Source organism: Puma concolor, chromosome F2, assembly GCF_028749965.1.
Source record: "Puma concolor isolate L17-30 chromosome F2, mPumCon1.1.hap2, whole genome shotgun sequence".
Taxonomy (NCBI): Eukaryota; Metazoa; Chordata; class Mammalia; order Carnivora; family Felidae; genus Puma; species Puma concolor.
This window is the reverse complement of record NC_141684.1, coordinates 24,647,177-24,791,355: the sequence shown is the minus strand read 5'-3', so window position 1 is coordinate 24,791,355 and position 144,179 is coordinate 24,647,177.

Below are 144,179 nucleotides of genomic sequence, written 5' to 3'. Positions count from 1 at the left end.
GTTCTTTTTTTTTTTAAATTTTTTTTCAACGTTTTTATTTATTTTTGGGACAGAGAGAGACAGAGCATGAACGGGGGAGGGGCAGAGAGACAGGGAGACACAGAATCAGAAACAGGCTCCAGGCTCCGAGCCATCAGCCCAGAGCCTGACGCGGGGCTCGAACTCACGGACCGCGAGATCGTGACCTGGCTGAAGTCGGACGCTTAACCGACTGCGCCACCCAGGCGCCCCAGCAGGGTGTTCTTTAACCTCCATGCTTTTGGAGGTTTTCCGGACTTTTTCCTATGGTTGATTTCAAGTTTCATAGCATTGTGCTCTGAAAGTATGCATGGTATGATCTCAATTCTTTTATACTTATGAAGGGCTGTTTTGTGACCCAGTATGTGATCTATCTTGGAGAATGTTCATGGGCACTTGAGAAAAAAGTATATTCTGTTGCTTTGGGATGCAGAGTTCTAAATATATCTGTCAAGTCCATCTGGTCCAATGTATCATTGAGGGCCCTTGTTTCTTTGCTGATCCTGAAACTACATGATCTATCCATTGTTGTAAGTGGGGTATTAAAGTCCCCTGCAATTACCACATTCTTATCAATAAGGTTGCTTATGTTTATGATTAATTGTTTTATATATTTGGGGGCTCCTGTCTTCAGTGCATAGACATTTATAATTGTTAGCTCTTCCTGATGGATAGACCCTGTAATTACTATATAATGCCCCTCCCACCCCAGTGCACCTTGAGGATCCACCCTAGCTAATATGCCCTTGGCCAGAGCCCATCAAAGCAGAACCACAAGCCTGGCAGTATGCAAGTAGCCCAGACAGGGGCATCACCACTCCACAGTGAGTCCTGCCCCTGGGAGAGGGGAAGATAAGGTACACACCAGTCTGACTGTGGCCCCAGCGGTGGGCTGTGGGCAGACATCAGGTCTACTGTGGCCCCACCAACAACACAAGTTACTCCGGACAGCACAGTGGAAGTGCCCTGCAGTTTGGAGCCACCGCAGGGACTACCCAAAGTGACAAAATGGAAGACTTATCCTGAAAGGAAACTCCAAGAGGTAGTGACAGCTAACAAATTGATCAAAAATGATTTAAGCAATATAACAGAACAAGAATTTAGAATAATAGTCATAAAATTAATTGCTGGGCTTGAAAAAAGCATAAAGGACAGCAGAGAATCTATTGCTACAGAGACCAAGAGACCAAGAAATAGTCATGAGGAGCTAAAAAATGGTATAAATAAGGTGCAAAATAAAATGAAGGCGACCACAGCTTGGATTGAAGAGGCAGAGGAGATAATAGGTGAATTAGAAGACAAAATTATGGAAAAAGAGGAAGCTGAGAAAAAGAGAGATAAAAAAATCTAGGAGTATGAGGCGAGAATTAGAGAACTAAGTGATGCAATCAAATTCAACAATATCTGTATCATAGGAATTCCAGAAGAAGAAGAGAGAGCGAGAAGGGGGCTGAAGGTGTACTTGAACAAATCATAGCTGAGAACTTCCCTGATCTGGGGAGGGATAAAAGCATTAAAATCCAAGAGGCACAGAGAACTCCCTTTGGACGTAACTTGAATCAATCTTCTGCATGACATATCATAGTGAAACTGGCAAAATACAAGGACAAAGATAAAATTCTGAAAGTTGCTAGAGATAAACAGGCTATAACTTACAAAGGTAGACACATAAGAATAGTAATATACCTATCTACTGAAACTTGGCAGGCCAGAAACGAATGGCAGGAAATCTTCAATGTGTTGAACAGAAAAAAAATATGCAGCTGAGAACCCTTTATCCAGCAAGTCTGTCATTCAGAATAGAAGAATAGATAAAGGTCTTCCCAAACAAATGATAACTGAAGGAATTCATCACCACTAAACCAGCCCTACATGAAATCCTAAGGGGGATTCTTTGAGTGAAATGTTGCAAGGACCACAAAGTACCAGAGACATTACTACAAGCATGAAACCTACAGACATCACAATGACTCTAAACCCATATCATTCCATAATAACACTGAATGTAAATGGACTAAATGCTCCAACCAAAAGACATAGGGTATCAGAATGGATTAAAAAAAACAAGACCTATCTATTTGCTGTCTACAAGAGACTTATTTTAGACCTAAGGACACCTTCAGATTCAAAGCGAGAGGATGGAGAAGTGTATATCATGCTACTGGAAGTCAAAAGAAAGCTGGAGTAGCCATACTTATATCAGACAAACTAGACTTTAAATTAAAGGCTGTGACATGAGACTTTCCTTATTAATAAAGATTTAAACAGTTATATAATCCCAAGGATATAAACTGTACCAGCAACTCCTATAAGTTATGGGTGTTCCTGTTCTATTTATATGAACACAAATAGAAATCAAAAGGTATTACCAATAGTGACCAAAAATCTGTATTGTCCTGGGTGGGAGTGGGAGTGTGGAGTGAGGGGGGTGGTTGCTTTCTCTAGTTACTGAGAAGTTCAGCTAGCTTGGTCAAATTATTGCTCAAATGATTGGGAAAGTAACTTTAAAGTGAGAAAGTACTTCCTAACCCTAATAATATTCAGACTTAAATAGAGGTGATGAACTATTTCAAAACAAAATGTTAAGAAATAACCTATGAATATTTGTTATTTTATGTGCATTCCTAATTTTCAAGAGAACTTATCTACTAGATAACATAGTATGCTTATGATTCCAATGAAAATTTTCATTAAATAAATGTAAAAGAGCTGTTAACATAAGTTTAAATTTCACAAACATATAGATATAATTTCAATAGTTAAGAATATCAAAGACATGTATTTATGAATCTAACATTCAAGTAGTTGGGAAGATCTTAGAGTCAAACAAGTGAAACATGTGAAAATACAAATGTACTCATAAAGTAAATTTAAATTGAATAATAAAAAATAATTGGGTTGTAAGGTTTTCTTAAAAGCTTTGAAAAATTTGTTAGAATCATAAATTAATATGATTTATAGTTTCACTCATACTAAAACTTAGAGAACTCACTTTCTTAATTTGTAATTAAAAAATCAAACACCAATAATTTAAAATAAATTTCTAGGGGCGCCTGGGTGGCGCAGTCGGTTAAGCGTCCGACTTCAGCCAGGTCACGATCTCGCGGTGCAGGAGTTTGAGCCCCGCGTCAGGCTCTGGGCTGATGGCTCAGAGCCTGGAGTCTGTTTCTGATTCTGTGTCTCCCTCTCTCTCTGCCCTTCCCCCGTTCATGCTCTGTCTCTCTCTGTCCCAAAAATAAATAAACGTTGGAAAAACAAAATTTTTTTAAATAAATTTCTAATTAATTTACACCATGCAAAAAAAAATGTCACTCTTAAAAACACCTCTAATTGCTCATTGTGAAAGACATTCACTTGACCTCCCTCTCCACTTATGCTTATTCTGTTCCCCTTGCCAAGAATTCTTGGATCAATACCTATTTCTATTTCTACCTATTGAAATATTAACCAAAATTCAAGAACAAAGATTAATCCCATCATCTCCATAAATATTTTCCAGATTCCTCTTTAAGAACAAGTATCCTTTTTTTTTCCTTTTTCAAGTTAGTATTTGAATTCGGTAATTAACAGTGTAATATTAGTTTCATGTGTAGAAATTAGAAAAAAAATAAATATCCTTTTTCTCTGTTTTCTTTTGTTTTTACCCAATGATACTACTTACTTCATTACATTTGAAATGCTTGCACATGTCAACCTTCCTCTATGATGCCAGCTCTTTATATTATAGAAACTGTTACAAATTTGCTTTAGGTAGACAACTACTGGATTCTGATATCAAGAGCAACATAATCCTGCCCACGTAGCCAATTGACCTTTAGCTTTGGTCATAATATAAAGAATGTATGAAATTTTAGATGCATAAGTAGAAAGTCATCAGTACTAGATAAACCAAATTTGAAGTACATATTTGCTTATGTCATAGTTAAAATTTCTGCCACTCCCAGATTATAATAAAAAATTCTTCAGTACTCATGAAGTTTTCTTACTAAATGAACTGCTGAATATCTCTACCAAGAGCTAATAATTGTGGCAGCAAAAGGCATACAATTTTGTTACTGATATTAACAATAATTCTTTGATGTCGTCCCATTAAGAAGTTTGGGGGGCGCCTGAGTGGCTCAGACAGTTAAGCATCCAACTTCAGCTCAGGTCATGATCTCATGGTTTGTGGGTTCAAGCCCTGTGTCCGGCTCACATCCCGGAGCCTGCTTCAGGTTCTGTGTCTCCCTCTCTCTCTGCCCCTCCCCTGCTTGCCCTCTGTCTCTCTCTCAAAAATAAACAAACATTTAAAAATTTTTTTACGAAGAAAGATTCTGGTTTGGGCGCTTTATGATATGTATCATACACATATACACGTTCAAATGCATGTGTGTAGTATGTGTATATGTGTGTTGAGACCACCCACAGACTAGATGAACTCCACCCAAACTGTGCTTCAGATGCCCATACTTAGGACACCACACGTGCACCGAAATGGTATAAAAAGGCTTTTTACTGGTTCCTTATTAACCTAGTGAGGGTTCTGAGGGCTTCCGGGGAGAAAAGGATGACCTGGAGACACATCTAAAAAAGAATTGAGAGAGAGACAGGGCAGAGGAAGGAAACTGGCTTGGCAGGGTTTTTAGGATTTGGGGCATGGGTCCTGATAAGAGTTCCCTTGCCTACAGAGAAGGACTTTGTGGTTTGAACAACCTGCCATGTCAGAGGTAGCAGCCACACTTTCTAATCAGCATATCTAGATGTGGGACAGAAGGAGAAACCAGAGTGCTTACAAAGGGCTATGAGACTTAAAAGCTATCAGCAGTCAAACATTAAAAAAAAAAATGGAATAAGACACATTATTATAATGTAAATGTGTTGTTTTAGCTTGTTTCTGCTAAAAAATTATATTTTCTGAGAAAATCATTTTATCTGATTTTCATATTTACTTGCTATAGATTATTTCATATTACTAATACATTTATTTGCAGTCATTGGTGACCTTTACACTTTCTTTGTTCTATAAACATTTTGAATTTGGAATCCTCTATTTTGTGCACATGCAAGTTTGCCTTCCTGATGTATTGAGGTTTTGTCTCGTTATTTTTTACAGAACTTACTTTTTATTTCTTATACTATTCTTTTGTTGTATGTTTTTTTTCTACTTCTATCATTTATTCTGTTTTATATGTAAGCATATTGAATTGTCTACTAAATTATTTTCTAATTCTTTTTAGTATTTTTAAATCTATGGGTTTTCCTCTACACAGAGCTAAATAAAATTAAGTGATTTATTTTACAAATCCATTACCAGTATGATTTTTAGCATATTAATGATATTCTCTTCTGTTACTGATTCCAAAATAATATGGCTGGCTTAGGAGAAGCACTTTTATTATTTAAAATATCACTAAATTAAGCAATAAAACTTCAAGATATAGAAGTTACAGAGTATCATAAAGTACTTATCAATTTTATTTTAAATTTTGGAACAGAATTGATAACAAAATTTGAAGTAATATGTAAAAACCTAATGACTAAGTGAATACTACAATATCAAAACACATACACACATGTAAACCTTTCATGTATATGGAAGAAATAAGTCTAATCTGAATTTCTGGCAAAACCAAACAACAGGATGTTAATTTCTATATAAATAATCTACTTCCAATACTTTTCTGTGGCTAAAATTAGTACAAGTTCTTTTGGGCTTAATTCTCAGTAAGAGGTATTATTTTAACAGTTTCTTTATTAAAACATAAGAATATATACATATACAAGATTATGTAAAATTGATTTGCATTTATGACAAACCACTTCAAGCAATATGGTAGAACTTTATTAAAATCAATAACTTTTTTATTTATCTAAATTCATTTAAAATTTTTACTTCTTTTTCTCTTATGTTCATACAACTGTATTACTGATAAAGCATTGGTAGGGTTTCATACCATTGTTTGTTTGTTTTTTGTTTTTCGGGTTTTTTTTTTTACTTAAGATGTGTTGTTACTTAAGTATTTTGAAATAAGAAGTGTTGTATGATGACTGGAGAATTGGTCATGTGTCTTAGAAACAGGCCCATTTGCCTATTTGTCTGATAGAGATCATGTGAATGCTATACTCATGTGATCAGGCATGATACTTTCTCATCTTCAAATGAGTAGAAGAATAACTTAAATTAAATATTATTTCATTTAAATCATATTTTTAACTTTTATTAAATGACTTTTAATTTTTACTGTTTAATATCTTTTTTTTTTTTTGCCATCCTCACCCCATTTCTTTTCCTTTTTTTTTTTTTTTTAATTTTTTTTTTTTCAACGTTTATTTATTTTTGGGACAGAGAGAGACAGAGCATGAACGGGGGAGGGGCAGAGAGAGGGGGAGACACAGAATCGGAAACAGGCTCCAGGCTCTGAGCCATCAGCCCAGAGCCCGACGCGGGGCTCGAACTCACGGACCGCGAGATCGTGACCTGGCTGAAGTCGGACGTTTAACCGACTGCGCCACCCAGGCGCCCCCCATTTCTTTTCCTTATACTCAAGTTTACTTCATTCACTAATCTTACCTGGTGTAACTGACAAATAATTTCTTTCTGAGTTCAGCCTTTCTTTCACCTTTGTCCCTTTGTCTCCTCATACAGGCTGTGCATTTTTTGGTCACCTCCCTTGTTATCCATAAGATTTATAATTTTCGCTGCTTGTCTATTTTTCATTGCAGTGCTTGATAATTTATTTTCCTTCAGACTCCTAATGTTTCTCAGATGCATACTCATGCATTTGCATTCTAATTACAATCATGTATTGATGTATTCTTGGATTCACTGGGTAGTACATTACTAAAGAGGAGAGTAATTTGGATAGTAAATGTTCCCAAAATATTGTATAAAATGTGTTTCTCCTTGGAATCTCTTCATTCACAGTGATGTTTGTTTGTATTCTATATTATAAACTGTAAAATGACTAGGTGTATGAAACAGAAATAATTTTAACAGACAAATGAATATAAATAAACCCCAGTAATATTTTACTATCCTCAAACATGTATTGTTTTTTCATAATATGTATTATTTTCAAAATTTGCCCTGGAACAAAACTCTTCTTAAATCAGCTCACTCTCTCTCTCTGTCTCCCTCTCTCTCTCTCCTTTGTCTCTTTTTCCCTTATTATTGGTTAGTCTATGCATTGATGAAAACCAGGGATGGAAATTTGCATGGGTTTAGTAAGTCTTGAACAATTTCCTATCATTTTTGCTTTATAACAGTTATATTTGTTTCCAAATTAAAGATATTGAAGGTCACCATTAAATTAAACAAAATGTATTTAGAATGGCTTAGCTTTTCCTTGAAAGGTGTAAGCAATTCGAGGCACAGGGCTCTATGTTGTGTGTGTGTGTGTGTGTGTGTGTGTGTGTGTGTGGTAAGGAAAGGCTGAGTGTAGTGGTGTGGCTCAGGAATAAGATTGTAAGCCTTTCCTTTTACAGTTACAAACACATTTTGGCTGGATTGTACACTGAAACCCTAATATTTGCTCAATTATTGTGAAATCAACATTTGGTTATTGCCTTTATATTAATTCAAATTTCACTATGAATGCATAAGACATAACAGAACTATATACTGGAAACCAAATACCAGAAATGAAATAGGTCAAATATATATTAATCAAATAAACAAAAAATTTCAGTAACCACTAAAAAGACATTATGTATATAAATGTGTGTGTGAATGAGATGAACTATATATTTGTGCTTCTAAATTATCTGAAAATTAAGACAACTAAATTATGAAGAAAGAGTGACTTCTACAGAATAAATGAAAAATAATTTGATAATTTCGAGTTGGAAGAGAGTCCAATTTTGAGGGTTTGGAAGAAAAAGTGTAATATTGGATGATGAACCCAACATCAGAGCACCTAAATATATAAAGCAGAAACAGAATTAAAAAGAGAAATAAATGGGAATGCAATAATAGTTGGGGACTTTAGTACCCTTTTTCAACAATGGATAGATTATTCAGACAGAGAATCAATAAGGAAACAGCAGATTTGAACAACAGTATAGAGCAAATTAACCTAACACACATGTACAGAACATTCTATCCAACAACAGCAGAATATATATTACTTTCAAGCAAACATGAAACATTTCCTAGTACAGACACTGTTAGGCCACAAAACAATTCTTAGCAAATTCAAGTAGACTGAAATCCTACCAAATATATTCTCTGACCACATAGCATTAAACTAGAAATCAATAACAAGACAAAAACTGGAAAAGTTACAAATACATGGAAATTAAGCAACACTATCCTGAAAAATCAATGGATCAAAGACAAAACTAAAGGGACAAAAAAAAAAGTTTCTTGAGACAAATGAAACAGAACATATCAGAATTTATGGGATGTAGAAAAATCAGTTCTAAGAGAGAAGTATATAGCAATAAATGTCTACATTAAGAAGCAAGAAAGATCCCAATAAACAATCTAGGGGCACCTGGGTGGCTTAGTCAGTTGAGTGTCTGATTTCAGCTCAGGTCATGATCTTATGGTTCATGGGTTTGAGTCCCACATCAGGCCCTGTGCTGACAGCTCAGAGTCTGGAGTCTGCTTCAGATTCTGTGTACCTCCCTCTCTCTGCACCTCCCCTGCTTGTGCTCTCTCTCTCTCTGTCTCTCTCAAAAATAAACATTAAAAAAACTAAAAAAAAAAACACACAAAAAAAACCACAATCTAACACTATGCCCTAATGAACTAGAAAACAAAGAAAACTGAGCCTACAATTAGCAGAAAAAAGGAAATAATAAATATTAGAGCAGAAATAGGAAATGGGGAACAGAAAAACAATAGAAAAAATTAACCAAACTAAGAGTTTGTTCGCTGAAAAGGTAAACAAGATTGACAAAACTTTAGCTAGACTAACCAAGAAAAAAGAGAAAAGATCCAAATAATAATAATAATGATAATAATAAAATACAAATAAAAAGGAGAAATTACAACTGATAACACAAATTTAAAGGATTGTAAGAGACTACTATAAACAATCATATGCCAATAAACTGGAAAACCTATAAGAAATGGAAAATTTTTTCTTTTTAAATTTTTTAAAAGTGTATTTGTTTTTTGGGGGGGAGGGGGAAGGACAGAGAGAGGGAGAGAGAGAATCTCAAGCAGGCTCTGCTCTGTTAGCACAGAGCCTGGTAAGGAGCTCAATCTCATGAACTGTGAAATCATAACCTGAACCAAAACCAAGAGTCAGACACTTAACCAACTGAGCCACCCAGGCACCCTAGAAATGGAAAATTGAAAACATTTTAGAAACATACAACTTTACCAAGACTGAATCAGGAAGAAATAGAAAATATAAATGAACCAATTTCTGTAAGGAAATTGAATTAGTAACCAAAAATCTACCAATGAAGACCAGATTGTTTCACTCATGAATTTTACCAAACATCTAAGGAAGTATTAACACCAGTCTTTCTCAAATTCTCCCCGAATACCAAAGATGAAGGAAACACTCCCAAACTCATCTTATAAGACCAGCATTATCCCATTACCAAAACCAGAAAAGGACACTACTAGGAAAAAATAAACTCTAGGGCAATATACCTAATGAATATGGGTGCAAATATTCTCTATGAAATGCTAGCAAACAGAAGTTAGCAGAATATTAATAGGCTCATTCACCATGATCAACTGTAATTTATCCCTGGGATGCAATCATAGTTCAATATACACAAATTAATCAATGTGATATATCCCATTAGCAGAATAAAAGAAAAGAATCATATGATCGTCTCAACAGGCACAGAAAAAGCATGGACAAAATTCAACATCCTTCATGACAAACACTCTTAACAAACTCAGCATATAAAGAACATATCTGAACATAGTAAAGGTCATATATAACAAGCCCATGGCTAACATCACAGTCACAGTGAAAGGTTGAAAACTTGCCCTCTGAGATTAGGAACAAGACAAGGCTGCCCACTCTCATCATTTATATCCAACATAGTAATAAAAGTCTTAGCTAGAGCTATCAGGCCAAAAAAAGAAAAAAAATATCAGAATTGGAAAGGAAGAAGTAGAATTGTCAATATTTGCAGATGACAGTATTATATAGAGAGAAAGTTCTAAAGCCTCACCAAAAAAACTATTAGATCTAATCAGTGAATTCATTAAAATTATGGATAAAAAAACTCAACATGCAAAAAATCAGTAGCATTTCTATGCACTAACAAAAAACTTCTGAAAAAGAAATAAAAAAGTCAACCCCATTTATAATAGCATTGAAAACAACAAAATACTTAGAAATAAATTTAACTAACAAGGTGAAAGATCCATACACTGAAAATTATGAGACATGAAAAAAATTGAAGAAGACATACATAAATGGAAATGTATTTCATGTTCAGGAATTGGGAGAATTAATAGTATTAATGTCAATACTACCAAAAGCCATCTTTAGATTCACTACAATCCCTAACAAGATTCCAATGTCATTTTCCCAAAATTGAAAAAATAATTTTAAAATTTACACAGAACCACAAATGACCACAAATAGCTAAAGAAATTCTGAAAAAGAATAAAAAGCAGGAGGCATCACACCTCTTCATTTCAAGCTATACTATGAAGGTTATAGTAATCAAAACAGTATGGTGCTGCCATAAACGAAGACAAAGAGACCAATGGATAAGAATCAAGGGCCCAGAAATAAATGGAATATATATGGTCGATAACATTTGATAAGGGAGCAAGAAAACTCAATGGAGATAAGACAGTATCTTCAATAAATGGTGCTGGCATAATTGACTATTCACATGTAAAAGAATGAAACTGGACCCATATCTATACCATGCAAAAACATTAACTCAAAATGGATTAAAGACTTAAATGTAAGATCTGAAACTCTTAATCTCCTAGGAGAAAACATAGGAACAAAGCTCCTGGGCATGTGTCTTGGTCATAAGTTTTTGGATATGAAAGCTGAAGACCGGCCACAAAATAAAAAATAAACAAGTGGGACTGTATCAAATCTGAAAGTTTTGGCACAAGAAAAGAAACCATCAACAGAGTGAAACGGCAACCTATGGAGTGGGAAAAAAATATTTGGCAGCTGTGGAGTGGAAAATAGTATGGAGGATCCTTCAAAAATAAAAATAGATCTACCATATGATGCAATAATTGCACTTTTGGGAATATACCCAATGGTAATGAAAACACTAAATTGAAAATATATCTGCATCCTCATGTTCATAGCAGCATTATTTACAATAACCAAGACATGAAAACATCCTACCTCTCCATCGATGGATGGATAAAGTTGTGGTGTATATATGAAATGGGATATTATCCAGCCATAAGAAAACAAAAAACAAAAAACAAGAAAACCCTACCAGTTGTGACAACATGAATGGACCTTGAAGGTGTTGTGCTAAATGAAGTAAGTCAGAGACAAGTACTATAAGATGATACTTATATGTGGAATCTAAAACAAACTAAAACTAAAAACAAATGCTTAGAAAAAGAGATCAGAATTGTGGTTATCAGAGACAGGGAGTGGTTGGAGGGGCAGTTGCAGGAAGATGGTCAAAAGGTACAAATTTTCAGTTATAGGATAAAGAAGTACTATGGATGTAACATATAACAACATAGGTTTTTGGAAGTCAGAGATAATACAGTTCCTTTTAAAGAAGCATTCAGTGAAGATTGATTGGTTTATTATAACATAACTCTAATAGTTAAGCTTTTCTTGTTGAAAAGAAGCTTCATGAAGAAGGAAGTTTTAAATCTATTTTGTTTACTGCAATATTTTCACTAGTAAGAAGACAAGTTCTCCCCAAATGTACATTATATGAATGAGTGATGATGATGATGATGATGATGGTATTTTTACTAATACTCAACTGGTGGCTCAAATATTATAGTTTTATTTTGTATCTTGCATTGTGGTTAATAAAGCCTCCCTTTTTCTTTTTTTTAATATTGACATTTCTTACTGTTAAAAGTTACAAGTAGAATCATTCTTTTTTTATTATCATTATTTTGTAATCTGCAAATAACCTCTTTTATGTTAAAGAAAAACTTCAGAGTTTTGTTTTGCCTTGTTATGTATCCAGTTTTGTTGCCTGTTTTCATTCACAAATTATGATATTTGTTATCAGAAAAGGTATAAAGAGGCATGGATTGGAATACTATTATTTCTATACTGGTGGGATCTCAGATTTTATTTGGCCTATTTAATGCACAGTTGTTGAGGCTTCTTTTCTCTGGGTATGACTTTGAAAATGATATTGTTGTGAACAGAATGTAATAATTACTTAGCATTTACTAACCAATCTAATGCTAATTTGGTATACATAGAGGAAGCAAAAATGTTTTGGTGTACATTTCAGAAAACTAAGTCTTTTATTAAACTAAGTCACATGATTACACTAAGAGGAAAATTAACTACTGTGTAGCTGTTGATATAATTTTTATAGTTTACTAATATTGTTTTGATGATAGAAGTGGAATAATAATCCACAGCCTTTATAAAAAGAAGGCAGATGATACAATGAAAAGGAATAACCTCTAATGGAAATATTTAGGAGAATTTCACTTACATGTAATTTTTTTTTTTATCAGCACAAGTCTCTTCTCCATGCCAACCTAGAGCAAGACAATTGCCTTTTCAAAATATCTAACCTTCAGATATTTGCATTTAATTGGTTTTCTCCCAGCGGCTCCTCCTTTTTAATCAACACTTCCTCATTGCCTTTAACTATTCCTCTATGGCATCCTTAATTTTTAATTTACACTGATGCATATGTATGTGTATAAATTAAAATGTGCCCATCCTTATGTATTCATGTGCAATCTAGAAAATAGGAAAATTTGGGGGGAAAGATATTTTTTTTTTTTAATTTTTTTTTTCAACGTTTATTTATTTTTTGGGACAGAGAGAGACAGAGCATGAACGGGGGAGGGGCAGAGAGAGAGGGAGACACAGAATCGGAAACAGGCTCCAGGCTCTGAGCCATCGGCCCAGAGCCTGACGCGGGGCTCGAACTCACGGACCGCGAGATCGTGACCTGGCTGAAGTCGGATGCTTAACCGACTGCGCCACCCAGGCGCCCCAAGGGAAAGATATTTTTTAGGAAGGGAAAGAAATGTCATTTGCAGCATCTTTAAACCATGGGATTTTGCTTCTTTAATTTTTTTTTTTTTTACATTTATTTATTTTTGAGAAACAGAGTGAGACAAAGTGTGAGTGGGGGAGGGGCAGAGAGACAAGGAGATACAGAATCTGAAGCAGGTTCCAGGCTCTGAGCAAGCGGTCAGCACAGGGCCTAATGTGGGGCTCGAACCCACAAACTGTGAGGTCATGACCTGAGCCAAAGTCGGATGCTCAACCTACTGAGCCACCCAGGTGCCCCAGCTTCTTCTTTTTTTTTTTATTTTAAGTTTATTTATTTTTGGGACAGAGAGAGACAGAGCATGAACAGGGGAGGGGCAGAGAGAGAGGGAGACACAGAATCTGAAACAGGCTCCAGGCTCTGAGCTGTCAGCCCAGAGCCCGACGCGTGGCTCGAACTCACGGACCGCGAGATCGTGACCTGGCTGAAGTCGGACGCTTAACCGACTGCGCCACCCAGGCGCCCCGCCCAGCTTCTTTTTAATAATGAACACCAATGAAAACTGAATTTGATGACTTTTGCAATTTTCTGAGGGAATGAAATGAATTATATGAATTGTTGGCTAGTTTCCAATATGTATTATTTCTAGTTTCTGTGGTATGTTTTGTAAAGGCACAACAATTTCCGATGATCATTCACCCACACTTTCTACTAGTGCATCACTGTTACCATTATATTTTAGTATTTTATCTTTGTTCTAGCTTAAAATCAATATTGTGGATTGGGGATCCAGTTTTGCTTTGTTCCATATGGCTATTCGTTGTTTCCAACTACATTTATTAAAGAAAACCTTTCCTTTCCATGAATCATCTTTACCCCGAATAGAATTGCCATACATAACAGGACCATGTTTATCAGTATTCTGTTTCATTTTGAAGCCATCTATATCGGTTCCTCACTATGGGTTTTTGATAGGCATTTAACTGAATTTGACAATTTAGTTAAGAATAACTGACTCTTTAAGTCATTTTAATCTTCTCTTCAAAAGCCCTATTCTAGCAGGTACTGTAGTGGCTCCACCCACATATTCTCACATCTTTTTGCCAAGGGCATTCTTTCACTTTTTTGAGTTTATCCCTGTTTCTTTGGCTGAAGAGCATTCCTTAGTTTGCCAGTATCTTTTGTGTTTGTATGTTTTGTGCAAGTGACCAGGAACTTATGTCACAGGTGGCGGGTTATAACTAAAGCCTGAGAGGTAGAGGGAGTATTGAGACTCCAGCTCCCTGACTGCTGATTAGGGTCGTTTTAAGGTATGGCCTGCACTGTTTCCAGATTCGTCCACAGCCAAATCATGGGTACCCTCTCAGGACTTTAGCTGGTATTATTTCCTCTTTTGGCTCTTTCCCATTCTAGTCCTTTCTCCACACTCCTCCCCCCCCCCATACTAAGTTTTCCTGGAAACTAATACATTGCTTCTGCACAAATCACCCTTCCACTGTTAGCTTCCAGGTGGCTCAACTCAATACATAATTATTAAGGAATTCAGTTGTGGTGATACTGATATCAGACAAAATGTCAAGGTAAGTAAGAGTCTTGTACTAACATAAGTTATTATCACCATTATGTCACTTGATATCAAGCACACTTATTGTCAGACTTCTAGGGTCCTGGTCATATTCTTTGAAATGGGAAATAATAGTAAAGACAATAGATGGAGATTTCACTGTTACAGATTTTCCATTACAATCGGGAAAAACATAAAAATAAATAAATATATACATACATACATACATACTTCAAAAATGCATAAATTAATAAGACAGAAAAATACCCTAGTGAGAAGAAAATCAAAGTAGAATGTCATAGAAAGGAGATGGAAAGATGCTTCTAATTTAGTAGTCAGAAAGGACCTTACTCTGTTAGGTAAGGGGCACCTGGGTGGCTTAGTCAGTTAAGCATCCAACTCTTGATTTCAGCTCAGATCATGATCTCATCATTCGAGAGATCAAGTCCCATGTCTGGCTCTGTGCTGACAGTGGGGAGCCTACTTGGGATTCTCTCTATCTGCATCTCCCCTGCTTGTGTGCTCATGCTCTCTCTCTCTCTCTCTCTCTCTCTCTCTCTCTCTCTCTCAAAAATATATGAATACACTTAAAAAAAAAGAATGGAGTTGGAAGACTGGTGGTAATCTAGGTAGCACGTGATGGTTAACTGGCTAGGGGCAGTGTAAAGGTTAGTGGGAGACAACTGCTAGATTTTATATATATTTTGAACTAAATTCTAATTTGCTAATAGATTTTGGAGAGTAGTATGGAAAAGGAAAGAGATAAGAGTGACTCCTAGTTTTTTCTCTCTTATTTCTGAACGATTGAGTAAATGGTGATAGGATGTGATAGGATCGGAAGAAGAAAACAAGAGTAAATCAAAAGTTTGCTGTTGGATATGAAGTTGTTGTGGTTGTGATGCCCATTATAAATCTGGTGTCAATTGTGCAGTGCATTATGCAAATCTAGAACTAGGGAACTAGGGTAGTTAGAGATATATATGTGCAAGTCACCGTGTACAAATGGTATTTAAAATCATGGGACTGGATACAATGACCTAAGGCAATGCCTCTGAAGCTTTTCTTAATCCACAGCGAAAAGCATTTGACTTCTTAACCCCTGTTCACGGATACATACTGAAATAAAATTTTCACAGAATTGCTAGCATTGATTACACAGCATTGAATATTTGAAAGAACTCACAAGACTTCACAGGCTGAATACTTATTAAAGCTTTAATACAGCTTAAAAATGCAGTACAACAGGAGAAAGGATGTACAGGCAATTATTGGTGGCCTGACAGATTTCTAGGCACAGCTTCCCAGAGTCCTTTTGAAGCTGCACAAGATGTACTTCCTCTTTAGTTTATGAACCACCAAACCACACACACGGTATCTTGTTTTAGGGGAGCCCAGGAAATAGTTTCCATTCCTAAGCATCTCTTATACCTCACTGATCACATTCCCAACACAGATTAGATAAGCAGTTAAGCCAAATGTAATCAATGTATATATTGGTAAATAATGTAAATCAGCTTGTATGGGGTGCTTTCAGGGAATTTGTTACCGTAAATAACACAGTATATATTATTACTTAATACAGCTCATCCTGATCTTGACCATGAGTCAATGCAAGATTCCAGGCATACCCAGAGATAAGCATGGAGCTGTCCCAGTCTAGCTGTAAAACAACTTTTTCTCATGCTCTTACTATGTGTGATACTCACTGACATTTTCAATGCAATTCTTATTTTATTCCATTACAAGCAAAATCTGGTCATGATTCATTAAATTTATTTCATGACTGTTTTTAGACCTCCATTTAAAAACAAAAAGCAAAACACAAAAAAGCACTAACCTAGGGAGACTGTAAAGGGAGAAAGGAAAAGGGCTTACGGACAGGAACCTTGGAAATACCAACATATTAAGGTTGGAAAGAGGAAGAGGAAAAAGGGACAACTGTTGAGAGAAAACTAAGATAGGAAGAAATACAAGAAGACTGTGGTATCCTGGAAACTAGGAGAAGAAAAAAAAATAAACTCTACAAGGAAAAATGATCAACTGAGTTGAATGTTACTGAGAGACATAAGAATTTGTAAATTAAAAAATAAGCATTAACATAGGTGAGAAAGATGACATTGATGATCTGAACAATAACTGTGGGAATGGATGCCTGTTTGGAATGGATTGAAGTGAGAAATCAAAGACTGGGCCAGAGGGCAGCATCTTTAAAAGTGATTTGCCCCTGAGAGGAGCAAGGAACAAGGCAGTAATTGGATTAGGTCATGAGGATCAGAGCGTGTTTTTAATAGACTAAATAACAGCATGCTCATATGACAAGTGTTAACGATCCAGTAGGGAGGAAAAATGTGATGATTTAAGAGATAGAGGAGTCTTACAGAAAGAACTAGAGAAAGCAAGAGGGGATGTTGCCCAGAGAACATGGGGGCTTCTAACCCATGTGGAGCAAAGATAGTTTATGCATTTCTTTTTTTTTTTTTTAACGTTTATTTATTTATTATGTGAGAAAGAGAACACAAGCTGGACAGGAACAGAAAGAGAGGGAGAGAGAGAGAATCCCAAGTAGCCACACTGTCAGCACAGAATCCGATGCAGGTGTCAAACTCACAAAAGGTGAGATCATGACCTGAGCCCAAATCAAGAGTAGGATGCTTAACCGACTGAGCCACCCAGACTCTCTAAGATAGTTTGTGCATTTCAAAGGGAAGCAGGCAGACTATATGGCAGCAGAGGTAAAACAGTAAAATGTGTGGTGTGAAAGTGAGAGCTTCTCTGGTTACTGTTAATTTCACGGGTGGATTCTTTCTATGAGATATGTAGAGTCAAGAGCATTAGATCTGAAGAAAGAATTAAGATGCAAAATATTTATCTGAGAGAGTGGAATAACAAATTAATAGGGAAATGTAATAGGTTTTCTGAGTATTGCTGAGGGTTCACTTCAGATTTCTCAAAGTTGAACCAGATGGTTGTATGTTTTCCATAATATCTTCAACTGTTTGGCCATAGGCAGAGAGTTAGTCAAGGGCTGGTTGTAACTTGGGTTGAAAATCTTCTGGTTAAGCGTAGTGGGAGGAGAGAAAAGTAAGTTGAGGATGTAGATATAAAAACAAATAGAAATCCCCAATCTAAACTGAGTTAATTAGGCAAAAGAGGATGTGAGTGCAGTGTGGAAATCGAAAAAAATGATGATGTACAAATGTGATTACATAATACACAAGCTCATTTTTTTAGAACAAGTGAACTTTGAAAATAAGAGTAAGCAGAGACTAGAACTCTCAAAATAGAGATCTGGGGACATGGTACAGCTATTGATGACAAGAGCAACAATATTATTACTATGGGTGTCATTGGGTGAGACAGGTGAAGAAAGAGATATTTGGAATTGAGGAAATTAGACATGAGAGCTCAGAGTGCTAGAAAGATTATCTACATGGGTTTTGACAATTCCGTGAATGAAGACTGAGATTAGAAGGTGGAAAAGAGGGGCGCCTGGGTGGCGCAGTCGGTTAAGCGGCCAACTTCACCCAGGTCACGATCTTGTGGTCCGTGAGTTCGAGCCCGGCGTCGGGCTCTGGGCTGATGGCTCAGAGCCTGGAGCCTGTTTCCGATTCTGTGTCTCCCCCTCTCTCTGCCCCTCGCCCGTTCATGCTCTGTCTCTCTCTGTCCCAAAAATAAATAAACGTTGAAAAAAAAAATTAAAAAAAAAATAAAAAGAAAAAGAAGGTGGAAAAGAATGAGAAATGACTTTTGCTCTTATAGCAGTGGTGAGCCCTGACTTTTATGGATCAGGTGTGAGATTTCACCAGTCTCCGTATATGGAATCCTGCTGACTACAACTTGAAATTAAAATTCTGTGAATGGACACACAAGTTACATGATTATCAATGTCCATCCTACTTTTCCACCTATATCTCTTCTATCCCTTCCACTCCATTCTTCTGATTCCCAGTGTGAGACTCTTTCTACATTGACCTAATTCACCAGCCTAACTTATGTCTCCTTTCTTTCAGACATATTTTTCATCCTAAAATATTACTTCACTTTGTTACCTGACCAGTTTCTACCATTTTGTAAGATCCAGTTCAAATACCATCTCATCAATTATATTTACCCAAATTTCTCTAATTTCTTTGTATGTACCTAAAAATGTATTAATATTCTAACTTTTGAAATGACTGACTTTCAACATGACATATTTGTATGTACATATTTGTATTTTTGTCTAGCTTGCAATTTTATCAATGAGAAACTTTTTTTTTGTTTTTTTGATCATTTTTATATCACATAATATAGTTCCTAAAATATAGGAAATGCTTAGTAAAGTGATCGCTGAGTATGTGAGTGAGTTTAAATGGTCATTTAGCTTTATGGCAAATGTCATATGGCCAGAATAACATTATGGTATATATAAACCTGAAAGACTTAACTAACATGTGTAAATTTGAGGTCTTTTAAGAACATATGTTTTGCTTTTATTTTTCAACAGGTGGTATCAAATTCAATAAACAAATATATCAGCTCTCAAATACAGTATTTATAGAGACATTGGCAATTAGGCAGCCATTCTTTTTATAAGATGGAATCATTGAAATTGCCCTTTTCGTGTTGCAAATGGTTGAATACCAGCACTTTTATAGATTTCAAACTAAATATCTTTTAGTACAGAAAAAAATCTGCAAGTGCAATAAATCTTTAACATGCTTAGGAAACTATTCACAATTTTTAGCAAACTTTAAGTGTGCACATCTGATTTATGTCAAATAGCCTTTTGATGGGGGTGATATAAATATCATATTGCCTTTTTTTTTTTTTATCAAATTTTGCATTGTAAGGATCTCACATTTGAACAGTGCTGAAACAGCATAATATCAGTGTAATTGCATTGACATCATAACAGTTCCTTGGCAGCAATTGTGCTCTCAATAATGCAAATATAGTGCATAATTAAAGTAGAGGATACCACCATGATCAGCAGAACGCCTACTCTGGAGCCTATACAATGTCCCTGTATTATTGCTACGAGAGCAATGATTGCATCCTGCGCCTTCTGAGGACCGCATATAATGGGCAATATGTGAGTATCATAAATGATGGAAACTGACATTTGCAGCAGCTGTGTATCTTGGTTTCTTCAGATGTTTATTCATAAAATACATATTGCTCTTGTCAGTCTGCCCAGATACTATGAATACACAGCACAGAAGAATAGATTAGGTGGAAAAAAAAAATCAGTTAAACAATTTGCTGTGTTTGAAACTGTTTTAAAGTATAAGCTATTCTCAGTCTTATGAACTATTTATCAATTTATAGTGCATAAAATGGTAAAATATTTTATTAATGTTCTAAATGCCTTCTTTAATACTTTAATCCCACAAAACAAACCCACCTCATATTCATTTACTAACAACCTCCTTTTTGAGAGACATAATCTAAGTTAGTTAATTTTTTATGTTTCTGTTTTGTCCTCTATAAACTGAGGGAGATGTGCTATGTAATTAATATGTTTGTTTGTTTGTTTGTTTGTTTTATTTAAGTAAGATAATGAAGTCAGTGTTGGTTTATCTCAGTGCCTATTATGGTGCAGATAATCAGTTTTAGTTTTTATTATTGTCGCTATAATTTTTTGCCAATTCTGACCTCCTGTCTTATAAAAATATTTACAATTAAATGATACCAGTTAATTTTTTAAATGCTTATTTATTTTTGAGAGAGAGAGAGCACAAGGGGAAGAGGAGCAGAGAGAGAAGGGGACAGAGGATCCAAAGCAGACTCTGTGCTGATAGCAGAGAGCCCAATGTGGGGCTTGAACTCACAAACTGAAATCATGACCTGAGCCAAAGTTGGACATTTAAATGACTGAACCACCTAGGCGCCTCTTGATATCAGTCAATTTGACATGCATATCAGTATTTTAAAATGTAATGTTGATAACCGGCAGGAACTTTGTCTGCATTGTTCATCACTGAATCTCCAGATCTCCTTAATCATATTTTAAAAATAAGAGAATAAGAAGAAAACCTCAAAGACTTTATGTATAATACTGCATAATAGATTATAAATAATTCAGCTATGTTCCCAGGTACAAGATTTCTTATAGATACTTTTTTTTACAATTTTTATTATTATTATTCTTTTGTGTAATTTCTTTAAACAGTGTAATCGGTGGCAAATTAGATTGGTTAGAGCATGTATTTGAATTGTGATTGGCCTGAGTGACATTTTCCAAGCTTGAAATTCTAAGTTGTTTCCTGTTCTGATATTTTAATGGTTCTTTGAGATATTAATTATAATAAGGTTTTTTTAATGTTTTTATTTATTTTTGGGAGAGAGGGAGAGACAGGGCACGAGCAGGGGAGGGGCAGAGAGAGAGGGAGACACAATCTGAAGCAGGCTCCAGGCTCTGAGCTGTCAGCACAGAGCCCGACACGGGTCTTGAACTCACAACCCCCTGAGATCATGACCTGAGCTGAAGTCAGACTTTCAACCAACTGAGCCACCCAGGCGCCCCTAATTACAATAAGTTTTATTTGCCTTCTATCTAAATCTTAGTCATTTGTTTTTCATTTGATATTAATGTAGCATAATATCTTGATGATGTTTTTATTTGTTTCTAAAATTGCTTGTCCATGAGCAAGCAATTATTTCTGCATTGCAGAAGATAGTTGACAGCATCAGATGAATTAAAGCCTAAAATCGTTTTTAGGTGTTTTTTTAAATTTCTTTTTTAGAGAGAGAGAGAGAGAGCATGAGTGGGGGAGTTGGCAGAGGGAGAAAGAGTGAATCTTAAGAACGCTGCAAGCTCCACATGGAGGCTGATCCAGGGCTGGATCCCATAACTGTGGGATCATGACCTGAGCTGAAATTATGAGTCAGATACTCAAGTGCACCTCGATATTTTAGAGTCTAGCAAATTTAATGTGTTCCTATTATAGTTAAATTCTCTATATAATATTCCTTATTAATCTTGACAATTCTCAAAAGATAAATTGTAGTATTGTAGTTTGTGTCATATAAAATTGTCCATCTTTGATTTTTAATATACATATATAAATGATAATTTAATAAGATGAAATTATTCTTATATTAACATGGAAAGTGAGAATTCAGATGCAAAGGGATTAAGAACTTTCTGTTATCACTTATTTTTGTGGTGGACTAGTTATTTAAAGCCAGTTCTTACTGGCTCAATATTCCTTACATTATTCATAGTGTATCACACTTACCATATTTTATCCCATGTATTTTTTCTTTACCATCAAAGATTCATTTCTTTGAATTAAGGATTTTCTTTTTCATCAGGATATTTTTCTCTTAAAGCAACTTTTACAGAAAATGGTTATGTAGGAACCCAGTATCAATAGTTACATAATATCTTTGTTCATCACAATCATTTTCCAGAAGTGTCTAAATAAATAATTCAAAGAAAAGAATAATAGATTTAAGAAGGTACATGGAAAGTAGATTATTTTAAAATATGTTTAAAGCACGGAAAAATTGCTTATGACTAATATCATCCACGGCCTTTAAGGGGAAATCTTCAGGAAGGAGAGCATTACTATATATCCTATAGTCTTCCCTGTGGCTTTTACCTTACTATTTACAATATCTCTGCTGATTGTTCCATATCCCACTGAAAATCATTGTGTTAAAAATGAATTTTTCTTCACTTCTAGCTCTCCAAAAGTAATAATAATAATACATTTATAATCACAATCATTGAAGTAAATAATTATAAAGTATGATAATTATGAAATAGATAATGGTTTAACCATTTACTCTGGCTTGAAGGGGAAAAACAATCACATTTTACAGTGAACAAATCAATGATAGCAGATATTCACCCAGCCATCTTCTTTCTTCCCCTTATTGGGAATTCTGAAAGTTGTACACCCACAACTATGGAACTAACTACTCTCCTTTTAGCTTTTATATTACAAGATTCCTAAAATTCAAGTATCAGAACATATCATGCTCAAAAGACATCTTGATGCTCCCTAAAAGGTTGACCATCATAGAAATCTTTAAAAGTATTACAGAAGCATAGGGGGCATTTTTCAGTTTGATTTTGATTTTCTCTCATGGAAAATAGTTACTGGTTTGTTCAGTATCAGAAAGTAAGAAATTTGAAACACTACTACCTTTAAAAAAGATTCATTCCTTATATTAACCCATCTGATCTATATTTCTATGGAAATGGCCAGAATGTCAGGCAACAACTGAGTAAGGAAATTTTCAGATGCTGATTGCCTATGGAAAAATCCAAGTTTTAATGTACAGGAAAATATGAAATGTTCATAGACTTTTCCCAAAAGTCAGAGATCTTTTAACGATATTCAGTTTATAGAGAACATGAAAGACTGAGAAGTAAAGATATATTTGAATACATTGTATGTGTATTTTTAATTTTAAGTGGCTGTCTTTAATAAAATATTTTGTAAGTGTGATTTTAATGTATAATTGAATTCAAAATAGCTGTATATTATATATTTTGCAGATATGTAAATATATATATATATATATAATTGTAGGTATATATAGATATACCTAAATATACCTAAAATAATTTGATCTTATTTTATTTTTCCCTTATACCGTGTAATAATCAAATCTTTCTTCATGCTATATGTGTTGCATATCCATTAGGTAAAGGACATTGGTAATTTTTAAATTTCCACTTTTGTTCTCACATGGCATAATCTTACATCGACATGATATATGACAAATACACAGTCCCTGACCATAGTCACCTAAGCTGTCCTGGCTTGAACAGCTAAGTGATAGTACATTCCTATTGACAATAAACAATTTTACAGAATACCAAAAGCAACAAGGTCATTCTGTGACCCTGATCGAGTGAGACAAAAACAAGATCACTCCATAACAATGAGCTCAAACAGAAACTGAAACACTGTCCAAACTGCAGAAATTATCTAGGATCCACCCCTCCCTATTCCTGCAAATATAACTGCTGCTCCTTTGGCACATAACGTTCCATTCCTTCTGCCTTTTAGGAAAAAAATTGGTAAGATACTCAATCAAAGGATTACCGTATTGCATATCCTATGCATAGCAACACTGTACTTCCTTGAAGCCTCTCCAAAATCATATAACACAACTCAAAATATTCTAGCAAGTTCCTTACTCCCTTTTACTGAGACACCTCATAGACCCATATTGTTGGCTGTCTCCTTTGTTGCAATAAACAAACAGACTTGGTTTTATTCTACTATAGGTGTGTTCCAGGGGGTTATTGACTGAAATTAATTGACAAAGAAAACCCTCTATAGATATATGCAATTGTTATATACCATTAAGTATCTAGTAGTACTGTGCATTTTTCTTAGAAAAATAATATAAAGTCAAGAAATACATTGAACATCTATTTTCTGTCACATGTCTTCTTTGGCAATTTACATATTGAATCTTCTCAAGCATCCTGTGAAATTTTGCAATTTAAGAAACCAAGTCTGGGGGCGCCTGGGTGGCTCAGTCGGTTAAGCGGCTGACTTTGGCTCAGGTCATGATCTCGCGGTCCGTGAGTTCGAGCCCCATGTTGGGCTCTGTGCTGACAGCTCAGAGCCTGGAGCCTGTTTCGGATTCTGTGTCTCCCCCTCTCTCTGACCCTCCCCCGTTCATGCTCTGTCTCTCTCTGTCTCCAAAATAAATAAACGTTAAAAAAAAAGAAACCAGGTCTATGTTAAACATAGAATCAGTATGTGAATTAGTGTCTTTATGGTAAAGAGTTTAATACAATGCAACACAGATGTATATTTCCTATTTTTATGTTCCTTGCATTTAATGGATACTTCAGAAAAGATATAACACAGAGAGAAACCTTTTCTATCTAACAGCATCTTTTTGGAATTTCTGTCCTACCCTACCTCTTTTCTTTTTAGATCACCTCACCTAATCCAGTTCTCAGCTTTTATTTCAGAGCATTATTGTCCCAAAGTGAAGTCTCTGCATTTTGGAAGACCTTTGACAGATTTTGTTGTGGTTAATGATTGTTTACATTTCCTTTCTTTTATATGATCTAAAACACTTTACAAAACATGGCAGTATATCTTTTAAAATTTGAAATACCCGTTAACGAATAAATAAGTGTATTTCTTTATTATCTTCTTTTTCATCCAAGCAATGTCAATTTAATTATTTAATTTGCCTATCATTTCCCAGCTGAACTTATGTTTGAAATCTATATGTATCAAATGCCAATATAGACTAGGATGCTCTCTGTTTTCTGTGAGCTTCCATTGATTACCATTCTATTCTTTGCCAATTATATTTATTTCTTTATATTTCTAAAAATTTTAAATTTCAATTTTGATGCAATGATATGCACATTTATACATTTATTTTATTAATTTGTATTATTGATTAATTCAAAGTGATTTTCAGAACACTGCTGCTTACATTTTAATTGAAGTTAATATTGTTACCCTATTTTATATATTAGATATTTGTATGATATTTTTGCTGAACTTAATTTTTAATATTGCTGGCATAACAAAAAAAAGTTTAGATAATCTATTTTGAGAGTTTTAAAGTGTATTTGTTTTTCAGATTTTTTGTAATAACCAATACATGTAGTCTTATAGATGATTTATCCCCAACTTTACAAATCCGTTGATCTATTTCAATATTCTTAATTAATTTCTAAATAGCCTTTAATATGGCATCTCTCTCACTCTGGAAACACTTAAATTTTACCTTCATACATCTTACTCTTGGCCTTCCATTATTATTTTTTTTTTAATTTTTTTTTTCAACGTTTATTTATTTTATTTTTGGGACAGAGAGAGACAGAGCATGAACGGGGGAGGGGCAGAGAGAGAGGGAGACACAGAATCGGTTCAGGCTCCAGGCTCTGAGCCATCAGCCCAGAGCCCGACGCGGGGCTCGAACTCCCAGACCGCGAGATCGTGACCTGGCTGAAGTCGGCCGCTTAACCGACTGCGCCACCCAGGCGCCCCTGGCCTTCCATTATTATATCATTTATTATATTTGTCCCATTACTGGCTTCACTTTTTCTTCTTAAACTGTTAAGTATTTGAACATTTTAGGAGTCACACATTATTTGTTTTTATTTTATGTATTTATTCCTTCAATAAACTCATCAAGGATCAGGACTTAAAAGTCAATGTACTCATTTACTTTGAGATTTACATCTCTAATTTTTATTTTCTGCTGAGTGACTCTCTTGTACCCAAAAGTGTCTTTCTCTTTCTTTAATTCCTACTTGGGTGTGTAGTAAGCATCTCAAACTTTTCAGGTTTTGAAAAAAAATCTTTATTCTTATTAATGATAAGCAGATTTCATTATAAATTAAATTACAGATATACTGTCCACTCTTTGGAGATTTGCAATACATAGTAACAGAGTAACTATATATATTTAACTTTGTTTAATCTACTCTTTTTTATTTAACTGAACAAGTTTAAACGTGTATTGCTTAGAGCATGTTAGAATATTGATGAGAATGATTTAGTAGAGTGGGTAAATTTTAATATTCAAGAAAAAGAAAAAATAAAGATTCTGAAAGGGATCCAGAATACAAGTAAAAGAATTAACCTTTGCAAGGAGGAATAATGCATTTTCTGTATAACAGAAGAGAAGGATAAAGTGCAAATATATACAGGCATTATTTATGTTGGTTACCGTGGTGTTAGAATTTGAGGAAATTATCATTTGTTGGCTAACTATTATTAAATAGTTATGCACTTGTGAAGTGCAAAGTGAGGTCATTATCTGAGAACAAGTAAAGGAGAGTGAAAAGAAGCAAAGTATGAGAATGAGGTAGAAAAAAATAGTTTTTTCACAAAGTGAGCCTTTATAAATGTAAGAAAACAGGGGAGTAAAGAAGATTCAGTTTGATGTTTGCCATCATGTTTTGATAATGAACACAATGTGCATAACTTACACAGACCAAAAAAAGAACTTATACAAATAACACTGGGACAATGAGAATTATCCGATAATTTGTAGACTATAAGGTACTAATGGTTAATAAGTATGAGCAATGTTCAATCACAGTAATTAATATGAAAATCTAAGTTAAAATAGTTAATGAAATATTTTAATCACAATACTGTAAATGTATATGTATTTCCCTCTTCCTCTCCCTTTCCTTCTCTCTCTTTCTGTCCCTCCTTAACTATGTATTCACTTTGTTATACTATAATGAGACAGAATTTTGCATAAGTTATTTGTGGAAGTGTATATTGATAGAGTAATTCCAAAATGCATTAGATTACTTCTTAGAACCTGATCAAAATGTATAACCATATTCAAATGTTTTGTTTTTAAAGATATTCCTTTAAAATCATTTATGACAGAAAACCATTGAAATTCTACGGTACAACCATAAGGAAATGAGTAGAGTGTTGTATAGTGTTGACATATACTGTTATTAAGTGCATACATGAGAAAATTCATTAAATTATTTGAGGTTATGCATAATCTCAATCAAAAATAATTAAAATCCAGAGAAAAAAATTTAAACTACTAATAAACCAGGAGAGAAATATAGTCGTACACCATGAACTTAAAAGAAAAAGACCAGCCATTAAATATTAAAAATTTCTGGTTGTCTTCACTTCTCCCTAACAAAATCTTGATTTTGTCACTATTAGCCCTATTTAAGAGACAAATGAACTAAAAAGGAGCAGCCTCATGGTCTCCTTAAAATATTAGCTAGTCTCATAAAAGATTCAAGCACTAAAAGTAAACACTATCACTTCCCTTACCATTTTCACCCAAATATATAACCAGCTCATCACCATCATTAATGTATCTTTCCTAACATGTTTATGCTTTCATAGAATGCATTGTGCTATGCATTCTTTGAATATGGCTTTGAGCATATTTCAGTTCTGAGTCTTTACATTGTAAATGTTCTTAAGATGTGTGCATTTTGATTATACTGTACATCTTTTAACTTTACAACAAAAATTTGAAATACTGAATTATTTATACAATTCCAAACTTAGAGTCATGATACCTCATAGTCCTTACAGATTATCAAACTCAATTTCCATGAATTAAGACATAGAATATAATTTTGTCTCCCTACCTTAAAAACTTTGAATTGCTTCCCATTGCCCTTGAAATGAAATTCAAAAGTTTCGCTGTGACCTATGATACCCTGCATGCACTGCTCTCGTTATTTTATCAGTCGTGCCTGCTCTTCTTTATTCTCATTCAGAACAACCTAATCCTTGACTTTATCCAACTTCCCAAACTTCTTTCTGCCACAGAATATATGTCATTAATTCTGCCTAGAAACATCTATCTAACATCTATTCATTCCTTCATATCTCAGCGACAATAACCATTCCTTACAGAAATTCTCCCTGCCTTTATATCCCGTCCCTGTATTCCATCATAGAATTCTGTTTTTCCGCCTTTGTGCCATGCATCACACTGAAATTATAATTGCATGATGCACAATCTCCACTAGTACATTATAAGCTCCAAGAAGCCAGGGATACTGACTCAAATACATAGGACTCTATCCCCATGGCATTGCAGAGATCCTGCCATATGGTATAAACCTAATAAATAACTGATTAAATATATGGATAAACTGAATTCTAAGGCTTTATTTTAAAGAGGAAATCCCTGTATGGTGAGACATTAGATTAGAATGTCAAACAAACAAATGAACACCTAGCTAAGTGATTTAACTAGAAATGCCATTATCATAAAGACTTCAAGCAAAAAGCAGGGACAGTGTTTTAAGATGTGTGAATTGTATTTTCTTTTTAAGACTGTCACATAACACCTAAATTCTTTTACTGTTTTTATAGAATGGGGAATATATCTAACTTTGATATTTCACGTATCAATATTGAACTGGGAATTGGATGAAAGTAACTTCTGTTTTATAGTTTTATGGAGCTGGACAACAGTTTGAATAACCTGAATAACAGTTTTATTATGTATAAACTTTTTGACTCTATATTCAAGGAGAAATACTTCCTTGAATATAACTTCCATTATTATTATCTCTAATAAATTATTTTGTGAAATGCAAGGTTGTACAATGATACTTATCTCCCCAAATATTAATCTTTATGATACTAGCTACGTAGGAACAATGGTTTTGTGAATGTAATGTGTATTTCAGTGGGAATATGGCCTTCACCATAAGTACAAAATTTATTTTATTGTTCATCACAGTAATTTTAAGTGTTCTTGGGCATACCTTTCTTTAAGCTTCCATTTTTGGAAGTCTCATCCTTCCCTAAATACTTCTCCCATCTTTATAAAAACAAATAAAATAATTTTTATAAGACTCTGAGAAATTTTCTGGTAGTTAGCTTAAAGTAATAAATCATAATAATATCATTTCATGTTAATTGTAGAGAAGTTCTAACACAGTGTCCTTACCCTCAACTCTTCTTCTTATCACCTCTGCTCCTGGAAATTAAAATTGCTTGGATCTGATCCTAACAGATTGAGCTAACACTTTCAGCTTTAACTTTTCCTGTCACACATCTTCACCTTCTGCAATGGCAAAGCTTGTGATTTCAATAACATATCCATTAAATATTTTAATCATTTTGTAGAATTGAACTGGGTAAAAATTGAACCACATCTGTGGCTTTTCCAACACTCACATAAACACACACATGTAGGCAAAGGCACAGATATCTACTCTTCTCTATGCCATGCCCCTTTCATTAGACAATTTTGATTTTAATTGGTTGTGTATGGACCTCATTATCTAATTATAATCTAATTTTAAAGAATAAAAACCATTGCATAGGGTATCTCCAATCTTAATCATGGACATTAATATACTGTTCTTTGAAATTCAATCTGACAGCCTCTTCAAATTCAGAAATTGGCTTGCTAGAGACCTTCAAGGTCATGATCCTTCAAAGCACTGTTTGTCAAATTGCCCTGACACACCTCCTGCAGGAAAAAACTACTCTTTGATTATTAATGTGCAATGGAAAAGTGACATAGCCTTGCATACTGATCTTATAGATCAAGAAAAAGAAGGTACAAAGTGAGCTGGCAAAAATACCTTGAGTGAAACCTCATGTATATAATGAATACAAAAAAGCATGATTTGATACGTGAATCTTTATTTCTGAATACAGAATTCCAAATTCTAAAAGGCATTGCAAATATGCTGGAAAATCATACATGATTTTCATATTGTCAATATAAAACATAGGGAATATATGTATACAGATTCTTGGCTCCACAATGGAAATAGTATTAATAATATTGATTACACAACAAATTAAATTATATAAACTGCAAGTCAGTTTACAAAAAAATAGTTCTACTCCCTTCTGCTGCATTTTAACTCAAATCAACACAAATACATTCATTTAGTATTTAGCATACATTAATAATTATTTTTAGTACAGTGGAGAATACAAATCAGAAACTCCTGGAAGATGTATTGTGGAGAAATAACATATATATATATATATATATATATATATTTATATATCACATATGTTACATATATGTTATGTATATATACATACACACATGTGCTCATGAACACACAAATATGTAAATGCATAGATATATAGTGCGTATCATTAAGGGATATTGTTTTCATAAAAATATTTTTATAAATTGTTCTTTGATAAACTTCTTCATGATATTAAAATCTATGTAGTGATATTTATCAACCACAGTATCTCATGTACATATTGTGTATGTAAGAAAATACTAATAAAATTAATTAGTTTGCAAAAGCAGAAGAATAACAAATCATAAGAAGATCATAATTATATATCAGAACTCCTAAGAATAAAGAAACAATTCCAAAAATTCTAGAAAAGAAATAGAAATCACCTGGCATCTGATCTCTCACCAGTAAAACTGTACCCAAGAAAACACTGGAAAATGGCTTCCAAGTTGTAAATTAGGGAGATAATTTTGATTCACCAATTTCATACCTTTAAAAGCTGTCTCTCAGGAAGCTATGTAAAATAAGATACATTTTCTGATATGTGACAAATCAAACAAGTTTCTCTCCCATGCATCATTTCTTAGGAAATCACCTCTAGCAATGACAGTTAACATCAAAAAGGAAGACACAGTGAATATAAGATATTTTATAAGGTAAATGTTGTAACTCAGAATTTCTGTGAAAGTAAATTAATCAATCAATTATAATATTTCTATATCAAGCCCATAAAGCCATCACTCCAAACAATGGGAAGAGAGTAGGCTCTAAAGGAATATCTTTAAAGGAGTGTGTCATATTTTAAGAAATAGGTGAGGTGAAAAAGAGATGGGAGGTGGATGATTAAATTGAATAGTGGATAAATATTTTTAAGAATATATATGCAGAGTAGGTTCAGAATAAAACTGCATGAAACTTACCTGTTTTTGTTTTTCTGCATCTATGACTCTGCTTATAACATTACTCTCTAACTTGTGGTTTTTGTTTTTTATGAATAGCAAATTCCTTTCTGAGCCATCTCTCTTCAAAATTATCACAATTTGGCTGTAGAAGAAACATTAAGAACTGTGACTCTTTGTCATTGCCCTGTAACATCACTAGATACTTTGTACATGAATAGATCAATAGTATTCAATAAGTATTTGTTGTATGAATGAATTAGACTATTAAGACCTAGAATAATGTCCTTTCATTGGAATGATTAGTCAACAGCCACACCTAAGGGAAGAACAAGCAAACATATATATATATATATATATACACACATACACACACATATATATGTGTGTGTGTGTGCGCGCGCGCGCGCGTGTGTGTTTTTTAACGGACTTGATAAAAGTTGTAGAGTGTGGAGAGAAAGAGACAAAGATAATTGTTTTACAGCAATAATTGATCAAATTTTGTATCGATGATGTAATGAAGTCTAGAGTCAGTAGAGTTAATTTGGATATTTGAAGATAAAAGATGTTAATTTTAAGATATATTTTAATAGAGAGCTCAATGGTGTATCCAGATAGAGATGTTAATATCATTATTTGTAAGCATAATTATTTTTCCTAGCCTCTGGAACTATTGTAATTACTTGTAGATTTTCACCTTTTGATGTGTTTCCATAGCACCTGGGATTGACGTATTGCTGCCTCGACACTTAATATAATGTACTGATACTGATCTTAGTATTAAATTCTTAATTTCAAAAGAGCAACAGACTATTTTTATTATTTTACCTATAAAAGCTTCATATATTGCCTGGCATACAGACTTTCCACAGATGTATGTTAAACTGAGCAGACAAGTCCAGAAATAAATAAATAGGTTTTTAACCTGGAGAGACTCTTCTAAATAGAGTTTAAATTAAGTGATAGGTATTCAAAAGTCATCACTTATAGGAAAAACTTATATTAACAGAATGTAAGGAAGTATTCATAATGGAAAATATTTAGTAGTAAATAAATCAAGCTATGTAAAAATAAATGCATCTGAAGTGGAACAGTCCTCAAAATATTCTACTGAACAGTTTTCCTAGAAGTTTGATATGGACATTTTCTTACAAAATAACATGAGAAAATGTTTTTAAATTAGTTTATTAATTTTGCCATAAGAAAGTAGCATTGAAACTATACTTACATTTTAGAAATTATAGACAGGGTAAATACTCATAAGTTGATGTTTTCTTGAATAGATTTTTTGAAAAATATGATAGCAAGATAAAAATTGTTTTATCTTATAAAGGAGTCTCTCCTAGAATGGACATGAAATTCATTTTGCAGTAATATTTGAAGATTCCTTCTTTTTCCAAGGGTCTTCTTTAATTCCTTGATATCCAAAATAAATCCTATTGGAGTTCATATGACTTCATCAGTTTTGCTTATTTTCTCATATTTTGATATATACAGTACTAACTCTGTCAGAACCTCATTCTTCTGGCTTTGTGGGAAAAGTTCTCCCAAACTTTCTCCTATTCTTTCAGAAATAGAGAGGCCTATGCAGAATTGACAAGAGAAAGAAGTAGATCAGTTCTGGCTGTAAGGGAGAGAGATTTTGGAGTGGAACTAATTTTTTAAGTAGGCAGCTCTTTAATGAAAATTATGCTGTTAGTATGATTGTTTCTTCCATGAGTAATTTGATTAATAAAATGCAGATCTAAAGGAAGAAGTCTCTGGATATGCACCAGTGTATCCCTTCCCCCTTTATAACTGCAGTATTACCCACAATGGATAAAACATAATCTATTTTGTGTCGCAATGCCAGTCCCTATGACATACACTTGATACATGCAAATATAGAGGTCTAGTGTCTACCCTCAAAGAGTCCAGACACCCTGGACTACCTCTGTGCATTTGCTTCCAGAGTCCTTGGAATAAAGCAAGATTGTTTCTAGTACTTATGAAAGGCTAATTTCCTAATTTCCTACATTGCTTATAAAATCCCCATAAAAGTTCTACTTTTTTCATAAACTTTAATTCAGCTACTTTAAAAGTTAATTTGTTCTTAATTGCTGATGTAGTGTTTATACAATACATGTTCATTTTATATTATATCCAACAATAGAAATAAGCACAGTGATACGCAGATAAAAATGAGAAAAGTATGGGTTAAATATGTTTATTGGTAACATGGGGAATAACTAATATATTCAAATTATTATGATACATCATATTTTTAAATCAGGCTAAATTTTAAAAACAGGTTATAAGCATCTAGAGGGTAAGTTTGCATTTCTGCTATGCTCTATATAGCATTATGTAATGCTGATGTGCTTTTTAATACAATATATTTTGGATTGCTTATAGTAAATGCAAAGGTGCAGTGTTACATTTGTTATAAGCCACTGCTTTAAATAGTGCCTTATTGATCAAGGGGTTTGAAATGAGGGTTTAATATCCTAGACTGTCATTAAAACAAGAGATTAAATATAGAAAGTCAAATCAAAGTCCTAAAGTGAATATCTCATGAAAGAGAACAGAAGCTTCAACTAAAATATATATGATTGCTTTTGGGTATGTTTCATTGTTCAGCTGTAATCAATATGACAATCCAAGTCAGATAGTATAATAGCAATAACTTTTAAAAGTCTTTGAACATTTATTTCTCATCTCTCTTGCATTTTATTTGATTCGGGGTGCTTCGAATTTGAAACAATCTGAGTAGAATGCAGTCATTGTGTTTGAAATGGTTAGCGTAGGCAATCGAAAGAAATGTTCAGTTTTCTGTTTGATGTTACTGCTGGTATTTTATGCCTCGGAATAAGGCTAGAGGTAACTACACTTAGTAAAGGAAACTCTACTGACTATATATATATATATATATATATATATATATATATATAATTATTCCAATATATGGTTATTTTCCATTTGTAAAATATGCTTCTGTAGGAAAATACATGCACACACACACACACACACACACACACATGCATACACACACACTTTACAATTGTATAGATAACAGAGAACACAGTTCCTAATCTCCCAGTACAATAAAGAATAAGTAGATATTAGGTAAATGCCATTGGAAACTCAAAAGTTTGTTTGTTCTTTTGGTGGTTGGTTGGTTGGTTGGTTGCATTTTACCAAAATTACAAAGAATATTCTGTACATGTCAACTTTCAAATCTGTTTCTTGAGATTTATATGGGGTTTTTCATTTCTAAGATCTTTCTAAAGAAACAGTATTGTTAACTGCAGCAACATGGGAATGATGTACCTTTCTTGAAATTTCCATAAAGGGCAATTGTGACCTAAAGATGATTGTCAAAACCAGACTAGAGGATGTCAGTTTGAAATGAGTTTGTTTTACAAGTCCTAGAGACTTGCCATGAGTATCCCTAATGAATATTAAGATGCCGTATTAGCCAAGTTGGCAAGATTCATTCTTCTTTTTGCCTCATATTTGTTTTACCTCTAGATTTCATATCATATCTACTTTTTGCAGAGTAAGCAAGGAAATTAGATGTGAAGAACTGAAGAACATAGGGGATCAGAAGGAGACTGGAGATCCTAGGAAGAGTAAAGGATGAACAAAACCAAGGCTACTCAAATATGCAGTTGAATAGCCCCAAATACCTCTAATATAAATATCAGAGACATGTTTTCATAATGAAGTCTATTATTGCTACTTAAGTCAAAATAGGAGAGTAAGCAATACTGTGCATTTCTCTTTCATACATCTCCTACATCACCAGTCCAGCACCCCACTCCCAGTAATCCACAATCCTCTACAGACTGATCTAGGAACAGTTTTACAGTGAGACCCACTCTTCAGCCTATGCTCATTGTTTTCAAAACATAATTTTAGGGGCGCCTGGGTGGCTCAGACAGTTAAGCGTCTGACTTTGACTCGGGTCATGATCTCACGGTTTGGGGGGGTTCAAGCCCAGATTGGGCTATGTGAAGACAGCTCAGAACTTGGAGACTGCTTCAGATTCTGTTTGCCTCTCTCTGTGCCTCTCCTCCACTCATACTCTGTTTTGTCTCCAAAAATTAATAAACATGAAAAAGAAAAGGAGTCATGAGAGAGAACAACTTTGCCTTGCATTGATCTTATTGGGAACGTTTTCATTAAGTAAGGCTTTTTGTAGACAAACTTTATTAAGTTAAGGAAGTTCCCTCTACTCCTAGCTTTCTGAGAATTTTTATCATGAAAGGGTGTTGGATTTTGTCAGCTCTTTTTTTTTTTTTTTTTTTTTTACTCTATTGATATGATCCTGTAATTTGTCTTTTTTAGTCTATTGATGTAATAGATTACATTTATTAATTTTTTAACATTGAGCCAGCCTTGCACACATAGGATAAATACTACTTGGTCATGGTGTATAGTTGTTTTTATACTTTTTTGGATTTGATTTGCTAATATTTGTTGAGAATTTTAAATCTATGTCATGAGAGGTATTGGTGTGTAGTTTTCTTTTCTTTTAATGTTTTTGTCTGGTCTTGGTATTAGGGTAACACTGGCTTTATAGAATGAGTTTTGAAGACTTCTAGCCTCTGTAAAAGACTGTAGAGAATTGGTATGACTGGATCGCCCTGCAGTTTTTAACTCTACAGATATGTCTGCACTGAGCCTCCAGCAATTTGTCAATTACAGTTCAGTTTTTCCTACCTCGCACTGATTCCTATGATAGTTTCATCTGAGTCTCTGCTTCAGTTAGCCACAACTCCCTGTGTTTGCCTGTGCCTCTACAGTCTTGAGGGAGCAGCTTGCTCTGTGTCCTTTCCTCTTATGCATCCAAGAAAAGTTGTTGATTTTTTCAGTCTGTTCAGCTTTTTTACTTGTTTCAGGATGGAGTTGTACCTTCCAAACTTTTTACATGCAGAATTGGAAACCAGAAGTCCAATAAAATTTAATCTTCAAACACCAAAAGTGTTGAAATAAGGTTCAAAAGATTTACCAAGACTGATGCCAAAGAAAGTGTAAAATAAAAATCAAAGAGAAAGAAAACAAAAAGAATAATAAGGAATTTATCTTACATAACACAGGTTGTCCTGCCAGCATAAATATTTGTTGAAAACATTAGCAAAAATTATTAACCAAAGTATGTCAAAAGCAGTAATTTTAAGCCAAATTGATGTATTTAAAATATTGTCAATTTGCCAATCTTCTGATATTGTCCAAGAAAATATTTTCTTCATTTACTTTTTCTAAGTCATTCATTAGAGATCACATATTTTTGAAATGCCAAATATAATATTATCTGGAAGTGATAGTCACAGACACACTGCTTCAGTAAAATAGTCCTTTCAAAAAATTCACGTCATTGCACCAGCAGCAAACTTTACACACTTGTAACTATAATACGCACTGCTACCACAGAAATGCATGAAAATTTAAGAGAAATATATGACAGATTTGTTCAAATTGTCACATAGATCAGAGTGGTCACTGAATTCTGAACAATTTTCAATCCTCTGAAGACATTTTCTACAATAACGGTGTTTTTTAATCTAGATAGTCTTTTTCAATTAACATGACTCATGCTTTTAATTGGATTGTGAGATGAACTTTACCAATTTCTAGAAGGACATTTCAGTTACTTAGATCATAAACACGATTGAGGCTGGCATTGTAGATCAGCATATCTTGTACATCTGGCACAAATGTAATTGTTTTCCAACAAGAGCAGCATGCTTATTTACAATTGTTTGAAAAAACTCACAAAAGGATTTTATAAATATTTTCCAAACCACATAACAATTATTTTTATATTTTGTATCACATTGAAGATATTACCAAATAAGCTGACACTTTCAGAAGAGTCTAATCTAAAGAGTTCTTGACTAAAAGTTATTTAAATCATTTGGATTAGGAAATTAAATTCATTGTCCAGTATAATCAAGTAAAGCTCATATATATGTTTTGTATTTTATAAATACATTCCCAAAAAATAATTGATGTTTTCCAAAATCAAATTTAGGAAATAAAATCACAGTCTTAGCACCAACCTTTCGTTTCATTTAACATAATCAACATGAAGCCAAATATCTCCATATTACAAACTATAATAAAATATTCCATTATTTTCACTGAATTATCTGTCAATAATTGCAAATTTCTGAAAATTGAGATTTAATGTTACTTCTCAACATTAGTATTTTTAGTATATTAATTTTTAAAAATGGAATTTTATCACTTTATTCTCTACACTTGGTCTTCATTATGAGATATTATGTTGTTTTTTTACTGATAATATAAGGTTTACTATATCATTACATTTAAGTAAAAATGTATGTCAGTTAAGGAAATAATGTTTTGTTTTCTTCAAATTTATTTATTATGAGACACAGAGAGAGTGAGAGACGGAGAGAGAGAATCCCATGCAGGCCCCCACACCGTGAGCACAAGAGTGTAAGATCATGACCTGAGCCGAAACCAAGGGTCAGACACTTAACTCACTGAGCCACCCAGGCATCCAAGGGAATAATGTCATAGATAGCAGTGCAGTAAGGTGAAGACTTGGCTGAAGAGGAGGAGGAAGAGGTATGTAGCACACTGCATTTCCAGCGCAAGAATGATAAAAGTTTGGAAATCTGACTCAGAACATTTAGGAGACAATAGCTTTTTAAACAATTAGTTTATTTTCGATATTTTTTTCTGTGTTTTAAACTTTTATAGGTAGCTTCTCATTCAGCTCTAAAGTCCAATCTCTCCCTATTTTATCTTATTGCCTGATGTTTCATAGTGTTTTAAATTAATTCGTAATTATCCATTTTAAATTGCTTTTCTTCCCCATTTCTTAAAGCATTCTAAGATTTTTCATTAAATGACAATTCATATAATAGGGTATTATTTTAAGCCTCTCTTTTATAGGAAAAGGTTATATAACATTATTATTACCACCATGTATTTTTGTATGATTCCAAGTCTGAAAATGGAATTGTTACCTACTGATTTAAATATAAAGAATGTATTGATTGCACACTAAACATTTTGTCAGAATACTTTTACAAAATAACTGCCTTGTGTGAAAATCGAAGATTTCCTTGTTACTGCCTTTCTGAATCCCTAAAACATACAATTGAAAGGCTTCTTTTAGAAATGCAGAATCTTATTAACATGGAAAGAGGATTGTAACCAGGTATGTTGTTTAAGTACAAACGAATACTTTGGTTCTCTAATACTTAAAAATTCCAAAATAATCATTTGTGATAGACCATTATGAGTGTGGACAGAAATTCCTTCCCTGTTAGTCATTCTGTCATCCTAATTCCCATCAATTTAATTGCTGAATTATCATCCAGCTTATCACAAAAAAGTAAAATAAATAGATAAATATACTATATTAAAATAAACTGGGTAAAAATAATACAATTTGTCAAAAGACAAAAATTTCACCATTAGCCTTACCATTTTAGTCACAGGGCTATCTCACAGCAGCCACTTAGAACATTTAAAAACTGCTCACTTCACTGTTAAAGAAAACAAGGAGCCAAACATCACCAAAAATGCTATGGTAACCAGCAACATTAAAGGGAAAACCAAAATTTAAATCAAAATAACACTATGTGACAAAATACCACAAAACATAAATAGATTGTCCAAAAAAAGGGGGTGGAGGGATAATTAGTAGAGTAAGACCTGTTAAACAGAAATAAAAACTTCTATTAAAATTCCTTGAAAAATTCAAGGGTAATATGTTTTCAATTAAAAGAACAGGGTGGAAAAAAATATCAAAGAGAAAATATATATGATACTGAATATAATTAGAGATAGATAGATGATAGATGATCAATGGACAGCTAGATTATAGCTAGCTAGCTAGATTAACAAACAAATATTACCCAAAACATTGGTAGGTTGGAAATCTGTGAAGACTTTCCCAGGCTTTATCTTTGCAGAGAAAAAGACAAGGATATGAGGAGAAAACTGTGAGATAATAACTATCCATCATGAATGTCAAATATCTGATAAGTAGCAGTTATAGAAAGTGAACTGAAAAATGGAAGAGAGAACATTGCCTAAGATATATATAAAGGCAGTGTTGTAGAACAGAAGGTAATCTATAATAATGGTTTTATATTAATATTTATAGACATTTTTTAAAGTTTATGATATTTTTAAGGGAAAAAGTAAAGAAAGAAGTAAAAAACAATAAAATAAGGAACAGAAGGTGATGTCATGGTTGCAAAGGTAAGTATTTCTCAAAGAAGGGAGTGGGCAACTATATCAAGTAACAAGGACAGGTAAAGCTACATGAGTACAGAAAGGTACCCACTGCATTTAGCATTCATCAGCCATTTCCATTTCTGGTATCACATGTTTAAGCATGATGGAGGGTATAAAAATGACTTTGTAACTAGACTAGGAAATGAGGGAAATCAAGAATAGTAAATTCAATGTCACGATAACTGTTTAAAAATATTTTGCTTTGGAGTAGATTTGAGATATAGAATAGTAGATACAAGTGAAAAAGTTTCTATATTTTATGGAGATTCATGAGTTGTGTGTATTTTATTAAAAGAAGAAACTTAAGAATATTCAAACTTTGATGGGACAGACTAAAAGAGGAGATGTTGAAGAAAAGACACTTTGGGAAAAATAAACTAATAATAGTTTAAGGAAATCAAACTAAGTAAAATTTTTCATATGTTCAATACTGTAATAAAAACATAATTCCCAAGCTACTCATCATTTTTTATATGGTTTATGCTATAATAATGCCTAGAGTCTCTTTATTCAGAGCAGGAAAATTAAACCCTCTCAATTTTCATAATATATTAACAAAAATATGTCACTTTTTACATGAGCTCTTTTGTATAACCATCCTCAGTACAACTAGTGTTCTAGCCCAAATGACTCATCAATCATATTTTCACAAATATTTCACAAAATAAGATGATTCCCTCCATTTGAGAAATCCTGGTAGTAACTATGAAAATCATGGAAATTTTCACATATATGCATATATACATGTTCAAATATATATTTATATTCATATTGATATGTACATATACCCTTGAAATTGATCCTAAACAATGCAGGAGTTGGGGTGCTGACACCCAACCATGCAGGCAAAAATCCACGTATAACTTTTGACTCCCCCAAAACTTATCTACTAATAGCCCACTTAGGATTGGAACCTAACTGCTATGGTAAACAATCAATTAATATATATTTTGTATGTTAAATATATTATATACTATAATCTTACAATAAAGTACGCTAGAGAAAAAATGTTATTAAGAAAATCATAAGGAAGAGAAAATACATTTCTGGCACTCTACTTATCAAAAATACCTGTCTGTAAGTGGACCTGTGTAGTTCAAACTCACATTGTTCAAGAGTCATAAATGATAATGATAATCAATAGATACATAGATAGATGATAGATATGACTTAAAATGAAAAAACCATTTTTGAAATATATAAATTGTTGGAAGGAAAGACTGTTCTACTTAGCACTTTACCTAGAAGAGAGTGCTACAGATAGTTAATTGATGAATATTGTAAAATAAATTATTAAACGAACATACAATGTTCAGGGAAAGGAAAATAGACAACTATAATGTGGACATTTTTAAAAGATGTATCATATATTTATTACGATACCAATAAAAAAATCAAAAGAGGAGCGCCTGGGTGGATCAGTTGGTTAAGCATCCTACTTCGGTTCAGGTCATGATCTCAGGATTCATGAGCTCAGCGCACTTACTGTAGGGCTCTTTGCTGACAGCTCAGAGCCTGGAGCGTACTTCAGATTATGTCTCTCTCTGCCCCTCCCCCATTCACATTCTGTCTGTCTGTCTCTTTCCCTCTTAAATATAAACATTTTTTTAATCAAAAGAAATAAATTTAGAAAATTTACAGAATTTGCACATATAATGTGTGCATATAATTATTGAATACATCTACAGAAAAATATTAAAACATTTTAAATTCTGATAATTTAAACTGGAGAAGGATACTGTGGCAGCTCAGTGGAAAAGGATAAACTTAAAAAAAACCATGTCTTTGTGTGTGTGTGTGCACAAGTGTTTTACATATATGCAACATCATATGTATGATATGCAAGAATGTATAAAAGTTATAACAAGATACCTATGATATTATAATTACTGAGGGATGAAAGGATTTGTGATATATTGTATAAGAAAAAAGAAATTATGCTCCTACTTCATATGGTCAAACGAGTTAAAATATGGGAAAAGTGTTTAAAAGTAAGGAAAAAAAAACCACCAGAAAATAATGATAAAAACATTGAAGTATGTTTATTTATTTACAGAGTATAAAATAACCCTCTCTGCAAAAGAAAAAGTGAATATATAAATTAAATGACTGATAGATTTTATTTTATTTTGATCTAAAATTTATTCATTTTTAAATGCAAGAAACATTTATAGAAGAAAATATAACCAATATGATTTAATACCTGCATTTAACATTATTTTAGTATAAGTTTTGTATATAAACAGACACATACACACTTTTAAGGAACAAAGAAAGCTTAAAATTCAGAAGAAAACAGGCAAATAATACAAAAAGAAAATACAGAAAATGGATCCAAATGACCCACAAACATTAAAAAAAAAGCTGCCTTACTCATAAAAAATTACAAATGCAAAAAATAGCATTATAATAGGTATAATGTTTTCACAAATGTGTTTTGTGGACCTGAGAACATTAAATATAATTTATTACTTTGTTTTGAATGTAATTGCATGGAGGGATACTGAAAACTTAATACTTTAATTATCTTTTGGAACTTTTCTGTGCTACTCACTGAAAAATCTATTCAGTAAATGTTGTTCTGGAACCAATACATTTTTTAATATTCCCGAATCATAAAAAATAGAAGGAAATTCCAAGTGTGCTTATTACCTTTCACCCCTCTTTTTTCTGGCTCTTACCTGCCCTGTGATGTTTAGGGTGAAAGAGACAAGAGGAATACACTGCCATTACATCCTGCTAAACTCACTGTCATAATGACCTAACTCCATATTCATGATTCAACATATTGCAATTTAAGGTCTTTACCATACCAGTGAAAGTGCTTTTACTCAGATAACAATGATTTCATATTGAAAAATCTAATAAACTTTTTTTTTAAATTTCTCAGCTTACTAGCTCTTTTTGTAATTGCTTATTCTCTTCATCACTTGTTAAATTTCTTTGGCTCTTGCAACAATGTTTTCTTCATTTTAAGTTTTCTGTACCTGCATGAGCCTCTCCTTTCTTTATAATTTCTTCTTATTCATTAAGATCTATATTTATAATCTATTATTCATAATCAAGTATCATAATATTAAATCCATGAAAACCTAAGACATTATTATATCAGGCATAAAGGATGACAAAAAATCGGATGATTCTGTTGCTCTTGCGTGTCCAAAATGTTCAGAATTTTGTGTCAGGAGAAGCACATCCTATTGCAAATACCTGACCAAACTAATAAACAAGTTTTCACTAATTAGAATAATGAATTATGTTCAGTCAGGATAAAAAGAAAGTTATTGTAGATAAGCCTTAGTAGTCTCTGTAATAAGACTCAAATAGTTTGTGATTTATAAAATATGACATTTTAATCCAAAGTGTTTCTGTTGAATTAAATTAATCATTACAATTGTTTCCAACTGTACGAGGCTTCCATCAAAATGTAAGTTTTAAAAAAAGGAAAATCAGAAAAACAATAAACCAGTAAGATTTTTGCTTCCTCTTAAGATTCTTTTGAAAGAAATCTTGAGGTTTTTATCGAGGGGTGGTACTAATGCTACAGAAATCTTTGTACTTTTAAATTTTCAACCTTTCTAGTTCAGGAAATGCCTTTTGTTGGGTAAATTATTATTCTCTAGATGATTAAGAAGGCAAAGAATAATAAAATATCTTTTCCATCTGCCTGAGAAGCAGACATTACTATGTAAAAGCTAACAATTTTCTCCTAGTTCATTAGGTAGAGTAACTGTTATTAAAAACACATTGTGCAATGAAGATGGAAGAGTAAGAAAGATAAAATATCCATTCTGTCCAGTCCAATAGTTTCTATTCTGGCAAATTCATATCAAAGAATAGAGAAGAAGCTTAAATCTACCTGGGCCAAAGTTTGAAAAAAACACAAACACACACAGGAGTTAATGCTTCTTCAAAAAATTTTATTACCTTGCTTCATTAAATGATTGACATTTATTTTAGGCTCAGAGTTACTGTGAAATTTAGGATTTACTCATTAAAAATAAAAACCACCAATGGAAATGCAGGCAAGTATAAAAGAGAACATACGAAACAAAAAAAAAATGTGTGTGTGTGTATATATATATATATGTGTGTGTGTGTGTGTGTGTGTATTGTGTCTGTATATATATGCATATATGTGTGTATATATATATATTTCTAGCTGAAGTAGATAATTAATATCAGATTATGTTTATAGTAAGAGTTGTCTTTCATAGTCAGAATAACCTTTAATTTCTGACTTGAAAGTAATATCTGAAATAATTTTCTAGAAAAAAAATCTGTATGTATTCAAGATCTTAATGATCCATGTGTGGGCTAAATCAAATTCCCAAATTTAACATGGGACACAAATAAGTTCCCTTTGAAGAGGTTAATCTAATTGGAGATATCAATTAGGAAGATTAAAGGAAAGCCTGAAATGCAGAGCAGTTGTCTCTGATTTTGGTATTTTCCTAGCATACATGTAAAGATCTTCCTTGACTTATGTTGGGGTTACATTCTGGTAAATCCATTGTAAATTGAAAATATTGGAAATCTCATTTAATACACCTCACCTACTGAACATCATAGTTTATCCTAACCTACCTTAAACATGCTCAGAACACTTATATCAACCTACAATTGGGCAAAATCATCTAATGTGAAGCTTGTTTTATAATAAAGTGTTGACTACTGTGCTGAAAGTGAAAAACAGAATGGTTGTATGGGTACAGAATGGCTGTGAGTGTATGGATGGTTTACTCTCATGATTGCATGGCTGCATGGGTGCTAAGGCTGCTGCCATTGCCCAGCATCACGAGATTGTATCATATCATATATCACTAGCCTGGAAAAAAGAAAAAGCAAAGTTAAAAGTTGAACTACACTTTCTACTAAATGCATATCACTTTTGCACCATCGTAAAGTTGAAAACTCCTAAATTGAAACATTAAGTCACGGTCCTTCTGTAAATGGGAAGGATCACCTAGAAAGGGAATGTATACAAAGAGATGATGATTAAGCACTAATATTGAGAAGCTAGTTAGAGCATAAGCTTGCACTGGAAGAAGAGGGCCTAAAGAGTAATGAGAAAACCCGTGATACTTCTGAAGGCAAGAGAGAGAGTTGTATTAAAAAGGAAAGAAATGCTACCTATGTCAATTGATGCTGATAAGGCTTAGGAAGAGACAAAGAAGTTTTTACTGTATGTAGTAAGATGGAAATCATGCAGGGCACCTGGGTGGCTCAGTCAGGTAGGCATCTGACTTTGGCTCAGGTCGTGATCTTGTGGTTCGTGAGTTCGAGCGCCATGTTGGGCTGAGCTGACAGCTCAGATCCTGGAGCCTGCTTCAGATTTGTGTCTCCCTCTCTCTTTGCCCCTCCCCTCTCATACTTTGTCTCTCTTTCTTTCAAAATTAAATAAACATAAGAAAAAGATGGAAATCATGCCCACATAGGTCAGAGCAGTTTTGATATGTTAGGGATGGAAACAATCAGCCAGTGGAAATCAGTTTTACTCTTCACATATTGTTTACACTCCATCCAAACATTCACCAATTCCTGCTAGATTTATTTCCTGAATATATATCAAATCTATCATTTCCTTTACATCTCTGCTTCCAGCGCCTTTGTTCAGATCCTCATCAAACAAGGATTATTCTTTTCAACATTATTCTAGAACTTTCTTGATTGATAATCTATGTTCCAATTTTGTCTTCATTTAACACATTCTCCAAATTAGCACTGATCTTTCTAACACGAATATGCAGATCTAATCTAATAAAACCTATTATATTATGCTAATATAATCCATGCCTTCAGAATAAAAATTCATACTACCTAATGTCAAATAGATGTCATCCATAATCTGGCCTCTAAACTCTCCATCACCATAAATGTGCCTGACTTTCCTGCCTTACATCTTATTTTCAAGCCAACCATTGTATTTTTATCACAAGTTTTTCATTCTTTATAAAGAAGGGTTCTTTGTTCAGGAGGTTATTTTATGTGCACTATCCTCCCTTCTTCCTTTACTCTCCATTTACTTTTTAAACTTGAACTGATGTTTCGAGAATTAACTTTTTTTTACTCATAAAAGTCAATCTTTCCTCATAGCATCTGCAAGATTGTTCTTTGATGATGTTTTGTGTAAATATCTATCCCTGAAATTAACATATGATTTTTTTTTTTAGTTTTTAGGCTATGTGATTTTTTTTTTTTTTGGATGGTTAATTTTAATGGGGCAATTGACTAAGCCACAGGATATTCTGATTGATGGTTAAACATTATTTCCAGGTGTGTACTGAGAGTGCTTGAGAATGAGATTTGCATTTGAATTGGTGGACTGAGTAAAGCAGATGGCTCTCTCCGCTGTGGGTAGGGGTGATCCAATCCTCTGAGGTCCTGAAAGAGGAAGGTTGAATTTGTTCTGTTTGACTTTTGACTGGAACATCTATCTTCCCCTGCCCTCAGTGCTCCTGGTTCTTATGCCTTTACTGTGTGAATAGAATCTGCACCTATGCCTCTCTAGTCTTAGGTCTTTAAATGACAGCACTGGCTTTCCCGAGTCCCCAGGTTTCACACAGCAGTTGATAGAACTTCTTAGCCTCCATAATCACATGAGCCGATAAGTTAAAACAAACCTCTTTATATATAGTAATATTCTATTAGGTCTATTTCTCTGCAGAACCATAATGCAGTCTGTTTCTCTCACTCCCTATGCACATGGATTTTTCATTTTGTATAACTTTAGTCACTGGTATAGTGACATACATGTTAGCTCAACAATTATTGAATGACAAATGGGTTGTTAGGTGGTGTATAACAAAAGGCTGAACACATTATCTAGGATGGAATGACAAATAGTAGGGCTTTAGGAGAAAAGGAAACAAAGTCAAAACAAAATTAACATGTCCCTAATAAATTTATGATATTTTAATATTAATGTTAGCATAATTTCATTTTGATGCTTACTTATTTTTTACTTTCCCAAATACTATGTTCTTTTAAGTGCTTTATAAATATCTTATTTTGAGCCAAATATTCATTATCTTAAATAATTAGAAAAAAAGAGATTTAACCCTTTTGAATATCTATTATTTCGATATGAAAAGAGAAAGAAGTATGCATTTTAATACTTGCCTACATAAAATAATATGACCTAATTTATCTGTATCTACTCAGTAAATTCAATTCTAAATAATAAACAAAGAGAATGTGAATAGGTTTTCAGTTGGTTTAATTTTAGATCTAAGTTATAATGAAATAATAAAAACAGTATTTTTCTTTGTCTACTTTGTGGCTTTCTATCATGAAATACTTTCTTGTACCCAGACTTTCAATTGAAGTTAATTACTTCTTTGATTATAGCAAACATTTGATGCAGTTTCTATTTCACTGAAACAATTTCAATAAAAGTAAAAGAAAAAAAAAACATAAATTGTCTTGCCAAGCATGAATTTACCATTTATATACACAACTTTGGTAAACTCATATTCAAAAAGAGGTATAAATTGTTGAGTTTATTTATTCATGATATGTGTTTTCATTACAATATAATCTAATTTTATCTGTGAAGCATTTGGGGGTTAATGATCCTGAGAGCACATATAGGAAGCAATATTCTGACAGTTTCAGGAGACATGAAACTATTATTCTTTAGAACAAGATAAATACTAGTATTACTATTACTACTACAAGCGATAATAATAATCAACATTGTAGTTTAATTTTTATGGATTTCAATGTGAAAACAATTTTATTTTTGTAAAGTACAATATGGCTAGTGGTTATTGCCCACTTCATCCTCCATATCTTATTCCATATAAGAACTGTAGGAAAACTTCTTAGAGTTAAATATAGCAATAATTAAGGGCAAGATCTGGTTTTCAGTCATATTATCTATAAATATGTAAAGTTTATGGTATCTTTCTCCTAAGTATGTTAAGATGTTTTGGTTTAATATAAACTATGTTTCACCTTCTTCTACAGAATTATTTAAATTTTTTAATGTTTATTTTTGAGAGAGACAGACTGTGATGGGGGAAGGGCAGAGAGAGAGGGAGACAGAATCTGAAGCAGGCTCCAGGCTCTGAGCTGTCAGCCCAGAGCCCGATGCTGGGCTCGAACTCATGAGCCCTGAGATCATGACCTGAGCCAAAGTCAGATGTTTAACCAACTGAGCCACCCAGGTGCCCCCTAGAGAATTATTTAGATACACTAGAATTATCCTTAAAAAAGAATAGTTTTAGAATTAATTGTCCATGTATTTTCAACTAAGAAGGTTTTTTTTAAATATAAAGTTCAAGATCCTGCAGAAAATACATGAAGTCCAATTGTATTAATTTTTTCTGCATGCTTTAGTTTCCTTAAATGAAATATTCACATAAAATACTTTATGAAGACATATATATTCATTTCTTTGGGGAGAAAAAAGGAAAAGGAGAATTGCAGAGAGAAATAATAGATTTTTCATTTTATAAAAAACTAACAAGTTGATTACTACTCTACAGTATTGCCATGATCTTGTTTACTTTACATTCAATCTATACCCTTTTCTAGCTTCTTAAAAACAAAACAGATGAATATATGGGAGGGGGGGAAACAGAGAGAAAGGGAAACAAACCATAAGAGAACAACAATAGAGAACAAACTGAGGGTTGATGGAGAGAGGTGGGTGAGGGATGGGCTTAATGGCTGAAGGGTATTAAGGAGGGCACTTGTGATGTGCACTGGGTGTTGTATGTAAGTGATGAATCACTGAATTCTACTCCTGAAACCAATATTGCACTATATGTTACCTAACTAGAATTTAAATAAAAATTGGAAAGGAAAAAAATAGAATTTTAAACATTTCCTTTGCAACATGGTATTTTCTACCATAAGCACTTACTGTTAAAATTTGTCCTTGTGTGGTATTTTTGTTGCATGCACAATCCATAATAGGTTGTGTTATCATCTTCATTCAATTCAACATAATGTTATTTCTCTAGTGATTTCTTTCTTGGCCTGCATATTCCTCAGATATATGTTTTTTTTTTTAATTCCACATACTTGGGGATTTTCCAAATGTCATTCTGAAAATAATTTCTAATTATTTCTGATTGGGCAGGGAAAGCAGTTTGTAAATTATCAACCCTATCAAATTTATTGAGATTTATTTCATTGAAACCATGTAGTCTAATTTGGTAAATGTCCTATTTGCATGCTGCAATTTTGAGTGGAGTGTTCTAAATATGTAAATTAGTTCAAGTCTTCTTATATTTTCACTGATTTTGAGTATGTGTGTCAAATTGTCCTGTCACTTATTCAGACTGTTTAAATTCTCAACTATAGTGGTGGATTTGTCCATTATTTCAATTCTTATGGATTTTCTTTGAAGAATTTTATGTGCATATATATTTATATTTTTATAAACTCTGGATTTCAAGAAATATCCCATCTTATTCCTCATAATATTCCTTGATTTTCAATCTACTTTGAAAATATGTTGTCACTTCAGAGAAAGACAGATATCGTATGTTTTCACTCATCTGTGGAACTTGAGAAACAACAGAAGACCATGGGGCAAGAAAAAAAATAATTTCGAACAGAGAGGGAGGCAAACCATAAGAGACTCCTAAATACAGAGAACAAACTGAGGGCTGATGAGGGGGCAGGGAAGAGGGGAAATGGGTGATGGATACTGAGGAGGGCACTTGTTGGGAGAAGCACTGGGTGTTGTATGTTGAACACAGGAGTCTACTCCCAAAGCCAAAGCACACTGTATGTTAGTTAACTTGACAAGTTATATTAAAAAAAAGAAAGAAAGAAAATATGTAGCCACTTCAGAGTGGGGTTTATTTTTCCAGTTAAACTTATATCTTTATGTTTAAGATGAATTTTTTTATAGAATTACATACTTGGAAGTTGCTTTTTTACGTACTCTGTCTTTAGAGTGTTTTTACGAACTACCTCATCGTGAATAAGGTACCATTTTATGATGTTTTACATTTGTCTCATTATCTCAGTTCCTTTTTATCCTTTTCTTGCCTTCTTTTGGATTAATTATTTTTAACAATTCCCTTTTTATCTTCACTATGGGTTTAGTGGCTATATCTCTCTGTTTTTTTACTGCTTCATCCAGGGTTTGAATATATACTTTTAACTTTTCGCTGTCTACTTTCAAATAATGTGCAAAGTATACATTATCTAGTATTATACATAATCCATAGTATCTTTCTCCTACTGTCCCTTGTGCTTTGTTTATTATGTATTTTATTTATGTGTATATTACAAACTTCACATTGTAATTATGTTGCTGTAAAACATTATAATTTAAGGAAATTTGACAAAATTATCAAAAGTCTTTTAGGTTTACTTATATGTTTGTCATTACCAGAAATCTTTACTCATGAGTATAGGTTAAATTTTCCACTTGCACTCATGTTCTTCTGTATCATTTTATTCCTGCCTAAAGAACTGTCATTACCATATTTTTAGAAATGAGTTTTACTGACAATGCATACTCTCAGCTTTTTTTTTCCTGAGAAAGTCTCTATTTCATCTTCATTTTTGAATGGCATTTGAGAGCTTATTGAATCCTAGTCAGCTAAGATATTCCTCACTACTTCAAAGATAGCACTGCATTGACCTTTGCCTTGCACAGCTCTTACCAAGAAATCTATCACTTTCACTTATTTATCTGTAAGTAATGAGTCATTTGCCTCTGGCTGCTGTTAACATTATTCCTTTATTACTGATTTGCTCTCTTTATGCCTATTTTAATAGAAAGAATGATTTTTAAAATTCTGTGGCTCTTATTAAAGATCATCTTGGATAATACTGACCTTTGGCAAGCCATACTTATATGTGTATATACACAAACATATGTATATACAATATATGCATATATACACAAATATATATACACAATATGTATACGTATATGCAAATATATGTGTATATATGTATATATATTTGTTTCAACTTCTTAATGTTTAAAAAAACTGTAAAATGTTTAATTGATTTCCATCAAAATGGGTAGAAACATATGGATGGATTTGACATTAAAATAATGAGTCCTCTAATCCATAAAATTGGTAAACATTTTTTCCACATTATTTGTTTTCTTATAGAAATGTTTGGTATGTTTTTATGTTAACCTTGCCCTTCTTTTATTAGGTTGACTCTTAAGGACTAAATTTTTTGGATACTACTACCAAATCAATATAATTTCTATCTTCTTCTGATTTATAAATGCAATAGATTTTCCTGTTTTGACTGGGCATTCAGTGTAAGAATTATTGTGTTGGAGATATACCATTTTTTTATGTTTTGGGATTGTATTTCTATATACATGCACCCATGCCTCAAATAACTTGTATGCTAATCATATTCTATGTGCATATTATATGTATGTATATTTATATATGCATTATTATATATTATTTATATACTGTTAACATATTTATAAATACATTTTGATTTTATTAATGAATACAAATAATTTTTATGTTCAGGACTTGACAACACATAAGAGGCATTCTATATAGTACTCTCTATTTAAGTCAGGAAAATGCACACACTACCCAGCAATTCACTTTTAACTGGATATTCAACAAAAATGTACCTGAATGTATAACAACTTAATGGGACATGAATGAAAGTATTCATATCTGCTGTGTGAATAGGAAACCCAAAGCAAAAACAACCCAAATGTCCATCAACAGTAGGTTTATACAAATATGGTTTATTCATATAAAAGGACATTATATAGCAACAAAAATAAACTATAGCTATCCTAGAATGAAAAGTGCTTGCCCACAATAACCAATGCATAGGAACACCTACTACACTGATTCCAGTACATTATATTTAAAGCAGGTGGATCTGTGATGTCACTCCATTGCCTTGTAGATGGCAAAGCTTTAGACAAAAAATCTATCAGTTTTATCATTATTTATCTGTAAATAGTACATCATTTTCCACAGGTTTTTTTTTTTTTTTTTTTTTGTAAGTTAACAATATGGTTATCTGGAGAGGAAGGTGAGGTTAGTTATGAAGATGGGCATGGGGCGGTGTTACTTGGTTTTGACAACATCTATTTTGTGATGTAAGAAAGTAAGTATAGATGTATTCGTTTTGCAGCGATGTGTTGAGTTCTTCATGTTTTTAGTACAACGTTATGCATACGTTATAGGCAATTTAAACATCTTTAAATAACAGAAAGTTATTTCAAACATACACAGAGGTATTTTGCACATGTGCAGCTATGTATACATACATATCCTCCTTTCTTTCTTATAGGAAACATACTCTGCATCATGTATAAGATCTTCTTTTTTATATATGACAATACTTTAAAAATATGCTTCTATATTAGTTTATAATTATGTACCAAGGTGATCTCATTTAAAAAAAAATGTATATATCTTCAAGATTAAGCAAGTGTCTTCAATTAGTATAATGTGTTAATCACATTAGATGTTTATTTGTTCTGCATGAAAAATGTATTATTACACACTGGGTTCTCAGATTGGTACATAATTACATAGCCTGTTTTGCCATTTCACTAATAATGAGTCTTTGTGTATACAGTGAGCTGAGAGATAAATTCTTAGAAATGACATATCTCATAAAAATAAGTATTAAAAGTTTTAATAGAGGGACGCCTGGGTGGCTCAGTCAGTTAAGTGTCTGACTTCAGCTCAGGTCATGATCTCACAGTTTGTGAGTTCGAGACCCACTTCAGGCTCCGTGCTGACAGGTCAGAGCCTGGAGCCTGCTTCAGATTCTGTGTGTCTCCCTCTCTCTCTGCCTCTTCTCTGCTTGCACTCTGTGTCTCTGAAAAATAAAATAAACATTAAAATTTGTTTGAAAAAGAAAAAAGTTTTAATAGATAACGCAAAATTCATCTTCTTAATTGATTAAACATTCATTCCTATCAGTAATATAAATGGGTAACTCTTTACAAATAGTCTCCCTAAACTAGGTAATTAGCAAAGTGTATTTTTTTTTAATTTTTTTTTCAACGTTTATTTATTTTTGGGACAGAGAGAGACAGAGCATGAACAGGGGAGGGTCAGAGAGAGAGGGAGACACAGAATCGGAAGCAGGCTCCAGGCTCTGAGCCATCAGCCCAGAGCCCGACGCGGGGCTCCAACTCACCGACCGCGAGATCGTGACCTGGCTGAAGTCGGACGCTTAACCGACTGCGCCATCCAGGCGCCCCAGCAAAGTGTATTTTTAAATCTAATGGGCAAAATTTGGTCACATATTGTGGCTTAAACATACAATCTGCCTTTTATTAAGGAAGAGATTAGACATACACATCACATACAAATAACAAATAACAAATAACATTTTTTATCAGTATAAAGTCTGATTCCTTTTCACATTTCATTATTTCTCTGCTTGGTTATTTATATTTTTCTTAATTATTTTGTGTGCAATGTTGAAAGCATAAGACTAAAAGTTCCTATGAGAGAAATTATACTATTGTGTCTTTAATACCAATACTTCTTTAGTAACATAAGCTTACTATTGATGCCAGATGTTATACTTAGACCTTAATACTATAATTCGTTCCCAATGGCTTTCTATTCATTTTTCAATTCATGAAGACACAATGCCACATATTCATGCATAAGAAAATATCAAACTGTGATCACCACAAAGAAACTCTTAATTCAAGGAGTGCATGGGTGGCTCAGTCAGTTAAGCGTCTGACTTCAGCTCAGGTTGTGATCTCAAAGTTGGTGAGTTCGAGCCCAGCATCAGGCTCTGTACTGACAGCTCAGAGCCTGGAGCCTGCTTCTAATTCTGTGTCTCCCTCTTTCTCTCTGCCCCTCCCCTGCTCATTCTCTCTCTCTCTCTCTCTCTCTCTCTCTCTCTCTCAAAAATGGATTAACATTAAAAATGTAAAAATAAATAAATAAATAAGTAAATAAATAAAAGAAATTCTTAATTCAAGACATGCTTACCTGAAATGAGTTTTGTATATTGTACATCCTTGGATAAATAACCTGACTGAATTGCTTAATACTTACTATGTCTAAATATATACTTATTCTTAATATGCCTAATGTGTAATAGCATTGCTTTTACAAACCCTACTGCCAATAATAATGAAAATAATAACAAAAACAACATCACATAGCTCGCACATGTTTTGAATCAAGTCTAATTAGATGTATCTAATGGAAGATGCTGCTGTTTAATTGCACAGAAGTATTGGTAGAATTATATAAGGATAAAGATTAATAACAAAAATAAGTACTGTGTAGACAAATATTAAAAGATCATTTTTTAATGTTTGTTTATTTTTGAGAGAGTGAGAGAGACAGAACACGAGCGGGGGAGGGACAGAGACAGAGAGGGAGACGCAGAATCTGAAGCAGGCTCCAGGCTCTGACCTGTCAGCACAGAGCGCAACCTGGGGCTCGAACACACAGACAGCAAGATCATGACCTGAGCTGAAGTCAGACACTCAACCAACTGAGCACCCAGGCTTCCAAAAAGATAATTTTTAATACAGTTTAATGGAAGGTCAAATAATATCCTTTTTGCTTTCACATACCAAAACATTTTTGACCATGTTATTGGGTTTATACTTTATAATATTAAATATTGACTATAGTGAAATGGAGTTTAATCAAGAAAAATCTCATATTGTTTATTATCCTACAATTAAACAATTCCCTGGAAGCTTATGCACAAGTGAAGCTATAAAATTTATAAAACAGTAGGGATCAGAACAGCGTGTAACTTTAGTCACTTAACAACACTAGTTGACAAAAATTTTCTGTTAGTAATATCTACATTATTGTATAAACCACAAAAACAGTATTTTATACATTGGAGTTCAGAGTAAAATATAATGGCAGCTAAATGTAAAAAAAAGGGTAATTAAATTATAATAATAAAATCTTATATACATAGAAATATGTTCATTAGAAAGCATATTCCCATTCTACATTTCCTGCAACTAATTAGACTAATTAGGCATCTTTACATTCTTATCATACTTCAATGATTAGTAAATTGAATACTTTACGCTATAAGTTCAAGTAATATCCAAAGTTTTTAATGTGTATTCTACTTAAAAATAGTTATCTTTACATTTAATTAAAAACATCACATATGTCACTAGTGTGCCTGTTATTCTGCAGATGGACTTATACTTGCCCTAACAAAGAAGATATTGATTGTGGCAGCATCTAAGCAAAGCTTCCATTTAGCGACACATTTCATGTTCTAGTGTTTGTTCTCATATTGTATCCCCCCACAGGGAACTCTAATCCCAATTTTTCAAGTTCCAACATCAGTGCCAACTTTTCCAGCCAGCATCATCAAACATGATCAAGAAGCTAATGGTACTCTCCGTGTTTCCAAAGTACTTGATCATGACTGTTACTTGATCACACCTCTGCTATGGCGTCTACTGCACCATAGTACGATTTATCTCTGTCTGTTGATCAAGGACCTCCTTGAAAACAGGGATGAAGCCTTAGTCGCCTTCACGTCGCTTCCTCTAGCTCGGTGCAGTGCCTTTTGTAGTCATCCTCATTGACTTACTAAAAGACTTATTGGACTACATAGATGGAACTCATAAAGGAGAATTTTCACCAAAATCTTCATACATTACCTATTATTATGCTCCCTCCCCAAATAATCAAGCATAATTTTTTTGAGAGAGAAGTTATATTTGCTGGTACTGATTTATTCTGTGGTTTCATTTAACACACACACATACACACACATACCACACACATTAAAATTTTTGTGCATGCTGTCCTTTAAAAAATGTTGCTTCATGAGTAAATTAGAAGGAATTAGCTTTTTATTTTGATAGTTTTCATCTTTGCTGAGGTATAACTTTGAATAATAAATCGCACATATTTCAAGTGAATACTATGATGGATTTTGACATGAGTATGCATTTATAACACCATCTCCACAATCAAAATAATGAATAATATCCATCACTCCAAAAAGTTACCTTTGACCCTTTGGAATTTTTCCCCACATCTGATCCAGTCACCTTATGTTAAGGCGATTACTGATCTTTCTGAAATTATTTATCAGTTTGCATTATTTAAAACTTTATATACATAGAATAATGAAATATGTGCTTTTGTTGGAATACTTTTTTATTGAAGTGCAATTGAGAAACTGCATTGCATTCATTTCAAGTGTACAATATAATGATTCAACATTTTTATGCATTGTTAAATACAAATATCAAATACATTGTGGAAAGATCACACTAAGTCTACTCACCATCTGTCACTATACCGTTAACATTTTTTTTTTCTTTTGATGAGAACTTTTAAGATTTACCTTCTTGGAACTTTCAACTTCTCAATACAGTATTATTGATTACAATCCTCTTGCTGCACATTACATTCCCATGACTTATGTTATAAACGGAAGTTTGTACCTCTTGATCTCCTTCACACATTCGCCCATCCCTTATCCCCTCCCCTCTGGCAAACACCAGTCTATTCTCTGTATCCATGAGTTTTGTTTTGTTTTGTTTTGCCTGTTTACTTCTTTTATTTTTTTTTTTTTAGATTGCAGATATAAGTGAAATCATGTAATATTTGTCTTTCTCTGTCTGGTTTATTTCATTGGCATAATGCTCTCAAGGTCCATCCATGTTGTTACAAATGGCAAGATTTCATTCTTTTTTAAAGCTGAGAAGTATTCCATTGTGTGTGTGTGTGTATATACCACACCTTTTTAAATCCATTTATCCATAGGTAGATATTTAGTTTGTTTCCGTATCTTGGCTATTATAAATAATGCAGCAATGAACGTAAGGGTTCCTATTGTCTGAGATCTTTCATTCAGCATAACTGCTTTTTAATGTATATGTACCTTAGTAGTTTTATATATTATAATTTATTCACCTATTGATAGACATTTTGGGTAATTTCATTTTTTGACTATTACAAATAAAATGAATATTTGTGTACAAAAATATTGGCTTCTTATATTCCATTTTTTACATTTTTAAGATAAATGCCTATTCAAATATCCCTTTTTTATTATGTGAAAGGATATTAATTATTGGTTCAATTTATTATTCAGATATATGCCTATTCAGATTATTTATTTTACCTCACATGGTATTAGGTTGTTCATGTCTTTCAAGGAAGTGTTCATAATTTTCTTTTACTATACTTTTGATATCCATGCAATAAATATTGATGGCATCTCTCATTTCTGATATTATTACTTTGCATTTTCTCTATTATTTTCATGGTTACCCTCACTAGAGGTTTATCAATTCATTATCTATCTTAGAAAATAAATTTTGCTTTTGATGAATTCACTATGATTTCCTGTTGTCAATTCTGTTGATTTCTGTTCTAATTTTTATTATTTCTTTGCTTCTGTTTGTTTGAGACTTAAATTTCTGTTCTCTCTTTCCTCTCTTATGGTGGGAGTTTATGTTATTGAAATCAGATCTTTTATCTTTTCTAGAATAGGCAGGTAATGGTATAAATTTTCCTGTAAGCATCACTTTCTCTGCATTTCACAAGTTTTGATGTTATATGTTCATCTTAATTTTGTCCAAAGTGTTTAGTCTCTCTAGAGACTTCTTTGGTCTATACATTATTTAAAATGTGGTGTTCAATCTCCAAATATTTGAAGGTATTTCAGCCTAGTTTAATTGCTTTCTAGTTTAATTTCATAGGTGTCTAAGAACATACTTTATAAGATTACTATTATTTTAAATTTGATGAAGTTTATTTATTTGGAGAGAAATAGAGACAGCATGAGTGGAGGAGGGGAGGAGAGAGAAGGAGAGAGAGAAAATCCCACGTAGGCTCCACACTATCAACACAGAGCTCAATGCAGGGCTTGAACCCATGAAGCCACAAGATAACCTGAGCCGAAACCAAGGGTTGGATGCTTAACCGACTGAGCCACCTGGGTGTCCCTGATAAAGTTCTGATAAGGTGTGTTTTATCTCCCAGATGTTATTAGAGGTGTTCCATGTGAGGTAAAGAAGACTGTGTATTATGTTCTTGTTCAAGGAAATATTCAAAAGACTTGCAGATGTAGTTAATAGTACTATGTAGGAAACCAAATCCTTTCTGATTTTTGCCTCCTCATTTACAAATTAATGAAGAACAAGTCTGGAAGTTTCTATCTATGATAAGGGATTTGTCTATTATTCAGTTGCATGCCTTTCAAATTTTTTTTAACCTATTTTGACACTCAGTTATTAGGTGCATCTGTGTTAATAATTGTTAGGAATCCTTGGAGACTTGCCATTTATCATTATGTAACGTTCCTCTTTATACGTGGTAACTTTCCTTGTTCTGTAGTCTTCTTTCAGTGTAATTAGTATAGATATTCTAGCTTTCTTTTTTTTTAAAGTTTATTTATTATTGAGAGACAGAGAGAGACAAAGCATGAGTATGGGAGGGGCAGAGAGAGAGGGAGACACAGAATCTGAAGCAGGCTCCAGTCTCTGAGCCATCAGCACAAACCGTGACCAGAGCCGAAGTCAGATGCTTAACCGACAAAGGCACCCAGGAGCCCCTGTAGCTTTCTTCTTTAATGTTAGCATGGATAACTTTCTCCATACATTTACTTTTAACCTATCTGAGGGTTTGTTGTAGGTAAAATATAGTTGTGTCTTGTTTGCTTCTTCAGTTTAACAAATTCCATCTTAACTGGTGTGTTTAGATCATTCATAAGTAAAGTGATTATTGATTTGTTAGATTAATATTTACCATGTTTGTAATAGCTTTCTAATTAATTGGACTCATTGTTTGTTTCTTTTTTCTTTCTCTCATTTTTGCCTTCATTGGTTTTGATCAAACATTTTATATGAGTTTATTTTATCTCCCCTATAAGCATAAGAAGTATGCTTGTTTTTGTTGTTTTCAGTGGTCACCCTATAGTTTTGCATTTTAATTTACAACTGATTGAAGTCCACCTCTAAATAATACTGTACCACTTCCTGGGTAGTGCAGATCCATTATAACACATATTTCCAATTCCTCCCCTCCATCCCTAATGGCATTGCTGTCATTCATTTCATTTATCCCTATGCTCTAATCACCCAATATGTTGTTACTATTATTATTTTAAAATTGCCTTCTACTTTAAAGTTAATTACTAATTAGTCATTATAAGTTAATTACTTTAATTTTTTTTACATTTATTTTCGAGAGACAGAGAGAGAGAGAGCGCGCGCGCGCGCGCACGCGCCTGCGCACAAGTGGGGGATGGGCAGAGAGAGGAGGAGACACAGAATCCGAAGCAGGCTCCAGGCTCTGAGCTGTGAGCACAGAGCCTGATGCAGGGCTGGAACCCACAAACCATGAGATCATAACCTGAGCCGAACTTGGATGCCCAACCAACTGAACCACCCAGGAGCCCCATAAGTTAATTACTTCAAATTTACCCTTAAATCAGTAAGAAAAATGGAATATTTTATTTTACTTTAATATATGCCTTATTCTGTGCTCTTCCTTTTGAGGTCATTCTCAATTTCTGACCTATATTATTTTTCTTCTGAAGAACAACATGTCTATTCATCTACTGATGGACAGTTGCAACTAACAGCTGTTAGTTCTTTGACATTGTGTATGATGAAAAGTTTTCAAAGAAAACAAAATTAAGTAACTAGAAAAATCTAAGCATGTCACTCTCCTGTCTAAAACCTTTTCAGAGCTCCACTGCTCTTTTTTTTTTAATGTTTATTTATTTTTGAGAGACAGTACATGTGTGAGAGTAGGGGAGGAGCAGATAGACAATGGAAGACAGAGAATCTGAAGTGGGCTCTGTGCTGAGAGCAGAACGGGCTCAAAGTCACATACTGTGAGATCATGACCTGAGCCAAAGTTGGAACTGAGTTAGAGCATTAACCAACTGAGCCACCCAGGCTCCCCAGTGCTCCACTATTCTTAAAATAAACCCCATTTTATTTATAATGTCTTACAGCATTCAGCTCTGGTTTATTATTTCAGCCTTAATTCCCTTTATTCTTCCTACACCAGGTATTTTTTGCCATTGTTTTCAAAAAGCACACTGAGGACCCTCATATATTACTCTCATATATATTGTCATGTTCCCCTGGAAAACATTCACTCATTGTCTTTTTTACTGACTATTTTTCCATTCTTTCAAATTTTATATTATATGATTCCTACAAAGGTAGCATGCCTTTGACCACTCTAAACCAGAATAGTCTCTTGTACTAAAATTATATAACAACTAATACTTCTTTGTTTAAGTATATATAAAAATTATAATTACTAAGTTTGTTCTCGAATTATGGCCTATTTTCTATGGTTCTATTTCATTATTTTGTCTCTAGTGTCTACCTTAACATCTAGCACTTACAGTATATCCAATGAATATTCTTTGAGTAAATTTATTAATATTTGGTGACAGACCCACAGTTATTTTGACCTAGTGGACCATTTACTTGATAAGCCCAAACAGTCCATTTTTTTGTCTTTATGGAGATACTGTCCTACCTTTCCAAGGACACACACAATATTTTTATTTTTTCCCCCTCAGTGGAGGTGACTGTCTCTTTTCTTTCTAGTTTGTGCATAGTATCAGTTTTAATTTACTCTCGTAATTACTATAATACTTTTATTACTTTTGACAAATACTTGTAGATATGCATAAGACCATAAAGATGGCTAAATTTAAATAGTTTTTGATCTTTCTCTGATTGCACTAAAATGTCACATTACATTTGTATCTATTTTGTGACCAAGGAAATACCTGCTGTTAATTCTTGGAAAATTTACACACATACAATTATACATAAAATATTTCTTTGGTTTGATTAATGCTATACTATTTGCACAGAGGTCTCAGCTTTTCGGAAGATTGCTGAACATTCTTTGCAGAAATAAACTGTAACCAAGAGAGTGTTTTACAAATATACCATTGTTCAAAGTGGAGGACAAAGCGCTCGGAAGGGAGATGTGTGACAGCAAGGCTTGACACCAGAGAGCATTGTTATGTGGGGGGAGGGGAAAGAGGCCAGGTGAGACAAGGATATGCCTGGTTAACAGCTGATATGTTTACACCATCTGCTCTCTCAGGTTTCCGATTACTCGGAGGCACAGGAAAGTAATGCAGTCACCCAAGGCCACTTAGTTCTTAGGCAAAGTCATTTAAGGGAAAAATTTAGGTATGCAATTAAGTTCACTTAGTAACACAGAAGTATTTAATGCTAAGAAACTTTCAGATACAATTGTTATTGTTAAAGTATATATTCTCCTAAAGAACTCCAGATGTTTAAAATATTGTATTATTCACATATACAAGGGAATTGTAATCATTCATTTTGTGAAAATTCACTTATTTGTCATTTCATCATTTATGAGTACTGATGATCATTACTTGGTTAAATTATTGCTATCATTACCTCTGTGTATTAACTTTCTTGATAGCTAATTAGACAAGCCCTACAATGATTCTCCATATGCACATAAACCTTTCTTATTCATTTTTGTACTCCCATTCTGTTATGGACTCTGTATTCTCCCCCAAATTCATATGTTCAATCACCTCCATGTTTCATTATCTTAAATGTTAATTTTCTCTTAATGGCAATATTTTTGTTCTAATTCTGTATCATATGGGAAATTTCTTCCTACTGGTTAGAGTTGGACATTCAGATCCAACTAATGTTTACTTCCACTTGTTTCCAAATTTGTAAATGTTGATAAAAAAAAAAAAAACTTGGAAAAACTTAGTCTCCTAATTAATATTTCTTTCCAGTACAGGTCTTCTATTCGTTGAGTAAAATAGCACGTGTCTTCCTGGTAAAGAGACAATCACTACTTCCTTCCAATAGGCATGTGTTTCATGGTAATTTGCTAAATTTTTCAAATATATTCAGTAATAGGTATCATGTATATAACACTTACTATGTGCCAGAGGCTGTGCAAACACTACAAAGATATTAAACTCCACAACCAAGAAATTTGCTGCTTTTATTTTCTCCATTTATACATGAGGAAATTGGGATGTGAACCTGGCGAAATTGGGGAAGTTCATGCTATTTGTGAGATTTGGGGCATCATACCTCTGCTCTTAAGTGTGATTTTCTATTGACATTCTGTGTCTAATGTAGTTGATTGCAACTCATGAGGAAAAAAGAAAGGAAGAAAAAGAAAAAATGAAGATAATCATTCTCATGCATCCTTCACAAGTGGAGGTTGTTTATTTTCCTTACAACCTGCATGTCACAGGTTAGAGATTAGGTCAGTGGCCTTTGTACTCCATCCCACACCGTATACACATCGTTACTTGTCCACCTTCTTGTAAATCCATCGCTAAATTCAGGTTGATGTCATCCAGCAGCATCACTCTCTAGTCTCTTGATTTCTGACACCTTAAATTGTTGTAGATATCACACCTGGTCGATCCTAGTTGATTTTGACACCAAAATAAGCATTTTTACCAGAACTATGAGGTCTCATGTCCCTCAGGTTCCCAATCATTCTCTTTCACCAGGCCATTTCCAAATAGTATTTTGGCACATGCCATCTCCACACTTATTTACCATTTATTCTACGGTACACTGTGATGCTATTAAAATAGTGCTTGCTAATCACTGATAATTCTCTCGTTACTGATTCCAAAAGCACATTTCAACTTTCAAGTTGTTTGATCCCAATAGCATTTTCAAATAGTTTTTTAAATGTTTCAACTGAAGTATAGTTGACACAGAATTTAAATTAGTTTCAGGGTACAACATAGTGATTCAACAATTATAAACATTACAACAATTATAAACATTATAAAATACAAAAGAAAGACAAATACCATGTGATTTCACTTATATGTGAAATCTGAAAAAAATAAATAAATGCAACAACAAAACCAAAAACAATAAAAAAAGATAGAGAAACAGACTCAATATAAGCTCAACAGTTTTCAAGTTTAAAAAGTTATTCATAGGGGCACCTGGGTGGCTCAGTCAATTAAGCATTTGACTCTTGGTTTCGGCTTAGGTCACGATCCCATGGTTTTGTGGGTTCCAGGCCTGCATCAGGCTCTGTGCTGGTAGCATGAAGCCTGCTTGGGATTCTCTCTCTTTCCCTCTCTCTCTCTCTCTCTCTCTGTCCCTCCCCCACTTGTGCACTCTCTCTCTCTCTCTCTCTCTCTCTCTCACACACACACACACAAATAAATAAATAAACTTAGAAAGTTATTTTTTTTAAGTTACTCAAATACTAGATGTTTGGAAATTCAGCAACACATTTTAATGTCACCACTGGGTCAAAGCAAAAATCACAACTCAAATTTGTAAACATTGTAACTTATTAAATTGTAACATATTAACATCGTAACATATTAAAACTTCTGGGATTCAGCAAAAGCCATCCTTGAAGAGATTTTTAAAATCTAAATGCATCTATTACAAAAAGAAAATCTGAAATCAATTATTTAAGTATATCTATATATCAAAAAGATAAAAAGATATTATAAATCAATGCTATATAAGTGATAGAAAGTGAAAAGATAAATATTAATGAATTAGAAAATGAACATACAATAGAGCAATGCAAAAAAATTAAAAATTGGTACTTAAAAGACTAATAAAATGCATGATCTTCTAGCATCATTGAGAAATACAGAAGAAAGAAAGCACACATTAATGGTATAGGGGATGAATTAAATGCCATCACTATGAATCCTAGGTACATTACAATACCTAGGATATAATAATGGATATTTGGACAAGATTGTATTTAGATAAAATTGACAAACCCCTGCAATGTTATGACCTCTAACTCATTATACCAAGTAATGGAAAAGGAAAGAATCCCCTACTCATTTTATGGGGGTGCCATATCCTTTATAGCAAAAACAAGGATATTCCAAGAAAGGTATGTTAAAGATTGTTTCATGAAAACAGATGAGAATTCTTTTTTCTTTCTTTCTTTTTTTTTTTAGTTTACTTATTTATTTTGAGAGAGCATGAGCAGGGGAGGGGCAAAGAAGAAGGGAGAAACAGAATCCCAAACAGGCTCCAGGCTCTGAGCTGTCAGCACAGAGCCCAACGGGAGGCTCAAAATCACAAGCCTTGAGATCATGACCTGAGCTAAAGTCAGACACTTAACCAACTGAGCCACCCAGGCTTATTTTTATAAGACATTTTTTAACGTATTCACTTTCAAGAAGCTCACAATCAATAGCAAGCTAGATTATCCTCAATTACCTGTATTGTGTGTGAGATATAATGCATATAACAATGTACAGGGTTAGTATTAATAACAAGGACTTCAGAGAATCTACTAAGGATTAATTCAACACATATTTATTCAGAACCTACCACATGTCATGTGATTCCACTAGGTGCTAAAAGTAAAAAAGCATGAAAAAAAAAAATAGCAACACCAAAAGAAAGACAATACTTGCCTGTCTTTAAGTCTTTCATAGTATAGTAGGAGATCACATGGGGGTACAAATAGTTAAAATATACGAAAGAGTGTAATACATGATATGGGAAGTATAATAGTTTTGGGATTTCAGAGTTTGACTTAAGATTTGGGAAAAGAAGCATAGGTAGAGGCACCGAAAACATTTAGAGGTTTTGGTGTTTGGCAACTTTGTTACCAAACCTTATATATTTTCCTGATATATTTTACTCTTCTATTCATTTTATTATTATAATATACTGTACAATAATATACATATTGTATATGAAAGTACATGTGCATTAAGAGTTAGGGTTCTGTGAGTTAGAATCACTTACATTATAAACTTCATGATATTTAAAATGACACACCACAAGAACTAAATTAGAACACTTAGTGTTGGGACCCAAGCATTAGTTGTTTTTGCTTTTAAAGTTCCCCTGGTGATTCCAATGTGTATCCTAGTTTGATAAATATTGCTTAGTGTCTTGTTTGTGAATAAAAGACTGTACATTTCAGACATCATGATTAAGATAACAAGCAATAATAGTCAAGTTAAAACTTCACATTATTTTTAGAATATTTTTTCCTAATAAGTATCAATATACTCTCAATCTACTCTAAGTTTTAAGCTCATCTTGCTGTAACCTTCTTTTCCCTAAAGTTACTGGAATGCATTGCCTAAGGGATATTCATCCTTACTGTATAAGCAAAAGGAATATAAGTGTAATGACATTAAAAATTAACTCACATTTGCAGTACAAAGGATTTCTCATTTCTTAAGACAATCTATCAAGAAGTCAAATGCTTTCAAGTGAAATTTTCTCTGATTATACTGATGGACTTAGTTTAGACAGGCATGCATGACATTTCAATAGGGGTGAGATCATTGAGGTTTAGGAATATAATGACATATTAATCTGTGAACACAGTGTACGATTTCTAGCACAGAGCACCCATTGTGTCAAAGTACCCTTAAGTATCTATGGCCAAACAATAATCTAAAGCTAGTCACCATTTTCCCTATGATAATTTTTTCTTAACTGGGAGAAAAAAAGATGGACTTAAACTGTCACTCCTACAGCATGATAACATGAAGCAGATATTTTCTACCTGAGATCATTTGCATCAGTCATTATAAATTAGATGAGATGAATGCGTAATATATTCTTCAAAGCCTTATACATAGTTTTGTCATTACAAATGTTTCATTCTTGCCACTTAGTAGTATAGGAACTAAGGTAAGCTCATTTCTCAGTCTGTGTGAATAAATAAATGTAATGAATGATTTGAAGTCAACACTGGCACTTGTTTGGGGTTAAAGACGGAAAAAAAGAAAGTCACTTTTTCCAAAAGCAAGTGGTGGCCAGTTCACATCTACAGAGCTAATTTAAGGCATTTTTTTTCATATGTCAGTGAATCCAAGGATACCTTACCAGAAAAAGCCAATAAACCAGAGGAGTTAATATGTGAGCCCTATGTAGTTTCATCAGAACTAGAAAACTATTTAAGCTTTGTTGGAAAACTTTATTTTGAAGAAAGTCTGCTCTGAAGTTTTTGTTTTTTTATTTTTTTTTAATTTTTTTTTCAACGTTTTTTATTTATTTTTGGGACAGAGAGAGACAGAGCATGAACGGGGGAGGGGCAGAGAGAGGGAGACACAGAATCGGAAACAGGCTCCAGGCTCTGAGCCATCAGCCCAGAGCCTGACGCGGGGCTCGAACTCCCGGACCGCGAGATCGTGACCTGGCTGAAGTCGGACGCTTAACCGACTGCGCCACCCAGGCGCCCCCTGAAGTTTTTGAATATCTCATTTATCATCCTATAAATATGATCAATTATTTAATTAGGGCCAACAAAAACAATGAAATCCCTGACTTTTGGCCAATCATTTATATTCATTATTTTTAAATGTTTCAAATTAGTCTTGTAAATGATCAATGTGTACAAAGTTTTTTTAATGTTCATTTATTTATTTTGAGAGAGAGAGAGAAAGAGGGAGAGCAGAGGGACAGAGAAATAGAGGGAGAGAGAGAACCCCAAACGGGCTCTGTGCTGTCAACTTGACATGGGGTTCAAGTTCAGGAAAAGTGAGATCATGACCTGAGCTGAAATCAAGAGTCATACGCTTAATACTGAGCCACCCAGGTGCCCCTAAAGTGTGTGTGTGTGTGTGTGTGTGTGTGTGTGTGTGTGTGTGTGTTTAATTGCAGTATAGTTAACATATACTGTTATATTCGTTTCAGGTGTACAATATGAATCAACAATTCAATGCGTTACTCAGTGCTCATCATGGTAAATTGTACTGTTAATCCCCTTCACCTATTTTACCCATCTCCCCACCCATATCCCCTCTGGTAACCATCAGTTTGTTCTTTATAGTTAAGAGTCTCTTTTCTTTTTTTTTAATTTTCTCTTTTTATTTTCTTTGTTCATTTGTTTGATTTCTTAAATTCCACATTTGGGTGAAATCATATGGCACTTGTCTTTCTCTTAGTGACTTATTTCACTTAGTATTATACTCTTTAGGTCCATCCATGTTGCTGTAAAAGGCAAGATTTCATTCTTTTTTATGGCTGAATCATATATATATATATATATATATATATATATATATATATATATGTCAAGTTAATATATATTAATATATATATATATATATATATATATATATATCACCTCCACTGTATCCATTCACCTGTCAGTGGACACTTTGGGCAGCTTCCATAATTTGTCTATTGTAAATAATATTTTAATAAACATAGAGGAGAATGTAGCTTTTTGAATTAGTGTTTTGTATTCTTTCAGTAAATACCCATTAGTGGAATTACCAAATCATATGATAATTCTATTTTTTAATTTTTTATGAACCTCCATATTGTCTTCTACAGTGGCTGCACCAGTTTGCTTTCCCACCAAAAATGTACAATTGTCCCTTTTTCTCCACATTCTCACTAACACCTATGGTTTCTTGTGTTGTTTTTAGCCATTCTGACAGGTGTGAGGTGATATCCCATTGGTTTCCATTTGCATTTTCCCAGTGATGAGTAACGTTGAGCACCTTTTCATATGTCTGTTGACTATCTTTTTGTCTTCTGTGGACAAATGTCTGTTCATGTCTTCTGCCCATATTTAATTGGATTATTTATTTATTTATTTATTTCGTGTTGAGTTGTAGGAGTTCTTTATACGTTTTGGGTACTAACCCTTTATTTGAAATTTCATTTGCAAATATCTTCTTCTATTCAGTAAGTTGTCTTTTAGTTTTGCTAATTGTTTCCTCTGCTGTGCAGAAGCTTTTTTTTGTTGTTGTAGTCCCACTTGTTTTTGTTTTTTTGCTTTTGCTTCCCTTGCCTCAAGAAACATATCTAGAAAAATGTTGTTACAGTGATGTCAAAGAGATTACTGCCTTGCTCTCTTCTAGTCTGTTTATGGTTTCATGTCTCACTTTCAGATTCCTAATCCATTTTGAGTATATTTTTGTGTGTGTATGGTATAAGAAAGTGGTCAAGTTTCATTCTTTTGCATGTAGCTGACAAGTTTTACCAGCATCATTTGTTGAAGTGACTGTCTTTTTCCCATTGTATATTCTTGCCTCCTTTGTAGAAGATTAATTGACCATATAATCATGGGGCTTTTTTCTGGGCTATCTACTCTATTCTATTGATCTAAGGGTGTATTTTTGTGCCAGTACGATACTTTTTTGATTATTACAGTTTTGGAGTGTATCTTGAAGTCTGGGATTGTGATACCTCCAGTTTTGTTCTTCTTTTTCAATATTGCTTTGGGTATTCAGGGTCCTTTGTGGTCCTATACAAATTTTAAGATTATTTATTCTAATAAGGTGAAAGATGCCTTTGGTATTTTTATAGGGATGGTGGTAAATCTGTAGATTGCTTTAGGTATTATGGACATTTTAACAATATTTGTGAGTTTTTTCAATATTTGTTTTGTAGTTTTCAGAGTTGGTTAAGACTGGAATAAATACCAATAAACTTGGTTAAGTTTATTCCTATATATTTTATTTTTTCAGTCAATGCATGCAAAGCTTTTCATATTTATTTTCCTAAGTCTTAAAAGTAAATATATTTAGGAAGAAAACAGAAAATGTATTATTTAGCTAATTAGCCAAAACAGAAGACTTCATATACCATGGAAAATTAATATTTTTAAAATTTTTAGACATACTTCATTGCTATTAATGATAACTCATAATTATATAGAGTTTGAAATTCTATCAAGTGTTTTACATAGTGTGACTTCAAATCCCATAAATAAACTACATGGGGAGAATATCACCTGTTTTAGAGAAGACACTGAATCTTAAGATGCAATTCACTTGCTTGTACTGCTCCCAGCTCTAGAAAGGACTCAGCAGATATAGTTGATTGCCATTAGTCTGGGACAGAGAACATAGTTTCCTAAACGTGAAAGCAAATTATAAATAGTTATGCAATATCCTGTGTATTTCTGGGGAACTCACACACTAACCTCATACAATACAGCATCTATGAGCATCATGTTTGAAGATGGGTCATCCAAATTCAAATACCGGTTCTCACTTGCTGAGGGACTTTATATATTCACTTACTTGATCTCTCAGTGCTCAGATTTCTCACTTGCAAAATGGGAATAACCGTGCCTGCCTCCTGGCACGGTGAGGAGGACAAATGAGATAGTTCATACAAAGCACTAAGACGATTGCCAATGCAGTGTATGTTCAATAGTTGTATTGATTATTACTACTATGAAACATGTTTTTGCAATTAATAAAGGTCCTAGATAAGAAGCAGTGGGAATTAAAAAAAAATAATGAAAGAAAAATTATAACTAATTCAAGACTTAATGATGTTAATATTAATTTCAATGTTAACTATATACAAATAATAGTATTTTTGGTTAAATTTAGTATGTACTATATTATATATTATGCGTAGTATAATACTATATATAATAGCATATACCATACAGTGTATTATATATTATGTTATATAGTAGATATGTAGTATATAAATATCTATTATAATTAATAGGTGAAAGATTTCATGTATTGCTAATGATCCATATATTCAATAAAAAAAGAAAGAGGCGGGGCGCCTGGGTGGCTCAGTCGGTTAAGCGTCCGATTTCAGCCCGGGTCACGATCTCGCGGTCTGTGAGTTCGAGCCCTGCGTCGGGCTCTGGGCTGATGGCTCAGAGCCTGGAGCCTGCTTCTGATTCTGTGTCTCCCTCTCTCTCTGCCCCTCCCCCATTCATGCTCTGTCTCTCTCTGTCTCAAAAATAAATAAACGTTAAAAAAAAAAAAAAGAAAGAGGCAAAACTTTTCCTGGACTGACTGGATAGTCTACAAAATACATGTTAGTCTATATAAGTAATGAGCGTGTGTGCATACATATATATTTGTTCATATGCATATGAAATATACATAAATGAATCTAATAAAACTACTTATAATTTACAGTGCCTTGTGTTTCAGATTTTAGGAGATTTCCCCATAAGATGACAGCGGTATTTTTTAATAAGTAAAACAGTTTTCCTGTTCTAAGTGTAATCTTGAGCTAAAGAGTTATATATTTTAGGCTATCCCCATACATTTTAAAAGGCAGCATATCATAGGAAAGACGAAACAAGCAGGCCAGAAACTCACTTTTAATGTGACATGCTGCCTAATACATTGAAGACAACATAAGTGACCTTTAACTAATGCTATATTTTAACATCTTAGTAGTAATTGAGTTCATATTATTTTTAAAATTCACCTTTTTTAGGGTGCAAAATACAGTTTAGGCTTTGCATTTGCAAAACTACTTGTATCCACAATCTTCTCTTTTCTCTTAGTATTTTTAATATGTATCATGTGTCTAACAGCATCCAAAATTACCTTTCTTTACTTATAGTTAAGGCAAAATTATGATGTCTTAGGATTATCATCTTTTCATTATAAATACTTCTTTCATGTGTGTTAATATTTGTTATACCTGTCATTTTTCCCTCAGCGATTAAACTATTAAAACAAAATGTCATTGGGAATCAAAGAAAGACCAGCTGAAAAACTAGGCTTCATCTGTTTTCCATGGACAATTGAATTTTCTCATCTACTTATACTGGCTTTTTAGGACATTAGAAGCTAGGATGTATTTTTTCTTGCTTGAACTGAATTTTCCTGTCAAGTAGATAGGACAAGGGACCAATTTAAGAGTAGGATTAATTGAAGAATTAGGCTTAACTGTTCAATTCTCAGATCAGGCATGCCGATAAACAAAAGGAATTATAGAAGACCATGGGACCCAAGAGGTATAAATCTTTGCTGTAAACTTTAGCAGGGAAAAAGAAAAAAAAAAGAAAAAAATCACCTGCCACTCAAGACTAGAGATATCAATAACTGACATTTATTGAGAGTCATATGTCACTGCTTTTAGTTCTCCACAGCTGGTGGGTTAGTGGTCTTCTAAGGGTGATTCTTCATAAGATCCGATGAGGAAACTAAGGGATAATTTTCCCTTGGAAGTGTTACTGTCCAGTGTAGTAATCGCCTTGTCTCTGGATTAAAAACATATGCTCATAACAAAGTGAAGGGCACTTTGTGCACATACAGTTTCCCAGTGGATTGTAAGACACATGGGTCTCAAAGGTGAAATAAAAATTAAGAGGCTTTGATATCCGAAAAATTTTTTTAAAAAGACTTCTCATAAGATTGAGGGTATACATTTTTTTTTTTTAATTCACAGTCTAGCAAAAGGACAGGACTATTTCACTTTCCATTCTCTGTGAGAAGATAATAAAAAAAAAGTGACGACTCTTCCCAATTTGGTAAAAGTAAGGTGTCCCTTCTATTAATGTTTTAATGGTAGACTGAAACTAAGCTAATTGTCCCAGGCTATCTCATCTTCTCTTTTATAAAATAATTATTTTTATGGTCTTTGGCAAATGTTCTTCTATTAGACTGAACATTGCATCATGAGAAAATAAATTTATTTGGTGTAACTGTTGTAGACCCTAGAGTTTGGCTTGATATCTAAACTTTGCATTGGACCAATATCATAACTTCAAATAGCTTATTAATCCATAGAACCCCTTAAAAGTGGGGCACAAGAGAAACAGAAACATTCACTAATTCAGTTCCTGAGGTCCTGAAATAACTTCACTCTTAAACAGAGTGAAAATGATCCAAGCTTCACCTGTTCCAAGAATCCCAACTCTACACAGGCTTTTCAATGAAAATTCCTCTAACAGAGACTGAGTGGAATTAACATCAGAGAAAATGCACTTTTTCCTTTAATTGCTTTGGATTTTTAACTTTGCAAGGATTTAATTTTGGTGATTTAATTTATTCTTGGAAAATTAATAATGGGAATATCTATATTCAGACTTGTTGGAATTTTATTATTGAGTACATTCATACTGCCCTCTGGTCTCATTTCTGAACCTCCGGTGAACTATAATAAGCAAAATGGATGCAGGTAAATTTGGAAGAAAAATAGATTAAGGACTACATTTTTTGTTGAACTATTTGAACCCACTTTGGAAACTTTTAATAACAAATTTCAAACTTCAAGGATGATCCCCAAAGGACATTTAAAATAGCAGGGATTGATATGATGTAATGTCGCAAGAATCTCATGAAGAGGTTAATGGACTGTCTAGCTTGACTATTAATCAGGATAGGAACAGCTCTGATTAACCTGATTAAGGCACAGTGGCTGTACCCACAGTATAGAAAATATAGGAAAAGTAATATATGAAGAATATTGGTTTTTTCCACCATCAGTATTATCTTTCTTCCAGTTCCTCAACCAACGTTTTCCCTGAAATAAGCTGTGAATGTTGTGATTGGAGAACATGGGAGGAAGAGCACAGTATATTGCCCCAACTTATTCTGGGGACACTCCATTTACGGAGAACATTCTAAAAATGTTTATTGATGTAAAGCAGTCAATTTTTTCCATCTGCCTTCTAATCATCCAGAACAGTTGATGAAACTCTACTTGGGATTTCTGGAGCACAGGATTCACAGCCAGAGTCACATTTTACAGAAATTACTTACTTATGTTGCTATCATTTGCTTCTAAAAATTAGGTCCCTATCTTACCTACAATGCCTGTCTCAGGACCCGACATGGCTTGACAAATAATGGTACTCAAAAAGCATTTATAAAAAGGAACTAGCAGTCTTGCCATTTGCAATGACGTGGATGGAACTGAGTGTATTATGCTAAGCAAAATAAGTCAGACAAATATCATATGATTTCACTCATATATGGAATTTAAGAAACAAAAGAGATGAACATAGGGGAAGTGAACAGGATAAAAATAGAGGGAAAAATAGAACAGGATAAAAACAGAGAAGGAGGTAAACCATAAAAGACTCTTAACTGTAGAAAACAAACTGAGGGTTGCTGGAGGGGAGGTGGGTGTGCGGATAGGCTAAATGGGTGATGGGTGTTAAGGAGGGCACTTGTGGTGAGCACTGGGTGTTATATGTAAGTGATGAATCACTGGGTTCTACTCCCGAAACCAGTACTACACTGTATGTTAACTAACTTGAATTTAAATAAAAGCTTGAAAGAAAACTTAAAAAAAAAAAACACAACATTCATTACACATGTCTAAAGTTCACAAACAGTGCCTTACATTTCTTAGTTTAACTTAGAATGTAAAATATAACTGGTAAATTCAAAATATATATGCAGAATCAACGAATAGATTAGTAATGATTAATAATATCTTATGAAAAATATATTGTCTGTTTAAAAACAAAAACAAAACACAATGAAAAAATGTTGGTAGATTCACATGGAAGATTTATTACCTGCTTTCAGGGGACAAAGGAGGGTCACAGTGTCCTTCTTGCACTGGCTGCTTCTTAAGTGATTTTAATCCAAAATAATCAATATGCCAAAATGGCATATTTGGGGGCATGTTTTGCTTCCCTTCAGATCAAAAACTTTATTCAGCTGATATGCATCAGGGAGCAGTTAAAGACCAAATACCTTCCTGAGCCAAGCAATACTGGAGTTTTATAGGGTGAGGAGAGGAGAGAAGTGTGTCCTTGTGGTTTGGCTGAGCTGGAACGTCTATTCATCTCTAATTGCTGTAAAACCTATGGTCGGAAAATATGGAAATCGTTGTGGGGTTCCATGCCTACTATTAGGGATTGTGGATGCAGGTAACTGTCAGAACAACCTTCTGAGAACTGTTTGTGCAAGACTTAAAAATTTTCAAGGTCCAAAGTAAGGGTTGATATTCAGAAAAAAGCAAGGAGCAGGGGGGAAAAAAAAGACAAAAAGTTCTAAAGCATAACGTGAAACCAGTGTAATTGGGAAGACTGTTTTTAATCCTCTTATAGCCACTAGTATCACTCAGTCAATGGTATTCTTCTTTACTACAGTAAGTATAATAAACTTAGTTTTGCCTGACCAATAGATTTTTCTGATGTTCCTCTGTTGAGTTGAAATTTGACAGTAAAATGCATCAGAAGAGTAAAAAAATAGAGGAAGAAATCTGACAACTGGAAAAGGAGGTCACATAAAAAGTGACCTTTTAATGGCATCTTTGAACTGTTTGGGGATTAAGAATATGGATATTATTGAAGATAGTTCATATCAAAAATGTGGCACACGTTGTTTCCCATTGCGGAAAACATGGCACAGACTCAATAAAAAATAAATGAAAGGGATATTACATACAGTTTAACCATTAAAAGGATAAGATAAGGGGCACCTGAGTGGCTCAGTTGGTTAAGCGTCGGACTTCAGCTCAGGTCATGATCCCACGGCTTGTGGGTTGACTGTGCTGGCAGCTGAGAGACTGGAACCTGCTTCAGATTCTGTGTCTCATTCTCTCTCTGCCCCTCCTTCTCTTGTGCTATGTTTCTGTCTGTCTCTCAAAAATAAATAAATGTAAAAAAAAATTAAAAGGATAAGATAATGCTATGAATCACTTTATGCTCATGCATGCAAAAACTTAGAAAACACGGACCACTTTAATAATAGCCACAAACTGCCAAAGCCCAATAAGGTGAAATAGACAACCTGTATAGTCTTATAAGCACAAGAATTAATTTTTTAATTAAAAAGCTTTTGATAAAAAAAATCTCCAAGCCTAAACTGCTTCATTTGAGAATTGCACCAAAAAAATTAAGAAAGAATTAACACTGATATTAAGCAATCTCAGACAGAAAATAGAAGAGGAGGAAATAGTTTCCAGCCCATTTAGTGAGACCAGTATTACTCTAAGGCCAAAAACAAAAAAACAAAGCACATACACACCAAAGGAAAAATAGACCTACATCTCTCGTAATCTTCTCATTTTTTCTCAACATTTTATTTTCTCAACATAATATTGGCAAATTGGATCAAGTACTATATACAAGTAATAATATACCACAAAATTTAGCCACATAATCAAGTGAGAGTTTTCTAGGTATGCAGAGACTAGGAGCAAATATCGGCAAATCACATGTGAAACCAATGTCTACTATTGAAAACACATAAAGTCTCAACGTCAACAGCAGTAAACAAACAAACACTTCACATAAAAGTGGGAAGAAGATATGAACAAACATTTCACTGAAGTATATAGAGATGGAAAATAAGCACAGAAAATTACTGATTAGGTAACAGAAAATTAAAAGTAAATAAGATATCACTATACATCTATCCGAATGGCTAAAATAAAAAGTAGGAACAATGACAAATGCCAAATGCCTGCAAGGAAATAGGTAAACTAGACCGCTCTGGAAAAGGCAAAACTGTGGATGCAGTAAAGATATTAGAAGTTTCCAGGGAGGTAGGGCTGTGGAGTGATGAACAGGCAGAACACAGAGTGTAATGCCCCCGATTTCGAATCCGAGAGACCACCAAGGAGCCGATACCGATGCAAACGCACGAGGGTTTATTTGCAAGCTCAAGCTTGGGTCCAAGTATACCCGACACAGTGGAGCAGGGACTTGGAGCCCTAGGTTAAGAGGCGTAGCAGTTTTATAGGGGCCAGTGGCCAATGAGATTGTAACACACACAGAAAGTTGCATAGTCATGTCAGTCCATACACAGGTGGCCAATTGAATTACAATTTACCCTATAGTAACTGTTTGAACTAGCCTATCACTCTGGTCAGAATTGGGGCGCAAGTTTGGCGGGCAAAAGGCAGGGTTTACATTCTTTGGCAGTTAGGGGTTCCGCATTCCTATATGAGCAGGTTTCCAGTAAGGGTGTGCTCTGCAGCTTGACTAGGGTGGGGGAGTGTCTTAAGCAATAAGTAGGTCATATGGGGGTTATAATCAGTCACAGAACTCTTAACATGAGTTAAGATCTCTGTGAGATCTCTTAACATGAGATGGTGGGTGTAGCACAAAATGGAGTTAGTCTTGCTCTGCTTGTCCAGGGGTAGGGGATTTTTGTTAAATTCCTTGGGTCCCACACAGAGGATTTTTAGGACAATGAAAGTAGTCTGTATGACACCATAATGTTAGGTACATATCACTACACATTTGTCCAAACCCATAGATTGTATAATACCAAGATAAACTATAGGCTTTCAGTGATTATGATGTGTCAGTGTGGATTAATTCTTGGTAAAAAAATGCACCATTCTGTTGAGTCATGTAATAATGGGAAAAGCTATGCAAATGTGGGACCAGGAGTACTTGGGAAATCTCTGTATCATCCTCTTAATTTTACTGTGAACACTAAGTCTTAGAAACATATTTTTATATGTGCTAGTATAAAGGGAAATGGTCTACCTGAGTTGTGTGTATAATGCTTAAATAATTAAAATTAAATGATAGTTGCAGATTAGGTTAGAATGCTAGAGTGAGTCTGTTGATTCAGAACCTGAAGGATCTGAGATTTTACCTTTGTTGCAGGACATAAGATCTCTGGACTAGAGACATATGCAATTCATTACTTATGGCCAAAACAGCAACCTGAATAAACTAGCCCCAGATCCTCAAGCCCCTATCCATTCTTTTGGTGCTTTGAGAAGGGCCAAATGTGACCTGCACATGTAGGTACACGTACATAAAAGGAATTCTGAAATTACAATCTGATTCTGATCTTATATTAGGACTGCTGGTAAACTGTCCATTCTTTCCTCCGGAAGAAGAATAGAACCTTACCTTTACTCTTGAATGTAAACCACTCATCTTTGACTTTCTTACCCCAAAATGACTTTGGAGAGGAGAAAAGTCTTCCCACTGACCTAAAGGGAAATACTAGTTCTAGCGTTGAAGAATGTTTACTATGCAAACCTCCTTGAACGATGGTCAGTGCCTTTTGGTTAGAAAGCCCATACAGCAACATGAAAAATGCCTGGAGAATTGCCCACAGTGTGAATCAGATTATTAAGAAGCATAAATTCTCTATAAAGAGAGTTTGCATTTTAGTTCATTATTTATCCATCCCCATCCTCATTCATCTAATGCAACAATCATTGTTGAGTACATCTTATACGACAGGTATTTTAGGCATTTTGAATGCAATAAAAATGTACATGCCTTTAAGATATCAAGATTATAGTTAGTCATAGTGATAACTAACAAATAATTAGAATATATGAATAAGGGCTATGTTATATAGATACATATATGTAAATACTAAATTCAGTAATCAAAAGGATGCTTAATTTTAAGAAGAGGGGAATGAGAAGAAAAGATTGAAGGGAAGAACATGACTTATGAGACAGTTACAGCAATCTAGTGCTGCCCTAAAGAGTTGCTGAAAAAATAATGGTTGTGAAGAGAAGAGGATGTATTTAAAAGAAAAAAAAAAATTAAAGATTATTTGGAAAAACTTTGTTCAGGTGTCACTGATTGACAGCTGTGGTTGCCTGGAAACGAAGAACATTTAATGAGTATCCATTGTTTGGTAATCAACCTTGATTGTATTCCAGACAGAGTAGAGATGGAGTTGAGCACTCAGGAATAGAAACCCATAATAAGCAGAGGTACCAGATACCCACAATTTATCTCCCTTCTAAGTTAGAAAGAAAGTCTCTGCAGGAGTATTAGAGCCATACAGCAGTGATGGGTGATAAGGAAATTTAGTCACTTAGTATTAGCTTTGCTATTCTTATCAAAATTATTTCTGATAAATTACTACATCAGAAAAAGTTGATTTGGAGAGGTTTAGAGTATTAAAATTTGCTCATGCTTTCTCCAGGTAAACATATAATAAAATAAGAATGCAAATAGCCTATCATCTCAGGTTCTTTGCAGAAATAATAGGTAAAACATGAAGAATATATACATATATATATATATATATATATATATATATAGGCTCTACATATCTTAGTGTTTATTTACTAAATTAAATAATATTCTTATATATATTGTATATTCTTCATTAGATTGGTAACCTCTTCTTATTCCTTAGTTTTCACTTATTATTTCAGTATGTAAGACATACAATTATTTATAATTATATAGTTTATTAAATGTGGTAATTAATAATTCTTATTAGTAATATTATTAAATATGAACAGAAATAGTTTTTTAGGCAAAATAGGTAAGGAAATGCAATTAAGAATGAATTTTATTCCTGAGCTTTGGGAAACCTGAAGCAAAAGTGTAAAGGTAGGTTGGACCCAGACTATTAAAACCATAAGTATTTTGTAAGAGAGTTAACACTTTATTCCAAGGGACCTCTGTCCATTATCCATCTGTCTCACAGTTCTAAAGCACAGATCAAGTCCCATCTCACAAAGGTGATGCGAGAGTCTACGGATCATGAAATTAAGAAAATAACTTTTTAAATGTCACAAGTTTTTTTTTAATCTAGATAATATGAAACTTCTTTTTGTAATATAGTTGATTGATAAGAGAATCACAAAATTACCAGTATGAAAAATAAGCAAAGAATAATGGAGACAAGAAAACATATGAATAATCTTCAAAATATCACCTCCAAATATATGCACACAACTTCATAAACCATACCTCTCACCTTTGGAAATTAGTCCCAATATCCAACATCATCATGCACCAAGCTACACATTTCAACATTATTTAGAAGGTGGAAATTTAGAAAAAGCTTCAGTATCCAGCAATACAGATATTCTTCAAGACACTTGAGGATACTCTACATTACAGAGCTATTAAATTGATACTTAAATATGAATACAACCAGGTAACAGAATACACAATGATGGAGAAACAGTACAGAATGAAAACTGAGTGCAGCAGAGGTCTCTCCACACCACCAGTAAAAATATCTTCCTTCCTTCCTTCCTTCCATCCTTTTTTCCATCCTTTTTTCCTTCCTTCCTTCCTTCCTTCCTTCCTTCCTTCCTTCCTTCCTTCCTTCCACTTTCCTCATTCCTTCCTTCCTTTCTTTTTTTCTTTCATTTTATTTTCCCATCTTCCATGATCATGAAAATCTTTCTGAATAAAAGAAATCCATAATTCTGGAAATAAGTTAATACTTACAACTGTTATATAGATTCCATGAAGTTTAAAGAATAACTGTACTGTTCCTGTTTCCAGTACACAGCTTTTCTATGCCTCATAGTACAGATGTCTAGGTTTTCTACTATGTCCTAATTAAGTTCCTACAGTGAATTTGAAGTTTAATTTTGAGAAGTATTCTCGATTTGGCTGGAAACAACCTTATGATTTACTTTCAAGCGTGAATAGCTTGTCACAATGTCTACCTTAACACATAGGTAACACCTCAGATATTATGGCAGTAAAATAAATAAAATAAAATAAAACTCTTTGCGAGAGTACATATCTGATCTCTAAAAAAATATAAACCATCCTTTATTGTTCTAGAAGACCTTTGCCATGAACTGACTAAAATCAGTATTAATCAAATATGTATTGAAAAATTGGCTAGCACAGAGTTCTTTGATAACCATGATGGGGTAGATTATGGTGGGGGGGGGGGGTAATTTGAAGAGAAAAGAAAGTGTCTAATGTATGACTCAAGGTCCTATATGAAAATATCAATGGTGAATTATATTTACAGGGTATGCAGTCTGAAACCATTTCCCTTCTATGAATATGTAGACTTCCATGAATTTCAAAAAGGGAGAGATGTGGTTTATAAAGTTGTGCTCATATGTTTGGAGGTGATATTTTTGAAGATTGTTCATAAGTTTTCTTGTCTCCTTTATTCTTGGCTTATTTTTCATACTGGTAATTTTGTGATTCTCTTATCAACAAACTATATTACAAAAATTAAGCTTCATATTGTCTAGATTAATAAAAAAAAAACCTGTGACATTTAAAAAGTTATTTTCTTAATTTCATGATCCATATACTCTCACATCACCTTTGTGTGATGGGACTTGATCTGTGCTTTTTCCCCTAGTGCTGGCAATAGTATCAGAACAAAATCAATTTTTGTTTTCTCATCTTTTCTGGTGAATTTTTCTTTAACAGCTCCAAAAATATATGAGCTCTGTGACATTAGGCGAGTTGCATTTTGTGTCTCAGTTTCCTCATTTGTAAAATGAAGTGAGAACTGTAACCAAATTGTTGAGATTAATAAATGAAATAAAGCATATCAAAACATGTAACACTGATACACATTACACATTGAGTAAATATTTCCTTCTTCTTCATCAAGAGAATATACTTTAAGGCACATTCAGTGAATTTTCTGGCACTGATCTTGTGCCTAAAACACACCTGAGCCCATCAAATGTAGAGAGGAATGTGAATGCCCCTCATCTGTTTCTCTGCTTCCCTAATCATTAATCTAGGAATATCTTGCTGTTGCCTCTGTCTAGGTTGATGATAATGAATTTTGAAATTGAATCCCTGGAGAGTCTGCTAAGCTAAAGAACTGTCCAAGTTAGACATGGCCCCAGCCTTCAAAAATTTTACATATAATGGTGGTTGGTGACAAGTCTGGAAACAAAAATAATATAATGCAGAATTACATGAGAGCTATAATAGAAGTAAAGGAGCAGAGTGGTAAAATGAAAATTGACCCCTTAATACCTTTGAAATGCAAACAAACTGTGTCTCTGGGATGGATTTCTGCTACATTATTTAACTTTAAAATAATGAGCTTAATCAAAACAATTCTCTGGCTCTCGTATCTGAGTTTTCCACAGTAGAGAAGCCTGTCCTAGCATCAAGGACAACTGGTCCCGGAATAGTTCCTCTCAGATGTTGCCTGACTCTCTTCTGTCCTCTAGTGGTAATCTGTAGAATTACTTCACCCTTATTTCAAGATTGAACCATCCTGTGTTCAAAACAATTGTCCCAAATTCTGCATGCCAGGGTTAAGAATGTGGAGAATGTGGAAAAGAATCTGTAGGCAAAAAAAAAAAAACAAAACCAAAAACAAAAAAAACCATAGAAAATTATTTCTTATTCTCTGAAAATATCATGAAAAGTGAATTTTCACCACAGGTTCTTCAAAATTTTTCCTAGGTTATATGTTAGTTTGACTAGTTAGTTGCCATGTTAAACTGGAGAAAATGATAATAATTATAATAGAATATGAGTAGAAAGGAATAAAAGAGAAATTTATTGAGGATTTACCATGTATCAGGGATTGTGTTAAATGCTCCACATGCATTATTTCATTTAATTCTCACAAGAAACTAGGAGGTAGATATGAGAGGTATATGGTAAAGTGCTTGAGTTTTAAGGTAGGTAAGTGTCTTGTTCAAGATCACACGGCTAGCCTATAAAATATTTGAGATCTGCCCTGGTTGTCTACCTCTGAAGCCCTTACGCTGAACAATCATACTTCTTCTCTGTCAAACATACAATGCATAAAATTTGTTAGGTAGCAAAGAGTTGTAGTAAGAGCTCAAATGTTATTGTTCCTTTGTCCCGTATTTTCCTCCAATTACCATTGCATTTCTCTGTTGTACATCACCGTGCTTCTTTAAAAAGTGTCTAATGAGATGATGCCACTTCTTCAGTTCCCAGACCTAGTTCAGTCTACCTCAGTCTGGCTTCTGGCTCCAAACCGGTCCACTGAAAATACTTTTTTTAAGATTACCAATAATCTGTGTCAGGTACCATGAAACAGCAAGGATATATGTAGATTTCCAAAGATCCTACTCAGTCTCTCAAGGGTATGAAACCCAAAAGACTACCCCCTCCTTTTCAGAAATGTTCTTCCTTTAACTGCCATTTGCATTATCTTTCATTTTTTTTCTCCTTCTTCCTCTTTTTCCTCTTTCTCCTTTACTTTCTTTTCCTCTTGGTGTCCATCTTTATCTCAGTAAAGCTTTTGGGTTATTTTGTAGGCTCAGATCCTCTACTTGAAATGTAGGATGAAGGAATATTTTTAGTCTCATTTTTGGCTCTGTGTTCACTCTCCTAGATTAAAAAGTAAAAATGTACTTATCCACATTACAGCCTAACTTGTATCTCTATGAGATCTCTAATCCATCGAAGTAATTGGCATCTCCATTTTAGGGTCTCACATTCATCTACATCGAAATGTATCTTAAATATTTATCTTGGTTTTCCACACCAAATCACAACGTCTTTATCTCTTTTTATTACCCCACACTCCCACACTCTGTCTGATCTCAATAATTGCAATGTTTACCTGCTTGACCCTTCAAACTGGAAACCTTGGAACCAAGTTTTATTTCCACATGCTTTTCCCACATCCACAACATCCCATCCTTGGGACTTTGTTTTGTTTTGTTTTGTTTTTGGTCTCTTTGCTTTTCTCCAACTTCCCCTCCAACAGCAGCATATCCCAGGCCACGGATACCATTTTCCATCACTACTACCATAGCCCCTTAATCCTCTCACTTGTTCTATTTTAGCCTAATTCTAGATTTAAAAAGACATTCTTGGGGGACCTGGGTAGCTGAGCTTCATGGTACATGAGATCCAACACCAATTGGTCTCTGTGCTGACACAGAGATTCTCTCTCTCCCTCTCTCTCTCTGCCCCTCCCCTGCTCACTCTAAAATAAATAAATAAACCTTTTTTTTAAGACCTTCTTTATATTCAAATATCATTATTTCATTTAGGTACTCAAAACCTTTCCATGGTTTCTGGTTTTACATAGAATAAAACCCAAACCTTGAATCGTCCAACACAATTTGGATTCTACCCACATCCACCTTCTACAAAACTTCAGTCAGTCTGCCCTCCTCTCATATTCTCACACTTATTCCAGTTCTATTTCCAGCCATACTAGGAAGCTTTGTTCCTGAATTCTCATATCCTGGCTATGGAAAAACAACAACAACAACAAAAAAAAACAAAACAAAACAAAACAAAAAACCCCAGCACCTTATATTGATTGCTGTTTTAGGAATTACACAACACACTTTATGATTTTCCTTTCCCCAGAAAGTGTTGCCTTTCAGCTACCCACATCCAGCCCTTCCTCTGGCTGCTTTGCTATATATTATTTTCTTATGAATTATTAGCTTGTAGTATAATAAATTTGTTGATAATTATGCTACTTTTTTGGTCAGTTTTTTTCCACTAGAATGTAAACTTCAGGAGAGCCAAGGTTCTTGGTCCACTTTATTTGTGTGAGCACCCAAAACTGAGTCTTGCATAGAGAAGCCCCGTAATTATTTAATGAATAAATGACAAAACAAATGTGCCATTTGAAGAGACTTATATCATGCCAAGGAAACTATAGCATAGACTTTTGGCACACTCATTCAAAAACTGACTCCTCTCACTCAAATTCTTTATTTTCTCTGAAAATGAATTTAAATTGTTTAGCGTGAGAAATAACATGCCTTGTTTTCTTTGACAAGACACCTGTGACCCTTGTTTATTGTTCAACTTTTACCATGCTTTTCAAACATATATTGAAAATAGTTTATCAAGAAAACTCAGATCTGTCTTAGGTTTAAGAAGCTAACTAGACTGTCAACACATTAATTTTCACTAATTTCCACACTATTACGTGAGCATATTCTAAAGACCATAGTGGAAAACATGTTCTTATTATAAAATAAGATTTGCTGGAGCACACATTTTTGTTCATGATTGTAACTCAGTCCTCAAATATGCACGCATTAAATTCATCCAGTTTTACTGTTTGGGAATTATTAAAATACAAAGATTTAATTTTATCATAATGTTTCTTAAAACCCAGCCAACTGCAGGCAGAGGGCAAGATTACTTATGTCTTAGAACCTGTATTTTACTTGATAGCTCAAACATTTTTAAATGGAGCTCCACAAAGTCATTTTATTTTAGCAACTGGGGAATAAAAAGAAGTAATAGAATGGTTTTCCATTATAAGAAGAGTAAAATATATGCACAACTTTAGAAGTGAAACATTTTTAAACTCATTCAAATATTCTAATATAATTGTCTTATATGTGTTCCAAAGTCAATATAAAATGCATAGTGCTTTTATGTTTTATTCACTTTCTTGTTCCAGGTTAGTTGATTAAAGTTCTTCAAGAGACTTTGGAGAACATAATTGGAAAGTGAATGTACGAATAAGAAAGTTTTTCCTGAACTCATTATTATTCTGATAGCATTCATTCTTGTCCCTTTAACTTTTTTTTTTTTTTTTACCATATATTTATTTCCAAGCAATTTTCTGGTTTTGTGGTCACTTTAACCCATCATTGTCTTGAGGCCCTTTGTGTAATCTAATCACTTAAAAATGAACACACAGAGTCATCTTAAAATCACCTCTTAGGGGGCAGAGGGGCTTGACCCCTTTCAGGGAGCCTTCAGGAAGAGGCTTCCTAACACACCGGTCCTTTAGGGCCCCCAATCTGAGCCCCCCCCCCCCCGGCAGGTCGGGCCCTCTCTCCGACCCTGACCACCCCTATCCCCAGGGCTTCCCTCCAGAAACACAGAGCCTGCTGCCTTTGCCTGCTCGCTGACCTGCTAGGCACCTATCCCCACTCACCCTCCCCATGTACCCAGTCATTTCTTAGCCACTGACTGCATGGCCTGGGGGTGGGAGTGGGGCTTTCAGGGTGACATGTTTACAGCTGGGTAGGACTCAGTAAAGTGGATTTTTTTTTCAAAAATTAAAATTAAAATGGGGCACCTGGGTGGTTCAGAAGGTTAAGCACCTGACGCTTGATTTCAGCTCAGGTCATGATCTCCCTGTTGGTAAGATCGAGCCCTACATTGGGCTCTGTGCTAACAGTGGGGAGCCTGCTTGTGATTCTCTCTCTCTCTCTCTCTCTCTCTCTCTCTCTCTCTTTCTCTCTCTTTCTCTGTCCTTTCCCCACTCAAGTGTGTGCTTGCTGTCTCTCAAAATAAATAACTAAACTTTAATAATATAAATAAATAAATAAATAAATAAATATCATCTTCTCTGGCTTTTATGTTAAAAGTAACATTTATTTGGTTTCCCACTATTTTAAAAGAACTCTTCAGACTAAGGAAATAGAACAATGGTTGTCCTCTATTTCTTCAATCATTATTTATATTTTTAAAGATTTATTGATGTATAATTTTTTTATAAAAATCAGAAATCATAAAAATCACAATTAATTTACACAAAGTGACTATACCTGGGTCTCCATCACCCAAATGAAGAAACCAAATATTATCTTCAACACAGGAATGTTCCCCTGCCCCATGCTGATCCCCATTCCAGTCATTACCTGGGAAAATAAACATTTACATGATTTCTTAACTGACTGAGCCACCCAGGCACCCCTAACATTTACATGATTTCTAATGCCATGGATTATATTTATTTTTTTACAACTTTATATAAATTAATTATTTAGTGAAGACACTTTTTTAATTAGCTTCTTTGCAACACTGTTATGCTGAGACCCATCAATGTCTTTGTGTGTAGTAATAATTTATGTATTTTAATTGTGTGATAGTAATTCATTGTATAAATATATTAAAAAAATGTTGATGCATGCCCCTTTTGATTGATATTTGAGTTGTTTCTGTCTTCTAGTTGTTGATAATAGTGCAGCCATGAACATTCTTTTAGGTATTTTTAAGTAAAGTTTGAATACATTCATGTTAGGAATATACCTATAAATAGAAATGCTAGATCATAAGACATATAAATACTCACCAGTCGCAGAAACTAAGAGAGTTTTCCAAAGTAACTATCAACTCATGCAGTATATGCAAGTTCCAATAAATTCATATGTGAGCCATCAGAAGATATCATGTTTTTTTTATGGCCAACTGAATGAGTATGTAATGGTACTTCATTGTAGTTTGAACTTGTTTTGCCTGTTGACCAAGTATTTCAGCACCTTTTCATATGTCCGTTTGCCATTTGGATACTTTCTTCAGTGAAGTGCTTTTATTGAGACCCTTGCCCATTTTTCTATTGGTTTAATTTTATCAATTGGACTGTAGCATTATTTTTTATTCCATATCCATGCTATTCGGTATAAATGGACATATGTGTCTTTATACACATAGATATATATAATTTTTCCCACCCTATTCCTTTGTCTTCTCAATGATGAAAAAGAAATTTTTAATTTAAATGAAATCCAACATTTTTTAAATCTAAGAAAATGATAGCCATCCTTTTCCAGGATTGGCTTCAAGATTTCACATTGCATTTAGTCAGCATTTTGCCTTAGTATGTTCTAGTCTGTGTGTTTCAGTTTTTCCTAATTTTTCATGATCTTGATATTTTTAAAGAATATTGGTTATATTTGTTTTAATGTTTATTTTTGAGAGAGAGAGAGAGAGAGCGAGGGAGGGAGAGCAGGAGGGGAGGAAGGGCAGAGGGAGAGGGATACAGAGGTTCTGAAGCAAGCTCCTGATGTGGGGCTTGAACTCATGAACTTAGGCTCAAACTCAGGAACTCTGAGATCATGACCTCAGCCAAAGCCAGACATTTACCAGATTGAGACACCCAGGCGCCCGTAGATATTTTGTAAAGTAGCCCTCAGCTTAGGGTTGACTGATGATTTCTCTCAATCAGACTGTGGTAATAAGTTTTTGAGAAAATGTCATAGAGGTGAGCTGTCCCTCCCCTTTACATCATGTCAGGGGTTCACAACGGATAACCTGACTTCACTGCTGAACTTAACCTTGATCACTGCTTTCGATGGTGTTTGCCAGGTTATTCTGACTTAGTAATTTCTTTTTTTCCTTTTTGGAGGGGGGGAAGATTTTTTATTGGTCTTGTAAAATTATTTTAATTTATTGGTTGCTTAGCCTTCCCCACTGCAACCTTGTGTGTCAGCTTACCAGGCTCTGCTTCTTCAATTCCCATGGCTCCATCTGCTTTTCCTTCTATTTTTCTATTTTTTTCTATTTTTTTAGCTGAAGTATAACTGGCATATAACATTATATTAATTTCAGGTGTACAACATACTGATTCAATATTTGTATATGTTGCAAAATGGCCACCACAATAAGTCTAATGAACATCTGTTACCATAAATAGTTTTTCTTGTAATGGGAACTTTTAAGATCTATTCTAAGCAACTTTTTCCTTATCCCTTCTTGTATCATTTTTGCCTTCATTAAAAAGACACATAGCTATCTATGGAGGTAGATGTTATCATTATCATTATCCTCATATCACAAATGGGGAAACTGAGGCATGAGGTATAGGTGTTTGACAGGCTGTTCCAATGTATTAGTTAGTATTTTTTTTTTCTCCTCTACACTCTATTTGTAAGCACTCACTAAGTCCAGCCCATGTTCAAACAGGGGGATTAAGCTAAATATATATCATTTGAATATACTATTTTAAATTCTTCCAGAAGACTTTTCTGTTTTACCTCAATTATTTATTTATTTAATCATTTCTATCACTATATAATCATCAGTATCTATTTTATTCTTTGGGTTATCATCAAATATGATCAATACTAATTTTGTCTAAAATTTCTCCAGTTTTGGAGTTCTTTTAGTGTGACCCTCTGTCCTTTTGATGTGTTTCCATTATTATGTGTTTCCTTTTGGCACTATATAGTGTTGTAGTCTCATGTTTTATTTTTACTTGCCTTGCCTGGAATCAGCTATTTTCTTAAGGACCTCTGTATTTTTTTTTAATTGGAAAATGTGATTTAGAAACCAAGATCTGGGTTGTGCTGATAGCTACCGCTTATAGGTACTCTCAGTAGACAGAGCCCAGGAGATACATATACACACACTGACTTATGTGTATTTATTTACATGTGTGCAAGTATCTGTGCATTTTGTCAGCATACATGTATATCATAGCAAACATGAATTTACACTGGCATCTTTGACCTATGTTCTAGCACTGCAGGGTTTGTTAATATACTATTAATTTATGTATTTGTTCAACCCCAGTAAAAACAACACCAGTATGTCAAGTAAATGCAGAATTATTAAATTCCCTTTCTGGAATTCATTTTATTTACCTTTCTTAGAGTCATCTGTTCTCTGACTAGTTTGTAGTTTTATGGTTTTGTAGATTAACTGGTTCATTTGGCTTTTTAGGGTAATGATCTCTTGTAACATTTCTACATCTGAACTGGAAATCCTATTATTCCTTTTCTTTATATAGATGATAAAATCATAATAACCATCCACTTTTCTCTTATAGTTTTTTTTCTATTTTCTAGTTATTTTTTAGTTACTTTTAGCATAATTGCAGAGTGAACAGAGAATATATTTGGCATGATTTTAATTGTTTATTTTCTTACAGTTATTGAGTCAGTTTATGCTGAATTCTGTGTTTTATGAGCTTGAAAAGAGTATTTACTACATATTTCGGGTACCAAGTTTTGCATATATCAATAAAGAAAATTTTATTAACAACATTGCTAAAGTATTCTTATTTGTACTTATATTTTGTCTGTAGGTTCTGTGTACCTCTTTTTTTAATGTTTATTTATTTATTTTGAGAGAGAGAGAGAGGAAGACATGAGCAAGGGAGGGGAAGAGAGAGGGATAGAAAGAATCCCAAGCAGGCTCCACGGCTCCTCCCACAAACTGCAAGATGAAGAGTCAAATGCTTAACTGACTGAGCCACTCATGTGCCCCTGTGCAAACTTCTTTAAGCTAATCAATGTACCACTACTTCTGGTAACATCAAAGTTTAAAAGTTATACCTTGTTTTTATTGAAATAGAGAAAAAGAAAAGGAAAAGTTTTTATCTTTCATGCATGAATCCAATTTTCTGAAGCTCATATCCTATATTAAGATACTGAGTGATATATTTATTCTGAAAGATCATTTCTTAAAACCACTTCTACTATGGTTTTGTGTGGTTTTCCCAGACCCATCAACTCCTCTGTTTTTCCCATTTTAAGGTATATCAGTATTATTCTCTCCATTCCTCCCAGCATTCATATCTGGTACCTTGAATTCTCAACACCCCGTATCCAAGTCAGAAGTAAACATTCACCATCATCATTTACTTTTCAAACATATTTCCTTCCTTTACTTTGTTCTGCTGTAGAGTGGCAAAGATTCTCTCTTTGACCAAACTCTAACTTAGACTCTTCTGAGCTTTTTTATAACGTGGTTTTGACTTTGGGACTTCTGTGTTTGTCTCTGCATTGTCCAATTTTAGCAAGCATCCTGCTAACCGAGTTTAGCCAGTAGCCCCAATCCTCCTCTATGTGATTACTCTCGATATCTAATTGGGTTCCTCATCACTCTGGTCTGCCTTCAGCAAAAATTGTTGGGGCAATTTAACCATAATGCCCACTTACCTCTTAGTAAATATCCATCTACTTAACTTCACCCTGCTCGTTGGCTATAAATTTCCACTTGCCCATGCTGTATTTGGACTTGAGCCCTGTTCTGTATTGAGGTCTTTCTCCTATTGCATTTTTTTTTTTTTCTAAACAAAATCTGTTTTTGCCACATTAACTACTGTTCAGCTATGGTTTTTCTTGGATACTAGTGACAGTGAATACAACTAGCACAAATGTTGATAGCATTACTATAGACTGATGATTCACAGTCATGATTCACAGACAAAAAAGAAATGCAGGATGGCACTGTGATTAAAAACTGATCCAGAGATAAAACATTTGAGTTTGTTTTAATTCACCCAGTTAGTAGCTATGGGATCTTAGAAGTCGACATTTTTGAGCCCTGATTTCCTGATCTCCAAAATCAGACTAGGAGCAATACTCATTTCACTGAGTTGCCACGAAGTTTAAATGGGTTATTAGTTATAAAGAATCTTGAAACCATTCTTTGAACATACTAAGCACTGTGTCTTAACATAAGCTTTAAATTCCAAAGAAAAGTTCATCCATAAGTGTTATGGTCTGAATATCTGTGTTCTTCCCCACCCCAATTCAAATTTTTAAGTACTAATGCCCAATGTTAGGATTTAGTAGGTGGAGATTTAGGGACATGCTTAAACCATGAGGGTGGAGCCCTCATGAATGGGATTAGTGCCTGACAAAAGAGGGTCTGGAGAGATCCCTAACCTCCTCCACCCTCTGAGCAGGCAGTGAAAAGGCATTAGTTATGAACTAAGAAAATGCCCTTCACCATACTGGCACATTGACCTTGGGGTTGCCAGACTCCAGAAATGGGAGAAAAAGAGGTTTTCGTTTATAAGCCACCAGCTTGAAAGGGCTGTGTCAGTCCATAGTGTATAAGAAAATGAATCTGCTTGTGTAGCTTGGAAGTTTTGTTGTTGTTGTTGTTATTGTTGTTGTTATTGAAGATAATTTCTTCACATTTTGAATATTTTATTTGGCTCATTTTGTTTTGTTAGAATGATGAAGAAAATTCTGGGATTTGTCAGTGCTATAAATAAATAGCTTTCATAAAGTGATCACACACAAAAAATCCCCCTTTATTCAATATTTTCTATTTATGTACCATAATTTTCTCATTTAAATATTTTAAATATGTTTCATATAGAACAATGCTGATGTATATGTGTGAATGTAGAAAAACAATAAAAATACTTTTATTTAAGAAGTCTTTGGAAGCAAAACTGATCATTCTGATGTATTCTTGTATGGCCAAATGATAAAAATATGATAATATACAAAATACAAAATTATTACACAAACTATATAAATTTGAAATATTTCAGAATCAAGCACTGTATTTTTTTTTTTAATTTTCAAAAAGTATCAGACATTAAAGATATGATCAAATTACTTCCTTTCTTCTCCAGGAGCTAACACCATGGTCAGAAATATTATATTTTAGGGGCACCTGGGTGTCTCACTTGGTTAAGCGTCTGACTTCGGTTCAGGTCGTGGTCTCACAGTTTGGGAGTTCAAGCCCCATGATGGGCTCTGTGCTGACAGCTCAGCGCCTAGAACCTATTTCTGGTTCTGTGTCTCCCTCTCTCTCTGCCCCTCCCCCACACATACTCTTGTCTCTCTCTTTCTCAAAAATAAATAAACATTAAAAATATTTTAAAAAAGAAATATTGTATTTTATACTACTTTTTGGTAGATACTGTCTTTTTATTCAGGCTTTATATCCCATTATACAGCTCATAATTTTCTCATTTTTAATTAATATTTCTGAGTTATATCAGCCCTTCCATAGGTCAATTTATTTATTATCTTTATAACCCAATGCAAATTTGGTTAAAAATGTGTTCTAACATATTTCTTTCCTTTTTTTTTTTTTTTTTGCTTTTGAAATTATCCATAGATAATCTGAGAGATATTGTGATTTTTTTTTAAATCCTAGATATATAAATAGTCCTCCTAATAAAGTTAAAGATTTGATATCTGGGAATCTGTATTTCCATATATTCTAATTTTCCTTAAAATAATTCTTTCATAAAAAGTCATTTCATTCTTAGGAAAACTTTATGTGTGTAACTGGATTTTCTCTACACACATTTATTTTCATTATTTGGCACAGATATATTAATATTTCTTATCCTGAGTAACACATTTATTTACAGTTCTCTGCTTATCTAGAAATTTAGCCAAAACGTATCTCAGAAAGCAATGACATTCATAAACTCTGGACTGCCTTGAAATACTACCAGAGTATCAACTAATTTTGCTAATGGGGTGCCTGAGATCCAAAATGATATATACAGTTAATGTACTCAATAATGAGATTTATATGAAAATCAGTACATAGTAAGTAGAATAAGTTAACCTTTCAAGAACATTCTAGGATATCCAGTCCTAGGAATATATTTCATGAGATGAAATATTATTAACAGCTAGTTTTTAAGGGATTTCATATAAATATAGTGCTGTTTTTTGTGCTTGAATATCACCTAACAGAGCTAGCCCACACCTAGATGATAACTATAAACCCTGGACAATTACTATTATTTTTTAAATATATATAAAGGGGCCTGAGTGACTCAGACAGGTAAAGCATGTGGCTTCAGCTCAGTTCATGATCTCACGGTTTATGAATTTGAGCCCTGCATCAGGCTCTGTGCTGACAGCTCAGAACCTGGAACCTGCTTTGGATTCTGTGTCTCCCTCTCTCCCTGCCCCTCCCTGCTCATGCTCTGTCTCCCTCTCTCTCTCAAAAATAAACACACATTTAAAAAAATTAAAAAATATATATAATATATAAAGTCTGAGGGCTCTATATGGTGAACAAGAGGAGACAAATTTTGGAGGTGGTTTTGGTGTCAATACTTTAAAAGAGAGAATTGCCTAATATGAGAAACACATTTCATTGTGTTTAACCTGAAAGCAGGCCACAGTCGATGCATAGAACAACAACAACAACAAAAAATCAAAAATTTACTAATTGAAAAAAAATGTACTGAATGAATTAAATATTAGACTGTATACCACAGAAGAAATGATTTGGAGACAGTAGAATAGTTCTGAAATAATTAATTTAAAGTCAATGCAGAAAAAGGACAAAATAGAAATGTGAAAACAAAAAAAGAGGTTGAGAAGGAAGGTCGATAGGACTTCTGCTTCAGGATTAGTTGCAGGGACATGGTGGTCCTGCTAGAAAAAACAAAAGTCCAGATCAGTTAAAGTCTCAGAAAGAGAAAACCTTCCCCTTGGTAAATCCCTTTCTAAGAAAATACCATTAGGAGACTCTATGTTTCTTTTATATACAAAATCGGAATTGGAGTGGGGAAGAACACAAACATTCAGAGCATAACACTTACGGATGAACTTTTCTTTGCAATTTAAAGTTTAAGACACGCTTATATAGTGCTTAGCATGTTCGATGAATGGTTTCAAGATCTTTTACAAATAACAATCCATTTAAACTTCATGCGACTCAGTGAAATGAGTATTGTTTCCACTCTGATGTACGTGTGCTCCCACTCTGTGTACGCGGCGGGGGGAAACCCAGCAAAATAAAAATAAATGGAAAAAAAAGTTATAAAAAGAATTGAAAATTGTAGAAACAATAAATATTTCAGTAAACAGAGGGAGAGAAACCTATTTTATGAGGCCAGTGTAACTAAAATGAATATACCACGTAGTAAAAAATACACAATATCATTCATAAACATAGACATAAAAACCCTTAATAAAATATTAACATATTGAATCTAACAATTTATGAAAAGTATATATTCTAAAAAAAATATTCCAACTAACTATACACTTGGTGATAAAAGATTGATAATTATGTTCTTCTAAGATCAGGAATGTAGCGAGGATAAAAATTCTCGCTACTTCTAGTTAGGTATTGTATTAGAGCAATTACCCAGTGCAAGAAGGTCATAAAAAGAACGAAAAGACATGAAGATAAGGGAAGAAATAAAACTGACTTTATTTACAGTTATGCTTGCTTACATAGGAAAAAATCTGAAAAACTCTACGAAATAACTGAACTAACAAGTGAATTTAGCACAGTTCAGAAAAAGATCAATACATAAAACCAATTATAGCTTCACATGTTAACCACAAAAAAAGGAAAATTGGGACTTAAAAACAGTCCATTCACAGGGCACCTGGGTGGCTCAGTCCAAAGCTGTCGGGCTTTGCGCTGACAGCTCAGAGCCTGGAGCCTGCTTCAGATTCCGTGTCTCCCTCTCTCTCTGCCTCTCCCCTGCTCACGCTCTGTCTCTCTCTCTCCTTCAAAAATAAATAAACATTAAAAAAACCATTCCAGGGGCGCCTGGGTGGCGCAGTCGGTTGAGCGTCCGACTTCAGCCAGGTCACGATCTCGCGCTCCGTGAGTTCGAGCCCCGCGTCAGGCTCTGGGCTGATGGCTCAGAGCCTGGAGCCTGTTTCCGATTCTGTGTCTCCCCTCTCTCTGCCCCTCCCCCGTTCATGCTCTGTCTCTCTCTGTCCCAAAAATAAACGTTGAAAAAAAAAAAATTTAAAAAAAAAAAAAAAAACAAAAAAAAAAACCATTCCATTCAGGATAACACCTGAGAAACAAAATTCTTAGCTACAAATTTAATACAAGATTTCCACCATCTCTATGTAAAATAGAAATTATAAAACATTGTACGAAAACTTTCACAAGATCTAACTGAATGAAGAGATAAGAGATACACCATAATTGGCAGCTTTAATACTGTAAAGATAGTAACTCTCAGAATGAACTACAGATTCGTTGAACTCAAAATCCAAATTCAAGCTGGATCTTCTTCAAGCTGATTTTCTGTGTGTGTCCATTGTTTTGTTTAATTTTACTTACTTTTTAATAAAGTTTTAAATATAATACTTTTATATTTACAGAAAAGCTTCGAGAATATTACAGAAAGTATTCCTATAACTCACACACAGTTTTCCTTATTATTAACATCTTATATTGCTAAAGATTATACTCACCAATGTCAACGAGTGTGTGTGTGTGTGTGTGTGTGTGCGCGCGCGCACGTGCGCGGGTGCACATGTGTGTGTGTTGGGGGCAATCCCACACCATCAATCAAGAAATTCTCCAACACCAGCTGGGTGTCCAAAAGTTTACTCAGTTCTGACACTATCTACATGGAGAAAGAATCAGATCCCATAGGTTAAGGGGACAGTCACATAAGACTGCCCCTGCCTCTTCACTTCAGGGGCCAATTTCAAGTCCACATTATTACTTGTACTTCTGACAGACTGGATATAAATGAGAGCTTTCACAACTACCTCTTTGGGTTCCATTAATTTGCTAGAGTGGCTCACAGAACTTAGAGAAACATTTTACTTACAAGATCACCAGTTGATTATAAAAGGATATAACTCAGAATATTCAGATGGAGAGATGCATAGGGAAGGTATGGGAAAGGGGAATGGAACTCTTATTCTGCCTCTGAGAGTGCCACACTCCCCAAATTTCCATGTGCTCCCTGACGCTGAAGTTCTCCAAATCTGATCCTTTTGGGTTTTTAATGAAGGCTTCATTATATGAGCATAATCAAATCATTGGCCATTGGCAATTCAATCTCAAACCCGTCTCCCCTCACGGGAGCTAAGGGAAGTGGAAATAAACATTCAAACCCTTTATTTCATAGCTGGTTCCCCTGGAAACCAGGCCCCATTCTTAGGTGCTTCCCAAAAGTTTCCTTGTTAACATAAACCCAGTAGTGATGAATACGTAACATGACACTCTTTTCACCTTTATGGCTCTGAAGAGATTTCAGGAAGTGAGAACAAAAGACCAAATATTATGACAAAATATGTTCCGTTGCTCTTATCACTCAGGAAATTCCAAGGCTTTTGGGAGTTGTTAGCCAGGAAACATGGACAAAGATCAAATACATATGAGAAAAATATTTTGGCCATGCAAATAACCAAATACACATTTATTTTACATCACAATAACAATATCACTATAGTACATTTGTCACCAACCAATGATTATTAATGTTAACTAAACTCCACAATATATTTAGATTTTTTTGCAACTGTGTTTATTTCTGTTTCAGAATTCTATCTGCAATGCATTTCATTTAGTCATTTTCCTCTTAGGCTCTATTAGACTTAAGAATGACCCAGGTGTTTCTTGTTTTTGATAATCTGGATGATAATGAGGATTACTAATCAGGTGTTTTTCAGAATGCCCTTTGGCTTGAGTTCTGATATTTTTCTCATGTTTAGACATGTGTTAAAGGTTTTGGGGAAAAGATCATAGAAGCAAAGTGTCATTTGACGCCCATTGCATCAAGATACTTGCTGACGTGACTTAATACTGATGATGTTAAGCTTGATTACCTGGCTGAGGTACTGTTACGTACTTCCACTATAAGGTTATATGTTTTCTCACTTATTTGGGAAAAGGTCAACGTGCGTAGCCACACTTAGTTGGCAGGGAGTTATGCTGCACCTTTTTGAGGATAATATATTATATATTATATATAATTAGTTATGTATATGTAATTATAATATTTGTATAACATACAGCTATATATAATATAATATAATATAATATAATATAATATAATATAATATAATATAATATATATAATAGCTATATATATTATATATAATAGCTATATATATTATATATAATAGTATATAACTTTAAAAAATAAATTGAGAAAAAACCACAACAGTCAAGTAGAAGCACAAAGCATAGATTCCAGGTTAAAAACAAAAACTTGATTCAAGTGCATGAAGTTCATTATATACTGAGAAAAGTTTCAACAAAATAGGAAATAATAACTTAATAATTATATTTAGAGAATACAGATATTTAAAATATATAAAGTAAACATTGGTAATACTGCAAGGAAAAAATTTACAATAGTTTTCAAAAACCCTGTGTCTATGATAACTCAAGCTGATAAGGATGCAGTAAGCAAATAGAAAAATGTAGACAGTAAATAAATATGATTTAATTTCTGTATACATAGTGCCACTAATATATGGAGAATTCACAACGATTTCTAGTATTCACAGAATGTTTACAAAATTGACCATGTATGAGACACTGAACTAGATTCAACTAATTTTCAATCACCATTATTAAGAGCATATTTTCTATCATTGTTAAATAAATAAATAAATAAATAAATAAATAACAAAAGGTGAAGAAAAATTTTATAACCTTTTGTTTGTTTTTTTAAATTTATTTATTTATTCTGAGAGACAGAGATAGCGGTAGTGGGGGAGGGGCAGAGAGAGAGGGAGACAGTCCCAAGCAGGCTCCACACTGTCAGCACAGAGCCCCATGCAAGGCTTGATCTCACAAACACTGGGATCATGACCTGAGGTGAAACCAAGGGTGAGACACTTAACCAACTGAGCCACCCAGGTGCCCTCCATAACCTTTTTAATATTTTACTTCTTAAATAACTTTCAGCTCAAAGAATCATAATAGAATTTAGAAATATTTAAAGTTGTATAACAAAAACACTACACGTAATGTTACAAACCTTACAATGTTTGTAGCAAAATTCATTACCCTGTTAAACACAATATTAGAGAACAAAAGTGACTGGAAAGTACGGAGATAAACTTTCAACATAATGAGTTACTCAAAGAATAATAGGACAAATGGATAAAAAAGAAGTCTCTCTTTAAAATATTAAGACACATATTAATGAAATGGAAGAGAGAAAAAAAATAGAATCAACAAAGTCAAGTATTTGTTTTGAAAATAAAAAAAATTTAAAAACCTTCAGACTAATCTGTGAAAAAATAAACAGAATTATATTAAAATGGAAATGAAAAAAGGTGAAGTTATAAATGTCAAAAAGGTAAAAAGCAGCAACAACACATGCAAAGCACAAAAATGGAAACTTTAATTCTTTAAAAAAAAATTTTAGCATTAATTATAATAAATAAGCCTGAAAGTAAAAATAACAGAGCTTTTGAATCTGCCACTGTTTGACATTCAGTACACAGACTCCTGAAGAAACTTGTCTTAATGACCAGGAATTATCAATGACCTCTTTATTTTTGTCTGTGATTCTCAACGAAGGACTCTGAAACTGCCATCCACCTATTGGAACTGGCTTTTTATCATGGTAATGTTATTCTTCAAATTACAATGTTGATTTTTTTTTCCTTTTTTTTTCACCGTCACCCCTGCAATGTTGAATTTCTTGATGGAAAAATAAATCCTAGAATCTTAGAATTACAAACTAAAAATTCCTTCCTATGGTTTTGTAATCTGGGTTAACAAAATGATGGGAGAGGAATGCTCTGAAGAGACACCAAAGAGGGTGCCTGGGTGGCTCAGTTGGTTAAATGTCTGACTTTGGCTCAGGTCATGATCTCACAGTTTGCAGGCTTGAGCCCCTTGTCGGCCTTGCGGTGACAGTGCAGGGCCTGCTTGGGATTCTCTCTCTCCCTGACTTGTGCTTTCTTTCTCTCTCAAAATAAATAAATAAACTTAAAAAAAAAAAAGAGGGACACCAAAGAAAACCTTATATTATTTTGTAAACCTTACAATCTCTTTCTAAAAATATGCTTCTCTTAAGTGCAGGTTGCCTGGGTACTGTCTCACTGTCATGGTTAGAAGTGTTTATGTGGTCAATAAGATCTCTTTGGAGTTTGTCCTGGTGAGTTTGGACTGTTATAACAAAATGTCATAGACAGGTGGCTTAAATAACAAACATTTATTTCGGGGGTCTGGGAAATCCAAGATCAAAGGAACTGCATATCCAGTGTCTGGAATAGCCTGCTTTCTGCTTCCTTGATGGTCATCTTCTCACTGTATCCTCAGGCGGAGGACAGAGAAAGGATGCAAACTCTTGTGCCTCTTCTTATGAGGGCTCTCACCAGATTTAAACGGGCTCCACTGTCATGACCTAACCACCTACCCTAAGGTCTGACCTCCCTACACCATCATATTAGGGGTTAGAACTTCAAGATGTGAAAATTGTGGCCACAGGACCATTCAGCCCACAATAGAGTCTTAGAGTGAGATGGACTCCATCACCACCTGACCTTGTTTGTAGGGGGGTTGGTGAGAAGGGTTCCTAAGACGGAGAAACCACATTTCTAAAAAATGAGGATGGCTTAATGCATAGTAATATATGCATTCTCTTAGCATTTTGTTAGAGTTCAGTTATTTGTCATGTCCATTTAGTACTCCATACAGAAGAGGATAACATTTTCGTTAACTCAGTTTGGGTTTTATGGTGACCATAATTTTTTTTTACTAACAGTTTTATTCTTTTCTGATCACAAAAGCAATTTGCATTAATTATCAAAAATAGAAAAACACAAAGAAAAAATGCATAATCCAAATCTAAAATATTTTATTAATATTTTGGTGTGTACCATTCTCTTTTTCCCCATGTGTGTTGCATTTATGTGTATGTGTATATGCGTAAGCATACGACAAATGCATTAATGGTCACTTTTTGATTATAGAAAATTATAAGCAAAGAATAAAACCAGTTTCTCCTGAAGATTTATATAGACTAAATTGGGTTGAAATGTATTGAGATCAAAATATAATATAGGAAGCAATTCACTTTTATGATATAAATGCCTAAAAGGCACAAATCATCCATCCAGTGATTCTGTCATTCAAACCGATCATTGTTCAAGCAGTCATCCCTCTACTTTTGTCTTCAAATCATTTTCTGTATTGAATAAGGAATATCATGATGTATAAATTATGTGTACACCTACAAACCTGTAGGCGATGCTTTTTTTTTTAATAATGTGTCTTCATGTAAGTCTCATAACATTTCATTTAAATTGTTGAAGTTTCTAGACTGTAATTATCTTAAAACATGAGTTATGCCTCTGTCTTCATTGATTAATCTCTCCCTAAGTTGCAAAAAGGTCTTATGAACACTATTAAGCTAAATTTATGATTTTTTTCCCTTCAAAAAGCAAGGAGCATGGGGTTGTCCCTCCTCTGTGCTTCCATAGCACCTTCTATAATCCTTCATTTTAGCACTTACCTCACTGTGCTATAATTACTTGCTTGCATTTGTCTCTCCCATTAAATAATGATCCCATTAAAGCAACGCCTATTTCTTATTCCACCCCAAATTCCTGGCACCTAGCAAAATTCTTGGCATACGTAGACTTCAGGAAATAATGGTTAAATGAATGAAACCATCAAACCTCTTATATCACTGTCACCTGCTTTAATGGCACAATTTGTATAGCAATGTTGACAGAATGGCCTGCTTTCATTAAGTTATCTTTAGAGATTTCACAGCTGCTGCACACACATTGAGTCATCCTTAGGTTTAGCAATCCTTATATAAATTTACAAATCATTAAAGAATTTAACATGGTAATTGTGAGCTACTCAGGTGAATAATACATTTACAATTACTAATTGATTTCTGATTTGGTCTTTGTCAACATCAAAAGAGAAAGGACCAGTAATCATTTCACAATATATATGTGTATCAAATCATCAGGTTATGTACCTTAAATTCACACAGTATTATATTCCAATAAAGATGAGGAAAAAAAAAAAAAAAAAGACAGGTTAAGAAAAAAGAAATAGGACCTGAACATTTTTGCAGGACATCCAGAAAATCACACTGGACCTTCTGTATTGAAATTCAGAAAATCTCTACATTTAGAAAACTGTTATGGAATAGAATGGTCGCTAATATCTGGAGAATCTCTGTCCTGTAGAAAAAGTTAAACAACTTGTTTTATTCTAAAGTACATTAATTGATTTAATTAGCATGTTTAAAAAAGCACTGTCTGTACAAGTCATGCTAATTAAGAACTAAAACAGTGATATGTACAGAATTGTATTAAAATATTTAAGTATTTTAAGTAATTATTGGCTTCATCCACCAGTACCAATGCTCAGAGCATTTTTAAACACTCTACTATCAGACTGTGTATTATATTCTATTGGTTACCTACAATGGCGACAACTTGATTCTTGATGCTAAGAATTATAATAGTGTATATTTTTTTTATCTTAAGGAACACAGCTAAACTTAACAATAGTCTAGAGATAGCCTGCAGCATTTTAGGACTATGTATGCTGAAAATGTGTGTGATTTTTCAAAATCTGGAAAGGCTTAGCCCTGAGGGTGTTTTATGATGACATTTTGTGAGAGGCTGGCCAGAGGTAAATCAGGTGCTTAAAGTTAGTGAAAGCATTTCAGCTCTAGAGTTCAAGTTTGAAAATGTAGCTGAGCTAAATGTATAGAATGAAACTCTGTAAGTTTCATGTGAGTCAAATTCAGGCTTAATTTAAAATCATCAACATTGAATCAGATGAAGCAACCAAAACTAGGAAAGCAAAAATAATACATAATTTTCAAAGTTAGATAGGTTTGGTGGTGACTATTGAAACTCCAGGGAATAATTCATTTTACTACTGCCCTCTGTAGCTTGGAATATGTGAAAGAAGAAACCCAGCCTGAGGAATGTTTTGGAAGGAGCTGGCCAAAGTGAACTCTAAGCTAACTGCAAATGTTAATAGCAGAGTATGTGAGTAAAGATAGAGACCTCCCTGCAACTCCTCAGAGTCAAACTCATAAATTTAAATGCCAGATTGATATATTTATTTGAATGCTACATAAACATTCCAAACATTTGTGCCTTCAAAATCCTCAGTTTTCCCTATCCTAGTTAAAAATACCAAAATCTGCTGTGTCTCTCAAACCAGAGATTTAGGAATCATCCTTGATTCCTCTGTCTCATTCAATTCCACATCCAGCTCCTGTCACTGCTATATATAAAACATGTCTGAAACACATCATCTTCTCTCGGATTCATGGCCTTTAGTCTAGCCACCTGCATCATCTGACCTAGACCACCCAGATGGTCTCCTACATGGTCTCTCTGCTTCCATCTTGAATCCCGTCCATCTTTTCTCCAAAGGAAAGCCAGAATAATTTGCACGAGCATAAATCTGCTTCTCTCTCTTCCCTGCTTAAACCAGTTGGATATCTTCCAAATGAAATTTGAATAAAATCCATACTCTGTGTGACCTGGCTCTTATCTCTGAAAAATTTGTTTTCTGATATTTCTCTCTCATCAACAAATCTCCATTTATTATTGGTCTTTTTAAAAACATTATTTTTTAATTCTCAAGTTAGTTAGCATACAGTGTAGCCTTGGCTTCGGGAATAGAACCCAGTGATTCATCACTTACATATAACACCCAGTGCTCATCCCAACAAGTGCCCTCCTTAGTGCCCATCACCCATTTCCCCCAATCCCCACCCGTCAACCCTCAGTTTGTTCTCTGTATTTAAGAGTCTCTTATGGTTTGCCTCCCTCTGTTTTTATCTTATTTTTCTTTCCCTTTCCCTAGGGTCATCTGTTAAGTTTCTCAGATTCCTCATATGAGTAAAATCATATGATATCTGCCTTTCTCGGACTGACTTATTTCTCTTAGCATAATACTCTTCAGTTCCATCCACATTATTGCAAAAGTCAAGATTTCATTCTTTTTCATCATCAAGTAGTATTTCATTGTATATATATACCACATCTTCTTCATCCACTCATCAGTTGGTGAATATTTGCACTCTTTCCATACTTTTGCTAGTATTGAGAGTGCTGCTATAAATATTGGGGTGCGTGTGCCCTTCAAATCAGCATTTTTGTATCCTTTGATAAATTCCTAGTAGTGTGATTGCTAGGTCATAGGGGTGTCTACTTTTGATTTTTTGAGGAACCTCCACAGTTTTCCAGAGTGGCTGCACCAATTTGCATTCCCACCAGCAGTGCAAGAAGGTTCTCCACATCTCCATTTCTCCACATCCTCACCAATCGCTGTTGTTTTTCTGGGTTGTTAATTTTAGCCATTCTGACCAGTGTGAGGTGGTATCTCATTGGGGTTTTGATTTGTATTTCCCTGATAATGAGTGATGTTGAGCATCTTTTCATGTGTCTGTTTGCCATCAGGATGTCTTCTTTGGAAAAGTGTATGTTCATGTCTTCTCATTTCTTCATTATATTATTGCTTTCTGGGTGTTGGGATTGGTATTTTCTTCATAGATTCTTGATACTAACCCTTTATCTGATATGTCATTTGCAAATATCTTCTCCTATAATGTCAGTTGCCTTTTAGTTTTATTGATTGTTTCCTTTGCTGTGCAGAAGCTTTTTATCTTGATGAGATCCTGAGGTCAAAGAGGTTACTGCCTGTTTTCTCCGGTAGGATTTTGATGGTTTTCTGTCTCACATTTAGGTCTTGCATCTATTTTGAATTTATGTTTGTGTGTGGTGTAAAAAAGTGGTCCAGTTTCATTCTTCTGCATGTTGCTGTCCAGTTTTCTCAGCACCATTTGTGAAAGAGACTGTCTTTTTTCCATTGGATACTCTTTCCTGCTTTGTCAAAGATTAGTTGGCCATGTATTTGTGGGTCCATTTCTGGGTTCTCTATTCTATTCCATTGATCTTGTGTCTGTTTTTGTGCCAATACAATACTTTCTTGATGGTTATAGCTTTGTAATACAGGTGAAAGTCTGGGATTGTGATGCTTCCAGCTTTGGTTTTCTTTTTCAACATTACTTTTGCTCTTCAGGGATTTTTGTGGTCCATATAAATTTTAGGATTGTTTATTCTATCTCTGTGAAGAGTGTTGGTGCTATTTTGATAGGGATTTCATTGAATGTGTAGATTTCTTTGGGTAGTATTGACTTTTAACAATATTTGTTCTTCCAATCCATGAGCATGGGATGTTTTTCCATTTCTTTGCATCGTCTTCAATTTCTTTCATAAGATTTCCATATTTTTGAGCATACAGACCTTTCGCCTCTTTGGTTAAGTTTATTCCAGGAGAGTTAGAGCATTTGTTGGTATGAGAAAAAAACACATTCATTTGGTGGTAGAGATATCCCATAGGTAGAGTAAGAATTCTTTTATAAACACACACACACACACACACACCACAAGTCTGATTATAAACTAGGTCAAAAAGAAATTATAAATAGAAGTTAAAGACAGTTTTGAGCAGTGGCAAAATCCTTGGTCTTCCTACACCATATGACCAATTTAACAATCTGAATGGTCCAATATTCAATTTAATGGAGTAGTGAAGTCATTAATGTTTATTATGATAACGTATAGAATCCCACTGTTTTATATTAGGATACAGAAAAAAAGAGAAAATTTTCCTGTTGATTTATAAATACTTTAAAAATTAAAGCACTGTCACCAAGAATCAAATTAATTCAAAGAAATTAGCATTTCTAATTTGTTGTTATTTTTATAATGTCCATTCATTAGGAAACCTAATAAGGTCCTTTATTTAAAAATGTCTATTTATTTATTTTAGGAGAGAGAATGTGTGTGCATGCATGCACAAGCAGAGAGAGAAGGAAAGAATCCCAAGCAGACTCCAAAGAATCAGCAGAGAGCCCAAAGCAGGGATCGATCCCACAAACCGTGAGATCATGACCTGGGCCAAAATCAAGAGGGGCGCCTGGGTGGCGCAGTCGGTTAAGCGTCCGACTTCAGCCAGGTCACGATCTCGCGGTCCATGAGTTCGAGCCCCGCGTCGGGCTCTGGGCTGATGGCTCGGAGCCTGGAGCCTGCTTCCGATTCTGTGTCTCCCTCTCTCTCTGCCCCTCCCCCGTTCATGCTCTGTCTCTGTCTGTCCCAAAAATAAATAAACGTTGAAAAAAAAAAAAAAACCAAATAACAGGTTTCAAATAAATAATCCAAATCAGACATTTAAAAGTAAACTGGTGAAGGGGCAGTAAGGAATCTACTCCTGAAATCATTGTTGCACTATATGCTAACTAAATTGGATGTAAATTTTTAAACAATTAATTAATTAAAAAACAAACAAACAAAAAACGACAAAAAAGTAAATTGGTGGATAGAATAAATGTCAAGAAAGCATATACAATATCTCTATCACTTCATCCCCAGAAACGTAAGTCTTCATTTGATACATTTTACTGATTCTGCAAAGTAGTTCTTTTTTAAAGCCTCCCCTCAGTGAGCAGTGGATTTAATAGGAATTCTCCTTCCTATGATGTATAACTTTACAAAGCAGGAAGTGAAGCTGTGTCCTGAGGAGGCAATCCTGTGGTCAAAGATGAGGATTTGGGGCAAAGAGACATAAAAAGGTGTGAATCCGCTATCTAAAAACAATAACAATTACTGCAACACAATTAAGAATATTTCCAGTGTGTTTTGAAAAGACTTCCAAGAAGAATTGCCTCATTAGAAGGTGAATGAAAGATGTGTCTGTCTAAATTCTGGCTTTCAAAAAAGACATTCTCTTTCTCCAGAGTCTTTCCTTTCTTCAAAGATCAATCACCACCTGGCCATATTATTGCCAAGTTGATGAATTACGGAAGTTTTCTTTCCTGACACCTTTGGCTGATACTGTGTGAAGAGAGGTATCCCAGGGGTAGAGAACAAGCTACAAATGAGACAACCATGGTTTAACATTTTAGTAGAAATAACAGATATGCAAGCAAATAATTTGAATAAACTAATATAGCCAATATTTATTAGAGTTTATCATTTGAACAAAATGGACACCTGCCTAACTGCCAAAAATCTAATTGATTAATAGTTCTCCCTTCTGCAGTTAATTCAAGAAAATCACACTCCCAATTTGAGTTTGTTAAAGAATATATTTTTATTTTTATGAACCTTGGTATTTATAATTGCCCTCTGCTTTTCAGTTTTACTTCTGTATATACAATGAGCGTCACTAAGTAAAAATTGCTGGAAGATATGTAATGCTAATGCTCGTCACTGAGGAGATGGAGAACTACATGGGTTGACAAGTCCTTAATTATATTGATGAATAAAATAAACAACTTTTTAAACTAATTAATTTTGCTCTTATGTTACAGAAAGTAATTCTAACTTTTGTTACATTTACTCTAATGCCCAGGGCATTTGGCATAGCTAAAAATAAAGAATGTATCGTTGCTGATCAGAATGATTTAGAGAATGTTTAATTAGACAACTTGTTGCAAAAATACTTAATGAGTTCTCATGTGAAGTGCAAATCCTAAGTATCTTCCCCTTCTGCCTTAACTCAGACTTGATTAGTAGCTCTGGGGTAATTATGATTCAAAGCACTACAGTGAGGATATTGGAAAGAGGTGCATTTTAGATTGCAACTAATAAGAAATTATATATGATAAAAAATTTAAATATAATGTATTAGGAATATTGCAGTTTTGCCAAACTATGCAAGTAGACTTGAACTATATTAATTCTTACTATATTTTCTTTTGATTTTGGAAAATATTTGATTAATATAGTACTTAAAGGTACTTTTAGTGGATATCAAATGCCAGTTTATTTGATGTAATTTATAAATAGATACAAATATACAACTTACAGTGTATATCTACTAACTAAAAATACTTTCCCCCTTTATGTACGTGGCATAACTACATCTACTTCTCAAGGTCTGATTTATCAAGGGCCTGTCATGCCAATGAATGAATCCCTACCTCCAATTTTCAGTTTTCTCCAACACCCCTAATTAAAACCTGCAATTCCATTTTGTGTTTACTGCTATTATTGTTCCATGAGGTGTTTTTAGAACATGACTCCCTAAGTTATCTTCAAAATGTCCACTATATGGGAGTATATATTTTTTTCTTCAAAAATTATATACAATCCCTGAAAAGTGATAAAAATAATTATTAAGTTTAATTAAGAAACTCTATCCTAGATTGTGTGACTTGCCAGAGGACAAGGGTCTTAAATTTTAATTATTAGTTTTAGATATGAAATAACTACAAATGTATGCATAAGTAGTATTCACATTTTATTTTTTTTTTATTTTTTTTTTCAACGTTTATTTATTTTTTTGGGACAGAGAGAGACAGAGCATGAACGGGGGAGGGTCAGAGAGAGAGGGAGACACAGAATCGGAAACAGGCTCCAGGCTCTGAGCCATCAGCCCAGAGCCTGACGCGGGGCTCGAACTCACGGACCGCGAGATCGTGACCTGGCTGAAGTCCGGCGCTTAACCGACTGCGCCACCCAGGCGCCCCTTTTTTTTTATTTTTTTTTTTATTTATTTTTTTTTAGTATTCACATTTTAAAGAACAAGATGAATAGTCAGTGCCCAACAGCTGAAGAAATGTAGCCATAATACAATTTTTCTTTACCTTCTTTGAAATTTCATCTAAATATTAAACCCTTTCTCTGTATTTCCCACATCTCTTGGCTTTTGTATTTTCTTTCTCTTTTCACTTATGCTTTGTTCTATTTTTTTCCACATCTATCACTAATTCTAGCTTCACCTCTGTCTAATCTCCCATAAAAACTGCGGCAACACAACATACATTTGGGCTTTCAGAGTGCCATCAGACTCATCAGACACAATTAGGTTTTGATCTAATGCTACATTTATGTAGCTTTACAGATGGCTACAAGTCAGGATTTACAGCAGGCACATACCCTTCATCTCATCAGGAGATCCAAAAGCTAAATAGGAACAGAGTGCCTTTGTACACAGACTGTGTACAAAACAAATGAAGCAAGCATAATATCCAAATGATGTTGTTTTTTTTTTTTTTTTTTTCCAGAAAGAATTCACATTAGCGTTTGTTGGCCACCTAGGCATTATGCTGTATAATCCTAGATCACCTGAATCCGATCAGAAATTGATCAGATTTGAGCCAGGTAGTTAAATCCTTGAGAGGTTGGGTCTATTTATGTTTACTGTTATTCTTAGGATTTATTTCCTTAGTGTTCTGCTCTCCTTAGTGGGTCTTACCTCCCATGATCAGTATAATTATGGATCTCACTTGGTTGTATGTTGTTCCTGTTAGTTCTTAGTAAGTGTGTTTTATTTAAATTCGTTGGAATGTTATCTGTAGAAATCTGTGTATGCTGTGTTGTCAAAATAGCATTTATATTAACTTTTACATATTATCTGTAAGCATGAACAAAGTATGATCCCTCAAAAACAGACTTAATAGAGATAATTCTACAGTGGATACTATACATCTATGGAACAGGTTTTTGACACTAATTTCTCAAAGGAGATTTTTTTCTTTTCTTCTTCAGCATCAAGCATCTATGAGTTTTAATGAAATTTCCCAAGAAATATGATACTTAAATGAATCAGATACTTGAACACAGGGATCTGACTTGAAGAGATTCTATTAGTAGATGAACAGAATCATAAAGTCATATGGAGGGAAGTGGACCCAGAAGGAATTACCTGGGTGCCTTTAATAATGGGGTGGCAACAGAGACATTAACTAGCTTCTGCTGCTTAGAAGATAATAAAATAGAAAGGTGCCTGAGTGAAGTTCTACTTCCTCAACTGGTTTCCTTGTCTTGTGCTAGCATGAATCTTAGAGTTCAACTTGGTCTGGTTATTCTTGTTTTTAAATACACAGCAAATGGTCTTATTAAACATATGTAGTATATAATATGTAATGTCTGTATGTAAGTATATAATATCAGCAATTTGTAAAAGTAGAAATATAAAATTCAAGGAGTGTTTTTGTTGTGAATTAACCTGGGCAACTATCACTAGGATATTAATATTAGTTCTTCATGATTTCAGTTATTTCCTCATATGTGAGACACTAACTGCCTAGGGTAATAAATTTGTGGAATTATGAGCCACAGCTGTATTACTGCCACTCAGTGATTGGTTCTTTTTATCTCACCAAACATGTAATTTCCATATGGAGTCCTTTCTTGTCTATCATGACATAAATGTAAAATTTTACATATACTATCTTTTAAACCTTGTGTGTTAACACACTAGGAGTATAAAATATGGCAATAATTTTAGCAGTTGGTCAGCCTTATAGGTAGCCATCTCTGTAAGGTCTTGTTTTTCCTTTCATTATTCCCATATTCTGTTTTCCTGTTATACTAAATTTCCTCTTTTCTGACAGTAGATAATACAAATATGAACCATAACTATTTTTTGTCTGATTGCTTGTAGCCTCAAGCAAATGTCTGTACCTTGTTGAACTATTAAATAACTAGAAAGATTACATGGAAAATTGTTTGGTTTCCTTTTTCATTAGTTTAGTTTAGTTTTGTTTTGTTTTCCTTCTTAGAATATGGTGGGTTTACCAACATAATTATTAACAAGATAATTTGCCTAGCCTCAGATTACTGTCTATCCATTTCCAAAATGCTCCAGAAAAAGGTGTTGAACATATAAAACTGAGTTTATTAAAATGTGGATGTAAAGGAGATGTCCCAGGGTTTTATACCTAAGATTGTGATTTTACGGTGAAATTTGCAAAAGAGAGAGCTGATTGGAATTGGCCATAGTTTAGTGCATGATAATTCTGGATTGCTGTACACAGTAAGGTGTGGTTCTTAAGAAGTCTTGATAAGCCATCTGTTATTTTTGATAAATAAACTAATTTAGTTGGTCCATTATCTTACAGGAGCAAATATTACTGAAAGCAAGACACTCAGCCATATTTGTCTGTTGTCAGTACTATTTTAGCACAGGATGAGGAAATCATACCTGTTTCTAGTATTATGTAGCATAAGGAAAAGAAAGTATGTTTGGACTCAGTATTTATTGGTTAAGATTGTTGTGATGCATTAGTACTAAGGACTTTCATTTTCTTTGCCCTTGCTTCAAGGAGCCAACAGAAAGAACCTACTTTACGTTTTAACCTTCTGATTTGTTTTTCTGTCCAGTTATAAAATTATTCTAAAAAGCCATCTACTCAGAATTCTCACCTAATTAACCCAACTAAAATCATAATTCTCCTACTGAGTTTCCCCTTAGCATTTACCCATGCAGTTCATACTGCATTATTTTGTTCATATTTAGCTCTGCTCAAGTAAATTACATGAACTCTCTGACACACAGGCCAGTTTTCACACCACTGCATAATTTCATTCAGTTCCAGTGGTCCTGACAGTGTCTTATTATGCCTTCATTCAGGTTCCTTCAGCAACTATTTGCCTCATGCATATTATATGTCTGTTGTAATTTTGCATATACATTTGGCTCCCCTCAGAGAAAGAATAGAGAATTTACACACAAATGCCAGAATTCTCCATGTTGTATCCTGAAACAGAGACTATTTATGCCCACAGTTGTCAACACAGAAAGTGTTTCCAAGATTTTAGTTACAATAACCGAAAAGAGCATAAGATGAGCATTACCCCATTTAACTGCTTTTTTCTTCAAAGTAAGATACATTATTTTTACTGTCTGGAATTAAATTTGTTTTTTCTTATTTTCCAACTTTTCTTAAAGAAGAATATCTTATAAGTGATTGTATTTTCAAAACTTACTAAAAACTTTTATGTTTGTTGAAATAAATTATGGTTTTTAAAGAGATATTAAAATTAGCCCTATGTTTTATATTTTGATTTTCAGAAAACAAGTAGTATCTGACCTACATTTTCCTTTGTTCTCATCCCCCTCCATACTTGTATGTTTACTGTAGAAACAATAAAGTTTTGGGGATTTTTCTTTTTCAATTAGTGGCTCGCTATGCACTTGGATAATAGTTTTAGAAGTAAAGTTGTGATACATTTATTTTTTCTTTATTAAAAGTCCAAATTATATTTATCTGTATTCCTTGGACTTTGTTTGGGTTTTCTGTTTCCTGTGAAATAGTGACCACCAATGGAAAAAGAAAATTTCCACATGTGTCCTGATTTATTATACGTGGATCAAAATTGATTTTTTTATTTATAGGCTTAAGTGGTATTTGTTAAAGTTTAATTTGTAACTAAAAGTAATAGTAGTACACACTTGATCACGACAGCAAAATTATTAGAAATGCTTATAAATACTTGTTAAGAAATAAACAAAATTGTATTGGAAGTGCATCTCTCATAGAGATGGATGGTGATTTAAAACAAAAATGAGTTTAGGGGCGCCTGGGTGGCTCAGTCGGTTGAGCATCCGTCTTTGGCTCAGGTCACGATCTCGTGGTCTGTGAGTCCAAGTCCCGCGTCGGGCTCTGTGCTGACAGCTCAGAGCCTGGAACCTGCTTCAGATTCTGTGTCTCCCTCTGTCTCTGCCTCTCCCCTGCTCATGCTCTGTCTCTCTGTCTCTCAAAAATAAATAAACATTAAAAAATTAAAAAAAAATAAAACAAAAATGAGTTTAAATATCTATTGGTAAATATAGTTTCTTTTAAAACTGCAAAGAAAACTTTTTGAGTATAGTTGATACATGATAGTATATCCATTTCAGGTATGCAACATAGTGATCAACATTTCTATATGTTATGTTATGAATCATATGAAAATCTTTTTAAATTCCAGTATATTTAACACACAGTGTTGTGTTAGCTTCAGGTGTACAATATAGCAATTCAGCAATGCCATATCTTAGTCCTCGTCAAGAGAAGTGTACTCTTAATCCCCTGCACATATTTCACCCATCACCCCAACCACCTCTCTCTAGTAAGCCTCTGTTTTTCTATATATTTAAAAGTCTGTGTTTTGTTTTTTTTTTCTTTGTTCATTTGTTTCTTAAATTCCCCATATGAGTAAAATCATATGGTGTTTTTCTTACTCTGCCTGGCTAATTTCACTTAGCATTATACTCTCTAGATCCACCCATGATGTTGCAAATGGCAAGATTTCTTTTTTTTTTATCACCGAGTAATATTCCATTGTATATGTACCACATCTTCTTTAACATTTGTCTATCAATAGGCATTAGGCTGCTTCCATAATTGGCTATTGTAAATAATACTGCAATAAACATAAGAGCGCATATATCCCTTCAAATTAATGTTTTTGTATTCTTTGGGTAAATGTCCAGTAACACAATTACTGAATCATAGGGTAGTTCTCTTTTTAATTTTTTTAAGTATATTTATTTATTTTGAGAGAGAGAGAAAGAGCACAAACAGGGGAGGGGCAGAAAGAAGGAGAGACAGAACCTGCAGCAGACTCCACGCCATCAGCACAGAGCCCAATGTGGGGATCAAACTCACAGACTGTGAGATTATGATCTGAGCTAAGATCAAGATTCAGACACTTAAACAACTGTGCCACCCAGGCACCCCTGTTTTTAATTTTTTGAATATCCTCCATACTGTCTTCCACAGTGGCTTCACCACCAACAATGCACAAGGGTTCCTTTTTCTCTACATCCTTATCAACACTTGTTGCTTCTTGTGTTTTTGATTTTAGCCATTCTGACAGGTGTGAGGCGATATCCTGTTGTGGTTTTGAGTTGCCTTTCTCTGATCATTAGTGAGGTTGAGCATTTTTTCATGTGTCTGTTGACCATCTGTGTGTCTTCTCTGGAAAAATGAGTGTTCATGTCTTCTGCCCATTTTAATTAGATTATTTACATTTTTGGTGTTGAGTCATATGAGTTCTTTATATATTTTGGATATTAACCCTTTATCTGATATATCATTTGCAAATATCTTCTCCCATTCAGTAGGTTGTCTTTTAGTTTTGTTAATTGTTTCCTCTGCTGTGCAGAAGCTTGCTATTTTGATGTGGCCTCACTTGTTTATTTTTGCTTTACTTCCCTTGCTTCAGGAGACATATCTAGAAAGATGTTGCAATGGCTGATATCAGAGAGACAACGCCTGTGTTCTCTTCTAGGTTTTTTGTGGTTCCAGGTCTCACATATAGGTCTTTAATCCATTTTCAGTTTATTTTGTGTATGGTGTAAGAAAGTGGTCCAGTTTCATTCTTTTGCATGTAGCTGTCCAGTTTTCCCAACACTTTTCTTGAAGTGACTATTTTGCATATTCTTTCCTCCTTTGTTGAAGATTAACTGACCATACAATTGTGGGTTTTTTCCCTGGGCTTTGTATTCTGTTCCATTTAGATATGTCTATTTTTGTGCCAGTACCATACTGTTTTGTTTACTACAGCTTTAAAATATAACTTGAAGTCTGGAATTGTGATGTGACCAACAATCCCTACTAAAATACCAACAGAATTTTAAACACAACTAGAACAAATGATTCTTAAATTGGTATGGAACCACAAAGACCCCAAAGTGCAGTACAAGTCTAACAAAGCCTCACTCAATCTGGTGAGGAGCTCTGGAATAGATATAGATGATGACATAGATATAGATATAGATATAGATATAGATATAGATATAGATAGATATAGATATCTTCAGTATTCTATCCAGGTCTAAAATACTGGACAATTCAATCCTTCTTGTTCAAAGGATGCAAATTACTCCACTTTGACAGCTCTCCAGAACTGAATCAGCTCTCAAAGGTCTGAACGGCCATGAAGGAAGTTATCTGCTGCCTCACTTCCTACACCTGAGCACAAATACTTCATTAAACTGGGAATTTAGCAGACTTCTGTGTCTACTGAAGTTCACTTTGGGGCTTGTCATATCTTTCTCTCCAAATTTAGGAAACGCTTCCTCCAAGACTCTGGTGCCTCTTTTTTTCGGAGAAGAAAAAGACAAGAGGAACCTTAGAGAGTAAAAAACAAAAACAAAAACTGTATTCTTGTCCCCTGTAGTTTGTTTCTAGGCCCCAATCAATCTTCATCATTCAACTCTCCCATCAATCATTTTAGATTCCATTTACCCCAACTAGCTTATCTGGTGACCTAATTCGGACTTTCATACCTGAGGAGTTGAGTCTTAGGTTGTCATGTACTTCTATGACTGGGATTGCTAAATTTGCTCATTTCCCATCAAGGGAGTACCCAGATGCATCCAAGTGAAAAGCCTAGGAATCACACACATTACTTTCTGTTTCCATCATACAAGAGGCTCTTGATGATGAGTTTCTTCTGCCAAGATGACAACTTCTCTTTTTGCCTGCTAGTCCCTGAACAGAAGGAGCCCAAAGTACACAGGCATCAGCCACACCTTATCAATTAATGGAATTCTTACTATGTACCTTGGAAAAAACATGGCTCCTTTTCACACCAGAAGCTGCCGAGTCCATGGCTGTGAAATGGGTGGCAAAGTAATTCCTAATGGTCCATTAAGAGTGGTGGTAAATGCTGCCATGGCTACATCTACCCCTTTGCATTTGAAACCATGTTTTGTTTGTATTTAGGACATAGCATAATATAAATGTCTTTGATTCAATTACATACTGCTTCCTACAGAATGGTTTTCCATCTTTGCAAAATATTGTTTCAATGGTAGAACTTCAGCTGCCCCTTTAGCAGGCAGTTCCATCTTTCTACTAAGATAGTAGCTGCTGAATAGTGTAGTAAGTGTTGTGATCAGTCAAGTTCATGATCATGGTTGTACTCCCATACCTCACTTGTGTTAAGTGGATTTCTTGGTCTGATGCAAGGGGTTATGTAGGAATCCATGCGAGTGGAGCACATATTCCTATGAGAACAAATAAATCATTGGATTTGTGGAGACTTTCTTATTCTTTCCACACAAATTTGCATAACTCTAGTATTTTTATTTTTTGAAGGTTGTTTATTTATTTATTTTGAGAGAGAAGGTGCGAGCATGGGAGGGGAAGAGAGAGAGGGAGAGAGAGAATCCCAAGCAGGTGAAACACTGTCAGCACAGAGCCCAGTGCGGGGCTTGAACTCACAAACCATGAGATCATGACCTGGGCTGAAATCAAGAGTCAGGCACTTAACCAACTGAGCCACCCAGGAACTCCTATAACTCTATTATTTTAATAGAGGAATAGAATTGATGTTATCTGAATTTACATTGAGTAGCTATAGCTTATAAGGGGTCCAAAGTATGTATACTAGAATTCATTTTGCCATCTCTTTGATAGCAGTTAAAGGTAATGTTCTCCCATTGGGAAAAGAGCTGAATAAAGTCAAGTTATACTCAAGTGGCCAGTTAGCTTCCCTTAGAAATGGTGCCATAATGGAAGCCCAGAGTTGGTCTCTGTTGCTGGCAGATTGTACCTTAAATGCACAAGTAACTAGATCAACCTGATGTTCGCTAGCCTTAGTAATCAGCAATTCAGTGCTGGCATAGCAGGTGCATGGATCCCAATAGCATGGATTGTCACTTAGAGAGAGTGATCTAGTTTTCTATGATTGCAGAATATTGCTTCTAAGGTAGGACTTTAGTTTTGTGAATGGCATGTAAATATGCACTCATATTTGTTGAAAAAAATCAATGAAGATCAAAATATGCAATTTATGTTACTAGTTCTGAAGACGAATGAAGATGCCTATAGGAAAAAAAAATAATTCAGATGTGAATTGTGTAGTCAAAACATTAAATTGGTTTAATAAGGTTTTGGCCATGTGATGGTTGAGTGATGTTGGCTTTGCAATTACCACTTGTATAATATGTTTCTCTAAAAATTCACATGGAGGAAACTATGTGAATGAAAGGGAATTCATTATTCTTGTCTCTTTAGAAAAAAGGGACAGATCTATTTTGTCTAAAGCAAATTTAAACATTCTAAATTTTCAGTGTCACCTTAAAGAATATCAACTAGACTTATCATGGGAATCATTTCATAATATATGAAAATATCAAATCACTATGATGTATAGGTGAAGCTAATAGAATATGGTATGTCAACTGTATTTCAATTTAAAAGAAAAAAAAAAGAATTTCAAGGCCTGAAGACAGAGACTAGCCCTTAAATGTATTCTTTCTTTTTATAAAAACAACTTATTCTTCCTCTAGAAACTTTAGAAAATGTAAATAAACAACACAAACAATAATAGCAGCAATATTTTTTTTTAATTTTTTTTTTTCAACGTTTATTTATTTTTGGGACAGAGAGAGACAGAGCATGAACAGGGGAGGGGCAGAGAGAGAGGGAGACACAGAATCGGAAACAGGCTCCAGACTCTGAGCCATCAGCCCAGAGCCTGACGCGGGGCTCGAACTCATGGACCGCGAGATCGTGACCTGGTTGAAGTTGGACGCTTAACCGACTGCGCCACCCAGGCGCCCCAATAGCAGCAATATTTAACGAGAACTTAGATTTGCCAGGTATTGTACATATATTACTGCAATAAATCCTCATAATACACTATTATTATTTTTTTTTACATATGGTAAATGAGTCAAATACCTTCAACCAATGTAAATAAGGCCAAATACCTCCAACCAGAGTAAACTTCTAAACTTTTACTAAACATTTAAGAACATAATTGTCCATAGAATGTTTTTTAATTTTCTAACCATCATATTTTTGATACCAGGAAATACTTTCTACACATAATAAGATTTAATGTTGCTAATAAAAAGCTTCTTAAATCTGTTTTTTTTTTTAATGTTTATTTTTGAGAGAGACAGAGAGAGTGCAAGCAAGAGAGGGGCAGAGGGAGGGAGACACAGAATCTGAAGCAGTCTCCAGGCTCCAAGCGGTCAGCACAGAGCCCAATGTTGGTCTCAAACCCATGAACCATGAGATTATGCCCTGAGCCCAAGTCGGGCACTTAACTGACTGTGCCACCCAGGGGCCCCTTAAATCTGTTTTATTTATAGAGCCAGAAATTTATTTTTTAAATCCGTAGAATATATTTTCATGTGTTTTGAAGCACATACACATTCGAGTCCACAAATAATTTAGATGCCATGTGGAAATTAAGTTAGAAAATTATTAGAGCACCAAGGAAAACTTGAAGGCACAAAATTATGAAAGATTACTCAAGAGTTGTAAAAAACTAAATTCTTCCTGATATCAGTACTGATATGAAATAAATAACTGGTATATAAATATATTAGAATTAAATGGATCATTGAAATAATACTCCAGTGACTGACTCAAATCAACCCTCAAGATCTTGTTTATCTAAAATAATTTGTAGATTCAATATGGTTGACCATTTGACAAAGTTTGCCACTGATCTTGCTTTTTGAAATAAATTAGTAATGAGAACATGGCTTTCATGATTTCATTTTTCACACTAGTATTGAAAATTCATTTTTTTTACTGGTTTATACCCACGTGTCCTTATGTTGGTTGACAGTTTCTGTATCCCTTGACTTAGAAGGTACTCATCATAAGAATCAAAGAGAATTCTGAGCAAGATGTGTCTTCACAGATTATCTAACCAAGGATTTGTATTTATTACATGAGAAAACTGAGGTTCAGTGACATATTTAAGATCTGTCAAGGAATATGTGATGCACTCAAATCAGGTACCTTGAGGGGAGTATAGTAAAGGGTTCATTTTCAAAGATAAACGTAGACACTATAAGGAATAGCATAGACCCTTAGGGGTAAATACAAAAGGAACAGTTTCTATTCTAGATCTAAGAAATCAAAGAAGAAGCTCAGGTTACCAGAATCTAGAATAGCTCTGTAGAATGAGCCACCTGAAGAAACTGTGGTGCTCGATTGAGGAATGCCACCAAATTCCAACAACATAACTAAGAGGAAGTTCTTGGAATTAAACTCTGCCCTCACTTTTTATTCAACCTTGAATCTCTTGTGAAGCCCCCCCCTCCCCCGCCAATGGCTTAATCCACTTAGAAGGCAGATAACTAGGGAATCTGTTGATGTTGTCTATCTCAGTAAAATCCTGATTGGTGGAGAACTCTAATGAAGGCTAGAGAGTAGTTTTGGAGTAGCAAAATAAAAATAATGAGAACAAGCATCTGGATGAAATATCCATAAATTTCCCTGATTTTAAGGTCATATATATGAGGGAAAAAGTACTAGTCTTGTATGGAAAAACTAATTCTGATTACTCTCCTGGAACCCTTCTAGACACTGAGGTCATAGTAATGAGAAAGACAAACTTCATAATGTCATGAAACTTAAATTAGATTGGACTGAAATGAGTAAAAAAAAAAAAAGTAGTGGACACATATATAAAATGATTATAATCTTAACAAATTCTTTCTAGGAAAGAAGTGCCTGGGGGGGTGGGTTGCGGACCGAATAATAACTATATATGGATGGAGCAAAGTAATGATTATGTCTCTTTCAGAGATGTGGAAATCTAGAGATTATCATTATGCAAGCTGGCATTTTTAATGATAGATATGGAAGACCAAATTTTCCGTGTTCACAACCAATTTTATTTTTTCCTATTTCCTCTCAGGGAACATAGTATTTTAAAAATATTAATCCTGTTTCTTTCAACCCCATAGTTCTTTGTACAATTGGAATTTCAACTACTTAGTGAACAAAGCTTCCTGTGTCTGTTTCCTTAGGAAAGGGGTAATAAAGGAGAAAGCAAAGAACTTTTATGGCTCTCAAATAGTTTGGCATTATGGAGATTCCATATATAAAACATTCACTGTGAGTAATGACAAAGTATGTTACTGAGACTAGAAAACTTGCCAAATGTGAAAAGGTAGAGATGGAAAGGCAGAGCCTTGAGCAGAAAAGGAGAAAATAAAAACTAACAGATAGAACTTTTGGATTGAATCAGATAAATTTGGATCTGAGAACTTAACATGTAGGCATGTACCATGAAGAATGAGAATATGGGTTAAAAAAAACAAGACAGAAATTACTGCCTAGTATATTTGCTTAGAAGTTTCGGTAATGATTTTATAAAACTCTGTGGAGCTCCAGGAGGTAAAAGAGCAGTAGGGTAATTTTCACTTACACAGAGGTGGCAAAAGGTCTTACCTAGTAATGTGAGGGGGCATCAGAGAATTTCCATAGAGTAGCCAAGGCTTACTGAGATAGAAACAAAGGATGGAATAGTTAAAACCAAGAGAGAAAACACACAAAACCAACAAGACAAAGTTCATCTCAGTCAACGCCAGTGTGTTTGAATGATGTCAAGCACCCTATGAAACCCTCTCCCACCTGACTCAACATTTAACTTATCAGAGTTTTGATGCAGTAACAGCGAAAGTTTCTGCAACCTCGGCAGAAAAAGGTTTACAAGAGAAATTAGGAATCATCATGGGGAAAAAAAACACAAAATATTCTTTCTTTGCCTACCTGATCTCACAGAATACAATTCAAAACTGTGTCATATGTAGCTTCAAGATTTCTAGATGATTGTATTACATATTCTTTTTCTTTGGGCATTCATCTATATTAAATGATTCATTAGGTTTTAAACTTTTATAGTTTCTGTTTTATCTTAGAAAAATGTAAACCATTAATTCTAATCAGAGCGTGGCATGAGGAAGGCATTTGCATTTTTTGTGTTATATACACCTGGAATTTCTTTAAACTAACCTCATTTTTTTTTTAATCTATATGAGGAAGAGAATACTATTTGCCCTCTAGGAATGTTTTCTGACATAGAAATAATGTAGAGAAAGATATCATACAGTCCATGTTTAATAAGCAGCTGTTTAATCTTCTTTTTAAAGTTGGTAGGTGAGTCTGTTATTCTTTGAGGACTTGATAAACTTGATATTCACACTTGACTGATTTTTTTTCAAAAAAATCTATTTCCTTGCCACTTACTTTATGGTAGTAAGCAGTCATTTGGGAATAAAACATTACTGTCTTTGAAATGATAGTGTTTCAGACCCATAGAATACTGCAGTTACTTTTGCTAAGTCATATGTGCTATAAATCTGAGAATTCTATAATCACAGAGTAAGCATCCATTACATAAAAGACAGAGCTTATAGTTGATAAAATGAAAGAGAAAACACACACACACACACACACACACATTAGAACCAAAGGAATAAAAGTTTATAACTGGAAGGAGGATGAGGGCAGATTTATTTCTTAATTTATTCCCATTCTTTTCATGGTTCCCTTCATCTCTGATAATGATATTCAGGTGGTTGAATTATATCCAGAAGTAGAAACAATAGCTAAACCCATGACATACCCTTCAAACTCACACATAAGAATATGTGGAAATTTTATAAAATAGAAAGGGAATTATTGAGAATGTATTTTCCTACTAGAACTGTGTGTTATCATGCCTTTGGCTACTAGGAGTACATTTTCACTTGTACACTGATCACAATTTTTAAAGCAATGATAGCTAAAAACTCTAGCTAAGAACAGGTGGGAAGTCAAATTAAATGCAAAGCTGAATAATTGGAGTGGATAGAAACAATTTAATGTTGAATGACAATGTTAGTTCAGATAGCATCCACAAAATAAAAGAAGCTATATTCCTAATAAAATCTATTAATTTTAAATGGAAAGAAATAATATACATCGAATACTAGTTAAATACTAGTATTTAATAATAATAAATACTTTTTATTTATTTTTATTTATTTATTTATTATTATTTATTTATTTTTATTTATTTTTATTTATTTATTTATTATTATTTATTTATTTTTATTTATTTTTTTATTTATTTATAAATAAATAATTTTTATTTATCTAAAAATAAATACTTTTATATTAATTTGAATATTAATATAATTATCATATATAAGTATTGATATATTATGAATTGGTATTTATTAAAATATTAATTTAAAATATGCTACATGTGCCATATAGTTCATACTGTGAAAAATTAATGAGTCTTACAAATGATCTTGTAAGGGGATAAAAAAATAGAAACAGCGAGAGATAAATGGCAAAAAAGCAAGCAAACATTAAAAGTGTAAGATTTAATAAATATACAAATGAAAAAATTAAAAGTGTAAGAAACCTTTAATATGGCAAAATGAGGCATAGAGAAATCACATTTAACCTTTTTTTAAAATTTTGAGATTTGAAGAATGTAGGAGCATTAAAATTTTTTTTAAAGATTGTGGGATTTTTTAAGTTAAACTATAACAAGAGAGTCCAAGTGAAGATGAGCAAATCAAAGTAGATGGAAGGTTAGGGGACAAATTGGTAGAACAGAAGAATGCCAGGAACTAAAATATAAGGAAGGACTTGGTTTCATAAAAACATACTGAATCAAACAATTCTTTATACCACTTACTAGATATCATCAGTTCCACCACTAAGATCAGTTATGTCACCATGAGAAGACATAACCTATTTTCAAATGTCTCTGAATAAACCAAGTTTCTTAATAAACAGAAAGAAAATGAGCTCTATGATGAGCAAAGTGGTTCTGCCTTGTCAATAAATACAGAATTTTGTTCTTCTTCCATCTCCATCTAAACCCACCCTTCCAAAGAAAACAAACTACATGCCAATGCAAAGGCACTCATGTGTGCAATGTGAAATTTGAAAAAGAAACAGGATATTTGGTAATATAAATTCATTGATGGATATCTTTTTTTTTTCTTTCTCAAAGATAGTGCTGGTAATGCATCTGAAACCTATAAAATATGTTCAAAATATCTACTATAATTATGCATAGCTGCCTGTCTAGCTCCTGTTTGGGTTAAAAAGAGAGAAAGGAGAAGTCAGGAAACATATGTTAGAGGCCAGAGAATCCACTGACAGGGCAAACAGACTTGTGCCTCAGTCTTAGTAAAACCTGAATATGTTAGCCCCATAGATAATTAAGTCATAAATGGTAGTCAGGTATTTTTTACTGATTTCAGAGAAAAAAAAAAAAAAAAAGCTTACAAGATCCCTAGGCTGTGGGGATAAGGACAAAAATGGGGTTGCTCAGAAACTAGGGAACCTAAATATTTATTTATTTCCTTAATTTAAAATATGATTTGGGGACCCTGGGTGGCTCAGTGAAGCATCTGACTTCAGCTCAGTCATGATCTCTCCACTTGTGAGTCTGAGCCCCATGGCTCTGTGCTGACAGTTCAGAGCCTGGAGCCTGCTTTGGATTCTGTGGCTCAGGCTCTCTCTGCCTGTCCCCCACTCGCACTCTGTCTCTCCTCTCTCAAAAGATAAATATATATTTAAAAAAATTTAAACATGATTTGTCCTGCTAAAAACAATTTTTAAAGCCATTGACTTAGTTGAGTTAAAATTAACAGTACAAGTTTCCCATTACATGACAGGTAGACACACAGATATATAGATACCATTTCCATGGTTTAATCACAGCTTGTGATCCAATACAGTTAAAAATGCTCTTGGCATATTTTCTGTCTCTCAATTCTCAGGGACCTAATGAAATACAGTGGAACACCAGCTTCACGACTACAAGCTGTGTAGTTGGACAAATCATGCCTATCTCCCAAGAGCAGTTTACAGATTCAATGTAAATAGCATGTGGAGTCCCTCAATCCTCTCTTAATGGCAGTCATATTATTTACATCACCTTTGTTGCTGTTGCTGCTGTTAATTATTAGGGTGTGGTGTAGGCTTGCTCTAGCCTGTTTCTGGAAAACTCCTTTTATATCAAGAATCTGCCAGTCAGAGCCCTATTCCTCCTGTGGGACTTCCCTGATGATTTCTGCCGAACTAGTTCTGAGGCTTTACCTTTCTTCCTCTGGCATTTTGTCTCCTTCCCCCATGCTGTGTGGTGTTCTAGGCACCAAATAAGACTTGAACATTCACCTATCACCTTTTCATAACTTTGGGCTTCCTCTAGTGCTGGACTGTACACATAGTGAAATTGGGGTTCTGGGTTCAGTCATTTAGGTGAATGAAGCTGGTGTTAACGGTGATACTTCTCCTGTAATATGAAGGTTTTAATTCTAGCTTGCTCATTAAGCTATATATCTGTTACAAAATTGTTTATCTTAAAATGATACTTGGAAACAAAATGCTCAATTGAATGAGACGAGAATGATCTGTTCTCACTTCTGTCTGTGCATAAAAAATTTTAATTCTATAACAGTCATTCAGTTATAGATTTCCCTTCTAACCAGGAAGATTAACCTGGTTAGAGGCCATCGCCCTCTTCTTGTGTCCCTGTGGTAGTAAAAACATAACTTTGAAAATAGAAAAAAAAAGTCCTTAAAAACTTTTTAAACATTTTTTTTCTAGCATGTTCCAATGAATTTGTTTTTATTGGGCTAAAATCCCAGGGAAACTGACTCTGAACACCTGATTACAATTTTGAATCATTACAGCCCTTTGAAATTTAGATTATAGAAAGGTAATATGTCATTATGCAGCTTTTAAAACCACATTAAAATATTGCTTAGGTTGCCAATATTTCTCTTGCTTTTCAGTGCTTGCAGAAAAAATAAAATAAAAATAGCATTATCAAGGTTTTCTTCCTGTTTTTAAGTTGTTTTATATTTACTTGGTAAAAACGTCACCAAAGCAAACAATTTCTTTCATCCATATTCAAACCATCCTCCAACTTTTTCATCAAATGGCAGCCTCACACAGTATCTCACTCAGCCTCTCTTTTTTGCTAAAGTGGTTCCACGTGGCAGCACAAAATACAGAGTCTAATTTAGAAAGAAGCAATAGAATATTGGCACCAGCCAATTGTTGATGTCAAGAGAAAAAATGCAATGTAGGTTTGCCTATTACTGAAGGAACCTAAAGGTGATTTGTGAATCCCATCCACTGGCCAAAAAGCATATAAATCCCAATGCCATTATCAACACCAGTAAACAAGTTTCAAAGATTAGGTAAAGTCAGCACTTGAGCCCTCAAGGCTTAAAAATACTTCTAGGATGAAGGAAAAATAAGGGCAGAAAACCTGCTGAAAAAAGCAACACACAGTCGTTTGTGTTTACCCTAAAATGAAGTTTAAAATAATGCATGTATCATCAAATATGATTTTGTTCACCAAGTAAGATAATCCAGAATCCATTTAGAAATATTTCTATGAGGATATGATTACGGACATTTAAAAGGATGAGGAAGTAGAGTATTATGTAGATAATTCAAATAAAGAAAATATGCCTGGTAACAGTCTGGTACCTAGCTTCTGTGATGCCTTATGGGATCCTCCCTGTACAAGAGCCTCTTATGAGATGTTCTTATACATAGATAGATGGATCTGTAATATTAAAACCATAAAAGACTGGACCTGGTGTTGACTTTTTAGTGTAGCACATCTTTAACCTGGCCAACACCATATGATATAGCCTATTGGGAATAATTCCACACAATATGGCCACAGTATAGGAGAGGGTGATGAAGGAGGGAGTATCTCCGTTCTCAATTTTTTTTTTCAAATGATTTCGATGAACATTCAAATTAAGAATCACCAAAATATTTGCTAATTTGTCAAAAGATATTTAAGAGCTAAAATATGGTGCTTCATTTAGACTCATTTTGATTCTTTTGTCCTGGAGTCTTTGATTAGACTCATTTTGATTATTTGATTTAGACTCATTTTGATTCTTTAGTCCTGGAGTCTTTGTTGGCAGATGGGAGTAAAACAAAGAAAACTAATATAAAGGCATTGTTCTCAAGGAACTTACAATCTAGTAGAGAAGATAAGAACCCAAAACAAAATTGTATTAAACATTTTAAAGGGTTCACTATAAGTATGTGTAATTTTTTATGGGAAGTTCAGAAGGAAAGAAAGAAAAGAGAAAGAAGAAAGAAGGAAAGGAAAGGAAAGGAAAGGAAAGGAAAGGAAAGGAAAGGAAAGGAACAAAGAAAGAAAGAACGAGAGAAAGGAAAAAATTACTTTTGCCCCATTAAACAAAGGAAGGTTTTATAAAGAAGTAACATCTGAGATAAATTTTGAAGGATAAATAGGTTTTTACCAGATGGAGAAGAGAGAAAAGATCATACCACCAAGCTCATGTAAATGCACATTTTGAAATAGGTGACAAAATGTTTCTGTGTTTGACTCAGAAGTTTTGAATGGCTGAAAGGAAAGAAAAAGGAAAGGAAAAATCAAAGCTAACATACATGGGGTATCACAACTGTTGAACTAAAATTAATTTTTCCAATCCTCAATTTTCTCATCTATGGAGTAGGGACTATAATGCTTGTAGCCAAAATTTCCTGTAAGAATTCACTGAGCCCCAAGCATACAGCCCCTCTTACAGCAGGTATCCAATGAATAGCAGTCTCATTTCCCTTTCCCTATCAAAAAAAGATGGGAATACAGGGAAAAAATTGTGATGTAAGATTAAATCTAATTATATTTTTTATGTTTATTTATTTTTGAGAGAGAGAGAGAGAGAGACAGAGAGACAGAGCATGAGCAGGGGAGGGGCAGAGAGAGAGACACACACAGAATCCGAAGCAGGCTTCAGGCTCTGAGCTGTCAGCACAGGGCCCAATGTGGGGCTTGAGCTCATGTGAGATCATGACCTGAGATGAAGTTGAACGCTTAACCAACTGAGTCACCCAGGCGCCCCTGATTACACTTAATTACTGAAGAGAGTTTGGAGTCACTGTCAAAGAAATGATTGATGAGAACGTTTTCCTATATCTTGTGCTACAAATCTACTGTTATTACTTTGCTGTGAAGATAAACGAAAGTGTGAATGTGTAAGTCAGATGAAAGCACTAACCTTTGAATTGCTTATCTCTTAACAAATAGGTGGTTTCTTTAACATTTTCTAAAAGGTTCAATTTTCTATAAGTGAATCTAATTTCTATTGACTTTTGACTTCAGTTATAAAATCATGAGTCTGATAAACCAGAAGTTCCTTATATATAAATATAAATATAATTTAAATGACACCAAATCTTAAACCATGCTTTTTGAAGGGGATGACAACTTTCTGCTATATTTACATTAATCTGCAAATTGTTGTTGGTCCTTTAGGAGAAATTAATTCAAGTAAATTCAGTGCACATTTATTGATTTCCTACTATGTGCCAGGCACTTTAAGAGCCTCTATACTCTAAGACCTAGATCAGTTGTGATTAAGAAATAGATATAATCTCAAGAACCTCATGTATAAAAAGGGAAAAATCGAGGATTTCATGACTTACATTAGTGTCAGAAGGATGTAAATGCTATAAATTTTTTACATTACATAAATACTATGTGACATTGCATATTCAAATCTAAGAATCAGTTGGAAAATTATACAAATAATGAGATTTAACAAGATTAATTAATTTTTATCAAATTATATTTGTTTGAAACTAAAGAGCATAAAGCATATTTTCCCATTTGCTATGGTAGAAATAAAACACGAGGAAGCTTCCATAATATTGTTAAAGTCAAGTTACATCTTGCAAAAGTTAGTAATGTTTTACATAGCATTAGAATCTAGATATTTAGTTCAACATGTAAAGAGGGAGAGAGACAGAAGAGACAGAGACACACAGAGAGAGACATTAAAATGTCGTGAAAACATAGAAGGTGAACATGTTCTCTTTTGCTGTCTTGCCTTGTAATAAAATGCATTGGAGAGTAAATGACATTTGAACCAGATTGCAAATGATGAAGGATAAAGGAAGGAAGAAGATATCTTAAGCAGAGAAAATAAGTACACTGAAGAAGAGGCATGGTAACATCATCAAAGAATGGCTAGAAGTTCACCTCCACTGGGACAGAGTAGAGAAGTGGCAGGATATAAAGATTCAAGTATAGGTTAGGCCAAATATTAAGGGGCCTTAAATATCAGGTCAAGGAGTTTTTGTTTTGTTTTGTTTTGTTTTTAATTTTTTGTTTTCAACGTCTATTTATTTTTGGGACAGAGAGAGACAGAGCATGAACGGGGGAGGGGCAGAGAGAGAGGGAGACACAGAATCAGAAACAGGCTCCAGGCTCTGAGCCATCAGCCCAGAGCCTGACGCGGGGCTCGAACTCACAGACCGCGAGATCGTGACCTGGCTGAAGTCGGACGCTTAACCGACTGCGCCACGCAGGCGCCCCAAGGAGTTTAGATACTATCCTCTATATAACAGCAATTATATCAGAGATTTGTGGGTACAGACACAGTACATATAGATTTCTGTTTGAGAAATGTAAAGCTGATAACAGTGAGAATGATGGGTTCAGTGTGGCAAGAACAGTTAACAGGCTTATAGCAACATTCCAGCTGCAAAATTAGGATGGATTAATCTAAAGAGTGACAGTAGTTGGCACCTGAGTGGCTCAGTCGGTTAAGCCACTTCGACTCAGAGCATGATCTCTCAGTCCGTGAGTTAGAGCCCTGCATCAGGCTCTGTGCTGACAGCTAGAGCCTGGAGCCTGCTTTGGATTCTGGGTCTCTCTCTTCTCTCTGCTCCTCCCCTGCTTGGACTCTTTCTCTCTCACTCTCAAAAATACATAAACATTTAAAAAAAAAAAGAGTGATGGTAGTGAAGAGGAAAAGTTACATGCTAGAGATTGAGTTAGAGGGACCTCCTCTAAAACAATCCTCTAGCAATGCTTTAAAAGCAAGCTTATTAAGAATAACTGATATGTTTTATGGATTCTTAGAATTATATTTTAAGAAGAAATGTAAAGAATACTTTCCTCAACTATGTACCCAGTATAATATTACCTCTAAAATAGCAAGACAAGCACTATTTTTTATTCTTTATCCACTTGTACCTCTCTATTGCCTGGGACAATATGCAATAATTCCATCTCTTATTTGTCTTCCATAATGAACAACACATTATTTTCTATGTGTTTGTTGTTTCCTTAAATTTTTTAAGTAAATTCTGTACCCAAGGTGGGGCTTGAACTCATGACCCCAAGATCAAGAGTCACATGCTCTATTGATGGAGCCAGCCAGGTGCCCTCATTTCCTTAATTTTTATGTACTATATTCTATCCATGTATAATATCTCAATGGCTCTTGGCTCTTTTCAAGTTCTATTTCAGTGTGCTAATTACAGTGGGCATTGAAATATGAATTACCTCAGGTTATTCTTTAGACAAATTCAAGATATCAAAGGAAAACAAAGAAGAATAAACATTCTAGTACAACTAGCCAATAGAAGTAAAAAATACAACCATATAAACATGGTTCAAATGTGAAGTCGTTTTTAGGAAAAAAGCCATCATATAATGAGTTTAATCTATGCACGCTTAAATTGGATCACCATATGAACTTCCTTTCATAGTAATAAGAAATTAGTTCAGGATGGGAAATTTTCCAAGTTGAATTGGTGTAATGAAGATGGACAGAGTTGATCTCAACTCTGAGATTATAGTCAGCTAGATTTTTTGACACTAAAGCATCAATTTATTAATTGCATTACAGATATGATATTAAAATCATCTAGTTACATATTTTTTAGCCATGATTCATTAAGATAATTTTATACTTAACTGTATTTTTACTGTTGCAAGCCTGTAATAAACCAAGTAAATGGCATAAATGAGGATATTCTGTAATTTATTTTATAAGCACATTCCTTTATGAAAGCCAAAAAAAGTAAATTCTTAATCTTTAATGATGTGCTTTCTCCATACTCTATTTCTGCAATGGTTCTCAATCACTTTATCCTGCTAGAATCATCTGAAGTTATCTGTATTTGGCAAGGGAGAAGAACTTTAAGGGAAGTGACATTTTGTTCATTTGATTATTTTTTTTTTGGAGAGCAGTTATTACAGGGATGATTTGGGCAGCTTCAGCAAATGAAAAAAAAAAAGATAGAAAGCAAGATATACTATTTTGTTGCTGCTGTTGTTGCTGTTGATACTATCAATAATGGGAAGACATGGAATGGTTTTAAGCCTTGGTGAAATCTTATTTGTAATTCTGGGAGATCACACTATTGACAAATCTGATTTAGTTGGAGTTAGATTAAAATTACAGGGATAATTTAAGAGGCTATTTCAATGAAGGAAGCACGAAAGGATAAGGGACTGAACAATGTATCATCAATATGAATTAAGAAAATAGGAAAATATTTTCAATGTGGAAGGAATTATCAATATAACTATTTAATTCTATGGGCTAAATGAGTGAAAGGCTAACTTACATGACAATACCATTAACAAGGTTTACAGGAGGTGGTACAGGTTTCATGAAAACATAACTAGTATATCACTTGCCTTAAAAAATTCCATAAAGAGGGGCGCCTGGGTGGCGCAGTCGGTTAAGCGTCCGACTTCAGCCAGGTCACGATCTTGCGGTCCGGGAGTTCGAGCCCCGCGTCAGGCTCTGGGCTGATGGCTCAGAGCCTGGAGCCTGTTTCCGATTCTGTGTCTCCCTCTCTCTCTGCCCCTCCCCCGTTCATGCTCTGTCTCTCTCTGTCCCAAAAATAAATAAACGTTGAAAAAAAAAAATTAAAAAAAAAAAATTAAAAAAAAAATTCCATAAAGAATTATAAAAGTGAAAGACAGGAGATAATATTGAGTTTCATTATTCAAAGTACTCTTTGGACCAGCAGTATTGGTATTCCTTGAGAATTAGAAAATATGAAAGACATGAGGAGAGAATAAAGATTTAAAATCTATCAATGGGAAGCTCACAGGAAGAAACAGCAATGAATGAGAATATATTCAAAGATGTAAGGATTACATAATTTCTACATTCTATCCAATAAGGTCAAGGAATAGCAAGCAGAATAAAACAAATAAATTCATACTGGACATAATTCAGTAATACTTCTAAACAATGAACATAAAAAAATTTACTTACAAAGATTGGCAGCTAGTTAAAATCTCTCTATGTCTCTTGGCTCTTGTCTCTCTCTCTCTCTCTCTCTGTCTCTCTCTGTCTATATATATATATATATGTATATATATATATATATATATATATATATATATTCCAACAGAATTATTAAAAGAACTTCTGTGATCAAGGGAAATCCAGAAATGTGGTTTTATTTATATATGTTTTTAGTTTTTTGTCAATGTTTGTTTATTTGTCAGAGACAGAGACAGTGTGAGCAGGGGAGGTGCAGAGAGAGAGGGAGACAGAGAATCCAAAGCAGGCTCCAGGCTCTGAGCTGTTAGCATAGAGCCCAAGGCGGCGCCCAAACTCATGAACTATGAGATCATGACCTGAACTGAAGTCGGACACTTAACTGACTGAACCACCCAGCTGCCCCTTTGATCTCATTTTTAAGCAATGAATGGAAATATAGCCTTTAATATACACATTCATGAACACCAACATTATATGTTGCAAAGAATAAATTATTGAGAAAAAAATAAACAACAAAAAATTACCAACAGCTTTGTTTAAGAGAAAGGATTTTGTATAGTTTTTCCAGCTTTAACATTCGTTATTATCTAAAGACCTTCAGTGGGCATGCATTAATGACATAATAACAAAGATTACTCAAAAATAAATATAAGTTGTTCACCTTTACTTAAGCATCTTTTAAAACTAATCTAGAGTTTCAAATAATTTTGATGATAGTTATTTAGGGGGAAAATATTCCCCCCTAACATTTTCCGTTCTTCTCTTTTTCATTTTCATGAGGATGATATATATTTTCCATAAACAAAAAGAATACCGATTAGAGTCTGAGTGTTAGACATGCTATAGCTGTCAAATGATTGATCCAAAATGCCTTTACCTATATATCTTCAAATATAAATAAATATATAAGTGATTAATCACTTAGTAATGCATATAAATGTTGAATCACTATGTTGTACACCTGAAACTACTATGATTTATGTCAACGGCACTTCAATTAAAAAGTACGTAAATAAATGATCAGTTGATACAAGTTGTCCTAACTGCAGGTAAATTCAAACAACTAACCAGGGTGAATACCAGTATAAAGAGAAAACTCTCTACCCAGAAGCAGAAGAATTCAGGGAGCCAAAAATCCAGACATATATAACGGGTTGTTTACTGGCGTTTGTGGAGTGATTTGTCTGTCTTCCTGATATTAGCTCTATTAAATGCAGTACCTTGGGTGCCTTCACTAATTAAAACAAACAAACAAACAAACAAACAAACAAACAAACAAACACCAGGCATCTCCACAGCCTATCATTTTTTCCAAGCCCTACTGTGCTCCATCTAATGTAAACTATGCTTTGGTATGATTTGGTTATAAAATGCTCAGTGAAGTAGCCTAGATGCATTTTGACAAGATTTTGAAACAGATGGTAATATTTTAGCTGCTCTCACCCCTTTTGCTTGAAGAGTATCCTTTGCGATCAGTGGTATGGTAAAAGATTTAAAAAAAAAAGAAGATAGGAACTGAATATATTTTCGGGCTGTCATGAGGAAACCATGAAACAAAATACCCATGAGGCAAGGCTTGGTTTATGATTTGTTTTGTTAACACTTATTTGCTTCCCAGTGGACCTTTTAAAAAGCTACAAGTAATTTCACTTTGTTATTTACCTCTGTGTAGTTTCATTTAAGAGGGTACTTCAATAAACAATTTTGTCATTGCATATTACATGGAAGAAGTGGTCTTTTTCTTAATTTCCTGTTATGTCCGACCCTCTGTTTTCTTTCATCATCAAATAGTTCTTTTCATTCTTTCCTGTTATTGTTGCCACGATGTGTTTCTTTCTTTGTTAATGATGAGTGTTTTTCTCTTCTATTTATCTTCTCCACCTTTTATTTTCTAGTCACATCTATATAGAGCAATGTAATCCTGACAGCAGAAATTTCATTCTGTGCTTGCATGTACAAATGAAAGCTCTGCAAAATTTACTAGCAAACAGTCAGAAGGTAAATTTTTAAATATTCTATCTACCACAAAACTCTCAGAAATAGAGTCTTCCTGACACAGACCTAAATATTTTAATGTATGCTAACTAAAGTGACATAACACAATTTTCCTCCATATAGAATGTGGATTTTTGTTGTCTAGAAAATATATTTGCACACCCTTATTTTAAATATATTTGCACACCTGGTATTTTTAGACTTTTTGTAATAAGAATCAAACATTGACTTAAAAATAAAAATAGCTGCCTTACATTTTCATTCGTTTGTTTTGTAATTTAATTTAGTCATTAACAATATCGCTATGTTAAAAAAAACAATATACCTATGTTTCACTGGATTGCTCTACAAATTTTTCTTTTGTTCAGACATGTTGCCTTGAATACTTCCTTTGGTTGTATACACCAATCCTAAAATAAATTAGATCATTATTATGCTGTTTCATTTCCTGCGCCCTCCGACTCTGGGCACTCCAACTTTCAGTCACATTCTGAGCTCTTCAAATGGACTGTTTGCTCAGAACTCCTTTCAAGGGTTCCTTTTCCAGTTGAATAACATTCACGCCTGCCCTAAGATTGCAGGTAAACTCACCCTTTCACAAGATTTCTCCACCTCTCCCAGCACCAGTTCCGTCAAATCCATATGTTTGGACATTGGAGTCCTAGGGACTTTGTTTTCTTTTTGCTCCAAGTGAGGCTGGAGCATACCTGAAGATGAGTCAAGAAAATGTCTCCAAATCCCAAAAGGGTGAGTGGATGGGAAAGCACTTCCTCAACAAGGGTAGGATAAAAAGTGAACCACCTGAAACTGGACCAACAATACAAAGCAGAACCAAAGTGGTTAGGATAGCCACTATTTTGCAAGCAAAATGACAGATTTTCAAAGAGTGGTGAGGACTAGATAGATATCAGTGTGTTGTGTTATTTAGTCATCTCTACCACTGGCTGTGGCTTTCTTGAAATAATGGTTGCATAATCCATCTGAATGTCTGCAGAAAACAGTGCTTGGGACACTGAAGATGCTCCATAATTGCTAAATGAATTAATAAAAAAAAGACAGCAAAATAGCCACTCGCTGACTGATAATGAAATCATCAGGTAAAAAAATGATTCTACAAAGAATTATAATTTTTAAATATCTGCATGTATTAGATCTACTTCATTTGACATTTCTTCCCAATTGATAGGAAATCTCGAGCAGAGTTTTCAATAGTGAAATACAGTGTTCAGGGTCATGTGAAGCTTCCATTATGTAAAAAAATAAATAAATAAGAGAGTTAAGTGATGCTCATAATATCCCAAATTGATCTGTTGTGCAATCATATAAGCACATATATTTCTTTTACTTTTCCCCTTTCTATTGTGTGTAATAAATATTTAACCACTTTAAAATTTTATTCAGTCAATTTAACTAATCCTGACAGCTTCTACTAAGGAAATGTTTGCTTTCTCTTCTGAGGAAGATTTTAAGAACATTCACCTGAAATGTTTTATGGATCCTACAAATGCATAACCCTGGAAGAAAGATCTTCTACAATTTTCTTCAAAGCAAGTAACATAAAAATTCACTAAAATATTGTGTTACAAGGATGCCTGGAAACCCTCCTAATGATAGCTGTCATGTTACTGGGCTGCAGACTTTTGATGAATACACCAGCTGCGGTGGGTTAAACTTTACGAAAAATATCCAAGTTTCCGGATACTAAAATATTGACATCTGCTAGAAGTAGAACCAAGAAGTTATCCTAAGAATGAAAGTAATTGGATGAATTATTTTTTTAAGTATGTTTTATTGCTTTAGGTAAACATGAAGTTCATAAAAAGAAACCTGTTGTCAATTACAGACAAATGTGCAGTGGCAAGATTTTTTTTAATGTTGATTAATTCCTGTGATCTATATGTATCATAAAAGAAAGTTTGAATAAAGGAAGAGAAAACGGAAGAAGGTAGGTCCATCTGCTTTGTCAAAAAGAATACATTAATTTATATTAGAAAAAATATCCAATCCCCCATCTTTTTATATATGAGATATTCTTGCCATATGTTTGCCATTTTTTGATGTTTTCACCTGAAAAGTACATTTGTTTACTTCTACACTTTTGCTTCAAAATCAGTCTTTTCTTTTACTTGTTACTACAGAATGTTATGTCAGAATATATATGATTTATATAATCCAAAATTTAGAAAAAGGAAAGGTGATTATATTTCCAAAAGCCCTGAAACTGGGCACTTTATAAGAAATAGGACATTTGTCTGTTAGTCTCCAATATGTTACTTAATATTTGTAGACAGCAAACTCAGTGTCAGTGCTTTAAATAAACTTTGTAAACTAAACAATGTAACTGGACTATGAATTCTGTATGGTGATTATTTACATTTCAAGATGAGAAAATTGCTATCAGGAGGATTTAAGTATTGCTCCTGGTCACCTGAGTCACAGAGCTGGGGTTGGGGGGCTCTATTTTGAGTGTGCCATTTAAAATTTGCCTAGTCTCTCTCAGCCTCCTTATTTGGAATCTATTTCAAAGGATCCAGCGGAACCTCATTCACAGACTTTCGATTTCTTAGAAAAACATTGCATTGCATATTCATTTACTTGTCTGTCTAATCATAGAATTTATCTACAATCCATTGTCCTGAATAGAGTCATTTTTGTTTTTAGGAATACTTTTCTGAATTAGGACCACAGTGTTTTATGCTGGTGAGTGTATAGACGATTAGAAGCTTTACTCTACACTTATGATCACTGAGACCTGGTGAGCCATTTAGAACAACTGAGTTGTTTTCTCATCTGCACAGGTGGGATGATGCCTATCTACCTCATACTGCTAATGGGAGGTTTCAGGTCATCACCTACATAAGGTGTCCAGTGGGACCTTTGGAACACAGGAAATGCAAAATAACTGATTTTACTACCTTTATCTTCCTGAATTCCAACTTAGATTTCTTTCTGTTCAAAATCTGCTACCATCGGGGCACCTAGGTGGCGCAGTCGGTTAAGCGTCGGACTTCAGCCAGGTCACGATCTCGCGGTCCGTGAGTTCGAGCCCCGCGTCGGGCTCTGGGCTGATGGCTCAGAGCCTGGAGCCTGTTTCCGATTCTGTGTCTCCCTCTCTCTCTGCCCCTCGCCCGTTCATGCTCTGTCTCTCTCTGTCCCAAAAATAAATAAACGTTGAAAAAAAAATTTAAAAAAAAATCTGCTACCATCAATTCTATATTTTGAATTTCCCTTTTTGAACAAATTAGTAGAAGAGTTTGACTTAGAATCTCCTGAATACAAACCCATCCTCTATATTTAGTTTTCCTCAATATGTCACACACAGTGGATGAGATATTATTCTTATTAATATTGGCCACTTATAACCTCAGATACTCTTCCTCTTCCAATTTTCTATGGTCTCTTTGCATACTAGGACCACATAATAACTCATCCAATACTCCTCTTGGGTCTGCTTCTAGACTTTATCTTCATCATTCCTTTACACCGCTCTCAGAGATGTTCACTGCTGATATTACATAATCCTCCTGATTTAACCCCTTTGGTAACTCCCTATGGTCTTCAAAATAAAGTTAAATTTCCTTAGTATGGCCTATGAGAACATTCATGAAAGCGGCCCCTCATTTCACTGCAGCCCTTCAAAGTTTCCCAATGTTTTTCTTTTTGTCCACACTTTATGTTTCACTATGTCTTTTGTCAGGGACAAATTTCTCCAGGCTTTTCAAAGTTCAGATAAGTAATTACTCTTTTTTGAGTCCTTTCTGAATTCTACAGGGAATGGACTACTTGCCTTTTATGTAAAACCAGTCCCTTAAAAATGTCCACCAGCGTATTTTGGTTATTAAGATCTCTCAACTCACTTAGATATGCACACAAATGACTTATTTTTTTTCAAATTCCACTCCTATTACGCCATATCAAAATGTACTTCTAGATAATGCCTTTGTTGAAAGTATTTTGGCCTTAAGCCATAATTTGCAGTTACTAGGTTATAGGCACAGTCTCATTATGTTCCTCAATCTGAGAGGTGTTTACGTTAAAACATATTTATTTATGGCTTAAATTTTTTTAATATTTATTTATTTTTGAGAGAGAGAGAGCAAGGCAGGGGAGGGGCATAGAGAGAGGAAGACACAGAGTCGGAAGCAGGATCCAGGCTCTGAGCTGTCAGCACAGAACCTGACTCGGGGCTCAAACCCATGAACCGCAAGGTCATGACCTGAGCCGAAGTCAAACTCAACCGACTGAGCCACCCAGGCACCCCTGGTTTAATTATTTTTTAACTTATTGGAATGTAGTGGATATATAACATTGTATAAATTCAAAGTGTACAACATGTTGATTCAATACATTTATATATTGTAATATCATTTCCATTGTAGTGATAATTAGCACATCTATCACATCACATAATTATCATTCATTCTTAGCTTTGGGAATAATTAATATCTAGTCTCTTAGCAAGTTTGATGATTATACTAAAGCAATGTTGTCTATATTCACTCTACTGTGCATTAGATTTCTAGGACTTACTACCAATTTCAAGTGTGTCTCTTAGACAACATCTGTCCTATCTCCTCCCCATCATCCCCTGGTTACCACTGTTTTACTCTCTTTTTATACAAGTTTGGCCTTTTTAGATTCCACATATAAATGATATCATACAGTATTTCTTTTTCTCTGTCTGACTTATTTCACTTAGCATGTCCTCAAGTTGCATTCATGTTGTCTCAAGTGGCAGGATGTCCTTTTTTTGGCTGAATATATACATATTTTTTTTCTTTAACCATTCATTCCCTGGTGGACACTTATATTGTCTCCATGCCTGAGCTATAGTGAATAGTGCTGCAATGAACATGGGAAAAAAGATATCTATTCAGTATCCTATTTTCCCTTCCTCTGGGTGTGTACCCAGAGGTGAAATGGCTGGATCTTATGGTAGTCCTTTTTTAATTTTTTTAGGAATCTTCATATTGTTTCATATTGCTTTAGGAATCTTCATAATGGCTGAATCAAATTATATTTCTACAAGCATTGTACAGGGGCTTCCTTTACTTCACATCCTCACCAGTATCTGTTATGTTTTGTCAATTTGATAAGAGCTATTATAATCAGTGTGAGATACCTCATTGTGGTTTTGATTTGCATTTCCCTAATAACTAGTGATGTTGACCATCGTTTCATGTACTCATTGCCCTTTAGATGTCTTCTTTAGAAAAAAATATCTATTTAGTTTCTCTGTCGATTTCTTAATCAAATTTTTATTGAGTGAAATGAATTTTTTATATATTTTGGGTATTAACTTTTTTCTGATGTATGGTTTATAAAATTTCCCTCCCAGTCTTTAGGTTGTCTTTTTATTTTGCTGAGTTTTTGTGTGTGTGCAGATGTTTTTTCACTCAGTTTAGTCCCACATGTTGGTTTATGCTTTTGTTGTTTGTGCTTTGGGTGTCCTATCCAAAAACCCATTGCAACAACCAAAGTTGAGTAGCTTCTTCCTTATGTTTTCTTCTAGAATTTTTATGGTATCAGGTTTTATGTTTAACTCTTTAATCATTCCCATTTAAGTTTTGTGAGGGGAGTCCAATTTTATCTTTCTGCATGTGTTTACCAGTTTCCCCATTACCATTTGTTGCACTTGGTGTTCTTGGCTCCCTTGTTGAATATTAGTTGATTATATATGTAGGGGCTTAATTTGTAGATCCCTATTCTGTTCTATTGGTCTGTCTTCTCATGCTAACACCATACTATTTTAATTACTACAACTTTATAGCATAGCTTAGAACCCGGAAGTGTGATTCCCACAACTTTGTTTTTCTTTGTCAGGATTGCCTTGGCTATTTGGAGTCTTTTGTGGTCCCATACAAATTTTTAGGTTGGTTTTTCTATTTCTGTGAAGAATGTCATTGGAGTTTTGAAAAAAATTAATGGCTAATTTATATGGATTCTTTGAATAGTATGGACATTTTCTTTTCCACACAGCGTTCTAATTTTCAACATCAGTAGCTTAAAGAGAAGCAGGCAGTCTTGGGCTGAATTTCACATAATTTTTCACTCCCTCTGTTTTGGTCTGTACATGTCCCTCCAAGGTTGGTTAAAATAGAGACAGGAAAAATAGGGGAAAAAATGGCTTCATACATTGGATTCTAGAGGTGTTGTTCTCTCATCTACTTGGGAATACCCTACCATATTATTTCTCCTAAATCACCCCCCTCCTTTTTGTTTCAACAATACAGGGGCAGGCTGGTGGATAAGCAGATGTACAGTTTTGGAAGAAAACAGAGAAAAAGAAAAGGCATATTTTTGAGGTACTTCCAAAATTTAGGGCTATTCTCTTTGGACTCACTTTTCATCCAAAAAGAAAGCTGAAGTAATACTCTTCTCTCCTACAGGTAGAAGATTTAAAAAAAGAAATAGATGCCTTTTGGTCAGCCAATACTAGTCATCTAGCTCATGACCAATATGCTTCAATACAATTGAGTGAATCTCTCATTAGTCTGCTAATTTTGTCATTATTTATCACATATAGAATATTTAGATCGTGTCAATTGAGGCATCGCTGCCTACAGGCAATTTTTACAAACTGGAAGTGGTAGCGGCCCCCAAATACTGTTTTTTCCTTGAGATGTCATTCCTTTTTTTATATAGTTTATTGAAACCACTTAATGTGAATATTCATGTCTCCTCTACTCTCCATGTTTCTGAAATTCCAGAAGCCAAATTGAGCATAGGTTGGTCTATTGACATAGCATCCACTCTCTTTTGAACAGATCTTTTCCTCTGTTCTTCATTCTGCTACAGAATTGCTTGGGCATATGAAACCTCCCTTTTAGAGTAAGTTTTTTCCTTATCCACTGGAGAATCCTCAACTGGAGAATAATCTTCAACAGATTTCTTAAAATGAAGTTGTCATATTACCTTTGCAATGGGTCCCTTAGAAACCAATGAAAACTAGTTTTAAAAGACGAGTTTCCAAATTTAGGACTCCAAATTTCATAGCTATGGCCAGGCATCCAAATGTATGTAACTAAACAATTCAAAGCCAACTTGAACATACAGATAGAGGATGGATGTCTCTTGAGCCCATGGACAAGCTACTTGAAGGCAAGGATCACCCCTTGGCTCAAAATTGTCCCACAGATTATGCCTCTTTGCCACTCTTTGGTCACAAATAATGAATGGAAATTCACTCAGCTACTCTACCGTCTACTACCTAAAATCCAGAACCTCACAAACTAGGTCTCTGGGACACACAAACCATTTATTCCACCTGCCTGCATATTGGGAAGAAAAGAACACAATCAAAGTAGCAAATAATTGTTTCATTTTTTGATGTCTAAAAATTCTAAATATGGAAAGTCTTTTTTTTTCATGGTATCCTAAACTTTTCCTCAGAAGTGCCTGGTTACTAAAATATATCTCAGCACCCACATGTACATTTCAATGACTGTGCTTAAATAGCTCAAAGTTGCAGTAAGTCCCAAACTAATACTTTGGATGAGTTCACGTGTTCCTATTAAATCCAATACCTTATAAAAACAGCCATTCACCTGTATAAAAATAACTTCTCACCTGTGGACAAGGTCTCATTTGTTAGAGTCACCGTCAAATCTGTAACAGTTAAAACACACAACTCTAAAGATGGGCAGCATGCACAGGGCTGGCTTTGCAAACCACCGAAGTGAAAAATCCATATTGTCTAATTTTACTAACCCATCACTGAAACAAACTCACTCGATCACAAGTCACCACCAGAAGTTCCCATTCGTACTTTGCTACTAAATCTCTTTCCTTGGAAGCTTTCAGTATCAGCCCAATGCACCTGAGGCTAACAATCTCCCTGAATTAAACCTACCCCCTTCTGCCCCAAGCTATAGTGCTTGCACAGAGCAATTGGAAACTCGGGTCTTCTACAAGGAGAAATATAACAAGTCCCAGAGACACAGAGGCAAGTCGGCTCCTGTGTCTGCTGTAGGAGAATAAAGAAAGGAGAAAGTAGTGTGACATGTTCTCAATCTAAAAGTACCTGTGTAAGAAAGTCATCATTAGTATCATTTATAACAGGTGTTGCAGGTGTTTGCTTCATAGTAAGCACCTAATAAATAGGAGCTTTTATTTTGAATATTATTATTAGCCTTTTATATTTATTCCTTGGCTTAGCCCAAACCTATGTGTATTGTGTTTTCTGCACTTTTCCCCTTGTAATCTGTGGTCTTCTGAAGCCATCCACACTGAGGTAGGAGGAAGAACACACATTAAACCAACTTCACGTAGAAAAACAATGTGAGTCCATTTAAAGAAGAAACTAGAACAATTTAGCCCTTTGCTCTTTAATGTAAAAGTCCACCTCAAATACCATGAGTATTATATCCACTCTTTTATGCTTGGGACAGCATATTCTGACATAAATAACACAATCTAATATCCTTAATAAGCTAACAATATGGTGGAATCAACATACTCGTAACTATAACAAATAAAGTAAGTGCAGTGCCACGAGGAATTGAAGCACACAGGTGTGGTGCTTACAGAGAGAAGCAGAGCGATGGTGGTGAGGGAAAGTTGCTTGGGGGAAGGAGCCTAGAACATTCAGTTTCCGTGTAATTCTTCTTCATTTCCCGCACTTCTCTGAACCGAAATGTATTTTTAAAGTAACATAGTTAGGGGCGCCTGGGTGGCGCAGTCGGTTAAGCGTCCGACTTCAGCCAGGTCACGATCTCGCAGTCGGGGAGTTCAAGCCCCGCGTCAGGCTCTGGGCTGATGGCTCAGAGCCTCGAGCCTGTTTCCGATTCTGTGTCTCCCTCTCTCTCTGCCCCTCCCCCGTTCATGCTCTATCTCTCTCTGTCCCAAAAATAAATAAACGTTGGAAAAAAAAAATTAAAAAAAAATAAATAAATAAAGTAACATAGTTAAAGAGAAATATTGACTTTTGTTTCTTTCGTGTATCTTTTTGTTTTAGTCACAAAAAGAAAAAAGAACAACATGTCTGACAAAGTAAAATCAATAATTCTAAGATTTAACTTACCTTTTCCAATAACAGAATTAGGCATACACATGAATAATGTATTTTGTAGTATGAAGGAGAGAAATAGATGTTGTAGGAAAAAAACCAATTTATGGAAGGTAGCTAAGATTGCTAAGAGAAATGCCAGTGGCATCGAGAATAAAATAGAGTAGATTTTCCGAGATCCATACTTCATTCTGATACAGAAAGTGTGTAACTATGAGGCCCACATCAGGGATGATGAGCAATGTTTTTCTTTTCTTTTTTCTTACTTTTTCGTAAAGTCTGGATAATTTGCATTCACCTAGCAAACATAAATCTTTTGTTCATTGGTAAGTAGTATTTAAATTTGATCATATTTTATTTCTTCCTCTTTTATTAGGACACAAATTGTCTATCAAAGAAATTTAGAAAGAATTTACAAGAATGTGCACTGCATAAAATGCTTCAGAATTTCAGAAATGTTGGAGAACATGTGTCAGTATTTTTAATTTAAGTATAAATTCCTTAAGTATAAATTCCCTTAAGTACAAGTTTTGAGTTTAGGGAAACTACTTTTTTTTTTTTTTTTACCTCATCAGAGAAATATTTAAATCCCCAGGAAACTGTCACCAAAGCAAACTGTCAATTTGGATATTTCTAACCAATTACAGACAGAATCATGTCCGATCGCACTCTCCTCCTGGCCACAAGCATTTACAAGGTTTTAGTAAAGTGGGAATATAGTTAACTACCTAATGCATTCCACTGAGTAAATGTACACATTACTCTGATTAAGTGAAAACACCACTAGCTGAACCAACAAAGCCCAACAATTTTACTTAAAATAAGTGTCTCTTTTGTGTTCAGTAAATGCGAATACATTCACTATCTTTCTCATTCTATATAATTATAGCAGATGGGAACGTTTTTCCTTAGATTGAGAAGTTGGCATTTTACATGTTTAATTTGGCTCAAGATACAACATTTATAGAACTGCATTCCAAGCAGTGATTTTCTAAAAGATTCCCTATTGAATATGAATGTAATTATGTTAAATATTCCACCCAGAAATTATAATCCTAACCCTAAAGGTTATTTCTTGGGCATAAAACAGAAACATAGGACTTTTTTGTTATGTTTTCTAGACCACTGAGCAAAAGTCTATAAATTGCTACCCCAGAGTAATAACAGACTGTAAATATGAATATGAATACAATTAGCTTTAGCTAACAGACAAAATGATATATTAAGCTTATGCATTATGGTTTTGCCCATTGATTAATGTCAAGGCTGTTTCTGTGTGACTGGCCAGCCAAAGGCCAACAGTAGGAGGAAGAGAGAGGAAGAGGAGGAGATCATTTGGAATATCTGTCAAGTATCTCTGCTTTTGCTCCTTGGCAATTCTTCTACTTAATGGAGGGGACTGGGCCACACACACAGCTAGCACAAATCATTAAGTCAGTCATGAGTTTTACAAGAATCACCAGAGTTTATAAAGAGTGAGGAGACCAGGCCAGTTGAAAGGATCTCTGTCCCTCAGGTGATCAGGAAACCTAGAACAAATGAACAGCTTGCTGTAGCAGATTTGGACTCAATACTTAAGTTACAAGATATCACAAACCTTATTCAACACAACTTGATTTCCAGGAGAAGAGATGATTATGAGATCTAGGCCATTGACCTATTGAGTTTAGCTAATATTTTTCATGCTTTCTGAGAAACATGTAATGACTATCAGAGGGGTAAAAAAGAGGACAAAAGCAATTTCAAGAAAGAATATATTAGGGGCGCCTGGGTGGCTCCATCAGTTAAGCATCTGACTTCGACTCAGGTCATGATCTCATGGTTTGTGAGTTCGAGCCCTGTGTCAGGCTCTGTGCTGACAGCTCAGAGCCGGGAGCCTGCTTTGGATTCTGTGTCTCCCTCTCTCTCTACCTCTCCCCCACTCATGCTCTGTTCTCTTTCTCTCTCTCCCTCTCTCCCAAAAATTAAGAAAGAGTAATTAAAATTATAGAGTTTGGGAAAGATCAAGGTGTTCAGAATGAAGCTAGAAGGTGCACAAAATATGTGTGTGCTTGGTGAAAGTGGTACTCCATTTCAGATAAAAGAGTGCAAGGCAGAAGAGAATGCTATTATGAACAGTGGCGAACTATGTATTATATGAAGATCTTAGAAAGGATGACTGTAACCCACATAGAAAATAAACGTGTGAAAAAGAGCCAGGATCATAACCAAGGTTAAGGGTTTGGTAAGAAGAAAACCTAACTAAAAGAACAAAGAGCAGAATCTGTGTCTGAGCTACACAATTCATGGAATGCTTTTCTCTACTGAATGGGCTTTTAAAACCTCTTACAGTGAATGCTTTCTTCCATATAGAAGCTTACCACTGGGAAGTAGCTCCTACATAAACTTGGCCACTTGCAGTGAAGCACAACTTGAAAACCCTTGATTAGAGGATGAGCATGCTTCTTGTCCTGTTCTTATTAACAACAGGAAATACATACATACATACATACATACATACATACTAAATATGGAAAACACTACCGCCCCATGAGTATGGCAAAAATATATATAATAATAACTACAACAAAAACCTAACAATATCACCTCCTGGCAAAGAGTGAAAAGGCATCTCTGGTAGGAATGTAAAGTGGCAACAATGTTCTGCAAGATAGTTTGGCACTGCCTTACAAAGCTAAACATAGTCCCCCCCCAAACAATCAAGCAGTTGTGCTTCTAGGTATTTACCCAATTGATCTGAAAACGTATGTTCATGAAAAAACCTGCATGCTAATGTTTATTTCAGTTTTATTCACAGTCGTGGAAAACTGGAAATAATTCAAGATGACCTTCCACAAGTGAATGGGTACAAAACTGCTGTACATTCATATACTGGAATTCTATTCAGTGGTAAAATCAAAAGATCTAAGGTCTATTAAGGCACACAAAAACATGGATAAATATCAAATGTATATTATTAAGAGGAAGAGATCAGTGTGCAAGTGCTTTGTAGTATATGATCACATTTACAGGACATTCAGGGAAAGGTGAAACTGTATACATAATAAATGATCTCTAATTTTGATTAAGTACTAGTTTCTTAGCTATGACCCAAAAGGAAAGGCAACAAAAGAAATAATAGAAAACTTGGACAATATCAAAATTAAAAACTCTTGTGCTTGAAACCATTAAGAATGTAATAAGAAAGCTCACAGATTGAGGAAAAAAATATTACCAAATGTGTAGGTAATAAGGGTTGCAAAAGGTGGTCTTAATAGTCTTCAGATCTCCACTTATCCACATAAAAATGGGCCTTGGGCTTGGAGTACTTCCTTACCAAGAGATAAAGAGTTCATACAGTCTGTGCTAGGCTTATCACCTTGTGTGGGAATATCTTTCCCTGCTTTGGGCTCAATGAATGCTCTTTTGTGTCTGCTCAAAACATGTGCATCATATGGCAGCTAGCCAACCCAATGTTCTATCTGTCCTCTACCAGGAGGGTACAGAGTCCTCCCACTGTGATGGAGAAGGGTATACATGTGCACATGACCCTGCATCAGCTGCAGGAAGAGACCCAGTGGTCACAGGGGACCAACACACATACTGAGGCTAGTCTTGAACAGTCTCTTATCTCTGAAAGTACAGCAGTGTTCCCTCCATTGCTTAACTGTGTTCTGTTTTCCATGGGACTCTGACATCAAGACACAACAGCCAGGGACATCTGGGTGACTCAGTTGGTTAAGCGTCCAACTTCGGCTCAGGTCATGATCTCATGGTTTGGTTGAGTTCAAACCCTGCATTGGGCTCTCTGCTGTCAATGCAGAGCCCACTTCAGATCCTCTGTCCCTCTGTCTCTGCCCCCCCCCCCACTCTTGTGTGCTCTCTCTCTTTCTCAAAAATAAATAAACATAAAAAAAAGATGTAATAGCCAGAAGTGTTGAGAGTCCTCTTTTGGAATTGGTACTCTGCTTAACAATAAGGAACTCATATATAGAATATTAAAAAAAAAAAAAAACTCTTATCCCTCAATAATAAAAGAGAAATAACCATGTTAAAAAAAAAAGAAGAAAACAGGCAAAGGATCTAAACAGAAGGTCCTCTGAAGATAGATATACAAATGGTTGTTAAACACATGAAAAATGATTCAACATCACTAGCCATCAGAAAAAAAATTTTCAAATCAAAACCACAACGAAATACCCCTTTATACAAACTGTGATTCCTATAATTAAAAAAAATTAAGAAAAAGCACAACTGTTGGTGATTATGTGAAGAAATTGAATCCCTTATCTCTGCAGGTGGGAATGTAAAAGTAGTGCATCTACTTGTGAAAACAGTCTGACTATTCCTGAAAAATAATCATAGAGTTACCACATGACCAAACAGATCCAGTCTTAGAGAGATTAAAATATATGCCCCCCCACACGATGTACACAAATGTTCCTGGCAGCATTATGTATAACAGCCAAAATGTGGAAATCATCCTAAACTCCATTAAAAGATTAATAGTTAAGTAAAATTTGGTATATTCATACAACGAGACATCATTTGACAATAAAAAGAAATGAAGTGAAAATTAAATCACAGTTTCCAGTCCGGCATGTAAGGAACTTGGAAGTTGCCATTCCATCTTAACAAGTAAAAAGCTGACAGAAAAATGAACAACCCTTCTATTTCCTTTCCTATCTGTCAATGCTTATTTCTTGTCTTCTTGATCACAACCAATTTATCAGGTGTGAAATAATATCTCATTGTGGCTTTGATTTACATTTCCCCTATGATTAATGATGTTGAGCATCTTTTCACTTACCTAATGGCCATTATATGTCTTCTTTGGAAAAATGTCCACTTAGATCATCTGCTTGTTTTTTAATTGGATTGTTTGGTTTTTACTGTTGGGTTGTATGAGTTCTTTATATATTTTGGATATTAGCCCCGTATCAGATATTTGGTTTGCAAATACCTCTCCCATTCAGTAGGTTACCTTTTCATTTTGTTGATTGTTGTGCAGAAGCTTTTTATTTTGATGTAGTCCCACCTGTTCATTTTTGCTTTTGTTTCTTTTCTGTTTGGTACCAGATTCAAAAACCCATCACCAAGACCCATATCAAGGAATTTACTGCCTATGTTTTTTCTAGGAATTTTATGGTTTTAGGTATTGCATTTAAGTCTTTAATCCACTTTGGCGAATTTCCATATGTGGCATAGAATAGTTGTCCAGTTATATTCTTGTGCATGTAGCTGTCCAGTTTTCCCAAAACCATTAATTAAAAAAAAAAACTATTCCTGGGGTGCCTGGGTGGCTCAGTCGGTTAAGCATCCGACTTCACCTCAGGTCATGAGCTTAGAGTCCATGAGTTTGAGCCCCGCATCAGGCTCTGGGCTGACAGCTCAGAGCCTGGAGCCTGCTTTGGGTTCTGTGTCTCCCTCTCTCTCTGCCCCTCCCCTGCTCATGGTCTGTCTCTCTGTCTCAAAAATAAATAAAAACATTTAAAATTTTTTTAAAAAATAAGTAAATAAAAAAGACTATTCCTTTTCCAATGTGTATTCTTGGCTCCTTTGTTACAAATTAATTGGCCATATATACATGGGTTTATTTGGTGGCTCTCTATTCCATTGATCTCTATATGTATGTTTTTATAACAAAATTATACTATTTTAGTTACTGTGGCTCTGTAATATAGTTTGATATCACGGAGTGTGATGCTTTCAGCTTTGTTCTTCTTTCTCAGGATTGCTTTGTCTATTTGGGGTCTTTTGTGCTTTCACACAAATCGGAGGATTATTTGTTTCATTTCTGTGAAAAACGCCATTGGAATTTTGATAGGGG